The sequence below is a fragment of the Pleurodeles waltl genome, chromosome 1_1, assembly GCF_031143425.1.
Source record: "Pleurodeles waltl isolate 20211129_DDA chromosome 1_1, aPleWal1.hap1.20221129, whole genome shotgun sequence".
Lineage (NCBI taxonomy): Eukaryota > Metazoa > Chordata > Amphibia > Caudata > Salamandridae > Pleurodeles > Pleurodeles waltl.
In genome coordinates, this window is record NC_090436.1 from 800,950,419 (window position 1) to 801,078,243 (window position 127,825).

The window sequence follows — 127,825 nt, forward strand, 5'->3', positions numbered from 1 at the left end:
CCCTCAATCAGGGTCTCCAAGTGCTTGTTTTGTAACCCCAAACAAACTGTCTGTGCAATGACTTTAAATGTTTGCATTGCAGGCGCTGCACCTTCAGCATGGAAGCTTCCAGCTGCCAAAAATTGATGGCCCCACTCCTTCTTCTGTGCCTTCTCTGCCTGCATCGTGGCACCTCCTGAGGGGAGTTGACTGATGCTGGCGCTGGTGCAGGGCTGCTGTCTTCCTGTGGGACTGGCCTCTGGTGGTGGTGTGGGTTCGTGTTCTGGCATCTCATCTGAGTCCAGGTTATACTCTGGCAGTGCTAATACCCTTGCCCTGAGTCTAGTCGGAACAATACTGTAGGACTCACTGGTATTTGAGTCAGATTGTGGCTGTGTTTCTGCTTCCCCCACTTTTTCTGATCCTGCAGCAGCAGGGACCGAGTCATGTGCAAGGATAATGTGCAGCATGTCAGTTCTAGCATTTGTCACAGATTTCCACAGTGTTGCTTTATATGTAAAATTAAATTGTGTCACCCTGAGTCATTTCTGGTGTTTCTCTATGTGGCTGCCCACTATCTTGCTATTTATGTTGTGTATTCACCTTAGGGTTGTGTACTACCACTCCCACAAGGCACTGTTGTGTTGTATGTAAGATGTGACATGGACTACATTTCATTGTGCATCAAGCTATGTTCTATTTCCTAAGGGGCATGTGTACATGCACATGTGGGGATACACATAATTACTGGCCTTACCTTTGCTGCTGCTGGGTGTCCCTGAGGTGTCGATGTCAGTTACACCACTGACAGCTTCTGGCAGCAATGTGGACTCCACCAGATCTTCCATAGGGGTGGACGGTGTGTGGGTGGATGGTCCGCCACCGGTGCTCCTTGCCTCCCTAAGCCTGCTGGCCACCCTCTCCTTGGCACGTGACCACAAGTCTTACCAGCGCTTGCGTATCGCCTCCATACAGCGCTGCGCAACACCCACTGCGCATATTTTTGTCTGTATGTCAGACCAGAGTTTCTGCTTCTCACTCTCAGGTACTTGGAGTGAGCTCTTGCCAAAGAGTCTGTCATGGTTCGCAACAACCTCCTCAATGAGCACCTCCAATCCTTTCTCACTGAATTTCAGCTTCCTCTTCCTGTCTCCCTTCTCCTTCCCGTTGCCAGCATTGGCCATGTTGCAGTTTGATACTGGCTTCCTCACAATGCTGACTCCCTGGTGCTGGGCTGTATCTCTCTCACTGCTCCTTTGGGTGTGGCTCTTGGAAACAGCATGGGCTGACTCCCTTCCTGGTTGTGATGTCATCAGGCTGTTCCGGTTTGCCGTTTTTGCTATTTGCGAATTTTCAAATACCGAATCGCAATTTTTTTTGCGAATCGGTATTTGCATCTCGCAAATCGCATTTGTGAATTTTAAGAGATCGCTATTTGCGATTTTCAAATTTGATACATCACGTTTTGCATTTCTAAAATTGCGATTTTTAAAAAATCGCAATTTGGAAATTGCTAACTGAAATCTTGATACATCTAGCCCTAAATCTGCGACTTGCAGATCGCAGACAGATTTCAGCAGTGAGCACGAGCTACTGGATTTTTTTGCCGGCACAGCAGAAATCATTTGAACATCCATTTGCAGCCTCATCCAAAAGACGGATGTCCACTAACCACCATGACCATCACAACATGCCAGTCAATTAAAGCTCTGTATATTACTCACTCATAGACAGAAAAACACAACACAAAGACTCAGTCCATACCCAGACTCAATAGGGTCATGAATGGATCCTCCATTAAACAAGTATGAAACATAATTAACAATGCAGCAATCACACCTACTCTGTTGCATAGACTCGATAAAAAATATACACTACATTGACCCTAGTCAACCAGAAAGCAGAGAGCTGTGCAAAAAGTCACTCTCAAACACCACAGAGTATTACTGGGCAAGTTGAATGGCAGAAATGTGCTCTGCAAATGCTGATAACGCCACATAACAAAGAGGGATACTTTTACGGATCAGGACACAAACTGTTGTAAGGAGGCTAAAAATTTCATAGAGAAAGGTAGAGTTCATTCTTCGTATTTAAAAAAACATACCGAACAGCCTATTTCTAACAGCATGTAAAATATTGATTCCTCATAGATCTATCAGGTTGTGAAGAAAATAAAAGAGCTAGTGGACACAAAGCTTTTTTTCGAGGAGGTGTGAGTTAATATCTACAAATTCATGTCACACCAATCCACAACAAAATCTTTGAGAATCTACGGCCACATTTACGACAAATAGCAACTCGCAAAATGGTTGCAAAGCGCTTTCCAAATGCAAAAATAGCATTTCGTAATGTAGAAAAGCTATTTGCAATCCAAAATTTGTGATGCAACTGTTTTGCGAGTCTGTATTTTTAGCAAACGATAATAGCAAATTGCAATTAGGAAATCCCTATTTACTATTCGCTAGCAGCATGTTAGAGGAACTCGCGAATAGTTGCAAAAAGGCTCATTTGCACATGTACTTTAGCACCAACTCAGACCAGGTTGTATCTGGGTGTAAAGTATAAAACTGCCTCCCGATGCATCAGGGGTTTCCACAATGGCTGTTCTGTACCTGATTGCAAGGAGGATGCGCATACTAGCTGCTTCAGAAGAAGAGGAGACAGAGACAAGAGAGGATTTTCAGAGTCAAGCAGGCCATATTTCAACAAACAGAGGGAGAACTCTATGATAAATACAGGCTAAGTAGCAATGTCATACCAGAGATAAATACCCTATTACAGCCTCATCTAAGAAGCAGAACACAGTGCAGTAATTCTGTTCCCACTCAAGTTCAGGTGTTGTGTTCATTAGACCTATTGGCCTCTGGCAGTTAGCAGGGTGTGATTGCTGCAGCAAGAGGGGTGTCTCAAAGAGCACTTTCATGTTTCTTACGTGCATTTCTAGATGCCATGCTGCTCACCATTCACCACTACATTTACCTGCCAAAGGTAATGCAAAGTACAAAATTGTGCTTTTACAGGATTGCCAATTTTCCCCATGTCCTAGGATGTATAGATGGGACACATGTGCCTTTATGTCTCCTCCACCTCAACTGGGATATCGTTTCAGGAACAGGAAAAATACACATTCCCTGAATATTCAAGTGGGGTGTAATGCCCAACATATCATCCTGATATTGTGTCACAATATCCAGGAAGCATCCATGACTCCTTCATGTTTAGGCACAGTGGGATATAAAGATGGCTGGAAAGAGAAACGTTTGATGATGGATGTAGGAAGTTGGCTCTGTAGGTACTATCTCAAAGTGAGAGATAGTGTGCACAGAGTCCAAGGGTTCCCTTTAGAGGTTGATAGTGGCAACAGTAAAGCAATATAAATGCTCTATTTTGTGGTAGTGGGGTCGAGCAGTAGGCTTATCAGAGGGTAGTGTTAAGCATTTGTTGTACACACACAGGCTATAAAGGAGGAACACACACTCAAAGACTTACCTCCAGGCCAATAGGCTTTTTTTATAGAAAAATATATTTTCTTAATTTATTTTTAGAACCACAAGATTCAAATTTGAGGTAATACATAGAATGCAAGGTACTTCACACACGTAAGTATAGAACTTTGATTGAAAACAGTAGTACACACAGTTTTGGTTAAAATGGCAGTAAGCTATTTTAAAAGTGGACACTACAAAAATCAACAGTTCCTGGGGGAGGTAAGTATTGGTTAGTTTTTCAGGTAAATAAAGCTCTTACACAGTCAGTCTCCCGGGAATAGGCAGCCCACTATTGAGGGTTCAAGGCAACTCCAAAGCCACCGCACCAGCAACACAGGGCCGGTCAGATGCAGAGGTCAAAGGAGGGCCCAAAACACATAGGCACCTATGGAGAACAAGGGTGCTCCGGTTCCAGTCTGCTAGCAGGTAAGTACCTGCGGCCTTGGAGAGCAGACCAGGTGGGTTTTGTAGAACATACAAAACACACACTCATGGCACAGGGGCGGCCAGGTACAGTGTGCAAAGTAAGCATCACGTTTGTTGTAGAAATCAATGGAGGGACCCAGGGGTCACTCTGGTGATGCAGGCAGGGCACAGGGCGGCTTCTCGGGCCAGCCATTGACTGGGCTAGGATGAGGGCCGCCTGCTGGTCACTCCTGCACTGGTAGGTGGTTCCTCTTGGTCCTGGGGGCTACGGTGCAGTGCTTGGTCCAGGCATCGGGTTCCTTTGTTACGGGGCAGTCGCAGTCAGAGGGAGCCTCTGGATCCTTTATGCTGGTGTCGCTGTAGAGGTGCAGGAGGGTCGACTCAGGGCGTCCACATCGTTGGGAGTCCTCTATGCAGTGTTTGTTGTCCTGAACTCGAGCCGGGGGCGTCGGGTGCAGAGTGTGAAGACTCACGCTTCTGGCGGGAAGTGAGAGTCTCTTTAAAGTTGCTTCTTTGTTACAATTTTGTTGCTGTTTCTGGACAGAGCTGCTGTCCTCCGGAGGTTCTTGGTCCTTTAGGTGCAGGTCAGTCCTTTGAGTCCTCAGAGGTCGCTGGTTCCACTGGATGCGTTGCTGTGCAGGTTCTTTGAGTCAGAAGACAGGCCGGTAGGGCTGGGGCCAAGTCAGTTTTCATCTCCGTTGTCTCTGTGGGGCTTTCAGGTCAGCATTCCTTCTTGTTGTTGTAGGTTGCAGGAATCTGATTTCCTGGGTTCAGGGTCGCCCCTAAATAGTGAATTTAGGGGTGTATTTAGGTCTGGAGGGCAGTAGCCAATGGCTTCTGCCCTGGAGGGTGGCTACACCCTCTTTGTGCCTCCTCCCCCGGGGGAGGAGGCACATCCCTATTCCTATTAGGGGAATCCTCTAAAACCAAGATGGAGGATTTCTTAAGGCAGGGGTCACCTCAGCTCAGGACTCCTTGTTTTTTTCATTATCTCCTCCGGACTTGCTGCCAAAAGTGGGGGCTGTGTTCGGAGGGGTGGGCATCTCCACTAGCTGGGATGCCCTGGGCCGCTGTAACAACAGGCATGAGCCTTTGAGGCTCACCGCCAGGTGTTACTGCACCTGCAGGCGGAGGTGAGAAGCACCTTCACCCAGTGCAGGCTTTGTTCCTGGTCACAGAGTGACAAAGGCACTCACCCCATGTGGCTAGAAACACATCTTGTTGTGGCAAGCTGTCAGGAATTGGTCAGCCTAACACTAGGAATTGGACTGGTATACAGGAGGCATCTCTAAGATGCCCTCAGTGTGCAATATTCAATACATTTTACACTGGCATTAGTGTGCATTTATTGTGCTGAGAAGTTTGATTCCAAACTTCCCAGATTTCAGGGCAGCCATTATGGAACAGTGGAGTTCATAATTGACAGACTCCCAGACCATATACTCTTTATGGCTACCCTGCACTTACAATGGCTAAGGTTTGGCTTAGACACTGTAGTGGCATAGTGCTCATGCAACTATGCCCTCACCTGTGGTATAGTGCACCCTGCCTTAGGGATGTAAGGCCTGCTAGAGGGGTGTCTTACCTATGCCACAGGAAATGGGTTGAAGGCATGGCACCCTGAGGGGAGTGTCATGTCGACTTAGTCATTTTCTCCCCACCAGCACACACAGGCTGTGAGGCAGTGTGCATGTGCAGAGTGAGGGGTCCCCAGGGTGGCATAATACATGCAGCCCTTAGGGACCTTCCCTGGCCACAAGGCCCCTGGTACCAGAGGTACGGGTTACATGAGACTTATCTGTGTGCCAGGGCTGTGCCAATTGTGGGAACAAAGGTACAGTTTAGGGAAAGAACACTGGCGCTGGGGCCTGGTTAGCAGGGTCCCAGCACACTTTCAATTATCAACAAAAAGGCAAACATTTAGGGGGTAACCATGCCAAGGGGGGCAGTTCCCTACAATGGATATCTATTAGGTACAGGAAAGAATTGTACATACAGATATGTGTTTGTTGTCACCTAATCTAATTATTATGTAGCCTCACACCAATGTCTGTTTTGCAGTTGTTAGTGCGTGTGTCCTTGTTCCATGGATCCTCACACCATACCTTGCCCCAATCTCCCAAAATGAACTGCTATAGAACAATACACATTATCGCACCAGGAATGTGAGTGAGTGGACATTTGGCCTATTGAAAGCCCATTTCCGGTGCCTACAGAAGAGTGGGAGTGCTTTACAATATGCTCCAGAAATTGCTTGTACGATAGTAGCAGCATGTGCTATCCTACACAATATTGCCACCAGGGGAGGCCTACACATCGATGTGTTTACCTCAGATTCTGAGGAGGAGGATCCTGTGCCACCAGTACTGCAGTCTACAGATGAAAGCAGAGCAGTGGAGGGGAGAAGGCACAGGGAGCACATTGCCACAAATTACTTTGGAAGATAAGTCGACACTAAAAATACATTGTGCGTGTTCAAATACCACACAACCAGGTTGATGCTTGTAACCAACATTTCCTTTAATATCAGGTATGTATTGTGCTGTGAAACACAACAAAAAGATGAACATGAAATACTGCTCTACCAGGAATGTCACCAGATATGAGTAACTTTAAAACATGCAAAGTGATCTACACAACTCAATGCTTCATGCCCCTACTGGTTGTGTGGCAGCATGCACCTGGCTGCAGCTGCATCTCATTGACCTGGCATCTGTAACGGACACACTGCTAATGCTCGATTGGTCATGGCTCTCCTGATCTTCTCTAGTAATTACATCTGCAATGCGGTCAGTCTGCATTGCCTCAACTACAGATGTGATTTGTTGCAACCCCCTCCATACATGACCACTATAGTGGCCCATCTTGTAGATTTACAGTCTTTCTACACAGAGTTGATGTTGCATGTGCTAAGCATCCGATGGAACGGCTTATGGTGTCCATTCTTGCTGCACTCTGTCTTTCTCTCCGTTTTTGACTGGAGTAGAAGTCTGCAAGTTAGAGACACAACTTCTCAAGGGCAGCTGTCATGCTGTGCATCTTATGGTCCATTCAGTGTTGGTTCTCAGCCATCTGACTGGCAACATTTTCAAAACCCAAAGATAGATTGTCTTGCATGCTCTGCAACTTGTGATTCATTATTTTTCATTTGCTAGTTTTGCAGGTATTGGATATGTAACATGGTCTTTTACGCCCCCCCCCCAAACACCTTTATGTCCTCTATGGACTGTGGGTTTGATGGAAGTGTTTGTGACAAAGGTCTTGCCCTACGACTTGGGTGGCCATGTCCCAGAAGATGCAGCTGGTGTGGTCTCACTACGGGAGTAATTGCAGGACTCAGTTGTGGTTGGCCCTCATCTTCCTTTAGTGATGCAGGCTGGGGTGAAAAAACAACTCTTGTGCTGTGGCTATGTGATGTGTAGACTCCACTGTAGGATCACTGGCCCTTCCATCTCATCCATGTGAGTTGTCTCACCTCCCTCTGATTCTGCCTTTACTGTGTGCTGTGCAGATTCATCTGTGGCACAGAAAAATATGTTTATTACTTTTTGTGTATATAATTGTGGTTCCACTCAACATACCTTTGTGGTTTTGTCACATTAAAGTTTAAAAAAATAAAACTATGTTTCATGTACTGCATACCCCATAATGCACAGGTATGGCTGCAGTGAGCGCTACCTTTACATGTGTCTGTATATTTACAATAATGGTTAATAGGTACATTGTACATGCTCCATTTTCTTGGGTTGGATACTGAAGTTGAGGTGTCTGTGCAAATCCAACAACTGTCTCTAACTCAAGGGTGCTGTCCACCATTTTTTTAATGGCTGTGGGTGAAGGCACTCCGGAAGGTCCTTCCTGTGCATTATGGGGTATGCAGTACATGAAACATAGTTTTGTTTTTTCCCTGTAGAACGACAGTCCACCATGTGTGTGGCTACATTTTCAATGGTCCCAAAGAACAAATCATGGTGGGTGCAACAATCTTCAAATAGGATCTCAATCTTCTTTTCACAGAGTTTCATTTTTCTTTTCCTGCCCCATTCTCCTTATCTTCTTTCTGGCTTGCCATGTTTGTGGGTGGGGTTGTTTATTCAAGGCACAATAGGTAGCTGTTTTCCAAAGCAGATTGCTCCTCCTCCTCTCTTCACTGGCAGCCAATAAGAAACACTTTCAGGTTCAGGTGTTTGAGCCTTAGGGTGTAAAACCTGGACCAGGAAGGGTTTCTCTTGCATGGCCACGACCATGGCTGCAACGTACATGCTGATTAGTCATTACTTAATTGCGATTCACAAACAGTTGCAGTAAGGTAATTGCAAATTGAACCATACGCACATGTGGCCTTAAGTTCCAGTGTAAGGTGCTCTTATTTCATCAATTTCCTTTTGCAAACTGCTCATCTGCCACAACATATTTATGTCATATTTATTGGCAAGCATACTTGAAGGCACTTAGGAAATTTGGATCAGGTCACCTTTTACTACCTATTTTTTTAACTTAATGTGGTACAATTCTCTCATTAGAATAAACAAAATGAGGTTGGAGCATTTGGGCAATATAATGAATAGGGTCAATTTTACATGTCAGAACTTTACAGATCAGTGATGATGTATGGATCACCAACTAGTATAAACAAGCATTTGAAATGCAATAGGTCTCACATTTGCTTGAGTTAGAGCTATCGTATTCTAAATTCATAACTAGACTTTTCTTGCCACATAAATTGGTCAACCCTGCCTCATAATTCCACTGGTCCTGCATATAACTAAAACACTTCCATTTACCTTCTTCCTCTATATGCAGCAAAAAATAAAATGTTGCCATTTAGCATTCTAATTTAAATCTCCCATACTAATTCCAATGGAATGGCACTTTCACCACCCAACCATCAGAGTTGCTGGCTGGCTAGCACAATTTCCCAAAAAAGACACAACACTGTCACAGAGGAGAAATAAACTAGAAGGGTTGCCCAAACATATCAAGTGTTCAAACATTCATAGTTAGTAAGGATTTTAAATTGGCCTGAATCATGGTCATAATTGTAATAAGGAAAGATTATTAAAACATATACAATTATCATATCAACCTTTACCAGAAATAAACTTTTGGTATTAGACTGTAATGCTCAACACAGCCCTTAGAGGGCACCATAACAAAAATATAATTTCTAAAAAACATGGTCATGTAAACATATTGTTAGCCCCTATAGGGCATAACCCCATAAAAAAAAAAAAATGGGGAGATCATTCTTTGCCTTAAATCTGATTTTGTTTTGCTGCAGAAATTGGTTCCTGCGCTCCATGGCCTCATTATGCAAATGCATTCAGGAGGTTATTGTGCTTTTTCCTCCTTTGTGCACTGCGTCCCTCCCAGTCTCGCCCCTTCTTGGAGCCTTCAAGGTTTTGGGCGAGCAGAATTTGACTTGGAAACAACAGTGGCTTCGTTTACTTCTTACGACAACCAGAAGCTAGGGATGGTCAGTTGGAGAAGAAGGCGGAGCAGTGATTTCAGGGGAGGCGTAGGACCCTGGAGTGGATGTGGCCGATAGATGATCGCAAATGACAGCTGACTTTCCTCTTAGTTGACCAATAGCGTTGTCATAAGGGCGGAGACAGGAATGTTTCTCAGTTCATGTTTAAAAACTCCCACTTTCAATAACTACATTTCAAATTATCTTATGTACTAACGTGACGCTTTCATGGGTTAAAGAAACGTTGGTGTCATGATTTACATAAACTATTTCCAGAGTTATTCTCATTTATGGGATCTGGGAGCCAAATCCCCCCCTGGGCTGGGCTCTCCCTCTTAATTTGTTGGCTAACCCACCTCTAGAAAATAATATGACTGCGGTGTAGCACATAAAAGTAGATGGGAACGAGAGTGCACTAGAGCAGTCCAGTCGAGTAGCCACTGGCCACTCCACGTTTGTACTTGCAGACCTTTGAGGCCAGGGTTACTAGAAAGGCATGGCATTGTAATAAGAGGCAGGTTCAGGGAGTGTATTCTGTGGACATCTATATTCAATAAGCAGACCCATTATTTTCTCAAAAGACTTCTGTGGTCAATTACTGGATGTGCGAGGAGTGGATGCCGATTGTGGGTGGCACGGACATCCGGGATAGTTGCGTCAGGTGAGTGCTCCTTGCTTCTTAGATCGTTCAGGATTTCCGTGTATGGGGCACGGATAGGGGAGGGAAATATACAAAAAAGCACCAATGAAAAGTGGAAACTAAAAAACACTAGCTACAACAAAGAAATAGGCTCAGGGGTTGCTTCCTGGCTGCGTTAACTGCTGTGGTGTCTGTGGTCGCTGCCTATGTGTCAACAGCACCTACCGCAGAGCTCCTGACAGTTTTGAACAGTGCTGGTTGGAATAATAACACATTCAGCAGTTACCGGAGGAAGAAATAAATGTGAATGGCAGCATGCAGTGGCGAGTGACTGCAGAGGTCACTGACCGACAATAACAGATGAAGGTGCTGTACTGGATAAAACCAGCTTACGAACAGAGATTTCCTCGGAAAAGCACGCATGAAACCACAGCCGAAGCCAGTGATAACACACGGTGCAAAACAAGCAACAAATAGGGAGGGGGAATACAGGCCGGAGTTAGGTGGTGGGAGTGACGAGCAAGCCACAAGTTGAATGCGATGCAGGAACAAAAAAAGGTTAGTGTATTAAACTTCAAAGCGGCTTGGCCGCCCCGGAGCACGAAGAGACAAAATTAACAATATCACTACCTGGTCGTCATGCAAAGCGCTCCAATACCACTGTTTAAGTTTGAGTTTGCGCTGCATTAATATTGTGAGCACCATGCCCGCCATGAGCATGAGTACGAAGAAGAGAGACAATATTTAAAAAGTAGTTCGCCTACAGTTAAAAATATTGGCAATCATGTAATTATCCATGTAACAGGGTCGGTCCCAAAGGCGGTAACAAAACCTCCCCAAGCGGGACAAACGTAAAGCATTTACCAACAACGTACAGGGATTTTTGAAAGGCAAGCCCACATATAAATCAAAGTGATGGCCGTGAGGTGGTTGTGGCTAAACCTCACAGATAGATAACAACACGTTGGAAAACAGTGCTTGCGCGCTGCTATGCTCAACCTAACAATGAGATTGCGTGTATTCCCTGTTGATGAGGGTGCAAGGTAGTTCTGAGATTGAAGGTTGACCTTCATAGCATGCTTAGCATTCCAGCTTTGATAAGCAGTCAATTTCTAATGGAAAGGAGGTGGTGTGAAGGATGAGACCAGAAACAGTATAATAAAGTGATTACAGTCTCAATAAAGGTGGCCAAACATGTTACAGAGTGCAACACTTTAATAGCACATTTAATCTATGTACATAGTAAAAAAACACAACACTAAAACACACAAAATATCAACAGTAAATACAAAATGTAAACAATGGGTACCAAGTTAGAATTAAAAATATACTGCTGTTGGGCCTACTTGTCAGATAAGATACAGACCCACTGGTTGGGGGGTATTTGAAGCTGATGTTCTTGATGCATGCTCTTGGTGGGAGACGCAGGTCGTTGCTACTCCCAGGCACTTGCCTGAAGGAATGGGTTGTTCCCAATGTTCTGTGCTGAGGGTTAACTTCACTCTCTACTGTGAGCCGCTTACCTGCACATGGAGGCCTGATGAGTCCTTCCTGGAACTCAAGCAGATCTGCTTTCTCACTTGAGCCTGGAATAGCTGAGCCGCTTTGGGACCTATACTTCCCTAAAGGCATCTTAGTAAAGAGAGAATCAAGCCCTGGCATGATGCTTTCTGTAGCAGCAGTAAAGAGGTTTAAAAGGACTTCTATCTTGCACGTTCTAGAACCCTCTGAGTATCCCTTCCCAAGATGGCTTCTCCAATCGATTATTTTCTTTTCTTTCCCACTCCAACACGGCTCGTGGACTTCCTGCACATGGTTTTCTGTTCCTGTTTCATGTGGAATAGTATTTATTAAGACTGTGAGCTTCCCCAACTGTGTCACAATGCAGTCAAAGTCTGGTTTTTAGATGTGTTTCTGGCCCTCTTATCCCTATTTTAGTCCCTACTTTTTGTTGTCTTACTGTGGGCTGGGGGTACTTTCAGCTCAGTTTTGTTTGCAGATGTGTCTGTACACTTTTTCTGAGCTAGTTTATTAATTTCTTGTTCTTCTGGATTCTTGTATTTTCCTGGACATTGGATCTTCTAGCCTTTTTATTATTTGGAGGTCTTTACGCCTCTCAGGCTTTTCTTCCACTTATAGGATTTCTTCCTGAAAACAGTAACTCTTAGGTATGTTTCAGTAGCATGGAGCCATGTGCCTTTTGGATGGCATCATTCCTATCTCGAATAGGGCAGACCAAGATCTAAGAAAACTGCTTTGCGTCTAGCCTTTGACAACTGTTTTGCTCATAATCAAGTCTTAACAATCGTGATCCTCTGTGATAGGGAAAAAGACCAACTATTTTCTTCTCTCATAGCAAACAATGAACTAATGTTGTCCCCTGGCAGAAGATTTGAACACCAGTTTTTTTCGCCAAACTCTTATGACTCTTATTTTATGTTCACCCACATGGTGCAATGATATTCAGCACTGAAGCGAAAATTGCATTATGTCTTCTGAAGCGCACTCCATCTACTAAAAAAGGCTGCTTTTGAAAGAATCAACTATGTCTAGCTCCCAGGAGTCCAAATGATGACCGACCAGTCTATCAAGGCAGCAATAGCTACTACTGCTCATTACACTATTAAATATGGGGCTTCCATGCTTTTGATGCACAGGTGGGTTCAAACAAAACAAGCATTTGCAATGCAATGGGTCTCGTGTTTATTCAAGTTAAAGCTATTCGATTTGTAAACTCCTAACCCAGCCTTTTCTTGCCACATAAACTGAAAAGTAAAACAGTTTCACATAAGCGAACTGACGGCCACCATGAGAGAAAAGCAAACACACAAAAGGAAACAGACGATCGCTCAAGCGTATCGGCAAAAGTGCAATTATCCATGTAACCCGCAAAAGTGCAAATATCCATGCAACAAAGTAATCCAGAAACCATGCTGAAAACACGGAGCCTTGCATGTTTTTAGTAGTTGGCCAGTGCGCTCGAGGAGGGCTAAACACCAGAAAAGGCATTACGTATGCATGCCTTTCACTAATGAAATAAAGCAAATTGTAAAAAGCAAGCCCACAAACCAATGAAAGTGGTGGGCCTGACATGGGTGTGGTTACAAGCCCGTAGAGAGATAACCGGGACAGAGAGCTTTGATCTTGACCCTAAAACAAAGACTGATCATTTGCTTATGAACAGAGGGCAATAACAAGCAAAATTCACCCACCCACAGATCATAGTAGTACTGTAGATCGTCTGTGTGAATTATACAAGTCAAATGATTTACAGAAAGACTGGGGCACAATTTATTGCATCTATGTCAGTAGGCCAGTCGCTTCTCAACCCTGTGTGCAAGGAGCCAAGTGACCAGTCCTCCTCACCCCTCCTATGGGGCAGAACGGCCTTCCGTCAATGAACATCAAAGGTGGCCCCAGCACCACTTGTCAGACTCAGAATACAATCACTTCAAAAACGGTTTCAATATTTCAAACATATTCAAAGCAAGCCACATGAAGTAAATACTCCTCATTCCAATACATTTTTCAGAATGTTCTTTTTATCTTTAATCTTATTTTTCACAATAAATTCAACCTTCCCTTCCCCGTAGCTAACACGTTTCATCCAATTCAAGGACTTCATCAGAGCTACAAAATGCAATAACATGGATTATGTTCCACCCTCCCATAAAAACATATATTACAATTTAAAATCAAAACAAACTTATATGAGATGCATGCAAACAAGGTTTAAAAAATGTCCACAATATTATATATTCATATGTGGCTTAAATCAACATATTCCCAATCTTATTTATTTTTGTAGTGATTCACCATGATTGTGTAAATTGAGGCGTTGTATGGGCAATCAAAAATCTTTCATCTTTCTAAACAATATGCCATCAGTCCAGTCCCACGTATATAGACAATGCGTTAGATGCTTTACATCAGAAGTCCACATCGATTGAATTAATCTGATAACAATGATTTCTTCTGTGGCAAAACTTCAATATTGCTGGTTTCTCAAACTCAAAGCAAGACAGTTATTCCAAACTGCACTTCTGATTGCTCAAATGGGGATGATTGTTACACAATACACCATTTTACTATACGTCCCCCCATTCATTCCCACACCCCTAGATTCAAATTCTGATTCAGAGATTATATACCTGTTCCATGTAATGAAAAGTCCTACATCAATGTCTGAATGTTCCATGCAGTCATATCTGTAATGTCTCCTTGTTCTGGTCATCAACTGCTCTACAGTTATGGTAATCACCATAAACATACCGGGCCCGTGGTCGGGCCCTACAAACCAAAACAAATCCACACCTTAAACATCACAGTTGTCACTTCAGTGCTAAAAATATGGTAAGGTCCTACAAAACCACATCAGAACCCACTTTTAACTCATCTATGCCTCAGAACTCAGGCCAGTGCCTAATTCATTTGTATCAAATATCCAACTTTGCTATTGTGCATGTATATCAAATGTTCAGTTCCTCTATTAAGCATATATGCAACCCCTGTTCACACAAACCATTGTCTCTGCCCCCATGATTAATCGATGGTCCACACTTCATCTGCACAACATTTATCATTATACCAATGATGCCCTACCCCACAGGACATTGAAAATCAGTACAATCTATCTCTGAGAACTGCCCATCCTTGATTGCTCCAAAAGTGCCAGCAATACTTAACAACTGTCTAATAGCACATTGAGTCCATGTTTAGCCTACAAAAATGTCCTGCAGCCCATTCAAGCATACCTAGGGAGAAACGCACTGGCTATGGGTAAGGGACGATTTAATTTATTGTGAAAAAGAAGAATAAAGATAAAAAGAACATTTAGAAAATCAAATGGACTGAGGAGCAGCTGCTTCATGTGTTTTTAAAAAATATGTTTGAAGTATTGAAACCCTTTTTTAATTGATTGTATTCTGAGTCTGACAAATGGTGCTGGTGCCACTTTTGATGCTAATTGAATTGTACAAATGTACTTGAGAACTCTGACATTTGGGAGAACCACAAACTCTCAGTGGTCATTTTAGGATCAGAATGCACTTAAACCATACCAAGTTCTCAAGAGACTTGCTACAAATCGAGTTCCAGACATGGTTCTACTCTGCCCTTCTGTTGTGATTGTTGCAAAATCAGATCATGTAATGTCACAAGAAGTAATGATAAAATGGATTTTGAATACCACAAATGTGTCACCTACGTATCATGAGAGATGCATTAATCAATTTAATATGAAGTAGCCAAGATGCAACATTGAAGGAAAGAAGCTGCAAACAGGAAATTCTAAAAGAAAATGACGAAAGGATGCGAGAAAGGCACAGCACATCTTCTCAAGAGATGATTCATGAAGGGTATGATCCTTATTATTTATTCGTCATGCCGACTAGTTACTGCACTTCCTATTTGGGTAACACAGTTTGTAGATCTTGGATTCTCTTGTAGGCGTCTTTTGGACTCTGCACTGAAATCTTAATCATTTGCAAGTTAACAGATGGATGAGTAATATCAGTGGCGGCCCGTCCTTTAGGGCGGAGGGGCCACGCCCCCCCCCACCTTTTACCCCTCATGAAAAGTGTCTGTCAGGCTGAACAAAGGTCAGCCTGACAGACACTCTCCATGTTCAGCTCAGGCAGCCAGGAGCAGACATGCGCAATTTGCGCACACTCCTGGCTGCCTGAGCTGAACTTTGCTGGGCTGAGGAGGTCACAGCTCCTATGGGCGTGACCTCCTCGGCTCAGCAAAGGTGCCTCGAGGCCCTCCCCTGGGTGACGAGGAAAGCGTCACCAATTGACACTCTCCCTGGGCGCTTCAGGTTTAAGCCCTAAAGTGCCCAGGGTGAGTGTCAATCAGTGACACTTCGTCACAGAGTGGGGTGGGGTCAGCAGTCTCACTTACCCCATCCCACTCTGTGACGAGGCTGGGACTGCTGCCTTCCCTCATTGGCTGACCTAGGGTCAGCCAATGAGGGAAGGCAGCAGTCCCAACCCACGTGGGACCTGGAGGCTGAAGGTAAGTGTGTGTGTGTGTGTGTATGTGTGTGATGTTTTAAATTGAATGTTTGGCGCGCGCGTGCATGTTTGAGTGTTATGAGTGTTGTTAATGGATGTGCATGCGTGCGTGTCTGTGTGAAACAATGAGTGTGTGCGATTTTTTTAAATGAATGTTCGGTGCGTGCATGCATGTTTGAATGGTATGAGTGTTGTTAATGGATGTGCATGCGTGCGTGCGTGTGTGTGTGAAAGAATGAGTGTGTGCGATTTTTTTAAATGAATGTTTGGTGCGTGCCTGCATGTTTGAATGGTATGAGTGTTGTTAATGGATGTGCATGCGTGCGTGTCTGTGTGTGAAACAATGAGTGTGTGTGTGTCCCGCCCACCCCCTCCCTCCTAAAGCTGCCGGCCGCCACTGAGTAATATTGAGACGCTCTTTCACCCTGAATAATAAGTTAGACAAAGACTGGATATTGGATTTTTTATTATTAAGTGTGATATACCTGGTGCCTTTCAGTTATTATCAACTGCAAACACTTGTGATGCCAACTTTGAAGACACTGAAAGAAATTGTGAAATTATGTTATATTGTGATGTAACACTCGCTCTAGTGATAACATAACGAATTAGAACCAGTGTGACTTAATACTTATTTTTATAGTGACATCCTTTCAATGTTCACTCATGTACCTAATTTTGCATGTTGCTGTGTTTACAATCAATCTCCCATCTTTTTAGATGGGTACAACATATTCATAATGTTACATTGCTTATAGTGACATGATAGTCTGTTATAAAAACCACACAGCTATAGTGTTTATGATTCTCTTAGGCAACATGCCAAAGATGACTTCAGATCAAGAATATGGAGGAAGAAATTGTGAGGGAGGAATCCTAGACTAGGAGGTGTTACACCAGTGTGGCAGACTCTTGATAGCATATAAATTAAACTTGCAAATAAGTGTGTCAATATCCTAATAATTATCTCATCATATCTTATAATTTGCTGATTTCCTTAATGTATAACTCACCCTCCTGAGAAACAAATTTTCATATTTTCACAAACCTCTTAACCAAATCTTTTTTTCCGTCTTGGATTCTAGTAACAATTCGTATTGATTCTTGTAAATTCTAAGGATCTGTGAGGGGAGTGTGGAAGCAGGCATCAACGTCCATTGGTATTTTGCCAGTATGTCTGTTGTATCTGATACCTTGTTCCTCAAAGAAGGACGATCACAGGAATCCTGTTATGTACCAGTGTCATAATTTACTCCACATTGGTCATCTGTAGTTATTTGGTGGACAGTCACCAACTTCTTGGAAATCCAAAATCTTTGGATATTGAATGAACACATGCAAAAGAAAGAAAGGTTGATGATGCCACAAACCTGAAGAGAGATATGTAAGACGTACAATGATTAAAGGCTACAGGAACATGTCAGAGACTTGATATCAGAAATGAAAGCCAGAGCTCATTAAAGAACAGTATCCAAAACAATACACAATAATCAAAACAATACCAAGAGGGACTTACTTTAGATAAAAGGCTGTTTGGGTCACAATCATGAGAAAATGTATATCATACACACTATACAGTTGATGTAACTTGTGGAAAAATTCTGCAATATATTTACGTATAAATTCTAATATTTTCAGTATTTATATTCAATTCAACAATTCTTTTGACGAGGAAGCCTGTTTTGTCTTCCTGTTTTGTCTTCCTGTATAGAGCTAAGGTGCAACCGTGCCAGCAAGGATAGATGTCTTGTGACCCAAAGTACTAGTGTCACTTGGTTAGCTGCTCTGAATCCAGAAAAGACAGATCTTGCCAGTTAGGAGTGTTAGATAGGCTTGTGGCCCTCAATGGAAATTGGGGTGTGAGGCCACAAGGACAAAGGGGGAGCGTGCGCACACACACACACACATGCACATGCACACACACACACACACACACACACCCACTCATAACCTTTACTGAGTTCTGAGTCCCCTAGCAAGCCAACCAGGTGAGTTTCGGACCTCTGCACATCCCAGCAGTATCAGAGAAACCCTACAGTGCCTTTGGAAGGCTTCTTCTGCACCAGTGCCACTAAGTGTGGTGATGGGCCTATGCTTAAATCTGCACTGTAGCGATAAAGTTGCGGGGATCTCACACAAGTGTGCTTATTCGGCAGAATCGCAACTGAGCTCAACTACAGATGTCAAAATGTTTCTGGCAGATTACCTCTAGGCTCTGGCGAGAGCCAGGTTGTCCTTTTTTGTATACACTAAGACAGAGACACTCTACTGGTTGGGCTGAGCATCAGCTTCCAGTTACATATGCCAGTCTATGAGAACCCTCTTGTAATTGTGAGCAATATATTTTTTCATTGTTTGGTCCCTTAATACTTATGACTCCTTATAAATATTAATAATATTCCTTTGTTAGCCTTAGTCAGAACTGAGTGGGAGGTCTGCTTATAGATAATGGTTTTAGGACAACTGCTGAATACGTTTGGTAGTCACTGCTGCTCTTGCTCTTCCATAATTTCCACTCACAGTGTCTGCCCGGTATGTACTATTGTCTCATAGCCCCATACTGGCAGACTCAGAAGGCTGAGATACCCAAGTTATATACGTTTGGAACTTTGGTTGGGAAAGTGGCATGGATAAAAGATTCCCATCTTGTTAAGGAAAGCGGCTTTCCAGCTTATATAGCTATACTTATAAGACAGATTAATTGTTTAATGTGTTGTGCCTGTTGACCAATGTTGTAGATTGAAAGTTGCTGTCCTAGGCACAGTTGATGGCACTACCGTGGATGTACGAATGTGCTGAGTTCAGTAATGGGTTGTTCTTTAAGGGAATGCTCATTGTCAGAAACAGTAGATACCAGTACATGTTTTCATTTGCTTTACTGTGTTCTTATCAACAATATATATGCAGAATATTTATTACTTCAATCTTGTGGCTAGTTCCCATGATGCCTCTCTTCGAATGTCCCACAGAAGTACTCATAGTAACCTCTTCAGGCACCCGAATGGTTAGGAATAGCACTGGACGAAGTGAGGGGATCTTTCATTCTTCCAACAGTTAGGACTCTTGGAAGTTTCCTGGTCTTTGACCAGGGACTCGTGTTTACTCTTTCCTTTGAACTGTGTTGAAAGGGATCAACAGGTAACATAATAATCTTCCCATTGCAAACAAACCTGCCCTGGGTAGTGGGGCCTAACCTTTGCTGATGGAGTCTTCCATAATAGAGGCTATACTTAAAGAGGGGCAGCCATTCAGTTTCCTGATGTGGTTTCAGCTCCTGTGTGTGCAAGATCTGACATCTGTGGCCTGTAGACAACTCCTCAGAATCTAACAAAGCACAGTGAGACCTGTCCCCTCCTCCTGAATGAAACGTACACATGTTGTATGCAGTCCAACAATTATGAAAATATGATATGCTGTTGGTTGTGTTTCCAAATAATACTGTGCTTAATCTCTAGCACAGTTGGATGACTTGTTGATTGTAATAACGATCACATTTTCTACTCGAACAATGAGAATCTTTTCTTGTGCGTTCGTGGAAATATCCGCTACCACAGTCGTACACTCTATATCAGCATTCAGCATATTCTGTGCCAGGCTTTGCACAATTATGTGCCACAAATCTGCACAGATGCTGGCAAAAATGGGCACGTCCTATAGTACTGTAATGAAACGACCTACTGTATTCCTGACAGAGGAAGCAAGGAAAAGAAAGGCTTGCATCCAAAAACCTAATCAAATCACATCTGTTTTATAAGAAAGAGGTTGACAAATGGTGTATCAATATCGGAGCAGCTCTATGAGCTCTGTGTTGTCTAATAGCCCCATACTTGCAGACTCAGAAGCCTAGCATAACCAAGTTATATACGTTTGGAACTTTGGTTGCGAGAGTGGAATGGATAAAAGATTCTCATCTTGTTTAGGAAAGCGGCTTTCCAGCTTATTTGGCTATATTTATTTTGGTGAAGGATTAAAGGAATCCTACAGTCCATGAAGTTTGAACTGATAGGCTCGACCTAAAAAGGAGGCCATCTTGGAGTTGGAGATCACAACAGGAGAAGGGAAGGGAAAACCGAGTCAAAGCGTGTGGGAAGGCAGCCTGCAACAGAAGACTGGATGCCACACAACTGTGATGTGCAGAGTGCTGTGTTGCACCATGGTGCATGCACAAAGGTGGCGAGGACCATTTGTCCATCTCATATTTCCCTGAGGGGAATGGACTCACTGATGGCTGGATTTGTTAAGGCACAATGTTGCTGCTGGTGTCTCTGTCACTTTCTTCAGCTCCCCAAAATTAACTGCAGCAAACGCAATAGGGATCAGGAAAGATAGAATATGAATTCATGGATGGAAAGAGAGATAGAGAGAGGTGAGGAAGAGAACGTATCTGGGTTTGCCAAGGCTGCTTTAGTTTTCAGTCTGGCCCCAGAAGGAGAATGGTATCAGGCAGTAGCATGTGGGTGGCAGGCAAACCTCTACTGTTTAAAATGTAGTACTTTTCCCTCAAATGCCTTTAGGGTTTCACTGTGCTACCTGACACACACTATACCTCCCTCCATTCTGTATTGGACCGTGTGCCCCGCAGTTCTCCCTCCCTTAGCTTACTGCTGATACAGTTCAACTGCATCTTCCCATGTCACTTTTCTGTTTCAGTTCAGTGCTGAAATTGGGAAGAATTTACTCTGGGAACCCATAAATTGGGGGTCAATATCTGGCAGTGGAAAGGGGGTGGTGTCATGAGGGGTGGAGCTTGAAAAGCAGCGTGTGACAGTCAATGTCTACATTAACTGAAAACAAATCTGCTGCAAAGAATATGCCAACAAGGACAAATGTGAGAGTAAATCTGTTGTAGCCTACTTAATAGGCCACAAAGAGACTGCATTTTAAAATAACTTACCGGGTTAAGACATCTGCTGCAGTGAGCTTCACGTGCCCAGAAATGTTGAGGGGATTATAATACCTGTAAGATAACTCTAGTGGTTAATGCAGTTCTGGGAGAGTTCTGTGTTTTGTCTAGACACAGTTTTGACTCAACGTAGCGACAGTGTTAATGTTCCTGCTGCAAAGCACATTGTGTAAAATGCAGATCACAGATTTGTATTTTATGTAGGCAGGTAAGTGAGCTACTGCTTTTGACACTGAGATCATGTTGTTCCTTCCAATTTATTAAGTTGTAATCCTTCTAATTTAGCACAGTGATCTATTTAACTGTACCAACGAGCTACATGCAAACTGTAATTCATAGGTTTAGAGCCTTAGGGCCAGAAGTAGCAAAAATCTGAATTGCGACCCGCATATTGCGAGTCAGACCGACTGAATGGTAGTGGGGTGGTGACTGCACGTGAGCGGGGTCTGGTGGTGGGTGTGCTGGTGATGGTAGTAGTGGCTGTAGAGGTAGTGCATGCTGGTGTGAGTGTAGACGAGACTGGGAGGGAGGAGGGAGATGAGGAGGAGGGGGACACAGTGGAGGCAGTGAATGTTGGTGTGTCTGCATGTGTCTGATGCTTGCGTGAGTGCCTGTGGGATGTGTGGTGCTTATGTTTGCCTGAGCTTCCCTTGTGTGTTGACGTGTGTGCATGCTGGTCTAGAGGTGTGCTTGGGATAGGCTGGGGTACAGGGGATTGGGTCTGGGTGGAGGAAGTTGGAGGGGGGAGGCTAGACACAGGGACAATGGCTGCCATCAGTGCTGAGGCCAGAGTCTGAAAAGCTCGCTGAAGGGCCGCCTGACCAGAATGAATACCCTCCAGGAATACATTAGTTTGTTGCAACTGCCTTTCTACACCCTGGATAGCATTCAAAATGGTAGACTGCCCAACAGTGAGGGACCTGAGGAGGTCAATGGGCTCCTCACTGAGGGCAGCAGGGGTGACTGGGGCAGGGCCTGAGGTGCCTGGGGCGAAGGTGATGCCCATCCTCCCGGGTGAGCGGGCACGGGTCAAAGGCTGAGGGGCTGCTGGGAGGGCGGTGCTGGAAGGGCGGGTGGCGGCTGTACCTGTAGATGGGGGGGGCACAGATGTTGCTGCCACCACAAGGGAGCTCCCATCAGAGGTCTAGTCCGTGTCACTGGTCTCAACTCCTGTCCCCGCCGTGGAGCTCCCCTCGCCCTCCGTCTCACTGGTGAAGTCAGATTCCGTAGTGTGGCCCTCCATGGCCATGTGGGATGCAGCCCCCTCGTGCTCCAGTGCCACTGCTCCTCCGCCTGATGATGCTAATGCACACAAGAACAGGGAGACCACAAAAAGGGGGCGGGGGGATGACAGAAGAAAGACATGTTGAGTGCATGCATTACCGCTACCGTTGGCGCACACGACAGACACACAAGCCCCCTGCACTATGCCGCGCACTTGGGCTCCATTGTTCAATTCCTGGGAAATGGCCTACTAGGCTATGGACGACATCTGCACACATGGATGACACAGGGGCATGACTAGGTGTAGTTGGCACTCTACAGAGGTGCAGTGGGGTGCCACATGGCCTGCCTTATGGAGGGACCTTGCCTACGGAACTCACCCTGGCCTAGGGAAACCCACAGCCCACCTCCCCCACCCAGACTCCTCCACTGCGTGCAAAATCTGCAGAATGAGAGTGTACTCACCCCCTTGTGGCTGCTGTCATGCCCTCAAGCGCCCATCCAACTCCGGGATGCCACCGCCAGGATCCTGAACATCAGGGGGGTCATGGTGCGACGGGCACCCCTCCCACTTTGGGAGGCCATCCCCAGCTGAGCCTCCACCGTCTTCTTGCTCCATCGGCGAATGACCTCCCATCTTTTCCGGCAGTGGGTGCTCTGTCTGTGGTAGACCCCCAGGGTCCGGACGTCCTTGGCGATGGCACGCCAAATATATTTTTTCTGGTGGGCGCTGACCTACATGAATTGCACAGGGGGAAGAGAAACTTATTACCAACTGCACCGTCACAGTCATTGGCCCCCATCCCTACCCTTGGCATGTGGCACATGCACTCACTGTCGTTTCATGCACGCCTCAATCCCCCCCCCATCTTTCATCCACCCCACTCCACACAGGCATAGCCCATACAGCATGCTCCCAGAGTACTTACCTGTTTGTCTGGAGGACCGTAGAGTAGCGTGTACTGGGGGAGGACCCCATCCACGAGTTTCTCCAACTCCTCTGATGTGAAGGCAGGGGCCCTTTCCCCAGACACTCAAGCCATTGTCTCTTCCAGACCGAGGTCACAGCAGCACTTGCAGTGTAGGTCCTCTCCTGTCGAAGATCAGGTATCGAGTGATTGAAGTGATAGAAAATGGCGGTCACGTCCACGGCGGTGCGTACCGTCACCGCTGGCGTACATCGTCATTGGCTCCTGGGACCCATAGGGTCCAATGTTAACCAATGCAGCATTGCGCCGCAGTCTTCGACTGCCTACCGCGACGGTGTACAACGCCAGCGGTTACCTCACATCCCATTGTCCCACTTTACAGGTCAGACAGCCACCATTTCAGGGGCCCACACGGCTTCATTTTCAACTGCGTCACACATACCTAGGCCTAGACTCAACACACATACAGGCCACTTTTTAGATTATGAATGGTGTTCTGTGTAAGCTGTGGGTACGTACCTCTGAGTTGTTTGACTCTGTGCTCGCTGTTGTCCTTCATAGGCACCGTCCACTGGGACATGTGAGGAGATGGCGGCAGCCTCCAGTGTACCGACCGTTGGTGGACCTGTCGACAATGGAGGAAAGACATGTGACCATCACATACAGGCTTGACCGTGCCACAATCGAGGAACTGTGTAGCCAGTTAGAGCCAGACCTGATGTCAGCTATCTGCCATCCCACAGGAATCCCCCCTCAAGTGCAGGTGCTGTCAGTGCTCCATTTCCTTGCAAGTGGGTCATTTCAAACTACAGTGGCCATAGCATCAGGGATGTCCCAGCCTATGTTTTCCAACGTGTTGTCCAGAGTGTTGTCTGCCCTGCTGAAACACATGTGGAGCTACATCGTTTTCCCTCAGGTGGAGGATTTGCCTACAGTGAAAGGTGATTTCTATGCCCTGGGACATATCCCCAACATCATAGGTGCCATTGATGGGATACATGTGGCTTTGGTAGCCCCCCACAGGAGTGAACAGGTGTACAGAAACCAGAAGAGTTATCATTCCATGAATGTACAGATGGTATGTTTGGCAGACCAGTACATCTCCCATGTGAATGCCATGTTCCCTGGCTCAGTGCATGACGCCTACATCCTGCGGAATAGCAGCATCCCTTATGTGATGGGTCAACTCCAGAGGCACCATGTGTGGCTATTAGGTGAGCACCTGGAAGCTAGTCAGTGGGAATGGTTGTCTGGGTCTGAGGATATCCCTACAGGTTAGTGTATGTCTAACAGTTGTCCCTCACCATTTGCAGGTGACTCTGGTTACCCCAAGCTGTCATGGCTACTGACCCCAGTGAGGAATCCCAGGACAAGGGCAGAGGACTGCTACAATGAGGCCCATGGGCTGGCAGACTAGGAGGGTGATCGAGCGGACCTTTGGCCTCCTGAAGGCCGGGTTCAGGTGCCTCCATATGACAGGTGGATCCCTATTCTACTCACCAAAGAAGGTGTGACAGGTCATCGTGGCGTGCTTTATGCTTCACAACTTGGCTTTGCGATGACAGGTGCCTTTTCTGCAGGAGGATGGTCCAGGTGGCGGTGTTGTTGCAGCTGTGGAGCCTGTGGACAGTGAAGACAAGGAAGCAGAGGAAAAAGACATGGACAACAGGGACTCAGTGATCCAGCAATATTTCCAGTGAAACACAGGTAAGAATACAAACCTGCCTACTACATGTACTTAAACACTACTACCTCTCTACTGTCTGTCGTTTTCACCCAGTGTATGGTCACTGAGTTGTCACTTTCCCTTACGATTTCACAGATCTGGGTCCCACAGTGAGACATCTGCTTTGATTCCTCATGGACTAGAGCTGTGTGACATAGGTATGTTGACATTACAAATGAAAAGGCTTTTTGCCACAGTAATTGCTAATACAGTATTCCGAAATCACAGACTGACTCCAGATTGTTTTGTGCTTTAAGGGTGTTTATTTTAGTGCTCAAAATTGGAAGGGGTAGCAAAATGGTGATGGGTGATGGCGGAAGAATGTCCATGGCAGAGTCCAGTCTATTAGTCTCACAGGTGCATTGCCCAAATGGGCATAGGAAGTGGAGCTCGGGAAGTTTAAGGATGGACAGGGTGACAAAGTGGGACAGTAGGATGACAATTAGGGTGGTCTCATTTCTTGGCGGGGGTCTTGGCATCGTTCTCTGTCTTTGTCCTGGATCTCAGGGACAGTTTGCAAGGTGGTTCTCCCTCTGCAGGGGGTGGGGTGCCGGTGTGGTGGTCCTGTGGGGGTGCCTCCTGTCCACTAGCGCTGGCAGAGGTGGTGGGCAGTTCATCGTCCAGGCTAGTGTCAGGGGCCCCTTGTAGTGCCACAGTGTCCCTCCTGGTGTTGAGTACTTCCTTCAGCACCCCTACGAGGGTGCCCAGGGTGGAATTGATGGTTCTGAGTTCCTCCCTGAAGCCCATATACTGTTCCTCCTGCAGGCGCTGGGTCTCCTGAAACTTGGCCAGTACCATTGCCATCGTCTCCTGAGAGTGGTGGTAGGCTCCCATGATGGAGGAGAGGGCCTTGTGGAGAGTGGGTTCCCTGGGCCTGTCCGCCCCCTATCGCACAGCAGCCCTCCCAGTTCCCCTGTGTTCCTAGGCCTCCGTCCCCTGGACTGTGTGCCCACTACCACTGCCCCCAGGTCCCTGTTGTTGTTGGGGTGGTGGGTTAGCCTGGGTTCCCTGTAGTGGTGGACACACTGCTGATTGACGTGTCCTGGGGACGGAGGTATGGGCCCGCTGGGTGGGTCCTGTGCTGGTGTTTCCAGAAGGGGGAAGCTCCGTGGTGGCCTATGACTGGGTGTGGGGAACTGACTGTCCCGAGGTCCCCGATGGGCCAGGCTGGTCATCTAGATCCAGTTGGACAGAGGTGCTGTCATCACTGTGGGCCTCTTCGGTTGGTGGTGTGGACATGTGTGGACCCCCCTGTCCGATGACTTTGGGTAGGGGTCCTGCAGGGGTATAAAAGGATGTTTATTACATCTGTGTGTGCCATGGTGTGCAATGGGTGGGTGACCGTGTACCCCAGTGCTTGTATTCCTGAGTGGGACCTTGTGTGATGATGGTTTAGGGGGGTGTATGGGTATGTGCAGTGGGCATGCTTTAGTGATGAGTGTCCATGCTTTGTTGTTGCATGCAGGGCTTGGGGTTAGGATGTATGGTTTGTGATGTTGGGACATTTGTGAGGAGTTAGAGTGATGGGGGTGAGGGTGATGGTGGGGGTATGTCCTGGCATGCAGGTAGGGTGGGGGATGTAATAGTTAAGAATTGACTTACCAGATTCCATTCCTCCACCTACTCCTGCGAGGCCCTCAGGATGCAGAATCGCCAAGACCTGCTCCTCCCATGTTGTTAGTTGTGGGGGAGAAGGTGGGGGTCCGCCGCAAGTCCGCTGAACCGCCAGGTGGTGTCTTGAGACCACGGAACGCACCTTCCCCCGTGGGTCGTTCCACCGCTTCCTGATGTCCTCCCGATTTCTTGGGTGCTGTCCCACTGCGTTGACCCTGTCCACTATTCTTCGCCATAGCTCCATCTTCCTTGCAATTGAGGTGTGCTGCACCTGTGATCCGAATAGCTGTGGCTCTACCCGGACGATTTCCTCCACCATGACCCTGAGCTCCTCCTCCGAGAACCTGGGGTGTCTTTGCTGTGCCATGGGGTGGTGTAAGTGATGTGTGGGGTGGTGTGTGGGGTGATAAGTGTGCTGATATGTAGTGGTGTGTAGTGTGAGGTGCATGGAAGTTATGTGGGTGAAGGTGTTGTGTGCCTGTGGATGCTAGAATTGTTGATGGTGGTGTCTCTCTCTGGCCTTCGTTCTTGATTTGTGGCCGGAAGGGTTTGTGGGTCATGTGGGTGTGTGTTTTATATTGTATTGGGTGTGTGGGAGTGGTGTGTGTATGTGTATCAGGTGTGTGTATTTCAAATTGTCTAATGTGGTAGTGTTTTGTATATGTGTGTGTATTTTGAGCGCGGCGGTGTGTACCGCCAATGGAATACCGCGGTTGAAAGACCGCCGCGTGGATTTGTGTGTCGTGATAGTGTGGGCGTATTTCTGTTGGCGTGACAGTGGAGGTTTTGTTTTCGCCAGTTTATCACTGACCTTTGGTGTGGCGGACTTGTGTGGGTGTTTGAATTTTGGCGGATTCCGTGCTGTGGGTCATAATAGCTGTGGCAGTTTTCCGCAGCCGCGGCGGTGTGTTGGCGGTCTTCTGCACGGCGGTAGGCGGCTTTTACCGCCAATGTTGTAATGACCGCCTTAATGTCTACAACTATGGACGATATGTGATTCCTATGCCTTACAACCCTCATCATCCTATGTAGATTTTCTTGTACCTTGATTTACACACCTGCATGATTTACTGTGCCACTGTGTGTGATGTAAAGCGTTCTGGCACCCTACACTGGGAAGAATAGCATTGTAACAGAATTCAATTAAAAAAAAAATAGTAGGTGCTGATTAAATCATTATTTGTGTAATTACTCATACACACAAGAAAATCTTGCAGTCTTATATTGCATGCAAGCACTAGAGAGCACAGTTGTCTGGTTTGATAAGGACTTCTTGTGGGCATTCTGAAACCTTCCCTGGTAACGCATTCCACTCATTGTTTACCATTGATTTTGTGATTTGTAACTAACATTTGCTTGCTTTCTATTTGCTGCCTTTATTTGTTTTAGGCTGTCCAGCGTGAGTTCATCCCTCCGTGGAGCACTGCCAGTTTCCCGTACCCTTCTAAATGCTTGCTTTCTGTAAACAGGCCTTTAAATCTTGATCTTATCTTGTCATATTTGATGTGCATTCTAAGACAGAGATCAAGTGTCAGGCTCTGTCTTCTGAGAAAGCTTGGTGCTTAATTTTCATTCTCTGCCTTCAAAGTGAGATAATTTATGTGACAATCTTGCTGTGAAACTAAGGTTTTTTTTTCTAGCACACAACAAGATTAAATGTCTGTAAATTAACTATGCAGATATTTCACAATATATTCGAATTAGGAAGGCACAAATAAAGCACATTTTTTTGTAATTCTGAAGTGTATTGGAAACAAATATTTTAATAGGATTAAAAAAATCAATTCACTAGATGAGGACATTTTCACACATTATTGTTAGTGTGTGGTATACTTGTATCAGTAAAACAGCATATCTGTGCAAATGGAATGACCATTTCAATTAAAAATGTGTTATCTGTAATGGTAGCACACTACCACACAATGCATACTCCACTTTACACCACTCCACTCTACTCTGCACCATTCCACTCTACTCTGCACAACTTCATGCCACTGCACTCCACTCTGCACTACTCCACTCTATGCCACTGCACTCTATGTTTTTCTACTTTACGGTGCACCACTCTACTTTATGCCATTATATTCTATGCAACCCTGCACCACTGCACCCTTTGCCTCTGCACTTTATACCACTCCATTCTAGGCCACTCCACTCTACTCTACACCACTCCACTCTATGACACTCCACTCTACTCTGCAAACAGCACTCTTTGCTGTACCTCTTCACTGCACTCTATGCCACTGTAATCTACTCTGCACCACTGCACTCTACGTACTGCACTCTGCGTCACTCTAATATACTCTACACCACTGCACTCTGTGCCACTCTACAACACTGCACTCTGCCTTGCAACACTTCACTCTACCCTGCATCACTCCACTCTGTGCCACCTAACTCCACTCTGAAACAATCCACTCTATGCCACTCTACTCTACTCTGTGCCACTCCACTCCATGCCACTCGACTCTGCGCCACTCTTCTCTACTCTGCACCACTCTACGCTATGCCACTGCACTCTATGCAACTCTACTCTAAACCACTGCATGCTGTGCCACTGCACTCTACTCTGCACCCCACATTGTAGCCATCTATATTCCACTCTGCAGGACTGTACTCTACGCTGCTGCACTCAATGCTACTACAGTATACACCGCTGAACTCTACGTCACTGCACTCTACACCACTCTATTCTACTCTAGACCACTATACTCTGCACCACTGCACTCTACGCCAGTCTACACTACACCAGTGTACTCTAAGTCACTGTACTCTACACCACTGCACTCTATGCCACTAACTTTTAGCAATGCTGAACAGCACCCACGCTGGTGTACAACATGACTAAAACACATTTGCAATGCCAATAGCTCTTGCATAGGCGAGACCCTTTGGCTTTGCCAGTGCTTATTGCATTTTCTACCTTTCTGACTGTTGATGAGGCTGACGTCAGAAGCAAAATAAATGTCAGCCCCTCGCTGCCTTAGTTATTGGGACTGGTATCCTCATTGCTTGGGGCATGCGTTGCCCCCTCCAGGTGGTGGTGTAAGCAGACGTGTAGTGTTGGCTTATTGGCGTGCCCTCCATTCTGGGCAGCCTACGCATCCCTTTAGCTTCAGCTGTATCTCTTACCCTTGTGCCAACGTTCACCTTGCCTGCATTTGTGCTGGTTGTTGCACCACCTCGTGCTAGTAGTACTTCTGCCACACCCCAACTCATTCCACAGGGAATATGTCTTTCCTTGGCAAGTATTTTGCTAACTTCTCCTGTTATTATTATTCTGGGCATTTAATCGGCTGTTCCCATACTGTCTATGTGCTGATGATATCAGCAACCTACACAAATGGAATTTATAACACTTATCCCAGAATTGTTTGAGTATTTCTAGATATATTTGTATATCTGTAGACTTGCGGTACAGGTTAGGGTCGCACATATCATGTCACTGCACCTCGCGTGGGATTAGTTTGTCGAGAGCTCTACTCTCGGCTCAGTGTACAGAGATCTCAATGCTCAGCGTGCTCAGCGTCAGGAGAAGCCTGGCTCCTTTTATCCCAGTCGACCCTCGTGAGTGGCTAATTGCATTCTACGATAACCTCCGTGCTCTCTCTTCTTGCTCCAGGGTATAGAATCTCGTGTTACAAGTGTAGAGAATACCAATTGAACTATTGACCTTTTGACGTCTCAAAACACACCTGTTCAAATTGTCCTCTGGCCATCCTCTCTCTGGTCCAGAGTAATTACCATTAGTGATGATGTGGGGCGGTTCCTTCTGCTTTATGACTGCACCGAACACTAGTGCAGGCCCCATGGATGTGATTCCATTTACAAGTTCGCTTGAGCTGGTTTGGATCAATCTGAAAACAACACCCTACCGACCACGCATAATGGACGGATTAATTAGTTACTAGGCCACCCGGAGAGCGCCTTGGGCCTGGTAATGGGCAGAAAAGCGAATAACAAAGGCCAGAACAAAAAATACACAAAAGCCCCCATCATCACCCGTACTATATGTGTACGTTAATATTTGCGACAGTACTTACCAGGATTACTCAAATATTGCAACAGCAGGGTGCAAATATCAAGCAGTAAACATAGCAACAGGAGGAGGCTTCAACAACAAAACAGGCCACAAACTTTGAGTTCCCAACATAATACAGACCTCAAGATTTCAATTTAACGACATTACAAGAGGTAAGCAGTGACCAAGAAGAGCATGCCATAATTCAAAGTTCCCTTAGAAATCCAGTGGATAGCTCAGTCGCAGGATTTAGTTGCAAAGACCATGCCAACCTTGCTCGTAGACCAACCTCCGCCCACCACCGTGGGCCACATAACAATGAGTGTTGATTAGGAAGGTGCAAACATTCATGGCTACTGACTTCTGTTCATTAATGCTGTGCCATTGCACTAAGACCAGTGTTTACATTCCATATTTTGGGATTAAAATAAGACTTGGAGCAAGTGCACAAACATGAAGCAAATGCACGGAGCTCAGCGAGGAAACAAGAGTGGGTAAGTAGCTCTACAGGTTTAAGCAGCTCTAAACTTGCGCCTTAAGGCCGCCCTCTGCCACCTGTCACATCTTCCTCTGTGCAGATCTCCACCTACCACACAATGATGGATGTCAGAAATGCACACTGCCTCTTCGTTCTCTTCAACCTTCCACTTTTTTATTTTCCGCATCCTGTTATTTCTAAGCAGATGTACAATCTAAGACCTTAGCTTAGTGCTCTCCCTCGAGTTACACATATCAGATAGGCTCAGCCAGGAGAGTTACTGCTCACTCCATACAGGGGTAGACAACAGATATCTCCATACGCTGTACAGGACATGCCTCTAACAGCAAACTCACAGACAGTGATAATGATGTCATAGAAAGCAGTCATTCTATACTGAACTGTTTCTAAGCGCCATGAAATAATCAGAAGAGAACTGATGGCATAACATCAGCTATACTTTCCCATCTTGTGTTAATTATCACACAAATTATCCCATAAGTATCATCGTCAAATCCAATTTTGAAATGCATTAATTTTTACCTCAAGCAATATCTTATTTTATGGTAATATGCTTATGTTAATCTGCTACAAATGGTTTTTATTTTTGATCACTAAATTACATTTTAATGAAATAACAGCTTTTGATTTTAGAACACTAAAAAAATGTTTGGTCTGAAGCACCAGCTTTTCATGTTTGGCAAGTAATGGTTTTATCTGAAACATTAGCTTGCCATTTGCTACAAATACATGAATTCTGCCCTCAAGTACCAGTTCATCATTGTTAGTAAATAAATTATTTTTTTGAAAATTTTAAGTTATCATTTGTTAAAAATACACGTGTCTGTATACAAATACCAACCATTACTTTTTTTTGGGAACTTGCCATTTTTGGAAAATACAATAATTTTACATTCCAATGCTTACTTTACATCTTTTGTAGTTGTCAAAGCATCATCCTATAATGGCTAGAGTATGAAACTATGGGCCTGATTACAACTTTGGTGGAGGGGGTTATTCCGTCCCAAATGTGATGGATATCCTGCCCACCGTATTACGAGTTCCATAGGATATAATGAACTCGTAATACGGTGGGCGGGATATCCGTCACATTTGTGATGGATTAACCCCCTCTGCCAAAGTTGTAATCAGGCCCTATATCTTGCCTTGTTAATGTTAAGGACTGTTTTTTTCCCTGGGAATGTCCTCACCCAATGATTACGACATCATACCTATATTGTAGCTTGCATGCCGTGCGCCTGGAGCAAGGAAGGAAACTGGACCCTTTGACTGCTGTTGTGTTAGCAAAATAACCAAGGTTCAATGGGTTCCTCGGGGCCCCGGGTGCCACTGCACCTGCTGCACAAGTCCCTGTGTCATACCCCAGAGCAGAGTCCCAACAACTGTCCGTGACTTACGCAGGCCAGTGACAAATCCTTGAATCAGTCCTTCAAGTTCAACGCAGTGTTAGTCCAGGTTCTCGTACTGTTGGGATTCCTGATAAGAAAGAAAAGGCAGCAGTGGCAACTCTCTTCTGAACGCTGGTTCTCTGTCCTTTATTTGCTCTCTTGCACCAGCTGCAGTATTCAAGGAAGTAGCAAGAAAATTAAAATACTCTCCACTTTGAGACAAAGCTCTTATAGTAACAAGCAAGTGAAGTGAGACATCATGGCCCACGACAGAAGAGCTTGCTTGTCTCTTCCATCTAAGCATCTATCCAAAGCTATCCATGTATCTTCAAACCTATCCATCAAACATATACATCCTTTCACACGGTCATCCATCCTTTCAGTTATCCATTCCCCTTTCATCCATTGTTCCGTCCATCCATCCTTTCATTCATCCATCCTGTCACTCATCCATCCATCCACCCTTTCACACAGTCCATCCATCCACTCATCATTCCATCCATCTACCTTTTCACTCATCGATCCACCCTTTCACTCACTCACTCACCTATCCATCCTCTCATCATCAATCCATCCACCCTTTCACTCGTTCATCCATCCATCTTTTCACTCATTCATCAATTAATTTCCCTTTCACTTATCCATCCTTACAACCATCCTTTCACTCATTCATCCATGCATCTATCATCTACCTTTTCACGTACCCATCCATCGTACTTACATCCATTCATCTAGTTACCCTTTCAGTCCTCCATCCTTTCACTAACTCATCCACACTTTCACTCATCCACCCGTCCACCCTTTCACCCATTCATCCATATATCCTCCCATTTACTGATTCACCTGTTTTTTCACTCATCCATCCTTTCACTCATCCATCAATCCACCATTTCAACCCACCCCTTCATCCTTTCTCTCATTCATCCATCCTTTTATCATCCATCCACCCTTTTCACAACCCGTCCATTCACCCTTCCTCCCTTTCACTCATCCATCTTTAAATCTTTATTTTCACTCATTCATCCATGCATCTACCAATCAACCCCTTCACACACCCATCCATCATTTCACTCGCACAGCTATCCATCCATCCATTCATCCATCCACTCACTCACCTTCCAACCCTTTCAAGTTAATTAGGTGCCTTTGATGCTGAGATGCAGACAGAAGAGGCCCATTAAAAACCCCACCCCGCTGTAGCTGCTTAAGGGGGGGGGGATTGTCGATGCCCCTGGCAGTACTTCCTTCAAACTGCGATCTATGGCCCCTAAGGAGAGCAAGAGTTGCAATCCCTGTAGGTTTACCCTCCTTGACCAATGGCTTGCTGGAGTTTATACAGGAAGCCTCTGTAAATGTGGGTAGTAGCGGCTCCTCCCCTATATCGGAGGAGTGTCACCCTGCCCCCCTCTGAGCAGCAGCAGCTGCAAAACTTTAACAACAAACGGGTAATAAACCAGGATTATTATCCTTTTGTTGTTAAAGTGGCAGGACCCATGAGGATGACAAGGACGAGGGGAGTGCACTGTGCACTCCCCTCAGTACGCATGTGTGTTTGGCAGGCTGTCTCGGGCCGGCCAAACACACATGCGCACTTTGCTCTCTCCAGCCCGGCACTGTGTTGCTGGGCTGGAGAGAGGAAGCACGGGCACAGGCGCTGGCTGGGCGCTCCAGCAAATCTTAACACTGCTCTGAGCAGCATCAGGATTGGCCCCAGGGCAGGCTCGGGGCCTGCGTCTGGTAAGGGGACGGAGGAGGGGTGGCGCGGCGTGGCGCAGCCCACAGGTAAGTTTTTCTTTTTGTATTTTGTTCTTTAATTTAATGTTTTTGTCCCCCCCCCCCACACACGCGCCACCTGACCCTGCCCCTTTAACGTGTAGCGATCCGTGTCTGGATGTGGGTTTAAGCCCCTCCTTCTCTGCTTGTACCCAGATAGGCAGAGGTACTCCTTGGGATGGGATGGGCATTGTTCTACCCCCTAACTGGGCTCTGTGTATCTTGCTCCTCTCACCTCCGGTCCCATAGAAAAGGAGACTCAACCCTATTGTGAACATTATTCCCTTTCATGGGAAAACTTGAGGGAAGTGTGATATCTACTGTCTTCTCTTAATTTCTAAATTTTCTCTTTAAATTCTACTGTACATGGATATTGTTGTAAAGCAAACATTGGCACACTCAGAAGTGGCTCGCGGCAAGCAGAAGGGGCAGGGCAGCGCTCGGAGAGGGGGCAGGAGAAATTATAATTTCATTTTTTTTAAAAACACTTACCTTAATGCCTCGCCGCACGCCGCTCCGCTCCTCTGTTACCTTGCTACAGGCACATGCTCCCAGCCTGCTCCGGGGCCAATCATGACGCTGCTCAAAGCAGCATCAGGATTGGCTGGGAGCACCTAGCCAGGGCGCTCCCAGGCAGACTGGAAGCCTGTGCAGGCTCTCTCCAGCCCAGCAACTGTGTTGCTGGGCTGGAGAGAGCCTACTGCGCATGTGTGTTTGGACAGCACGAGACAGCCAGCCAAACACACATGCGCACTGAGGGGGAGTGTTGTGCACTCCCCCTCAGTGCTCGTCACCCCAGTGGCCCCGCGCCTTTTACCAAAAAAACAATAATAAACACTGTTTATTGTCGTTTTTTGGTAAAAGGTTTTCAGCTGCCGCTGCTGGCAGGAGGGGGACAAGGCTCCTTCACCCTAATGGAGGAGCCACCCCTGGGCACACTAGAGCATAGGAACTCCGCAGCTTTATTAATCACAGTCAAAAACAGGGACTGACAAAACAAACTCTGCTCCTCACAGTTGCCTTCAAAAACTCACCACACACCAATATTCCAATCTCCAGAGGTGGAGTGGTCCAAGTATGAACTCTTGGGGGTGTTTGGAAGGGATAAAATAAGGAAGAGTATTGAAAGGGTAAGGAAGGGGATGGGAGGGTAGGAAAGGGATATAGAATGTTGCAGAAAGACTATCTCAAATACCAATGTTTAACATGGGCTGCCCATGTGCCACTTCCCACTGTTATAGGACCATGTACTAAGCAAATTATGCAGCACATTATGTGATAAATGGAAAAGAGTGCTGCACATTCTGCGGAATTATGATATTGCTATACATAGATGTTAACAAAAATGGATCCCAGTACTACAGAAAATATAAAGATTTCATTAAAAACACAATTCTACAGTCAGCAGATACCTTTCAAAATGGTATTTATCAATAATGAATGAGTTTGTCCCTTCTATTTCGTAGAGTAAAATAGTTTGTCTAAAACATTGTGTAGTACCCACTACCTTGTGCATGTCATTTGTAGCCACCTTCCCCTGTTTTTTGTTGAAAGCTAAATTTTCACTTTTTTATGTGTCATTCCCGTTTCTCATTCTATGTTCCCTGTACTTTATTTGAGCTGATGGTTACCGGTGGTGCCCACCAGCACTCATTTTTTGGGTCTGGCACTTATTTTTTTTCGTAAGTCTCATCAGACTGCATCAAACACAGAGCAAGAGAGAGGACATCCAAAAAAAGGAAAAAGGGGGAAGAGAATGATGGAAAACAAGTGACAAATAAAGCAGGGATGAAAAAAACTTGAAAAGGTGAGATAGAGGGGCAGGAAGTGTCTGGTGGTGGATAAAAGATGCATGAGATGCAATCAAGACTACACAGCCTTGGTATTCTGCACTGTTGACATTCAATAGCACCGACCAAAATGTGAGCAAAATGTTGGCCCTTACACGTATTCTTTTGCAAAGCAAGCTCTGCACGTTTCACTTCTTCCTAGTTGTCTAAGTTGTTATTCTAATGCTATGCAAGATTCTATTCTGCTTGTGGAGGAACGTTTTCTACTACAATCTTGTGTGGTTATTAATACACATATAAAATGAGAGCACTTTTTTAATTCTTCATATCCATGCTGTGTTTCAAACATTTCTTCTGGAACTCAGTGTTTGCTTTCTTCTCTATTGGGGTCTGCAATAACATCGACTTTAAACCAGAAACAGGTCCCCACTGAATCACCACTAGAAGCTGGGGAGCCCAACCTAATCAATTTCTACTATTTGTGGTTCAAATCTGTTTTATTAATAGTATTACAAGATAACACTCAACCAACGTGCCCCCCGCCTTACTCATGGTAGTTCCAGAAGATCCTGAGGATAGGTACAAAGCATTACATTGGCCAAAACAGAAAAAACTAACAGGAAATGTCAGATTGCACCCTACCTCCCCCTTCCCTCCAGCACTCACTTGTGTTCGATGAAGAGTGGCTGTGCAGCATAAGCCCTGCACAGTTGAGCTGGCTAGGTTAGTAGTGTTCCCCTTAGGAAATCCTCATATATGCAAGGGTCCTTTTCCAGAGACACAGGCCTGGGCTCAAGGAATTAGTTGTAGGACAAATAGGTATTTAGGCCGGGTCAGTTTATTAAACTCTATAGAAAGCAGTGAGATAAAGGACCCCATAGTTCCTGAAATGCCTCTAGGCAGTGTTCCATGGCTAAGGTGAGTTTCTACATGCCTAAAGTCCACTACAACCTATGTAATCAAGCAGTGTGTGTGTGGACTGTTTAAAGTGCCCAGTGCGTAAGAATAGCCTGCTGTTCTCCTTTGAGTTCTAGCCCTATCTGGAGTCCCCATCTACATCTTATGGAAAAGCGCGCCCCCAACATGGGGGGAGCGCGGCCCCTTAGGGGTCGGGGACGCTGGGGTCGGGGACGCCGGGGCCTGGCCCTCACACTAGTTGTTCTCGGGCTGGCCTGCGGCTTCCGCTCGCGCGCCTCGCGAGGCGCGTATGCGGAAGTAATACGCACGGAGAACGTTGTGGGTCGGCAGCAGTTTGGGCCGCCGTGAGCCAGTGGGGGGGCATAAAATCGCCCCCCCCAGAAGGCTCAGCCTTCTTCTTCCTGGCGCGGTGGCCCGAACAGACAGGCCTGTTATTGATTGTTCCTATCTTGAAACCGGACTTCACACAGATGATTTTTGCAGCGTCGGTGGTGAAAGCGCAGAGGAGCGGCTGTGTTTGGCCAATTTTGCGGAAGAAGCGAGGTGAGTGAGCGCACGGAGGCTGACTCTGTTTTTAGGAGGTTGTTCTGTGCGCGCTCTCACCTGCTAGGGGTTTCCCCTTTGTTGGCTGCAAAAAATTTACAGTAAGGGGAGTGGGCGCACGGTATCGGGCCTACAATCTATTAGGTTGGGTACTGTTCTGTGCGCGCTCTCTCCTCCTAGAGGTTTCCCCTCGCGCTTGGGAAAATTAGATTAGGTGCTGGGGCGCGGGGTGTTGGGGCTCCTTTTTTCGGAGCAAATGTGTCTGTGCGCGCCATCACCATCACTTGGCTTCATGGTTAGGTTTAATTGATTTTATTGTATTGATTTATGGTTATTTTTATTCACGTTATGATTTTTGTCACTTTTATTAACAGGCTAATCCACAGGCAGATGTTTGTGGAAATTGTTATATAAGCAGTTAGTTAAATTCCTGTTGGTATTAATGTAGGCAATTGAACTTGGCTAAGTGGTATTACAAACTGTGTATTTACTAATCTAGTTAAAAGGGGGGTTAGACCCTAAAAAACAAAAACGTCGAGTGGTGCAGGAAGCGGTCTTGTTGCGGGGACAGTAGTAAAGTTCTGTTAACCGCTGTGTTTTTCAAACTTACTGTTGGTGTTAACAAAACTTTCTTTCAGGGTAATTAATTTTAGCAGGTTATCTACCACAGCTTAGACCTTGTTTCACCTGTCATTTGCATTATGGCATCTAATAGGGTGAGGGTGGGTAAGAGGAAGGGCACTGATCCTGAGCTGGCCCAACTATTGAAATTGGTTCTAGCGAAATTGGGGGATGGGGATTCAGATGGGGAGGTTGCCCCTTCAGATGGAGAGGACGGTGGGGAAGGCACGCATGTAGCCCCGCCTGCAGCATTTCCTCCAGTTAAACGTAGGAATAAAAAGCAGACTGCAGCAGTCCAACAACCTAGGCCGCAAACATTCTCCGCCCCTCCTCCTCCTAGGGTTGATTTAGTCACCATGGTGGCCCCTATTGATGCAGCTGCTGCACCATCTGAGGAAATGTCTGGGTCTCGACCAGGTGGGGCGGTGTCCATTCCAGGTCCGGTGGGAGGGGTGGAAGCTATGCTAGCTGACATACGTCATTCTTTAGCGGCATTAGCAGCACCCACCAAGGAGTTACCCGTACAAGCATTACCCACCATGCAGGGAGTGGCACCAGGAGCTAGCACAACCACAGAGCAGGGGCAGGCGACAATGGCCCTCCCTGGGGCATCTCAGGACTCGACAACTCAAGCGTTGTTGTCAGTATCCCAGATGTTAGCCAATATTACTGTGCCAACCTCAACACCACCCCCCACGGGCTAGTGATTCATTGCAGAATACGGTGCACGAACTTGATCGCCAGGTCGAGGCATTGGTGGCAGCGCATAATGTTCCTTCATTACAGGTGACAACCTCAAGCCCCTGTGTCAGCCAGGCACCGGGTTCGCTGTCTCAGGCTCCTCCAGTGGAAAAAGAGCATGGTAAGGTTATGGAACAGGGTGTTAGCACCATAAAAACACCAGCTTCAGCTGAGGGGACGGGTTCAGAAACATTGTTATCTAGGCCAGGGAAGTTAGCCGCACATGTGGCTTCTGAAATTAAAGATAAAATATGGAAAGGGGATTTTGTAGACATTTTTTGCCTAATGAGGACTAAGAGAAGGGAAATAGAATCAAAAGATAAAGATGCAAAAGCTTCATCATTTACGGATAAAAAAACAAAGATAGAAGAGAATATTACGAATTGGTTATTCGGTTTTAACGTGTTTATGTCGGTCATGCTAGAAAAGAAGCCTGAAATTGGTATGTCAATGATTTGCTATGTGAACAAAATTTTAAAAGCCCACCATATGTATGGAGGAAACGCTTGGCTGGAATATGACAGGGATTTCAGGTGGGCAAAGGTAGAGGACCCAGCAATTGGATGGGACCAGACTGAAGTAAATGTTTGGTTGGAGTGCGTGACAAACAACAAATTACCTAGCAAGCAGCCCTTTCGAGCACAGTATTCAAATGACAAAAAAGGATCTTGCTGGGTGTTTAAAAGGAAAGTATGTTCACGCCCCCCTGGGACGTGCAAATTCAGGCACTCCTGTGCATTTTGTGGGCATCCCTCTCACCCCGAATTTAAATGCCTTAAGAAACCGAGGGACAAAGCTAAGGAGGGGAGTAAGTCCAGTATCCAGTTCCTCCTAGTCTTCCCCCATTCATTTAGATGTTCTGATGCCTTGGCTGAAGGTTTATCCAGTTAAGGCTTCAGCTGAACTACTGATTAAAGGTTTTTCTCAGGGCTTTAGAATTCCCGCATCCCGGGTCCCCCCCTTAGGTCATTGCAGAAATCTTCTGTCTGCCGTGAGGAACCCCGGCGTGGTGGCTAGAAAAATTGGTAAAGAATGCACACTAGGGAGACTGGCAGGCCCTTTTCCTTCTCCCCCCACAAATAATTTTGTTTGTTCCCCATTAGGAGTAGTACCCAAAAAAGATCCTGGTCAGTTCAGGTTGATCCATAACCTCTCAGCTCCTCGGGTGCGTCAGTAAATGAGGCTATGGACCCGACCCTCTGTTCAGTGTGTTATGCTACCGTAGACCAGGTGCTGGAGATGCTGAGAGGTCTGGGGCGTGGGGCGCTGCTAGCAAAAACAGATATTGAGGCAGCTTTCTGGCTTTTGCCAGTCCACCCTGAAGATTACCATCTCTTGGGATTCCAATTTAACGGGGACTATTTTTATGACAAGTGTATGCCCATGGGGTGCAGTGTGTCCTGCAGTTATTTCGAACAGTTCAGTTCTGCCTTACAGTGGATTTTCACCAGGCGTACAGGTCATGCAAATGTGATCCATTATTTGGATGATTTCCTAGTTTTGGGCCCCCCACAGTCTAAAAAATGCCTTTGGTCCCTGCAGTCTCTAACAACCATGTTCAGGGAATTCGGGGTCCCAATAGCTCAAGAAAAAACAGAAGGCCCCTCCACGTGCATCACTTTTCTGGGCATCGAAATTGACACCGTCGCGGGGGAGTGCGGCCTTCCTCTGGACAAGCTTCAGGTTTTTAAGGGGTCCATCAGAACTGTCATATCCCTTTCCAAGGTCACCTTTCACCAATTGCAAGTCCTGGTGGGACAATTGAATTTCGCCCTGAGGATCATTCCCATGGCCCGTCCTTCTTCCAGATCCATAGCTAGGTCTATGGTAGGGTTGAGCAAAAAACACCACCACACCAGGCTGTCTGCTGAAGTAAAGGAAGATTCGAGTGTTTGGGAGGCATTCCTACAAGACTTCAACGGGGCGGTAATCTGGCCTCATCCCCCTGTGGACAGCCCTTCTCTCGGCCTATTCACAGACGCTGCAGGCAGCATGGGTTTCGGGGCTATCCTAGGTTCCGCCTGGTGCAGGGCGGATTGGCCATCAGAATGGGTTATACTTGGGTCTCACCAAAAATATAGCATTCTTAGAACTATTTTCCATCATTGTCGCTGTATCTGTCTGGGATGACATATTGAGAGACAAGTCGGTAGTATTTTGGTCAGACAACATGGCAGTTGTGGAGTCTATTAATAGACAAAAAGCTAGCTGCAGATGGGTGCTTAGATTACTTAAGCATTTGGTGTTAACAATGTTTGAAACTCAACATCACATTCCGGGCGAAACATGTTCCAGGGGTAAATAACAATGCGGCTGATGCCTTGTCTCGATCATTAATGCAGGATTTTCAGAGGTTCCACCCACAGGCGTCGGAGAGGAGGACAGAGTTTCCAACATCACTGTGGAGGATTGGTGTCCCGCACTGTCAGCCCTAGTAGTGTCATCTTTGGCGACACGAACAAGGGGGGCATACGAAAGGGCCTTCTTGCATTATAGACAGTGAACTCTTTAGATTGGTTTTCATCCAAAGCAATCTGTGCCTTTTTGCAACATTTAAAGAGCAATGGTAAACCAGTGTCTTGCACCAAGGCCAACTTGTCAGCCATCCGTTTTTTCGCCAAGCTAAGGGGGCAAGACTCTAAACTCATTGCCTTTATTATTAAGCAGGTGCTGGTGGGGTGGTCGAGAGCAGACGGTCCCCGGGTAGACTCCAGGCGGCCCATAACCCCTCAATTATTAGAAAAATTGCTGGAATCAGTTACCGTAGTTACATCATCCCCTTTTGAGGCTACCTTATTTACAGCAGCCTTTTCTGTGGCTTTCTATGGGGCCTTCCGCATTGGGGAAATGTTAGGGGCCTTCCGCATTGGGGAAATGTTAGGTACCTCTAAGAACGACCACGCGGGGGTCTCCAGTGGCCAGATGTGATAATCAATAATAACTCTGCCACCAAACAGCTGCGCAAGTCAAAGACTGATCAGCTAGGTAAAGGGGCGAGGATTGCTCTTCGGGCAGCGTATCGGTCTCTTATCTGTCCAGTAGCCAATCTAGCTGCATACTTAAAGGTGCGCCCTTTAGAAAAATCCATGGCGTTATTCATACACACAAATGGGGACTGTCTGTCACGCTACCAATTTACAGAGGTACTGAAGATTACACTAAAGGCAGCCGGCGTAGAACCTCGGGGTTACTCCCCTCACTCATCCAGGATTGGTGCGGCAACGTTAGCAGCAGGGGCAGGCTTGCCCATCTCAGAGGTTAAGGCCATTGGAAGATGGTCATCCAACTGTTATAAGCGTTACGTTAGGCCAGAGCTGGTCTAATCAGTGGTTATTTGTGTTATCTAAAAATCATTATCATTTCTCACACAATTTTCACTTTATTACAGTAGATGGCTCCGCGTGTGGTTTGGGTACTGGGGCATTCATTCGTTCGTCTGGCGGCATACCGGTTGCAGCAGCTCCGTAAACCGAATCCGGCGATAAGCTTAGACGTGGCCTTCAGGTGGTGCGGGGTTGGCGGCAAAGGAATCAAACACCTGCAGCAGCTAGTAGATCTGGCTCGTGGATGTGCAGGGCTCCAATCCCCGGACCTCATCATCATTCACCTTGGGGGCAACGACCTGGTACATTTAGGACTGAAGGCCCTCAGAGAGGCAATATTCTTAGAAATTACTAAGCTTGCTAAGCAATTTCCTAATGCAGCCATCGCCTGGTCTCACATGGTGCCGCGGAAAAAATGGGGCCCAGGAATAAAATTGAGGACAATCAATGTGTCAGTTAGGCAACTTAACGCGGAGATGTCAAAACTTTGCCCTGGTCCGGGCCGTTTGTGGAACATCCCTCATAGACAATTAAAAGGACCGGAAATATTTTATAGAGATTTGGTTCATTTGTCCGACGCCGGTACGGACCAATTCATGGCAGACATGTGGTTCTTCGCTAAGTGTTTGTTTTCTGGTGGGGAGGGCGAAGGACCCTGGGGCCCTGGTCGCCCTCATGGTGGAGGAAGAGAGAATAAAGTAACCGGAAGCAACAGAGGGGACACCAAGGGTGGGGCCCCGGTATAACAACAGAGATAGGATCCTGAAGTCCTGGACCAACCTGCGGATGGACACACCTGATTGGGGGTAGGGAGCCCAGATCACTGGGGTGGTCACGGGGCTCATGCCCTGGGCCGCCCCGGTACACCACTTGGCTGATTGGTTTATGGAGAGGGGGCGGAACCCTGAGCATGGGGGTAAGGAAAAGAGGAAGCAGGGGTACCACCCCCCCCCAGGGATACAGGTGACAACCAGTCCCTGTGTGGTCCAAAGGAGGTTCAGGACAGGAAGGGATCCTGTCAAAATAACTTATGGTTACAAATGAAAAAGTATCGTCTATAACAGTATATATATTAAGTTTGCAGTGAAATGTTTTATTAGAGTAATGTGCATATGATGACTTGCATAAATTGTTTCTATGAATTTTAATGAAAATATATATAAAAATAAATACTTCTTCCATCAAACTAAATTGTCTTGTCGGTTGGTGTATGACCGGTGTTGGGGGTAAGGGCCCACTGGCGGCTTCGGAGTCCTATTGGTTATGTGAGAGGATTGGGTAGGCCCAGTATCGAGTATGTCAGAAATTTAGAAGTGTACCAAGAAGTCCACAAGCCCTCCAGCAGGTCTTGCTCTGTGTAGGGTTCATTTTGTGTTGCTTAGAAGGAATCAGTTACCAATATGTGGTTACCTTAGTCACCATTTTGCTACTTGCTGCGTGTTGCACTGCATGTTGCGCTCAGTAGTATATCTTTCCCCATTCTTTGTTTGTGAGGGGACGTCTGATTTCACATTGCCAGCGCAGCTGAGCTTGGGGCTTCTCGTTCATGGGAGCTCACGAAAGGAGTTTGTAGAGTCCTGTTGTTAGGCTTTATCATCTTGTTTTCAGTAGAAGCCATTTCTTGAAAGGATGTGTTCTCTGTGCACCACTCCTCACAGTGGGTTGCATAACACAGTGTTGGACCTGGAGATAACAAAGGTGTTCTGACTCCAGAAGACCATAAGCTGTCCTTAGGCCATCAAATGGGATTATCGCTCTTTAGTTGAAGAGATGTCTGATCTATTTGGACCCGAATTCCTGCCAACAGGTGAAGGCGGTGTGATGTAGGCCCAGAGTGAAGTCTGGGTTAGGGGTCATGGGGGGGGAATGTAGTCAGTCCTCCTCGCATCACTATGGAGTCCCATGTTGCGAATGTGGCCCTTGTGACAGGGGAGGAGTAGAGCCCCCATGCCCTGTGTCTGGGGGGCAAACAGGGGGCCTTTCACATATGTATTCCTGTTATCGCAGGATCCATGAAGCATCAATGTTTCTCCAGTTCACTCTGGTACTATTCTACTACATAGTGGAGCTGGGCGGGTTGGTATTATCGGATCAGGGTAGAAGGCACAGCTCCCGTGGGCATGACCTCCTCAGCCTTGAAAGGTGCCCCAAGGCCCTCCCCCCGTGGAGAGAGGTAGTGTCACAAATTGCCTTGGCCTTGGAGGCTTTAGTTTTAAGTCCTGAAGTGCCCAGGGATGAGTGCCAATCAGTGACACCTTGTCACAGAGTGAGGTGGGTTCAGCAGTCTCACTGACCCCCATCCCACTCTGTGACAAGATTGAGACTGCTGCCTTCCATCATTGGCTGACCTTAGGGCAGCCAAAGAGGGAAGGCAGCAGTCCCAACCATCCTGGGACCTCCGAGGCTTGAGACTGCTGCCTTCCTGGGACCTCTGAGGCTTCCCTATTGGAGCCGCTGTTGTTGAGGTAAGGTTTATGATTTTTTGTGTTTAATGCGTGAGTGCATAGATGAATGTATGTGTACTTGTTAGTGAGTGTTGTGAATGGGTGTGTGTGCATGTGTGAATGCATGTGTGTGAGTGAGGAGTATGTGTGAGTATGTGCGAACCCCCCCGCCCCCACCGCCCTCTCTCATAAAATTACTGGCCGCCACTGCCTGTATATTTCCTAAAACAGGTTCCCATTGGGAAATGGCCTGATGGCCGCACCAATTCAAAGTGGAAGTATATATTTTTTCTACAATTAGCTGAACCATGGGACAGAAACAATGAATTTGATAGCTGAAATGGTTTGCTTTCTCTAAGTACAATGTCAAAACTCTTTTAACATCAAGAAAGGAAGGCTCAGAGTCAATTGTTTCTCTTTCAAATAGTAATGAAATTTTGGTTTGAATTTCAGATCTGGACACAGCACCACTCTGGCTGGAAAATCTCTGAGACATGGATATGATATCCCTATAGCATATAGCTCACCTATTTCAGAATTGATTGCAATTAGGAACTCCAACTTGACAGAAAGCCAGGCAATATCTGATGATTCCAAAGGCTCAAACAGGTTTTCTTCTGGATCTCTAAGGATTATCCAAAAATCTCAACTAAGCACTATATTAGGAACCCCCGTTTTTTCAGCTTGAAACTTTTAAGGAATTTTAATGTGTTTGATATGTTACACTAGACTCCCTGAAAGAACACATTGCTGCCAACATAGCCACCAGAGTGGAAGGAATAAGATTCTTTAGGAAACCATGCATTAAAAAGTCTAATATCTGAAAAGGAGCACATGTAGCTGGATTTCCGATCTTACTTAAATGCCATTTACAAAAATGAACCCAATTTTTTTCATAGGAGGATAATGTTGAATGCTTCCTAGAAGCTTGAAGGACCATAGCTGCATTTCTTGAACACCCCAACGTTTGTAGGCCTAATCTTTCCCTTTTCACTCCGTGCGATGCAAATGTGTAAGCTGGATCTGAGTTAGCAATGGATACTCATTGAAGGGTTTAAGGAAGGTAATAACAATCCTCCGTCACCAACTGTCTTAACACAGGGAACTATTGATGATGCAGCCAGAATGGAGCTTCTAGAATTATTGCCACACTCTCTCCTTTATCTTCTGCAGGACTCTTAGGAGGAAGGGGATTGGTGGAAAAGCATATAACATTCATTGAGCCTAAGGAATCTATAGGACATCTACCACCGCTATATGTGGTCACCAAGTTTCCATGCAGAAATTAGGTAGGAGAGTAATAAATGAGGGAGGGGGCAAATAGGTCTAACTGTGCACTGCTGAATTTGCAAATTATCTGCCGGAAACAGTGCTCTAGATGCAACTCCACTAAGGGCAGACGTTGTGACTCGGGCTGCCCACATGTCCACATGAAAGTTCTTCTTCTTCTCAGGGAAATCAAATGCTCTTCCTCTCAATTGCAGATATTTTGTGCTAACCTGTCTAGCTCTCTGTTCTTTGTTTCCCCTTGGTGATTTATGTAACTCCCTGCAATTTGATTGTCTTTCCTGACTACCACGTTCTTAGCCTCCAACTGAAGATGGAAGCCCTGCATCGCATTCCATTATGCTGACAATTCCTTCCAGTTAGAGAAACATGACCTGTCCACCTGAGACCAAGAGTTCTTCTTTTCAAATCCTTGTAGAGTTGCTCCCTGCCTCCACAAACTTGCATCTGTTGCCAAGACAATGGTGACTAGGTAATGAAATGAAACCCCTTTGTTTAAGTTGGCTTGTACCAGTCACCACTGAGGCTTTGAACAAGTTGTGGTTGTGGAGATGCAGGATTCATTTTTTCATAATCTTGTTTTTCTGGAGATCAGTGATTTACACAAGGTTTCAAATGGTGATAAGCCCATAGTACGATGATGGGTTCTGCCCATCAAACCTGCCAGAGTTAGAGAGAGATTTTAACTATTGGTGAGCCTCACCACGGGTGACTCACCCACTATAAACTCATTTTCTCAAGATCTAAATCAGGTTGTAATTCTTTCCAATATTTAGACAAAGATTTAAATATTTCTTCACTTTCCTGTTAATAATTAGTGATAAATCCTACATTCTCACTCAAACTTTCCTTCTTTGGGGCTCTCTTACTCTTCTTCAATAGTATTAATCCTGCCCTGTGTTCAGCTTTTTTCTTTGCATCCATCAATATTTTAACAAGATATCCACTCCTCTTAATTCTGCCACAGGCACTGTTTGCCTCTTTCTGATATTCTCTATTATCACTACAGTTCCGGAATGAGTGGATAAAAATATTTTTCTAAGCGTAGAAAAATATTTTCTGTAAGTCTGGCTGTAATTAGACCTTTCGTGTATATAGGCTTTATTGTGAGTTCTGAGGAAGTGGCAGCAAACCACTAAACACATTGGTTGTTTGTTAAAACTCTGGCTCTACATTTTGGTTCCTGACATTAAGCCTTCTATGGTGTTTTAACTAACTGCATGGACTTAGATTTGGAGCCAGGACAATGCTTTGACTTTTGTAACAAACTTGGAGAAGAAGTCTAGCTTTAATGCACTAACAACTGCAAAGACAGACATGGGCAAATATTGTTTATTTGCATTATTGTGCCAAATCCATGCATTTTGGCTTTGTCAAAACATGTTATTTTTTGCACTTCTTAACTTTCAGTGTTTTAATAGTCTGATTTGATGTCACAGGCGTACTAGTTATTTCGACTAGAATGACTCTCAATTTGAGGTCGAAGTGGGAGGTATCTTTGGGGAACGATGAGCCCATACTTCTTTAATTTTTCACAAAAACACTTCCCCTACTTTTTGTTATAAATCAACTGTCCTGAAACTGTTAAGATGCCCCAGCTGAAAAAGAAAGGGGGAGAGGGGTCTTTTGTGGAACCAAAAAAGAAACAGAGAAATTAATGAAAAGAAACAACAAGCGCTACCTGTTATTTGATAGAAAAGATATATAAATGTAGCAACTGGCTAATCAGCAAATTGAAAGGCTGCTTAGGTGCCAATATAGGCTTTAGAAGATGGGTTAATTTGAGGCTTTGTTGTGACAACTCACTAATCCAGGGCTAGCACCAGCCATGGGCAGCATAGGGAGCTGGCCAGGGCCTGCATACTGCCCACCAACATGGGGCCTCACGCCAGTGTGGCACAGCCAGGTTGGCACACTCATCCTCTTGTTCGCCTCTCCCTCAATTAAGACTGAGGTGTGTCTCCTTGCTGGGAAAGAGGATGTGGGACGAACCCTGGGCCTCGCAGCTATAGTGTAGTGCTGCGAGACCCAGGTGAGAGGACCCTCTCCACTGGCCCAGGTAGGCGAAACAAACTGTGAAGTTTTGTCAAGCAATCAGATCTACTGTCTCACTGCAAACCACAATGTGGGATGCCAAATGTCACCTATTTTATGTGCTGCATCCTTTAACCCTTTTAATGGACGGGCAACTCTCTGTCTTTCAGCCTTTTAAGGACTATGAAAGAGGTGTCATGTCGGTCACTTCAAAAAAGTGTCTTTCTTTAACTTGCGGAAGCTTTGACATTAATATGTCACATTACAGCACTGCAAGGAGAGGTACTTATTAATATTTTGTAAAGTAAGAGGCAAGACAGTTCTCATGTAAACTCTGTATTATTAAAGAGCAACATTACAGACTACTAAATCAAACAATTTTTTTGTACTACTGGTATTCTAAACACACATGTTTGAAAGTGCTTTCATATGGTGTAATAAAGAAAAAGGAGTTTTGGTGAAATAAAATATTGCCTAAGATCACACAATTTAAGCGGGGAAGCCACGATTTATCCTAGTTTTCTGGATTCACCTTTTACAAATTGGTCACTAAATAGGTATCTATTTGTCTATCCTTTTTATGTTAACACTTTGTTTTTTATCTCTTTGTGCATTTTTCTGCAGTTTTTATACTGCGCGAACGTGACCCAAAAGTATTGGAGTGCTTCATGTGAGCACCAGTTACATTACTGAAGGTCACATTTGTTTTTATAGGCACAGGGGAATAAATGATTCATCCACTATCACTGGATGTCGAGCTGACACCAAGACTCAAACCTGGTTCCCACGTTACAAAATTGGCAGCTCTATCCATAATGCCACATCCTGTTTAGATGGAGGGTGGCAGGCAGAAGCCACATGAAAGCTTGGTTCTTTATGGGCATGCGGTACAAGCTGAACCTTGAGTTAAGCTAGAGTCAGGGAGTACGCCGTTGGTGTCTATTTCTCTCATTAAGCCTATTTCAAAGTGCTGCCATATTGTCAGATCAGTGGACAAGGCACAGAGAGAGTATTATTTGCCCAGGATCAAACCGTTTATTTAATTAGTAGACTCAGGACTGCAGTACACTGCTACTTGGTACAAAGGCTATCTTTTTACCACTGTACTGCATTTAGGTGACTATTACTTATGACTGAGCACCTCCCTTCTCCCAGGAACTATTAATAAATTTTTTTAAATCTTGGTGACTAGCAGTTTTTACAAAAAATCAAAATACTCCCAATTTTGCCAAAAGGTAGCATCAGAGCAATAAGCAGAGCCACTGAAATTAAGTGGCTTGGGAGGGTCAAATTAGGTGACAGGGATGAGACATTATGCACCAAGAAAATACATATTACGTGGCATAATTTGGCTCATTTTATGATAGTATTACTATACTGAACTGTCATCTTTGCATGTGTTAACACTGCCTGGGCATTATTGCACTTAATTAGTACCAGTTTAGCATCCAAATGTAGCAATAAGTAACAGAAAGGTAACCAGTCTGGCTTTACAAAGGATCTTCAGCAGGGTGGCAACAGGTGTTGTGTTATTAGGATCTTTTGAACCATTTGAGTTAGAAACAAACATTGTTTTTGTTACATCTTGCGAATTATGCAGTATATGATGGATTATGTGGCAAATGTGGCAAATCTATAATTATGTGAAAAATGTAGCAGCCACACAATTGCACAATTCCAATGGCACTGGCAATAAATTCAGAAAAGTGATTGCCCAAGAGCACACAATTTGGCCAAATGAGAATCCAGGATTAAAAAGTGTGTCTCCTAGTTCCATATCTCCAACTAGCCCACTAGACCACAACTGGGGTGTCAGTGATTCTGATGGCAAAGCGAAGGGGCTGCCCCTCCCAGGGAATCACCACTCTGTTATGGGCCCTGCTCAGCATTAGAATATGGTGATTATTTCCATCATAAAACTGAGATTAGATGTCAAATATCCTAGTTCAATGGTTAAAATGTACCAGTTGGACCAGGTCCTGTGTTAGTGGGCCCTTACTTGACAGTATGCATGGGACTGATATTCACTATGGGTGTTTCAAAGCTTCAGACTATTTCATTCTGTTTGAATACCAGAGTTCATTTTCTAAACTTGTTACTCAAAATTTGCAATTATGAACCGTCAAGGCTCTGTTTTAGACATGAAAAAACTATCCATGACGGTAAAATTCTTACCAGACACACCCCTAGAGACCTGGCCTCTCTCCCTTCGGCACTGCAGCCATTGTCCTGCCCTGTGAGGCCCAAGGAAATGGAACTGTTAGTAAGCCTAGCTCGCAGCATTATTTAATTGGATTTAAATGTGTGCTTTCCAGGTTTTGTTCAAAATTAGGAGAAATCAAATGAGAGGAGATGTATCGCAAATCTTTTAACTGTATCTTCATCATACTAATTTAGAAAATGAAATGCACTCTGAAACCATGTAAGTGTATACTAGTTATTAGTATCAGAACACTTAAAGGCTTCAGAGGATGTTGATAGGGGTGTTGTAGCCATGGCACATGACATTAAACCCTTTTAGCCTACTTATGATGGTATCCTGGTAGTTTTTGGTGATTTTCAGTGACTTGGCGTTGCCTATAATAAAAGTCAGGCTATTTTCAACTGTTTTATTTGCTTTCATAATTTTTAGCACATTCCCTATATTTCGCTGGGTATATCGGAGCCATCTTGAAATTTTAATCCACACTGCCCCGCTAATGGCACTCTACATGCTGCAGCACATCTAACTAGGGCAAGAAGAAATATGACCACATCATAACACCGTGACGGAACTCCACAGGTCCTCCTTGTTGGCCTGCACCATCTTCAAGGTCAGCTACATTATCTGCAAAGCTATCACAATGTGTTAACAGTCAACAAGCCAGCTACCTTTGCCATCAGTCTTTGACTCTATGCTTGTCACTGACCCTGTGTTTCGCTGCTTTTGGCTAGGTTAGTACTATATGACTCACACCCTGCCTCCTTGGATGACAAGCTTGCCATCTCCAGTGGCTCGCCACACACCCACAGCAAGGACACCGTCAGACGAAAGAAGAAGTGCTAAAAAGAGAAAAAACAAGAAAAAGGCCTTTCTAGACCCAAGAATCTGTAATGATATTCCCTTATCCATTCAGACAACCCAAAGACATCTGATATTTGGAAAACGGTGAATACTCAACTTAAAATAAAGAAATAAAGAAATTGTGATTCAGTCGCAATACATAAACTATTTACTCCCCCTACCACATGTTGACTGCTGACACTGTAGAACACTTAGCAGCCTTTTTGGCTTGTTTTTTGCTGTATACTGCATGCACAGATAGGTACTTAATGCACTAATCTGGAAACAAATTAACATCCGTTTGAAGGTATAAGTTTTGAAGGGACGTAGGCCATACATTTCCATCCAGTGTGACCAATATAGTGTATTTCCAGTTAGCTGAAATGTAATAGATATGTACATATTTTATCAGTGTTAATATTTATGTTTTTGTTTTACTGATATCTGCACCAAGAATGTTGCATCTTGCAAAGTCGGTCAACAATGGTCAAGTGATGGTCCTTCCTATTATGTCATTTTCTGTGATTTAACACTGTCTCTAAATTATTTCTGCCCCGACCCCAAAAGTTCTAGGACCTCTTTTGCTAACCCCCGACTCCACATTCACTGACCCCGCCCCTTACATTCATGACCGCAGTTCCCATACTTTGTTAATGCTGGCGACAAGACTACAAATGGCATGATGTGTTAAGTGGTTGGCTACTTAACACGTAGACACCACCAAGTGCTGGACTACTTTTACACTTTAGTTTGAAGTTTTGAACAGCACTCCATCTTAGTAGGTTAGTCAGACAAGAGTGAGAACAGACTGGCAGATAACAGAAACTGCAGCAACGCCAATCTCGAGGTATGAAGAATGGCGTGAAAAGATACTCTGCAGTATTTAACATTTCTATGGGGAGAGGGGGCAGGGGCGGCTACGTGACCCCGGGGTGGTGGGCGTGCTGTGAAGAATAATGAAGACTGCTGCAGACAAAAGATAGGCAGAAGAGCAGGAACTGGGAAACGGTTCGCGTAGGGCGGTAGGCGATCCCGCTACAGGGGGTTAGAAGGGTATTTATTTAATTAATATTTCCAGTCTCGGGTCGGCTTGAGCGGTCAGCAGCGGGATCTAAAGCTATGCATTAACAAGCACCTCGTCTATTAATTTCCTGGAACTTTGGCGGAACATCACCGCCTCCCAGCGCGTCAGAGCAGCTAAAGGAGAAGCGGGGAGGGGACAAGGAGAACAGGGCGGGGACAAAGCATGAGAGGGCGGGGAGCAGGGAGGGGAGAAGAAGATCAGGGTAGTCAGGAGGGAGGGTCGGGCACCCGGGGCAGTGGCGCGCGCCTCTTGATCAAGTCCTGCACTCTAGGCGCTGGGCCAGCGGGCTGCTGAGTGTCTCCCTCTTGCACGGGCGGCCTTCTGTCCCTCGGGCCACCTCTGACCGTGCCCCGTTCCCCCGGCCACCTCCTGCAGCCATGGCCACTCGCATGCTGTTCCGGGCGGTGATCATGGGCCCTCCGGGCTCCGGGAAAGGCACCGTGTCCGACAGAATCCTCAAGCACTTCGGTCTCAAGCATCTCTCCAGCGGGGACCTGCTGCGGACCAACATGCAGAGGCGCACAGGTGAGGGTTAGGGCGAGCGGGGACAGGCCTCTCAGACTTCACTCAGAACCTGCTGCGCCCACCTCCCCTGCACCCTAATGCAATGCAGGGGCCTGATTACACTGCATAGAAAGAATGGCGTCGGCGAACGAAAGCGAGATTTTAGGTTCACAGAGGGAAAGGCTGACTTTTGAAAGGAGAGTGCCCCATGGAGTTGTGCTCTGCAGACTCGAGTTCACAAGGAGTTAGGGTGAAGGTGGCCCTGGGTGGAAGGTGGCACAGGACTGGCTAGGGCTGTTGGGGTAATTGAAAGCACAGAGTTGCTAGGAGAGGGGCACGGCAGCCGGGGTGGGGTATGACAGCGATCTGGGTGGGGGGGGGGGGAACGGAATGTGGTAGAAAGGGCATGCGAGGGGGGCTCGTAGGGCGGGTGAGAGATGAGAAGGTGGTGGAAGAAGCACATGGGAGAGTTAAGTGAAAGAGATGAATGAGACCAGGCCCTGCCATTATTCACGGATGCTGCTAGCGCCTCCCCGGTTCTGTTTGGGCTGCCCCCGCGGAGGGCCCAGCATCTGGACTAGAAGGGCGAAGTCCCGCAGCAGACAGCATCCATGCACTTTTCTGGAAAGGAAGAGCTGGCTGTCACCAAGAGGTTCTGAGGAGAGTTAGTTCATGGTATTGGGAATGAGGAACAGTGCTGCGGTGACACGTGGACGCTTCTCCCACATGCACAGCTCTGCCAGGGCCGGACTGACTACTCTGCCACTCTGGCAGTGTCCTGTGGACTTGAGGCTAGGGAATGTTTCCTTGACCCAGCAGTGAAAGCCTAGTACTCCCAGTAGGATCGCGGCCTCCTGCAGTGTGGGGCCGGTTTGCATCATTTTGCCAGGGCTTACTTTGGTTTCCAGTTCTTCCCTGGGTCCTGCGTGTGGTATGTGTGTTCAGGCTGTCATATCCTGGGAGGTGAATACGTTCTGTAGGGGTAAATAAACATTTCCACAAACCATGTGTTCCAAAATAGCCCCAGAAGCAGCAAGGGGCCTGAAAGCAACAAGTGACAGGAGGCTACTGAAGTCTCTGTAAACATGCATCAAGTAATACTGTACGTAAAGCGTGTCTGCTACTACAACTAGATTTTACAGATTACAAAAAGCAGGGTTTCAGGTGGGGATAATCTCTCCCTGAAGAATGGAAGATCATATTACAGCTGTCAGCAGTGTTTTTATTTCCGGTTTTGCCTCAGTAGTGGCCACAGAAATCCAACCATAAACTAGGTGCAAAGATTGCGCTGCTAGCGGTCTGTATCTTGGTGCAGGAGACTCAACGTGTCTCATAGGCACAGGTGCCACGTATACTGTACGGGACAGAAAGACTGTACGATATCAACCGCAGCCTCCGTGGGGACAACTTTAAGAGCCACGCTGACCTCTTTATTTAATGGGTGCAAAAACGTGCAAGTGTTTTCGTGCACTTTATCCCGGGCATGCGTTTGAGCCTTTCTAGTCAAACGAGTTAAACCACTAAGTTGCGTTTGCAGATGGCAAGAAACACGACGCTTGCTTTCATGGCTTCTTCACAAATGCGTTATTTTTAAAATAGGAAGCAACCAAAATAAATGGCTATCGGGTCGCACGTGGGTTCATATAGTTTGGGGGCAACTCTCAACCAATGGCAGCCCCGAAAAATCGGAAGAAGCGGGGTTTTCAGTCAATGTACACTCCCAGTAATGTGTGGAACCGCCTGGGTGCAGTCACTGCGTTGCGAATCCTCCCTTCTCCTTCTTGATTAAACATTTGGGAATATTTTGCATTGGATTACAACAGAAATTGCACTTTGTAGGTTTTGTGTACACAGCTTTTCTGTACAAGCACTCGAATGGACGTCTCTTGGGTTGTTGCACCTTAACAGTTTCTGTCACAGTTGTTGCTGCATGCTTGCAAAAAGTAATCATGTGTTCTGACTTCCCAAATCTACCGGTATCCATGCTAGATCAGTGGATGTGCAGCACCGTTGGAACACGCCTTCCGTTTCCTGTGTATACCCCCACTGAATAGACGACGTAGTAAAGCAACACAAATGAATACAAATATGAAATACCCGGAACTCTTCTACATTGCATGGGTCTTTCATATGGTCCTCGTCTTCAGGGTATGCGATGAGTCTGATGTCCTGATCGGTGGCCGTTCCAAAGGTCCAACTCTTGGCCTGCCTCTTGTCACCGTGCATTGAGCTGCGCTGCAGCAGGTGAGTTTCCTTCAGTACATCCTGGAACGCAGCGTGGAAAAGGTATCGAGTAGCGATTGTGCACTCCTGTGTGGCCGAAGACTTTAAGGCCTGTGATCATCCTGAGATGGGCTGATATTTGCATGTCCGGAAGAAAATCCCCTTCTCCGTGAAGGGATTTCATATTGGTAATAGACAAAGCAGACATTTTGCGGAAACAGTCTCTTTGTAGTGTGCCATTTTAGGTGGCTCAACATGGAACTTTTTGTCACACTTTAACCGCCTTGCAAATTAGCAAAAAAAACACATTCCAACAGAACCATTGTTTTATCCTGTTGGCCTTCCGATAGAGCTGGATGCCATTGACTTATGGATGATATCAATCCCATGTCTCCTATATGCTTCTGTGATGGCGTCACACATCTTGGAGTTTATTTAGGGGGCGGACCTTTGGGTGTATTCTGCACATGACCATCATTGGTTCAGAAAGGAGGATCTCATGTTTGATGGAGTCATGTGTTTTTGGGTTGCCTAGGGCATTGGAGGAAGTTGCAGTGAGTGCCGGACATGGCCGATGGGTTATGTAGCACAAGCATATAAGTATATTTGTGTCTGTCTGCGCTTACAAGCAGTTACAAACGTTGTTTATTTTTACATTTCTTAGCCAGCTTGGTGGGGACCCAGTATTGGAAGGTTTCCTATGAATTTATATTCTGGGAAAGCACTATTTCTGCCAGAGTGCATTTTTGTCTTGACTCTCAGAAGAAATGGTGAGACAGTAGATGGGCCTGCATGGTACCCAGGTCACTACGGGATTAAGGATGACATTTAAAAAAAAAAAAAAAAAAACAGTTTTTGGGTGAATATTAGTGAGGGATACATGGACGCCAGGGCATAGAACATAATATCCAAATGTTGCTTGTGCCACTCATTGAAGGTAGTTTGGGAACTCGAGTGACCACCTCACACCATGTCATTAGAGCGTTTCCAACATTGGGCTTATATGTGTCTGCTAAATGCATATTGGGAATTGTAGTTTTGATTTGCTTGTGTTAAACTAATTAAAAAAATACTCTCGGTAGCAATGATTTGTAGGTGCAAGGTTCAGGCTGGAAACAATGTAGTGATTTGGAGGGAGGTAGTCATGCTATTTGGGACACTGTGACACTGTATGCTAGCCGCCGCTTCCTTCAGTCTTCAGCGAGGCATCTATAATCAGTAATAATGTAACTTCTAGCTCCAGACTTTTATTAATAAACACTGCTGGGCTCTGAGGCATTTTGGTAATATTCCGCTTTTCTATGGATGTTCAGTGGCCATGTTTATAGATTGTTTGACGTGGTGGATGCGTAAATGTTCTCGGTGGGACTGTAAAGTACATGCTCTCTACTTCTTTAAAAAAATATATTCACGTACAGTGAGTATCAGAAGTGGTCTGATCATTTAGGAAATCGTGCTAGCTTTTCTCCATTCAAAACCAAAAGAGTATGTGTTTCAAAGAGACAAGACAGTACTTTTTAGGTCTGGCTTGACAGCGCTGCTCTTTGCTGACATATTATTCCAATTTCTTTAAGCTATAGATAAAGCAGAGCTTGGCTTCACCTACAAAAGTAGTTTTCTTTCACCTGATAGTATTGGCTGTATGGTGTAGCATTCTGCCTCCTGTTGAGTGCTAGCTTTACAAAGAGGGACTATTTTACATTTCACTAGTGCATCACAAATCACTCTTTATCTTGTACATGCGCTTTGTATAGAAAACCATCTTCTTAATTTTGTTTTCCACTGCAGCAGGATTTTCAAAAATATTTTAGTCAAGACTCAAAATGTAAACCAAACGTATTGGCTTTGACAGTGCTCATACTCTACTGCCAACACTGCTGTATGGTTGAATAGCACATTTTATTGTCGACTAGTAGGATAATCACAACAAGTATAAATAGAGGACAGCAAATCACATTGATACTTGTGTGACCTGATATTGGCTTCTGACGGGCTGGTCTAGGTCAGAACGTTCATTTATGGGGACTTTTTACTGAAAGTTCCAGTGACTATAGATGGTGCCAACCTGCTGTAAGCTAAGTGACTTTTTTCTTCAGTGTTTATTAAACATTCCCGTTAATAGTAGTAGGCTCAGCTAACATGCAAACCTAGGAGCAGTTTAAATGGTGTACCTTACGCAAACTACCCCGCTTTGAAATCATTTCTTGCTTTGAAAAATGTACTGTGTTTACCACAAACTCAGGTTCTTCAATCTGACTAGACTTTTCTATACAATGAAGCCATTATAGAAAGTCGTTATGTTGCTTCAAAGCAGGTTGAATTTCATTCCTGTCTTTGTACTTCACCTACCCGCCACAAGTTGTCTCTTTTGCTTGGTATTTGATGGGCAATTTTCTGGCAAATTCCGGTCTAGCAATCTTGTAAGTAATGCTCTGATTACCTACTGGTAGTCTCCATTACATTCTTGCTTCCTCACCCAAGTCCTTCATTGCTGAAAGTTAGTCGGCCCCTTGTTAGACGGGGACTCTGATGTTCACATCGTACAGTTATTCAGCACATCCAACTGCCCTTCTTACCATAGGGAAACAAGCACCACCTCACCCACAAATCCTCCAGAGTGTATAACCCAGGGAGGAAAAAATTGAAATGCCTTCTGGGTTGTAAGAAGGGTGTACGAGCTAGGAGGAGGAATTAAAACTCGGAGAAATGAAGATTACCACAGAGATTGAGACAGTGTCGCAGAAAGAAACTGGACCTGAAGTGTAAAGTAGCCCTGTTTCTCGTGTCCAGTCTGTGTTGAAGGAGTAGGCGAGGCAGCTGCCCTACAGATTGTTGACAATGTTTGTGTAGCCTAATCTGAGCCTTATTTTCTTCCACTTTGGCATATGCCAGAAACATCCTCCTCAATACGTATATCATCCGAGTGGCAGCATAAGATAAGAAATCACTCCAAAATTGGCTAAGTCATTGCTACATTATTAACAAATGGGGTACTGGGAAACCTTGCTTTCTGCCTGACAAAAAAAAAATTGTCTCTAAGCTGAAGACAGGGGTTATAGTTCCTGAAGGACATATGTAGCAAAACTTGCAATAGTTACCAAAGTGATACTTGCTCGCCGTCTGCCTTGTTAAGCAAGTAGTTCTTCTGTGCAATCTTTCCGTGAACATGTCTTTGGGCTGTTCCAAAGCATATGTAGCCAAAGACATTAGGCTCAGCCAAACAAAGTACATTTCAGAAATAAACTTGCCTTTCATCTCCATCTTAACATGTGACTCAAAATAGTCTATATCTTCCTAGGGAACTAAAGAAAGCTTTTGAAATTCCTTAACCTGTGACGATTGGGAAGTATATTGTAACGCAATGCCAGGGTAGTATTTTGGCGGTGATGCCTCCCCCCTTGTTCATTGGGTTTGTTGTGCTCATGTCCTCTGTAGGAACAGTAGTTTGGCTTGGCAGATTGACCCAGTGGAGCAGGAGGGCATGAGGGAAACCTAATTTACCATGTGAAATCGAGGATTTAACAGAAAGTTAGGCCCAGACCACATCAGTCCAGGCAGTTTAGGAGTGGAATCGGAGTGAAACTAGAACAGGCTCAGGGGCACAGTCGCTCCTCCATTGCATGAAACAAATTCATACTATGCTTGGTCAACAGAGAGGAATGATACGTTTTTTAAATATGTAATGAGTGGTGAGCCCAGGAAGGGTTCTGATCCTTCCTAAAGTGCTGGGACACTGCCTGCCCTTGCTCGACACATTCTGTCAGGGGGCCTGTGGACACGCATGCATTGTGAGTTGGGTGTTATACATGCAGTGGACCTCCAAGAGTTTGCAGTTTGGGCATGGCAGTTATTCATACAAGGTTGCCACAGGTGCGTGCATATTAGATCCAACTGCTGATTGAGAAGTGACTGCTGATTTGTCGTCTGAGTCACGCAGTTGCACAGCGTTTGTTGCCCTCGATGGCTGAGACAGCAGACTGGCTGTATGCCTGCATAGGCCCATAACTTCTCAGCATGGTATTAGGTCTGGCATGTTTGAAGTCTGTCGTGTCACCTTCTGGGGGGCTGCACAGAGAGATCAGAGAAATTATCAATCAGTAGCCCAGACAGCTAAGGACAGGCCCACCCGCAGGTACAGTCCAGTTGTCCTTCTGGTCATTGTGGCCTAAACTGAGCAGATGGTCAATGGAGCAATGGTCTTCCTCATGACCAGCATGAAACCCATTAACAACACCTAACATTGGGCTGGCTTTCAGAACATAGAAACTAGACCAGCCTGGCCCATCTAAGATTTATGGTCTGATAGAAGATTGCCTAGGTACTGCCAAACCTATTTCACTAGTGCAAGGCTCACTAGGCTTTCTATGCACCTACCACAAGTTTCTAATCCAGACTTATTCTAACAGCCACTAGCGTTATGGCCAAGGGCTAAGAGAATATGGGAAGGGATTGTTTCTTTGACATTTCAAAAGGCCACAAAAACTTCAGTCTTTGAATTGTCTTGTCTAAGTGATACCCTAGCACCTTCAAGAAAACACCATCAACCACAATACTAGTCCACCACAATGCAAGACAGGATAATACATTTTGCAGAGAAGAACTCAACAACTTTCAGGTAAAATAGAGGTGCGCAATTGCGACCTGTCTGTCTCACACGCCCTTTAAACATGAGCACCCGTAACAGACCTCACACACCTTACATTACCCACATGGGTCGTACTAGACCCTCGCGCTTCTACAGCCATTCAGGTGTGTCTGTATCATTAAGGACCCTAGATATAGGCTTCAGTTGGGAAGAAAATGGACCGCCTACATGCTGTTTGAATGATAAAACAAACTAATAATAAGGGTTCAGTGGGTCCCTCAAGCCTTTGTGACCCAGTGTCACTGCACCAGTAGAAATTACGCCCCTGTTCCTGTCCCAGTGCCACTATGCCGGATAAAATATAATGCAACATTAACTTAGTTGACATATTTTTGTTTGTTTTACAAAAGAAACCCCAGCGTACACTTGTGTAGAGACCTGAAACGCCTATCTCCTTGTTTGCCTTCGTTGTTTGATGAGTGTTTCACCTTGGTGCGAAGTTTGCCTTTCACCCACCAGTGGATTGTTCCATGACGCTGTCATCTGAGTGGCTCTAAAACCAGAAGCTGTAGAGGTATTTCTGAGGCGTCCGTGCTGCGCGTGAGTCTGAGGGGTCACCTGGCCGCGGGCCAGGACCGGCGCTGTGGGTTTCATTAACCGCCCGCAGCCACATAAGGTTATGCAGAGCATTGCAGCGTTACCATACACCGTGTGACTGTTCCCTCAAACCCACCCACTGTTGAAAAACGTGCTTTCCCTTCTCGCTCCTGGCTTCCATGGCTCTGTTCTTTCACGCTTTCTCCCGCTGCCCCCTGCCCCCACTGGAATCCTGACGGATTGTTTGGGTTTTTTTGTCTTGACATCCTGTGTTCTCAGGGCGATCGCTCTCTAGGGTCTGCCTGGGCTTTCATGGAGGCGGCATTGTAGCTGAATCAGTCACTTAACAGTGCGCGTGGACAAGCCTCAGAAATCTGCGTGCAACAGAAGCGGCCCTGTACGAAATGCCAGTTTTCAGCCGATACTGGTTGTGGGTTGTTATTGTTTTGTGTCTGTGCAGTCGACACTTTACGCTGGAATCTGCCCAGTGAATCCCAGCTAATAGTGTTTTTCCCATACGCCTAACCCTGAAAAACAGGGCAAGGGTGGATTTATAATTTGAATGAACTATGCGCACAAGACACATCTTTCACAAAATTTTCGCCCTACAGAATTCTTTGCCTTCTTGGACCCACTTTATTAATTTGTAGGACTTACCCCACCCACAAAAAATTGGTGGTGCTAGCGGCACAAAGAAAGATATCAACCCGGCATTGTCGCTGTGAACTCCACTTTCCATCTCTTTATCTACTTGCAGCCGCCCATCGACCCCCCCCAAACACAGTAAGCAACACCCCACAGGGCTCTTCTGTTTATGATGCAAACTGAGCCACCAGAGCAGCGCTCTGCAGCTGTGTAAACGAAGGGAATGCACGTGACACCGACCACGAGAGATGCTAAAATGCGAGCCGAAGAGACGGTTTCAAGAAAGTGAACTTCCTAGTTAGTAACCAGAGCACGTGTCCCTATTGTCCACGGACTGCTTCGAATGTAAATAATCCCGCCACCAGACAGCGTTTCTGAGGAGTTCAAATTGCCACACATTTAGATCCATATTTTTGACACTGCTTGAAAACTGGTTGCTCGGAGCCAAATTCAGTCAAGTATTTCTCTCCATTTTAGCCTAAGTTAAGTAAATGAAAGCAGATGTAACCCGCAGATAGTGTTCGGTTCTTGCCAGTTCGTGTTTTGTCCGTTTTAGGGTAACCCACTACAGAAGCTAGGCTTAACTCCCCTCCGCGAACTCGTTCCTCTAGCCGAACTAACCCCCTCCCTCCCCAAAGGGTTGGCTCTGAGTGCACCGTCTGCTTCGGGGCCCCTCACACGCTACTTTGCAGCTTCCCTGCTGCGTAGCATCCCGAGGCTTACTGCGGCCATCTTTGCAGCCGGGGTCGTTATTCCCCGGAGTCGTATTTTTTTCTTGCCGCCCTCCTCTTTGCCATGCTTGAGCCATAAGCCTGCTCCTCCCCATAGAGCTCCCTATATTTCTGGGTACGGAGTCCCATTGCGTATTCCATTCATACCGTCCCCCGTTGTTTTCTTGGCGCGCACTCTTTGCACTTCGCCCCTCACTTGCGCCCATGTTGCCATTTCTTCCCCGGATGCGGTACCAACGGCGAGGAAGTCTTTTTGTGCACCCTCGCAGCGTGCCCAGGTCTCCACCACTCCACCCCCCTGTACCTTCTGCACAGACCGAGCCTTCCTGCATCTCTCGCACCGAGAGTTCATGTGCCCTGGGAGGCGCACAGTTAGTCATGGGCACGCGCACAGTAAGTCATGGGCACACGCACATTGCCCTTCAGTGTTTTAGGCCCTCATTACATAATAATAGGCACTGCTGGCGGAAGCTGAAAATGAAGGAGGCGATTTGGGCCCCAGTCAAGTTAAGGGCCATCAGCCCTTCGAAATGCAGTGCGCAGACTGTTGTTTCTGTGGCATACAAAGAAGGAAAACAAGCACTGCCAATACCAGTAGGTCTGCTTTGAAGGAATGTTGTATGGTGATGTGAAGCATTACATGTAAGTAATAGGAATAGCTAATAATATTGGTAAAGTTTAAAAGGTCAGGTGACCATTGGACTGTCAAGCCAGATTTAAACATCCTTGTTGAATAAAACACTGCTCTCCTCTGCTAAAATAAACCAACATAGATTACCTAGTTATCTATAAACTTTTACAGCTCCCAAATTTCATGCAGGTGCCCCTGAAAGTTCCAGCTTAGACTGGATAAGTAAGCAAAATGATCATAACTTGGTGAATGGGTCTCACTTTCTTTGTGGAATAACTCAACTTCTGCCCAGTCAAAACATGTACTCCGAATTCCCATTACACGGGCGGAGCCAAAGCCCCCTCTTGTTATGCTGCACTGTCAACCCAGACGATAAAAAGTGGAAAATATATTTTAGCCTTGCTTTACCTCCTGATCAAATTTGCCCTAAAATCGTTTTATGGTTTAACATTATTTTCTGATATAAAGTTCAAATGCTTCTAACTCCAAACACCCTGTTGCTTCCTGTTGAGTGATGTAATTTCACCAAAATCATTGTGGGGGATGGAAGTGACCTCACATGCCCTTTGATACTTGTTTTATTGCAGAAGTGGGTGTGACTTTGAATCTTTATGACAGGCCACTGTTCATATGTTTAAAATCATAGACTGAGTAAAACCTGGTGTTTGCAAAACAACCTGGGCATGTGTTTCTCCAACATTCAGACCTTTGAACAGCGAAAGAGCTTGTATTCGCTGTGGATAACCCTTGGGCTTATCTTTTGTGGTTGATTTATTTGGTAAAATGTGTTCTACATGCAGAAGATGGCATATATTTGAGAGTTGAGAATAATTAGGTTCTGGCTGTATGATGTGTACATGTAGCTAGCTTCAGACCTTAAAATGCAAATTGATATTGAGGTGAATCATTTCTGTAACTGACCCCTTATATGAAGAATCTCTCTGTTTTTGTGTTTTTTTCTATTATTATTTTTTATTTTATTTTTTTATTCCCAGTCTTCCACAAATAGAATCTTGTTTCAGAAAACCACCTATTTAGTTTTAATGTACTCTTCTTTTAAAAACACAAAAGGATAATGGACGGAATGCTGAAACTTTTCAAATTCTCACCCCCGTCACAGATCTGGATTTAATCCATTGTTCTTTTGTTCATCATGTAAATCCACTTTGGACCCAGACAAATGCAAATCGAAGTGCCAAGCCAGGACAAGCATCATGGGACCGGTTTCTGGGTATCGCCGCTCACCAGCCAGGCTACCTTGAATCCAAGTGGTGCACCGAGCAAGGGACCAACGTCTGGGCATACCCTAGTCACTTAGGCTGATGAGGGGTGATACCCCAAAACTGGTCCCAGGGTGCTTGTTTCCTGTCCAGGGAGGACCTGGCCTGGCAGTTTGGGCTGGACTGTTACCATGGGGAGCAGGGTCAAAACTAATTTGCATATGGCTGGGTCCAAACTGGGGTGGCATGGTGAGCAAAAGAATGATGGATTAATCCAGATCTGTGACTATAGGTGAGGGCTTGAAAAGTATCAGCACTCTGTCCATTATCCTTTGTGTTGCCCAGGCGTGGGTCTCTTGCTCACTGTGATTCTGGATTCAAGCTAGCCTGGCTGATGAGGGATGATACTCCGAAACCGGTCCCAGGATGCTTGTTTCCGGTTCAGGAAGTACCTCACCTGGCAGTTATGCAGGTACTGATCTGAAGGTTACCTTATTTTTTTCCTTTTTAGGGTCGAGCCTGCATTGCATGCGCTCGTGCATGCGTATCGCAGCGAGACGCTTTAGTATTTAGAAAAGGGCTCAGAGCCCTGTCAACTCCACGTCAGTGTTTTTTATTGGTTCGTGGGCTTGCCTAATAAAATCTGCTTGCTTTCATTAGTCGAAGGCACGCATACGTCATGCCTTTTCCGGTGGCTAGCCCTCCTCGAGCGCAGCGACCAAGTACAGAAAACATGCGAGGCTCGCTGTTTTCCATCGGGCTCGTGGACTTCTTTTTCTCTAATTTACGAGCGCGATCTCGCTTGGCAGAAGTCGAGTGCTTTACATAGTTAATTTCACTTTTTCGGGTTATGTACATAAATGCACTTTTGCCCGATAGGTGAAAAGTCGGGTTAGGAGTTTACAACGCGATCAGCTCTAACATGAGCAAACGCGAGACCCGTAGCATTGTAAGTGCTTGTTGGTTTTGTGTTTTATTTTGTGGGAGATTCCATGCCAAATTCTTATTGGGTATCATTTGCATAACTCACTTGAATTCTCTGTGGCTTTATCTGCAGCGGAGACATGTGGTGCATTGCTAAATATTGAACTTGACCACCTTAAACTATGCATGCCCTTCACAGAGGCGGTTGTACACAGTTGCGTCTGGAATGATGCAAGGTTGTTTGCATCTATGCCAAACGTCTCCACCTCTGTTTATGCACCACACCCAGTGCTTGATTGTAAAATAAGTGCCAGGGCCTACAGTTTTACCAGAAGCCCAGTGCTAGTGCTATCAAAGGTCAGGGTGTCAAATTCCAAAGCTGCACAGACTTGATTTCACCTCATGCCCTTTAAGTCACCACCAGACATTCCCTGCCTCTTTATCTCACTCTTGCTGATTCTTTTAATCTTTGCTTTCTTTGTCACCGTATTTAAACCTTTTTCTTCCTCCTTCTTTCACACTTTTGTGTTTCACTCTCTTTTGCTTTTGGTCAAAGTCTGATGATGAAAAGTAAGTGTGGGTCCCCAGAAATGAGTGCAGGTGGACCCCCACCTGCAACCACTGGCTCAAATTAATCATGGACCACACAGCACTAGCTTACTGCTGCCAGAACTAAAGAAACTCCACAGCCGGGATCTGGGGTGTATTTCCCTTCAGCCCTTCCTCTTTTGTAAAACTCAAACACGGCTTTTCCTGATGGGTGGCCGTCTCTATCTGGTTATGTTTTCGTCTGCTGCAGGAGCTGCGCTGCACAGAGTGTCTCCATTTAAACAATGTTTCTTTTTATGTGTTTTGTTCCTTTAGGGTTTGGTCAGTTATTTGTTTGATGTACTATTCGGGCGTTGATGACAGTTTCTATGTTTTTCTTTTTTAGCATTGTTTACATTGACGATGATACTTTGTCTTTCCTGTTATTTGCACGGAATGAGGCTTGAAATCAAAATAAACATTTTTTTCTTCTGATACATCTACAAGTTTGTAGATTGTATCCAATAATTTGTGTTTGCTTTTGCATTTTTCATGTTTGACTATTTTATTGATTAGAGTCTCTTTTGCGGTTATTGTGAGGTTTGAACCGTTTTCTTTTTTTGTCTCAAAATTATATTTAAAATATTGTAACTTAACAACTTTGTTGTAGTTTAAATAAACTATTAGTTGGGTACTTCTTTTATTTTCTTGTGCCTGGGTCTTTAAAATCTATAGGACGTTTAACCATTTCTGCTGGATCGCCCTTAGCCCAGTCTCCTTACGGCTGGATTATCCCCTGTAGACATAATGTAAAAGTGACTGACTTGTGCAGTCCAGCGTTATGAATATCTTAATTATAGTTTATCTTTTTAAGCCTGCCCAAGACCAAGCTTCTTTCACACTCCTATTAGCTAATGTCCGTTTATTATTCTGGCCCGAATGCTACATATGATATAATCAAAAACACATTTTTTTATTCTTTAAATTTATTTTTTATGTACGTTTTATAACATAGAAAGTGAGCATTACATTGACATTACTCATACCCCTGGTGACACGGAATGACATACGATGAACAGCCCTTGGTTACATCGGATATTTTCTCATCTTGTATCTACAGATCTAACTTTAGGAAGTCAAGACTCCTACAGTTCATTTCATCCCCACAGTCAGAAAAGTATGTTCACTCATGACTATTTCAGTAGCCTTTCCTGTATGTCCGACATTGAAAGGTGTACACTAACATATCTAGCTCTAGTGAGAATTAGCCTCAGTCTTATTTCAAGAAGTATTCATAGCTCCTGTCATTTTGTTCACCCGGCTGGGTGAACGATCAGTACTCATTGTCAACAAATATGATCCAAGCAAACCCTATGTTTCTTTCAGATGCTGCATCCTTCCTTCTAGTCTGTTGTCATTGCATGTAGCTACATCTTTCATACAATCCTCTTTCTTGGGCCCAGTGTTTCTGCATCAATTAATGGTGATTCTGCACTTGGCTAATAGTAATTCAGGCAAATTCAGATGCAGTGAATTGCCTAGTCCCACGTGGACTCAACTTGACACAGCCCAGCAGGGCCATGACTGGCTGCAGTTCGGTCTGGCTTCCAGTCATAATTAAGGTAATGGAGGAGATCTCATACCAGAATCAAGGGTAGGTGAGCTGGACCGAGCCAGGTAGCTAAACCCAGCATGTTTTGCTCAGCATCGTGACATTGATGGGACCTAGGTGATCTATCCTGCATTGGTTTTCCGGAGTAAAATAAGATCAATGTAAGAACTTTAAAAAAAGCCGCTTGTGCTGATAGTTCATGGATGTCATCTTGGTCTGCAACCAGCAGTAAGCCTATTTTTCTTCTTTCAGCTCGGCCTCAATATCTAATTCCCAGGATAGTTTGCTACGGCTAGGTCCTCCCACCTTTAGAGTATATATTGTACTGTACAGCCTAGACACCCATGTTGTAGAATCTGGGGATCTGACTAGCTGGGTTAGTGGGCCGAATTCCAGTGACTCTTCTGGGAAGATCACCTCTTGTCCTGTATCCCTTAGTCTACAGTGGACACATTTGGAGGGGAGGGGGTTACATCTGGCTTTATATTGCTTTAGTGTAACAAATTGTCCATCAGCATAGAGGTGTCCCGGTTCAGCCATGCCAGCTGCTGATAAGGTCTATATCCCCCTACTTTCCTTAATGATTGAAAAAAGTGGGGTTTGAGCTAAGGGTATTGCTGATGAGTATAAAAAAGATGCTACAGACCTGTGGCTTACAGTCTTCGATGCCCAGCATGTGGTAGCTGCTGTGGCTTCTCCCTTCTGGGTCTTGGCAAACCACTCATCAGCAATGTCTCCAGTGGAGTATTATCTGTTTGTTCCTTCTCCAGTATAAGTTAAGGGAGACTAGCATCTGGATGATACCAATGGCTTGAAAAGTGGCACTGCACCACTAGATAATGTTTCCAGTTGTGGCCTCTCAAGCCCCCCTCCCTCATATGGGAGCATCATAATAACCTCAGAGTCAATCCATGGTTGTCTGTCAGCCCATCTAAGTCTGGTCAACAATGTTCAGAGAGTCTGAAAAAACTCTTATTAATTGGATGAGGTACGTTCATAAATCGGTACAAGAATCTGTGGAGGACCACCATTTTTATGAGTGCCACCCAGAAAGCAAGCAGTAGAGGTGGTTTCATCCAGGTTTTAATCTGTTGTATCAGTTTTTCTACCTCTGGGCCGTAGTTTAATAATGTGCCTGTAGCCACTGAATTTCACTCTAGGACTACCCTTAGGTACTTGACTGATTCTTCCATCCAACAGATGTTATTCCGGGGCTTTTTTTTTTTTATCAATGGAAGCCATACAATGAAATAGTTTGGTTTCATCCCAGTTGATGAAAATACCAGAAAATCTGTCAAACTTGATAACCTCTTGTATCACAGGGGGAGATTATTTGTAGGCTTCTAGGTGAACAGTAGGATATCATCAGCATATATAGGGAGGAGCAGCCATTCCGGGCGAAAATAGAGCTCACTATGTTAATAATATTCCTCTATCTGGTGAGCCTGGGGTCCATGTCTAGTGGGAACAGCAAAGGTGAGAAGGGGCACACCTGCCTGGTATCCTGGCCACAGGTAAGATATCTGACGTTAAACCACTTGGGTGGACCCTGACTACTGGTTTGAAATACAGTAATGTTATCAGCTGCAAAATGTATCTGCTCGTGCCAGACCTACAAAGTGTGCCTGTCAAAAAAGGCCATTCCATGGAGTGAAAGGCAATCTCTGCACCTAAAAAAAAGTTAGTTAGAAGGGATCACATGGCTAAATCTGGCGTGGGCTAGCATTGTGGCCATGAGTTGCATGAGCAGTCCAGTAGAAGCAACAGTGTACAAATCATGTCACATGCCCATACAGATCATACCCACTACCAATGCCATATAGCCCCAAATGATAATACACTCAACCATTGAAGCATTGCCTAAGCAAGTTGTGTGCTAGCCATCCTCCGCACTTTATACAAAATTAAACTTGCAACTGTAAAAAACAAAAGGGGGGGGGGGGTGGAATAGAGAGTGACTGTGACCAGACGTTTTGTTCATGACATCCATAATGAATTTGTCTATTCTGCATCGCTCCGTGCCGTTGAATGCTGATCTCTTCCCTTTAGAGACGTTGACTGACCTGCTGCCGGTGGCTACTTTCTTGCATTGAGACGTCTTTTACAAAACTTATTAGCGTCTGCTACATCTGTGAATATGAGGTTTTCTATCAAAGTGTGCCTTAAGTTTGGCAGGATACAACATATTATATTTAATGTCCTTGGATCAAAGAGTACGTTTAGCTTCTGCAAATTTGCAGCTTGCTTCTTGTACTGCAACTGTGAAATCCTGATGAATTTCCAGCTGAGGAGCGCATCATGATCTCTGAAGTTGGAGTCTTGCAATAATTGGGCAGGGGCTTCTGTCTGTGATCTGAGTCTGAGGAAAGTGTAGGCTTTATCAACAAGGAACTGGTCAGAGATACTGGTGTTCTTGGTGACAGGGGAATGAAAGTCCTCGTGTTAAAACAACCAGGGCTCAGATTGCTCTGATTGAACCTCTCTGTAGTCAATCTGGGAGGCAGGTGAGTAGAACACGCAGGCGATTACTTGGACGCTCCAATTTGTGGATTTTCTTCTACTACTAGTTGCAGGGCAAAATGGTGTTAAGTGGCAAAATAAGGATAGTCAGACAGCTGGAAAGCCTCTAAAGGTTCTTGTGCTGGAGTTGGACCCATAATCAGGTGGGGATTACTCGGAGTAGTTGACTCCAGGTGCAGAGCAAGAACCAGATGCAAAATACAGAGTAGGCCGGAGGTATCTGGACTGCTGACCTCCCAAAACGTCCTACATATGCAAAATACAAGCAGGCTGATGGTACTCAGACGATAATCACCAAAACCACCAAATAATAGAAAATAGACTGGGTTACTTGACCCTCAGTGTAGGATGCATACTGCACCGGCTACTCGCCTTCGATGTAGGATATGAATGATTAAGGGTGTTGAGGCAGATAACCCTGATTTCAGAAGTATTATATGGGTGTAAGGGAGTTGGGTTCATGTAAGAAGGAAGGGGTTGTCTTGAAAGGTGGGGAATACTACTCTGTTGGGAGGATATATGGTAGATTTTCACAAATAACATTTGAGAAACACTGCATGTAAAACGGATAGATGCAGAGTAAAGGTAACACACAATGACCAACTTGCGTGAATGGTAAAGGTGTAGTCTGAAAGAGCCATTTTACCAGGCCAAGGTCTTTATAGAGCCAAACTGGGAAGGAACTAGAGCAGTGGTTCCCAACCTTTTGACGTCTGTGGACCCCCAGTTTATCATTAAAGGAACCAGCAGACCCCCACTGAATAAATATTGGAATCCGGGGACCCCCCACTGAGTCATTGCTGAAAGCTAGGTATGTAACCTTATAATATCATAGAATTTTCTAAGGAGTCGTGGACTCCCTGAGGAGGCTTCGCAGACCCCCAGGGGTCCCCGGACCACAGGTTGGGAACCACTGCACTAGAGGAAGTTACCATTTGCATCACATGCCTTCAGCATAATAATGCTTTTGAAGGAGTCCAGTTAATGGGAGTGGACCAGAGGTTCTTCACAATATTTGGTGTCATTTTGGCAAGTGGGTCAGGAAGTTTTTGGATGAGAAAGCGACAGTGGATATCTTCTGAGATTTTAGTTACACATGCTTCCCAAAACATACGCAGCAGCCATTCCCCTGTAAATACAGTGCTCAGAAGCATGAATGAATGCGAAAACAGTCTAACAGTCAGAAACACCTGTATGCAGTATATGCCGAATGCTAGCTGTACGACTACTTTTTGGAAATTCAAAATGTTAGATCCATGTTAAAATCAATTCACTGATGCCCCATATTCATTTCCTTGCTGGAAAAAACTCCAAGTGCTCGTTGCAACAGATCTGCGTTCTTTACATTGGTTTGAGACTGATACTCTCTATTTACTGTATACTCATTCTCAAGCTTTAGTAATCTTTTGCTATATCTCCCCTATATCAGTTGCCCCCCGTTATTTAACAGTCAACTGTCTTTTGAAAGGATAACCTTCCTGTGGGCAATGCAGATAATGTTGCCCAAGATTATCTGGAATCTAAATACATGGCTGATTATCTCTGCCTTATTTGAACCCTTATGAAGGCTGCTGCAGATGCGGTAAGATTGTAATTGACTAAGTATTTTGTCAGCTCTCAGTGTCTTGCTTGCCATTAAGTTGTGGTTAATGACTGTCCCTCACCAACGTCAGACTCGGGTAGAAACAGTAGTTCAGGCATGCATTATTCAAAACGTGTCTTTTGATGTCTCCTTTTGTAGAATGGTCAAGCAAAATCTGTCTAAAGTCATTTCGGGTTTGCATAACGATTTCTCTGGCTGTACCCCCTATTTACACATACATTTTGTCTATGTAGACACAACAGAAATACTTTTTGGGGGGTTGTTTTGCTCTTGCAAATATGTAGCAGAACAGTTTCGAAAAGAAATGGAGCAAAACTAATTATTTACTTAGGAGTTTTGTATAGGGCTGCAAGTTGCCATTCGGTAACGCCAGAACTCTGACAGTTTCCTTGTAGCAAGGGGAAGTTAATGTCCAGTTGGTTGACGAGTGGCCATGATTGATAGTCTTAGCAGGACACATGACCAGTGTAGACCACAATTGAGGGCAAGTCTAAATAGTTCACTCTTCTGAAACATCCCTAACTTCTGGAGTGGGGTTCCGCTCTCAAGACGGGGTTAGCTGGTCCCACGTTCTCGACACTTTCATAGGCGCAATTATGAAATGTTAGAATACGTAATGTAGTGCTTTAGTACATCTTTGTGCCAAATAGCGGCACCAGTGCGTGTATAATCTGGACCAGAGCGTATGTCACCTGTGTAGACTCCATATGCTATGTAAAGCGTCGGACATGGTGCTAGCATACAGCCGACAACATTTACTTGCCATCAAGGCTGGTGTCGTATAATTGTCCTCTTAAACTGTGGACAGGGTGTGTTTGTAATCTGCTGAAGATGTCAAGTTGTTGTTGCACGCCACACTTGTGCTTGCTAGCAGAAAACTAACGGTCCGTTGGTCTCGCTCTCACGTGTCGTTAAACCCTATATTGACGGACTCCATGGGGGAGAGGGCGATGAAATGATGGCGCGCCAGACTTCCTTATTTATGGGGGCGGGGGGGAGGTCGAGCTCCTCGTTGCCGGATTCCTGTTGGCGTGTCGATTGTATATTTTGACTGCCACGCGTCCTCTTTGAGGAAAAAGAAAGCACAGTAGCGGGAACACCAAGGGGCGAGACACCGCTGCACCCTCCTTATCGTGTTTATTCATTGCTGTCCGAAGCTCGCGAGTATTAACCCGACGCCCGCCTGGACTCGATGACCTCGTGACGGTGAGCGAGTAGATAAGCGCCCTTGGCGAAGGACTGCAGCAGACGCACGGAGGTGACGTGGCGGAGCTCTTCACACCGCCTCAGGTTTAAGAAGGTGAAAGTGAGCAGCGCTTCCGTGTCTATTCCACCGTCTCCATGACAACTTCAGCCAAGCAACACTGCGAAATATATATATTGTTTAATTTGAACCCTAAGAACTGGAAGGCTTTCAGGTGTTTTGCGTGCACTCAGAACGAGGCCCAGTGTGGCCGGTCTAGTTGTGCAGTACATACCCAGATGCGGCATGTATGTATGTATACATGCACTATTTGTATAGCGCGAGCCTAGTCGAAAGGCAGAATGTCGCTGCGCAGGGTCAAAGGGAAAATAATCAATTAGTGATAGGGAGGTCGTCTGGTGTCTGGGAGTAGAGGAGTACTGTACCGCATTGTGGTGCCTTCTGAACTCTTTCCTGAATTGGAGCAGCACTGGGGCACTCCTGATGAATACATCGACGTTACAGATCCTGGAAGCATAGATGGAAAAGACTTGTTGCCTTGTTTCTTCTTTTTTTCGCTGCTAGTCTCCAGTCTGATTGTGTCCTGGCTTTCAGTGCGCTGAAATCCACCAAGGACGGTGAACCTGTCTGCAAGACAAGCGGGGGTGCTGGCCATGCTAGTTTTGTAAATGATGCAGCTGGTTTTGAAGATGGTGCGGGCTGGCAAAGGAAGGCAATAGACCTCCATGAGGTTGTGGTGATGTGATGTGTTTTTTCAGGCCTTGCATGAGACTTGCTGTGGCGTGGCAGAGTCGAAGGGCGGTTTATATCATTCCAGCTCACCCGTTTCCAAGAGAAGGTCATGGTAGGTGTAATGGAGTTGGGTAATAAGTATGCCGCTGGACTTTTGAAACATGCAAATATTCTCTAGTATTTAATTCAGGTGCAAAAACTCATTCGAGCAGTTGATGCTGTCGTTTTGCTGGAAATTTTGCACCCAATATGCAGTTAGATACAAAGAATGAGAACAACATATATAAATGGTTTTTGTACTTGTTTCACTCGCTTTCTTACTTGTTTTTGCTAGTTTTCATTAACTTATATCACCATCTTAGAGCAGGTAGGTTTAAAGACATACTGGCAACGTGACTTGTCATCATGGGTGCATGACAATTATGCACTGCTGCATTAGTTGATGAGTTCAGGGGAGATCTGAGTTTTTCACTTTTACTGGAATACTTATGAAAAAGAGGCCTGATAAATCATTTGAGATGAACTTTCCAGTATTTTGCCTCCTTGGAAGAAAAAACATGTGCCAAAGTTCCACTGATACATGAGTTTGCAGTCTATGGACTGTTGACCATCCTCAGTGTACCCCATCAGAATTTTGAAGAATAGGATTACTGCTGTGAAATGTAACCTGCAGAAGCTGGGGAGTGTTCATAAATGGGTAGAATAATCCGTGTGCAAAAAAAAAATACAAATGCCAATTCCTAGATTAATCTGTAAAGGTATTCACATTGGTATTGAAATAGGTATTCCCTAGCTGCACAAATACTTTTTCGCAGTATCAGAACTCTCTATAGGAAATAATAATTTATGTACCTGAGCCGTTAGTGTAGTGCTCATGATAATGCTTGTGAGCTGGTTTATCTCACCTGCTTTGGCAAGCCAGTTACTGCAATCAATTTTGGTTACTAGCTATGATCGCAGAAAATATGAATAAATCTATATTCACCGATGCATTCGGCTTGCCTTGAGCCTCCCTTCATAAGAATATTGATACTGTTATGAGCTGCTATGATATTCTGCTATTCCGGTTTATACTACACATTGCTGACCCTAGTGTTACCCCCACAGTGCTCTGTAGCCCTGTCTGTTGTTGCAGGTTCATTTAGCCATGTGTCTTAGGAATAGCACACAGACGGAGAGTGCGCAGAACCTGATGCTGTAGACATGATGCTGTTGGAAGTTGTGGTGGTGATTGGAGAAATTGGGAGTCGGCCATACCTGCACCTGATATGCTTTCTTGCTTTGGTCCCAGTCCGGGCTTGTGCATTGTTAGCTCTAGTGAGAGGGTGTCCTATGCTAATAGTGTTAGTAGGTTATATGAGATTCCAATGGATGCACCAAGCTGGTCATGTTGCAGCAGTCTTCTTCTTTTCCACTAAATTAAGAACATCACCCTTGCTAATTCCAATTTTCAGGTTATTTTTTTAATCACTTATAACTCAATGGAACCTGCCACTTAATGGGTGAAATCTCAGTCCGAAAGTTCCCACCCTCACATCCATTTACTTTAATAATTTTGTAATAATTACAACCATCCTTCTGCCCCTGAAAGATCCATGTATTCCATTTTGAGATCATTTTTAGGTCTCGCCTGGACAGCACATGAGCTGTCTCTTTGAAACATTTTGTTTACTATCTGTGGGGTTGGATCCCACCCATTAGATACTATTAGTTTGCTTCATTCTCACTGTCATTTGTTACCTTTTTGTTGGTCAAATGCCATAGGCTACCCTCCTTTTTTTTTTTTTTGTGTGGGTTTCTCCCTTGCCTGGAGCACGGATGCATTACTTGTGTCCCTCCACTGCCTTTCATTTAGATGCTACTTTTTTCTTTCTGTTTCAGCACTCGATCAGTGTGTCTTATTAAGCTGGCTCCGTCATGTACTTTTACCCCCTCCATGCCCATTCCTTTCTAACCCCTTCCTCATCAGTGATTCCTGCCCCCACTGGCCTGTCCTCATTTGATGTCCTATTCTTGTTTTTCTGCACCCAGTCACTCACTCCCCCTTCCTCGTTCCGTTGTTGCCCATCAACACCCACCCTCCCTCTTTCTGTTGTAGCCTCATTCACCCTTTTGTTGTTGTTGCCCATTGCAGGTCTCATAACTAACACAATGAAGGTTACACGCAAGAAGATTTATGCTGCCGCATATTGTAAAGGCTTTAGTAGAGAATAGTGATGTCCTTTTAGCAATGTGTTTTAGTGCACTGTTTAATGATGTGCTTCGTCCACACCTCCACCCACCCTCCAGTTTTCCACCCTACCCACTGGCCAAAGCCAATAGTTCACCCATAGGCGAGACCGATTGGCTTTGCCAATGCTTGTTATATTAGATTTTTTTAACCAACTTATTGTAATATATGATTTGCCTAATTCCAAATATTATTTATTTTATATCCGTGGGTCAAGTTCACAAAACTGCATTTTGTGCTGTGTAAAGCAGTACTATAGTAGTACTACTCTTACTACAGAATGCAATTCACCAATGACCTCTCCCTCTCCTATCTTTTCAGTGCAGGAATCTCTGCCACAGTGGCGGTGATCTCCACACACGTAAAAATACTACTTTGTAGTAAATGTGGGCGAGATCAGGAGGGTGGTGGAAAAATGTGGAATAATTACTCAAAAAATTAGTGGGGCTAAGGGAAATTTAAGGTGGTGATTGGGAGGGGCATGCTAGTACAAACACCCCCAAAAGAGAAAGATTATTGCGATTCACAAAATCCATGAATAGATATTGCCAAAAAAGGACAGTCAAAACCCCTTCTCCAACCAGAAGGAAGATCAGAGGTTAATAAAACTGAGGTTGGAAAATCCAAAGGCACAAGAGAACTGCAATAACTATAAAGGAAGCAGAATGACAGATCCAGACTGATTTAGCAAACCATGCCCACCTGTCTTTTGTAAAATAGATAATAATTTGAGTTCACCTCATTCATGAAGGTCTTGCCCAGTTGTGTGATGAAAGCAACAATCCTTTTCCAGGGTAGTCACCACACCTTGGGCAAGTGCAGTGTAAAATCTGGATCGTCGGGGGGCATGTGCAAACACCCAATCTTCTGCTTGGGCAGATGGTTTTTTCTCCAGTTAGTCTGGGCTGTCTCCCTTCTGCTTCATACTTGCAGGTTGGTGGTTCATATGTGACTATGCTACTCGTATGCTCCAGGCAATGTGACTCATAACTGCCCAACTCCAGGAACAAGTCTGAAGTTGCTTTTGTTTTAATTCAGATGAGGTGCTGCCTGGCTATTTGGGCTGGACCATTTGTATTGGAGCAGGACCATGGCTTATTTGTAAGGGTTGCTTCCCTTATGGAGTAGCACAGTGGGTGAAAAGAGCCTGAGCGATTGTCTGTGCTTAAGACCTAGCCACCACTGCATAAATTTGGTTCTGCTTTATGGTCATTGTGTATGTCAATAATTAGACCACCAATCTCCTGAACCCAACTTGCGGATGCCGCCTCCTCCTCCTCCACCGTCCTTTGTCGACTCCAATCAGTTCGTGGGAGCGAGCATCCTTCAACTCCCCTCACCTCCCCTCACCTCTACCCACCCCAGGCTGCTAAATGTGCAGATGCACCAGTTGTTGTTTGACTGATTTTAATATCACTCGCCATTTATGTGATGCATTTTGTAATCCTGATGCTGAACTTGTCCTAAAACCGTTTTCCTCATTGATGTAGGAAACATTGCTGTTTCATTAGGGTAACTGTATATTATTGGTCTGTATAGTTGGTGTCTGAAATCCTGCATGAGTTATCATTTCTCTTGGATATTCTCCGAGTTATATAAAGATCATGTGAACAATAAACGTTAACCCGGCTTTGATACTCTCTTTGCTTCTTCAGAGTTTGGTCTTATTGCCAAGACCTTCATTGCTCAAGGACAGCTTGTTCCAGATGACGTCATTACACGATTGATACTGCAGGAGCTGAAAGACCTGGACCAGCACCCCTGGTTACTGGATGGTAAGTGAAATTGTGTCAACTTGAGGAATGGACATGTAAGTCCTACTGGAACATGTCCTACAGGCGTGACTTGAGCTGCATATAACACGTGTGTGTGTGTGTGTGTGTTATTTGCAGATTTTTTTACTTAAACTTTGAGTTTGCCTGTAGGTCACAGTAAGGGGGTCACACGCAGAATAGCTATCGGGTGTGACACAGGTGTAACATTATAGAAGATGTGGAGTGTGAAACGTTTTAAGTTTATGCTCAATGACGTTATACTGTGAAGGAGTGAAACAATATTAATTTAAAGTTCAATATTTTAACCAAATTGATGATATGAGTTCCATATCGAACTTAAAAATCCGTTTTTAATGGTCCATATGGAGGGTATTGTGCTCCAGGTCCACATACTTGTCCTAGTTACAAGGAGGAGAACCTGCCAATCCACATCAGATACTCCCGGAACAGAGCCTGCACCTCTCAGCCCCTCTCTGTATGGCTCAGGATTCTATTTGTATTCTGGTTGCACTAGTCCGAGGCATAATGCATCACCCCTCGAGTTGCTGCAGAGGGCTTAGAACTTGTCTGAGTGACCTAGCCCAAAAGTATATGGCTGCACTGCAATATGCTGATGGTGGGTGTGCTTTAATTAGCCTGGCACTCAGATGACTGGGGAATGCAGGAGAAGGAGAAATAGGAACTAAAGACAAGCATAGATGCCAGTAAAGCAGGACACGCTGTTAGCTGATGAGAAGGAAAGGGTGTGCAGATCTCCATGCTTCACATGCCTGATCCGGATCCATTTCATAAAGTGTCTGCTGAATACATTTCTAAAGGAATTTGCCTGTTTGTGACCCTGTTGTCATCCTTTCTGCGATTTAAGGTGAGCAGCATGTTCAAAATTATTTCAGAATTGAACTGAAGGATTTCACTGTTTAACTGCAAGGTTCCAAATGTCTCTACATGGATGGGCACGAAATCCAAAACGATGTTCCAGTTGTATTACATAAAAACTAGACTTCTACCTCTAAAAATACCTCCATTAAATGCAGGCTGATGTCGTTGTGTGATGGACTATGCAGTGGGTTTACATCAGCCACACTCCTTGTGCACCAGAATGTGTGAGAAAGGAGATCTTTACCTAGATTAAGCGGAGAAGCCTATGCTGTGCGGTTGACTATTAACTGCACCTTAACAAACATTATCAAAGTTAAAAGGTCTTTCTGACCTTAAAAGTTTGACAGGCACAAGTGAGAGAGAAAAAGCACACGCACTCCCTTGCTGCGCTGGAAGGAAAAAGATAAAACAGTTTTTGGGCTGTAAGCAGTGGAAGCATGCAACTCATCCAGTCAAAAACTCTGTTCCTCGCCTGAAGCGCAGCTGTTTAACAAAGAGGAGAGGAAAGAAAGCCATTGAATATGAAACCAGCAGATGAGATTGGTCGGACTTCTTGTCAACAATAGCCTGGTGGGTTGACCCAAAGCAAACTTTGTCTCTCCTTACTTTAGGAGTTTGGTGGAAAAGGGTGCCGTATTTACCACGTGTGGTTAATACAATTACCCCAGGTAGGTAAATACCTCCTATTCCAAATTTCCCACCTGAAAATTATGCACAACATGTAGTACTGATTTAACATACCAGTGAAACTGCGGAAACATATTGCAATCAGATAGGAATGCAGACCCCAAAAATCCAAAATTCTGCACTGAGGTGGGGAGTTGGGGGGGGTGTGGAGGCGTCCTGGAAAGGTGGATGTTTGTGACAGAGCAGGTAAACCGAAAATATGTGAGTGAGATTGGTGAAACTGTTTGCAGCAGTCGTTTCTCTGCTGTTGAAAGTATCCATGTAAGGTGGGAACCTGCTTCATTGAAGGACACACATGCTCTGACTCAAGGGCAATTTTATGGCCTCTGTGTTTGCGTCGCTCATAAATTGGCAGCGTTCTGTTTGAAAACCTGCTGGATGGAGATAAGTGTATTAGCACAGAGTTAATGAGCCCTGTGTCACTGAGCAAGGGCGTTTAACTGGAACAAACAATACAGATGCCAGAAAGACACTTTATTACGCCTGCTTAGCCATACTGCCAGAGGTAAGTGTGTGCTGAGGATCCTCTTGCAGTGTTTTTTTTCTCTCAATAAACCCAGTTGTTTTACGGCAGCTGCTCACTAAGCTACTTTGTTGCCGATGCAGTGAGAAAAGCTTGAAAACTATGTACGTAGTTTAGATTTCGCCTTGAGATCGCTTCAGCTTTAACACCAGACACGTGTATTTAAAAAAAAGATATAAATACAAAAATACATGCATAAAATATTTAAGATTTGTGTATATATATATATTCGCTGAAAAAAAAAAACCCAAAGGTCGCAGGGACGTTATAGTTTGGTTCTGAATTTATTCGTACAAAACAATCGAAATTCAGCCGTTATAGTTGGAGGTATTTCAAGTAACTATAACTCTCACCCTAAGGTAACTATAACTTGCGCCCTCGCCATGTACAGTTTTCTCATCAATAATATTGTTGCAAATGTTGCAGTGATAATATCAAATACACCATAGAAGGTCTCATCAATGATATAATATGTGGAGTAATTAGCTGTGCATGGCGAAGGCGCAAGTTAGGGAGCAAGTTGTAGTTACTTGAAATAACTGCTGAATTTCTGTGGTTTTGTCTGAGTAAGTTCAGAACCCAACTAGAAGGTCTCTGTAACCTTTGGTTTTTAAAGTGAATTTCGATGTATTTTTTTATTTTTTTTTAACGTAAAGTAATTTTAATTACTGTAAGTTAATCCAACCACCTCTGCGCATGGCCTTTGGCCGTGCTCAGCTGGAGTTGGCCAAAGGGTCTGTCTCTGTCAATGGATCTGTTAGTCTGAGTGGGTGTATGAGAGTTTGAGTGGGTGTGTGAGTGGGCACATGAGTCTGAGTGCATGTATTAGTGAATTAATTAGTGTATGAATGAGTCTGTGAATGCTTTTTTCTCAAACTTTTTTTTTGCTTATCTGCGAATATTCTCGATTATTCTTGAATATTTGCGAATATCGTGCACGGTGAAGAAAAAATGTTAAATTCATAATTTGACCGTCAAACACCCCTATACCACATTGGGGTCAGGGTACCTCCGCCTTGACCCCTTATGCTACTTTTCATTTTGTTTTTCAGCCCCGGGGACCATGTCCCAGGACTTTAAAATTGCAGCTACAACTTTCTGTTCAGGCTGTGGCCAGCCAATTACAGCGCTTCTATTTGTGTGCGCATTCATGCTTATTCAATATTATTCATGAATTATTTGCAACCTCAGATACACAAATTTGGATTTTCTTTCATTTCTCATGAACTGCTGAACGGATTTACACCAGACAACCAAAAGCACAATCTGCGGAACAAAATCTACCTTTCTGCCACATTTGGTGCAATTCTGTCCACTGTTTTGGGCTGTAGTCGTGTTCAAAATTCCTATGGGAAGTAACATGAGAAACACAGTTTTTTTTTTTTAACACCTCCCCCCTTTTTCTCGGCCCCTGCTTGAGGGATCATCCTGAATCTTCCTGTGCGCAACAAGAATCACCAGCACACTTTTTTGGGAAAATTTTGTGAAGATTTTTCAAACGGTGCCAAAGATCTAGGTAAGTCAAAAACGCTTTTTCTGCGGAAACATGGTCCTAACTATAACTACCTACTGGCGACAACTAATAGGTAATATGTATGTATGTATGTATGTATATATGTATGTGTGTTACTTATTTGATTTCACTGTGTAGTTATGGTTGAGATGGTGTTTCCACTGAAAACGTATTTTTTGATTCGCCGTTAACTTTTGCCCCTGTGGAAGGATTTCTTCATATTTGCACAAAACTGGTCTGGTTACTTAGTCAGCTGAGTTTCAGCATGCCACATTTTGTGAAGATTCATCCACTGGAATAAAAAGTTAAAGGGGGAGGGGGAAATTAAATGATTTCCAAATGGCTGATCCAAGAATGGCTGAAGAATCATTAAGCTGGAATAAGAATTTCCTAAATCACAATTGAGTTCCTTTAGAGTCAATAAAGAGAGTTCTTAATAGTTTAAAATCTCGTATTGATGAATTAATATATTCATTATTGATCAAAATGCTTAAGTTACAGAAACCCACATGAAGAGTATCCTGAATCTGTCTCTATTCTATTTGTCTTCATCCCACAAATGTAATATGTCATAATAATTATTTCTTCTTAGTCAAGGAGAATTTTACATCTCGCAGTTATCTTTCTTGTGTGCTTACAGCTATCATACCATTCTGAAACAATTTATCAACTCTCTCTAAGACTCAATACAATCTATGGAGCCGAATAAATACTCTGTTTTGTCTAACTGCTTGGCAGCTAGACAGTTCCCATGAGCTTTTTTAAGTTCACTCCTGCTCTCTTAAGTATTAAGCCTAATATGATTTCTCTAAGCCATTACCTCCCACACTCTATATTATTCAGATACTGATCCCAGTGATACTCAAAGTACGGCCCCGGGGCTACATGTGGCTCTCCAGGCCTCTACATGTGGCCCCTTGATCAGCAGCAGCAATGGGCTACTGTTTACTCGACTCAAAGTGAACATTTAAAGGAGCTTAAATTAAGCAGGCATTTATATAAAGGTTAAGTTAAGTTAAAGAATGGAAGTAAGTAGGGTGTCTTGCACCACTTAAATTTAGAAAACCCTTAATTTTTAAAGACATTTTGTAGCAAAAGTATGAAAAAGTCTGTTCAAAATTTTAAAAGTCTATTTTATTAACATGCAGAACCATTTTACCTTAGTATATCAGATTATATCAGTTAATTGAGAGGTGTTTTTAAGTGATAGTTTTCAAACATGAATTTAGAAACGTTCATTGTCCCCCTCACCCTGACAACAATGCCAATAGTGAATCGAAAGGCAAGTCAGTTGTTATGTGAATTCTTTGGGTGGCCTGGGTTTCTATTAGACATGAACATTATAATTCATTAAATCGAAAGCAGCAGGAAGATATGTACAGCACAGATCCCAAATCACGTATTTTGAGAGCCTCATCTGTGATAATGTAGAAAAAAGAGGGAAAGTGAAATAAAACAATTGCCTAGGATCAAACAATTTAGATAAGTGGAGGAGCTGGGATTAATCCCAGGTTTATGGTTTCACATTGTGTAATTCGGACACTAGATATACATGCTTCACTTCTGCTACAGCCACCTTAATGCCAATCCCCCCAACCCTCAGTCGCCACCCTTCTGGCATTAATGCCGCCCTCGGTCACATCACAGACAAAACTTTGCGGCCCCTGGCAAAATGTTTGCAAGTACCCATGACCTATCCTATCAGTTCCAACAGCAGCAGTGGCAAGAATTAGTTTTCAGTCACAGTGGTTGTCTCATCGGTCATCTCAGCTCTATCGTCTGGTCTGCTATGCTCACGTGTGTTTGGCTACCGATGACACTGCTGCTGCCTCTGCCTACCTTTCCCTAGGACACCTTTCCTAATAAATCGATTTGATACAATAGTTATAATTTCTTGAAATGTCAAAATAATAAACAATGCATCGTCTTGTTAGATGGCGAGGATCGGATATAATCGCTTCCATTCTCATACGCCTCAAATTCTGTAAGAACAATTTTGCATAGATAAATATAATGCCTACACAATTCACACTATTCAAGTTAATGTTTCCAAACCTTAAAGCAATGCTACTTTTCTAAATACAAATCAGCGCATTGCAAAGCGGTTTAGTAGGTGGGTAAGAGAGTAATTAATACTGGTTACATTGTTTTAAAGAAAGATGTCATTTCACAGACCAGGAAGATGATATAGACGAAACATTTTTAAAAAATTGTGCCAGCCTAGCAAATTTCACAAGTCATGCTGCATGGGTTAAACAGAGTTCAGAGCATGCTTTTCAACATTCAAGCAATGACAGATTTTAGGCCTAGCAATTTATTCTCATGTTATTGGTTAATATTATTGTTCTTAATTTTCTATTAGGGCCTTATCACACAAAAACAGTTAAAGGAGAACAACATGGCGGACACTGTGACTTGAAGTGTGTGTTGTGTGCTTTCATTACCATAACTTATGAATGTCAGTGGATTTATGCATTTGAGAAGAAATATAACTCAGTTTGTAACTTTTTTTTTCAGTGAATTTCAGTGCTTTTTGTGTAATATAAATTCACTGGCAAAGACAAAGCTTAAGTGATGTTACAGTTCGATGTTGAAATGAAATAAATGCTAACGTTTAAAAAAAGAAATACTGAAATTCACAAGTTATAGTTTACTGAGTTAGGTATCCTTGCTCCTCTCACATGCACATCTTATGACCTCACTGATGACATGACTGCTGACATCATCCAGTCATACTGAGGGCATCCTATAATGTTTGTGGTCTTGAAGTAATTCCACAAGCTACACCTGTGGCCAGTTTTCTATCACCAGTCACGTAATAATGGACATAAGGAGGTGTGCTCATTTTATGCCCATTTTACACGTCCTCCTAGTTGCGATTCGGAAAGCTTTGCAAAAACTTTTTTTTAGGAGTCAGAAAGACTTTCCTTCCTGTACAAGGGCTTGTGTACATTGTAAAAAGCACTTTTGTGGTTGCAAAGCTTGTGATTTTATGAAATGCAGGGTTTGGGACTGCAAAAAGGATTTGTATATCTGATCCATTTTGTTTCTGTTACTTCATGTAGGCCCTATTACCTGCTTTCTCTGTAGCCTTTTTTGTGTGAAATCACATAACCTGAAGCTATAAACCTGAACCATGCAATGATTTGTAAACCAATAAAATGGGTGGGTACAGGACAGCACATAGAGGCCTTCATTACCAGTTGCGTTTTTTCACCTGGAGTGGTAAATCCAAGTGAAATACCCGAAGTTGTAATTTCAGGTGTGTCTGGGCCTGAAAGCATCGGATCTGAAAACTCCAGACCTGTGTTCTCTTGAAGATGTGTGCTTGAACACCCACTAATTCCAAGTTTTCATGTTGCGCTAAGAGGCTCAGAGCATCCATGAAAAAGTACAGAAAAACAGGCGGTATTTACATGCCTTCAGTGACTCAGGGAGAATTAAAGTTTCCAGGTGAATGTATGCAGGGCTAGCAGTATGAAAGGGCCATTAGTACCGTGCTGGTTTAGGGCAGGGCGCCTGTTGGGTTAGCTCTACAGCATTGTCTGTGATGACGTTTCACAAAGGATAACGATATATCAAAAGTGTTGCCTGTTACATGACCACGTCTGCCTGCCCTCACCCCCCTATATAAACAAATGCTGACAATTCAAAGCCAGTTTCACCCCCCTGAGTTTCATGGTGCGGGTGGGGCTGCACACACGTCATCTCACCTGGGCCGCTTACAACATCCCCATCTGCTTCTCTCACCATCTGACACTTCTCTGCACAAAACAAGCGCTGAGAGTTATAAAAAAAAAAACACATGCCACACCAGTTACTTAATATTTATGGAAGACCTTGCAAGTGTAAGACACGGATGAGGAAGCAGATGGTATACATCGGTGAGCAGGTATTTTTACATATGATGGGTGCAGTACAGAAGGCCTAAAGGAGCAATGAAAGTTGTTTTAGTTTAGCCAACAATAGCAGTTGGGCAAATGGGTAAACCTTGTGTGGAGAAAGGGTGGCAGTGTGTAATAATGCAGTAAGGTGGCATAACCGTATTATTTCGTCCTCCGCAGCTCAGATCTCTTGACCGGCCACTTCCGTTCTGCAAAGTCCTACAAACTTGGCTTTTGCACGATTCTTGCTGTGGTATCCTTTCTCTCCCTCTCTACAGTAATCGTCCATATCAGTTCCTCAGCGCCAGGACACCTTTTTGATACCAATAATGTTACATTGCACGCATGAGTAAAAACGATGTTGTCCATACATGGCAAAGGAAACTGCACTTGTGTAGCTTTTCCGGGGTTAATGCTGTGTGTATATATAGCAGCACACCTATGTAGAGTGAAGGGAAGAATGAATGTGGGGCGCAGAGATGCATTTGTTTGGGGATCAAATGGTGAGCTCTCAAGTCTCCCTCTTCCATGCTGGAGTAACTTAATCCAGCTCAGATATTTCTTGTTTGCATTCTGGTAATGGTAGCCTTGTTTATACCAGTATAAGCTTCAGGGCTGTCACTGGTTACTTGACAGAGCTTAGGAAGCAGCAGTGCGGTATAAAGCGCTATATAAAACACAAATTATCATAAAAAATGGAAAGAAAAAATATAGACAGGATGTGTTATTTTCCATGTGGAGCCAGGAAACCTAAGAGCTCTGGGTGTGGGTAGGAATACACAGAGCATGTGCCTATATGTAACTAGAACTGTGTTAAGTAGAAACCAAAAACCGTGGCAAAGTACTCTTTGCCTTTCTAATTCGTTCTAAATAAATACATAATTTAAAGAAAAGATAACCTGGGAATTATCTGGAGCAATTACAGTGTACATTGACATTTCAGATGAGCTGAATGTGATATTTCTGATGGATACAACTACCTGTGGATTCCTCACCTCATGAATACTCCCATGGCGCCAGCATTCTACGGAAATCTTCTTACTAGTCTCTGCACGTCGACGAGGACGTCACTGTCTCGCACGCGACGCCGTCTGACGTCATACAGGCAATAAGAGGTCCTCGACGACGTGCGGACGTCAGTTCCCTTTTTTCCGTGCATTCGAAACGGTTATCTTCGAGGGAGCAACTGTTACTCTTGCGGTTACAGTGTGTATCTTGCTGCGTACTCTTTCTCCGTGGAAATAATGTCGCAGAGAAAGTCTGGATTTAAGCCTTGTCGTGAGTGTGGAGGCAAGATGTCGGTGACGGATCCTCATTCCGATTGCCTTTGGTGTTTGAGCTCCGACCACGACGTCTCGACTTGTGATTCATGTCAGCACATGAATCCGAAGGCCCTTAAAGAACGTGAGGCGAAGCTGTTTATGGCCAAGTCAAAGGAGAAGCATCACAAGAAGTCTTCTCCAAAACATCGGCGTCATCGAGACTCCCGGCGCCGTAGAGAATCTCGGCGTCATTCAAGGGAGGCTCGTTCCAGGTCTCCGGATCGGCGCCGAAAGACATGGGAGGTCAGCCCCACGGTGACGCCGCATCCTTCGACGCCGTTGCCCTCTCCGGCGTCACCAACTTCGCCTGGACAGGCGTCGGTGATTGAGGTATTGGAGCCTCAAGTGTTTTCTCCGGCGCAGACGCCGAGGCCGGAGTCGGGGTCGCCTCCGAGACAGGCACCCCAGTATCCGGCTTTTCCCACCCCTGGAGCCGATAGTTCCGCATTCTTGAATGCGATGTATGCCATCTTCCAACAGATGGCTCCAGGGGGTGCTCCGGCTGGGCCTTTGGCCTTTTCTTTGGGTGATCCTGCGCCTCTTCGGCCGGCACCCTTTATGCCCTTTCTCCCGTTTGGGAACGTGGGCTCGGCGCCAGTGTCGGCGCCGGTGGCCGCTCCGGTGGCTTCAGAAGGATTGGCCCCGGGGATTTCCATCCCGTCGACGTCGGGATTTCGGCCTGTGACTCCGGTGGGTCCATCTGCTTCAGCTGCTCTTTCGTCGGCGCCGAAGTTACATGTGGCGCCGGACGCGGCGTCGGTGGCTTCTGAAGATCGGCGCCGATCTTCGACTTCGGCGGAGGCATTGTCGACTCCGCGTATTGAACAACGACTTCATTCGAGGAGACGTGCTCTCCGGGTACTAGAAGAGCAGGAGTACCAACGAGCCCTAGAGGAAGGAGAGCTAGAGGACTCGGGTGATGGGCTGCGTGGACTGGAGTCGGCCAGTGGGCTGGACACTTCCCCTGAGTGGGACCTTTCGTCCCCGGGGGAATATACTGAGGAAGCTGCTTCCTTTCATACAGTGGTACGGAAGGCAGCTAGTTTTTTGGACCTGCCTTTGCCGGTGGTGGAGGCAAAACAAAACCTTTTGACGGAGGTGTTGCATCCGGCCTCAGCCGCGGCGGAGCCTCTGTTACCTTTTAATGACGCTCTGCTGGATCCGGTTTTAGAGGTGTGGAAGAGGCCGGCATCTTCCCCAGCAGTTCACAGAGCCGTGGCCAGGAGGTATCGGACGGCTCCAACTGATCCTGGTTTCCTATCTAGGCACCCTACGCCGGAGAGCTTGGTAGTGCAGGCCTCCTGTTCGTCCAAGTCAGCGCCTGGTTCTTTCCCGACGGTGCCTGGGGACAGAGACTCAAAAAAGCTAGAGGCGCAGTCGAAGAAGATTTTTTCGTCCTGCAGTCTGGCGTTAAAGGCCACTAATGCGACCTGTATCCTGGGGAGGTATATTCATGCTCTGATGGATGACATCTCCTCTTCGTTTACAGAGCTTCCCCAGGGTCTTTTGGATCTTGTCTCTGATGCCCAGGCTGCTGCGACCCAAATTATCCAGACGGGACTGGATACCACCGACTCGGTAGCCAGAGCAATGGGCACAACTGTGGTGGAAAGGAGACAGGCCTGGCTCCGTAACTCGGGCTTTTCGGCAGATGTACAGTCCACATTGTTGGATCTCCCGTTTGATGGGGACAAACTGTTTGGGGCTAAGGCTGATTCGGCCTTGGAACGTTTTAAGGAGAGCAGGGCCACGGCTAAGTCGTTGGGACTCCAAGCTCCTTCTTCCACGGCCTCTTCTAGATTCTTCAGGAGGTTTCGTGGATTTGGGCGTGGCTCTTCCTCCTCTTCCTTTCGGGGAAGATATCAGCAACCTGCCTCTTCCCACCCCTATAGATCTTTTAGGGGGAGGGGTAGGGTCCGCACCAGGGGAGCCTCTCAGCAGCACTCTGCCTCTTCCTCATCCTCTGGCGGGGTGCAGCAGGGGAAGCAGCCTTAGGCTTCCACCATTTCCCACTCACTCCTCTCCTGTAGGGGGAAGATTACAGCATTTTCTCACCAAATGGGAGACTGTTACGTCGGACACTTGGGTTCTCAGTGTTGTGGGAAAAGGCTACACCCTTCCCTTTCGGGAGTTTCCGCCCCTCATCCCGCCCCGCCCTTCGTATTGTTCACAAGAACACCTCCTGTTGCTAGAACAGGAGGTAGAAGTCCTCCTTTTAAAGGGCGCGGTGGAGTTGGTCCCGGAGCAGGAAAGGGGTCAAGGAGTTTACTCAAGGTATTTCCTGATTCCCAAGAAGGATGGTCGTTTGAGACCAATTCTGGACCTGAGGATCTTGAATTGGTTCCTCAAGCAGGAAAAGTTCAAGATGCTGACCCTAGCACAGGTGCTTTTGGCGTTGAACATGGAAGACTGGATGGTGTCTGTCGACTTGCAGGATGCTTACTTTCATATCCCGATACTCAAGTCACACAGGAAGTATCTCCGGTTTGTGGTGGGATCGCAACACTACCAGTTTGCGGTCCTTCCGTTTGGTCTTACTTCAGCACCTCGAGTCTTCACGAAGGTGATGTCGGTGGTTGCGGCAGAGCTCAGAAGGAAGGGGATAGCAGTATTCCCTTACTTGGACGATTGGTTGATCAAAGCCAAGTCCCCGGAGCTTGTGTTGCGTCATCTGCAGTCAACAACCCAGTTGTTGTTCGACCTGGGCTTTTCGGTGAACGAGCCCAAATCTCACCTGGAGCCCTCTCAGCGCCTCCTGTTCATAGGGGCAGTACTGGATACAACATTGGGTCGGGCCTTTCCTCCGCCTCAGCGGATTCAAGATATTCAGGATTTGGTTCCAATGTTTCGAAATGGAGCGGTAGTTCCAGTCCTCAAGGTCCTTCGTCTGCTCGGTCTTTTTGCCTCCTGCATTCTGTTGGTCATGCATGCTCGCTGGCACATGAGGGCTCTTCAGTGGTGCCTCCGAAGGCAGTGGTCTCAACACAGAGGGGATCTAGAGGGTACTGTCAAGATCTCCAGAGATGCTGCTGTGGATTTGAAGTGGTGGATTGCAAGCAACAATCTTTCACAAGGAAAGCCGTTCCAGCAGTCGCCACCAGTGGCCACAGTCATAACGGATGCTTCCACTCTAGGGTGGGGAGCTCATCTGGGGGATCTGGAGATCAAAGGTCTTTGGTCTCCAGAGGAACAGATTTTTCACATCAATCTGTTAGAGTTACGGGCTGTACGTCTGGCTCTCAAGGCCTTCCTCCCTTCCCTTCGTGGTCAGTCGGTACAGGTCCTAACGGACAATACTACCACGATGTGGTACATAAACAAGCAGGGAGGAGTGGGGTCGTACCTTCTCTGCAGAGAAGCTCTTCGACTATGGTCCTGGGCAAAGGACCATCGGATTTGCTTGATAGCAAACCATCTGGCCGGAGTCTTGAACGTGCGTGCGGACAGTCTCAGTCGCCACTTCTCGGCAGACCACGAGTGGCGTCTCCATCCAGATCAAGTCCGTTTAATCTTCCACAAGTGGGGGTTTCCTCGGGTAGATCTGTTCGCCACTCGAGAGAACGCGCATTGTCCGTTGTTCTGCAGCCTTCAGTATCCGATGCAGGAAGCGTTGGGGGACGCGTTTCAAATGACCTGGTGCGGCCAGTTGCTTTACGCGTTTCCTCCCATACCCTTGATTCCTCGAGTATTGAGGAAGATTCGCCAAGACCGGGCTCTAGTAATCTTAATAGCTCCGGATTGGCCAAGGAGGGTGTGGTACTCCGACCTTCTCCAACTCTCAACGTGCCCGCCGCTCCGTCTCCCTTTCAGGGCAGACCTCCTCTCACAGTCGCAGGGGCAGGTTCTACACCCCAACCTCCAGAGTCTGCACCTACATGCCTGGAGATTGAACGGGGCAACCTGAGTTCCTTCTCTCTCCCGCCTGAGGTAGTGGATGTTATATTAGCGGCCAGGCGACACTCCACTAAATCTATCTACGCTAATAGGTGGTCTAAATTTGTTGCGTGGTGTGGAGAGAGGCAGATTGATCCTTTACATGCTCATCTATCGGACGTTTTGTCTTTTGCTCTATCTCTGGCGCAGAAAGGCTGTGCAGTGGCTACCATTAAAGGTTATTTATCGGCCTTGTCAGCCTTCATATGTCTTCCAGACCAACCATCTTTATTTAAATCCCCTATTGTTATCAGATTCTTGAAAGGTCTTCTAAATCAATATCCTCCAAAGCCATTCGTTATGCCGCAATGGGATTTGTCCTTAGTCCTGACTTTCCTTATGGGGTCCCCTTTTGAACCTATGCATTCTTGCCCCTTGAGGTATTTGGTTTTAAAAACAGTCTTCCTGATAGCTATAACATCAGCAAGGAGAGTGAGTGAGTTGCAGGCCTTATCAGTAAAACCCCCTTATACAACTTTTTATGGGGATAAGGTGGTGTTGAGGACCAAGGCTGCTTTCCTCCCGAAGGTTGTTTCACCCTTCCATTTGGCTCAGGCAATTACTTTGTCCACGTTCTATCCTCCGCCTCATCCTTCCAAAGAGGAAGAAAGACTGCACCGTCTGGACCCAAAGAGAGCGTTGAGCTTCTTTATCGATAGAACAAAGGATTTCAGGCTGGAGGATCAGCTGTTTATTGGATACGTGGGCAAGAGGAGAGGAAAGGCAGTCCACAAGAGAACACTATCCAGGTGGGTTGTTCTTTGCATTAAAATATGTTACTCTTTGGCAAAGAAGGATCCTCCTGAGGGCATTAGAGCTCATTCCACCAGAGCTAAGTCGGCCACTTCGGCCTTAGCCAGAGGTGTTCCTGTGGTCGACATCTGCAAGGCCGCAACTTGGTCGTCCCTTCACACTTTTGCAAAACATTACTGTTTAGATTCTGAGGTTAGAAGGGACGGCCATTTTGCACGGTCAGTGCTGCAGGATTTCTTGGTTTGACCATTTAGGCACCCACCGCCGGGCGTGGTACTGCTTTGGGACTCTATTCATGAGGTGAGGAATCCACAGGTAGTTGTATCCATCAGAAGAACGAGTTACTTACCTTCGGTAACGACTTTTCTGGTGGATACATTAGCTACCTGTGGATTCCTCACGGTCCCACCCGCCTCCCCGTTGCCTTTATGGTCTTGCCAAGTAATCCTTGAGTGTGCTCCTCTTGGTCTTTGAGGGTGCAATAGATGTATATATATAATATATTTATATATATGTAGGTATATGTCTATATATCTTTATGTATATACTTGGTGTGTGTATATATTTTAAAAGAGAGAGTTTTATATATATATATATATATATATGTACATAAAAAGATTTACAGTTATTCATACAATGTGGTGTATTTTTACATTATAATGGATGTTGCTTTGTTCTTTCATTGCATTGCCTGGTTGTTCTCATGCACGTAAAAAATGATTGGTACTGACGTCCGCACGTCGTCGAGGACCTCTTATTGCCTGTATGACGTCAGACGGCGTCGCGTGCGAGACAGTGACGTCCTCGTCGACGTGCAGAGACTAGTAAGAAGATTTCCGTAGAATGCTGGCGCCATGGGAGTATTCATGAGGTGAGGAATCCACAGGTAGCTAATGTATCCACCAGAAAAGTCGTTACCGAAGGTAAGTAACTCGTTCTTCTGTGCTGCTCAGTTTCGCTCCGAGCTTCCACAAAATGGTTAGATTCCTAACAAGAACATCGTGAAACTAGGAGGCTTAGACTTGTTGGCGCGTCTGACCTTAATAAGTAAACTTGCAAGTGGACGCGAACAGGTCGATTAACCTTTTGAGTCGTTTAAGATGTTCTCGCCATAGCTCCAGTACATGAACAAATTATCAATTCACAATAATCAACAATCATTAGTAATCAGTAATCAATAGAGTTGGTAAATTTCACTCACCATGACCTTTCAGTCATGAATAACCACACCTTTTGGTAAAGTTTAGTACTTTTATTTCCCTTATATTAACAATACTAAAGTCATGTAGATTAATCTCAAAATCAAATGGCACACATATAGGAACAATACTGGTGGTCCAAAGCGGCAGAAGAAATGGAATATAATCAAAGCTTGAATCACTACACATTCTAAGATTATGGTGCAGATCAATAGCAGAATCAGCTGCAATCAAGATATATGATACATAGAACTCAGCAAGATAACTCATCAATCATTAGTCCCTGTATTCGTCAGTTAACTTTGAGTGCCCTCAACTAACGTCAGATTAGCATCAGCATGTTGGGCTTCATGCAAAACAATTTAGAACACAAATTTAGAAAACATCGAGCTATGGGTCCTATCAAAAACTGTGCAGTTGGTACCTAGGAAGAAAAGGCATAAAATGCAATTCAGTCTCATTGTCATATCTACCTATCCACGGCATGGGTCAGCAAGCAGAATCAGTCTTCGTCCTCAGGTCATCAATCGATCAGCAAAGCATCAGGCTCTCAGTCAGAAAGTATGAGCCCAATGACAGAATCTCGAGTCTCTTTTAAAGTCTCTTCTTCTTTCAATATCAGCATAAATCCAGTCTCCTAATTCTCCTCTGTCGCGTTGTTATTTCAAAGTCACCTAAACTGTCCCCTAATTCCCAATTGGTCAGTTAATCGTACTTTTATACACTTCCCAATAATATTTCTATACCAAATCTATGAATTCTAAGATTTTGCTCTTCACACAAAGTTTGATTGGTCCACTTTACGATGTCCTCATCATCCGGCTCGTCAGGTAACAATTTTGTTGCCCCTTCAACTCCAGTCAGTGTCTTCATTGTTCTCACCCTGGGAAAGTACATCTCACACACATTACACACGATTGTTACACTGCTAGAAATCTTCTGTCCGTTGGTTCTCACAGAAAGCTTTGGTTAAGCACTTTTAACAAGACAATGGACATTTTCACAGTTTAGTTCACTCTGTCAGCATTTTTATTAACCGCTAAGAAATACAGCTTCTGCATGAGGCCTGGCAAAACTAGGCCAAGACACTCACTCGCTAAGTTAAGGCCTAAAATTTATAAGCTAAAACATACTTCATAAACCTAAATATGACATATTACTTCATTAGTCTAGTACATTTTCAGTATTTCATAAGTATTAATCATCCATTAGTATATATCGTGAACACTAGTGGCCATTCTTCGAGGTCACATTTTCAAACGTGTGCATTATTTTTCTACGTTATTTCATTTACTACATAATTCAATTATTCAAAATATCAGTGGTCCCATGTAAACTACAATTCCCCAACAGTCTGTTGTGGGAAGCCCTCGTGGCTGCAGGGGCACACCAGAGAGCCCATTATAAATCTGTGTAGCCAACTGAGGACCAACAGAATGGGAAGCTCACTCAGAAGCCCGCTGCTTCATAGTAGGACAAAAAGGCCTCAGTCTCTCAACACACACCTACCGCTGACATCCACAGATGCCAGGGGGAAGCACTCGGCAAGCTAGCCTGTCAGACCGCTTGGGAAGATCCCACTCCATTACCTTCTGCTGTGGATCAGGATAAACATGGTTGACTCACTCCTGGGGAAATGCAGCATGTAGAATAGTAGAAAAGCAGCAAGCACCAGAATTTAACTATCTACACAATTCAGATATGACAGCTAAGTTGTCCTCATAACTGTACAGTGGATTTTATTTATTTTTATTTATTCTCCAGTCCACACACAGGTCCAGGAAAGTGTGCCCACACACATCATTGCCACACACTGGGAAAATAATTAGGGGAACATTGCTTGAGACACAATAATTCTGGGCTCACAACACCAGGCCTGACAGAGTTGCAGCATTGCCGGGACCCTTCCCATGCCCTGCAGCAGTCCCTGGGGCAGCAGACATTGCTCCACCTGGAAGGCACAAGCATGCTCTGCACGTCTGCTTCTCAATGTCATTGGCGCTCCCACTGACACTTTCTGTCTGCTCAGAGCAGCCAAATAATGTCAGCTTTTTTTTTGCTAATATCGGGTTAGGTACAGGATCGGATTGGGAAGGCAGGAAGTCGGGCATTGGTCTTCGCCTAAGAGTCACCTGTGGGCCGGGTTTTTCTAAGCCCTTTATCACCCAGCCGACCCACCCTTCATTTCTTCGCCAGGCCACTGTAATGTGAGGCAGCCCCAGTGTCATTGACAGTGCGGCTGCACGGACTTTGGGCACTCTGAGGCCCGTATTTATACTTTTTGACGCTAAACTGCGCTAACGCAGTTTAGCGTCAAAAAGTTTTGCGCCGGCTAACGCCATTCTGACTTATGTCCCCTGGGCATGGTCATTGGGCATTGAGGCATGTAGGGGGGCACAAATCAGGCCCCCCTATGCCAAAAAAAATTATTAAAAAAAATATATATTATACTTACCTGAACTTACCTGAATGTCCCTGGGGTGGGTCCCTCCAGCCTTGGGTGTCCTCCTGGGGTGGGCAAGGGTGGCAGGGGGGGTCCCTGGGGGCATGGGAGGGCAGCTGTGGGCTCATTTTGAGCCCACAGGTCCCTTAACGCCTGCCCTGACCCAGGCGCTAAAATCCGGCGCAAATGCGGGGTTTTTTGGCCCTCCCACTCCCGGGCGTGATTTTTGCCCGGGAGTATAAATACGACGCATTTGCGGCGCAGTCATTTTTTTAGACGGGAACGCCTACCTTCCATGTCATTAACGCAAGGAAGGCGTCCACGCAAAAAAATGACGCTCTTTCCTCATACTTTGGCGCTAGACGCATCTAACGCCAAAGTATAAATATGGCGTTAGTTTTGCGCCGAATTTGCGTCAAAAAAAACTACGCTAATTCGGCGCAAACGGAGTATAAATATGCCCCTGAATGTGGGAGAATCATTCGGAATTGGCACCAACCTCTGTGCAGTTTTTTTCTATAATCTTTGGCCCCAGAATCGTCTGCAAATTCCATCTGATGCCAGTTTTTAACATTAAGGGAATTCCTAACCGATAACTGAACACCATTTTCAAGAAAGCCTGAGTTTACCAGCAGCAGGGTGTGCAGTCTCTCTACCACTTTATTTGAAATAGTAACAAATACCGTTCATTTGTAAAGTCACTGCTTATGCTCTCATTGCATCGCTAAATTATTTTTTTTAGCAAACAGTAAAAATATATCATTTTTTGTGAGGTAATGGATCTAGACATTTTAATGTTGGCAAACGGTATATATTAAACACTGAGGGAGTACAGTAGTAGAATTCAAACACATCAGTGTAACACTGATCATGCTAAATTGAGTTTATCAGATAGATAGATGACGCTTTCACCCCACCATTTAAGGCACTATGAATATGCAATGATCGTCTTGGAAGTTGTAGCTACTGACCTTCTATTTCAAGGATTTTGCATCTTTTTTTTTTAGAGCTCCTCATTGCTCAAAAGGGTGCACTTTCTGATAGCAATGTCTTTCTATGCAATAAATTGCTTGGTTTTACACGTGTAAAAGTGTCACTCTGAGTGTCACACATTTGGCACTTGAATGTCACTCAGTACACCGTAAGCATGAAAATTTAACACATAAGCAACCTGAATTCTTGGCAGTTCCATTTCTGGTGCTTTCCAGCAGTTTTAACATCTTCTTAGAGTTTGTTGCTCAAATGGGTGTATTTTCTGATATTTATATATGTTTCCCTCGCCTTCATTGCTTGATTTTCTCATGAGAAAGTGTCACTCATAGTAGATGAATGTCCCTTATAATTACACGGAAATTATGAAAATGTCACACATAAGCAATCTGAAACCTTGGCAGCTGTGTAGGCCTTTCGTCGCACACTTCAGCTTGACCTCTGTGGGGCTGCACAGACCACAAAGAGCAGTGTTCCATCTCCCCTGAGGTGAGAACGGGAAGAGTAAAGCAGCCTCCGGCTGGTAGGGGAGAGCGGTGTCTGGTGATACGATGGCCATTGGGCCATCTTCACTTCAGCCCCCATTGCACCCCTACCTCTGAGGGCAGCCCAAAAGCTTTGCTCTTTACTTCTCTTCCAGACCATAGCCCTGAGGCTATAGTGGACTGGGGAGGGGTGAGTGGGCCGTCATGGTGCCAGTGTGTTTGCACAGGCCTAGCTGTGAGACCACCTTAACCAAAGCTGCCAACTTTGGAATCCCGGCGTTAGCTCAGCATTCTGTGCAAATCACTTAATCTGCCGAGGCCTAAAACAAAAACAGATGTGATCTCCTAAATGCAACTGGTGCTCATGTAAATTGCCCTTAGGACGAGTACACACTATACAAAACAACAGCAACATTGTTTAAAAAATAAATAAATAACCAGCCATTGTTCATGTTTTAAAATTCTGCAAAGGCCAGAGCATGATAAATAAAGAGAAATTGTTGTATATAAAAAAGTTAATACCCATCAGATCACACCATTATATTTCACGTTGCTCCCCCGGCCGAAATGCAGTGCTTCTAGTTTTTACCCACGTTACTGGCTCTAAAAACTATAAAATTATAAAATGCTAGAGTTGCCAAACATTTCTATAAAAATGAGTCCAGTGAGTCTAATCTGTTGGTGCTTCATGAAAGGACACGATCCGGGAAAGTGGGCCACTTTTTTTTGGAGTGCCGGGCCTAATTGTGATCCCAATCCGACCCTGGGTAGGTATAGTACTGCCCATTAATGCAAGCACAAACAAAGCTGCATTCCTGCAGCTCTGAAAAACAGTATGCACACCGCTACAGCATGTGGTTCTGTTTCATGCTCTATTGGATCGGTGTTTACTGTTTCCCTGATATTAAAACAAACATTGCTTGCAGCAAGCACAAATGCACAAATGCATGCAGTTTTCCGTCCCTTGAAAAACACACATGCAATGTGCAATGTGCAAACACACATTACAATTTCAAAACCACCCGTTTGCAAACATGGCCACATTTTAGCTGTCTAAGTCACTAAGGGTAGGGTGACCAGATTTTGAGGAGCAAAAACCGGGACAGGTCAGACATAAGAGAAGGACTAAATACTTTACACACACTTTTATGTCTGGCATGTCCCGTTTTTTTGCGTAGTTTTGTGAATGTGTGCCTATACATGTGTGTGTTTACATACATATATATCTGCACCCTCAGTCTCTCTGCTGGGAACACACAGGGGACTGTGTTGCCTGACAGTAACAGATAAATTACTTTAATTATTGCATACTTTGTAGGCTTAAAGGAGAGCATACCTTGAATTTATGCTTCCTTAGATAATCTGACCTTTGTCCCAAAAACCGGGACATTTGTTTTAAATTAAGAGAAGCGTCGGGACACCAGGACAGTCCTCTAAAAACCGTGACTGTCCGGGGAAATCCGGGACGTCTGGTCACCCTACTAATGGGGATCACTTCTATTTTCGGTGGCCGACCCTAGTATCTGGCCCAGCCCGACTTTGATACTAGGCCGGGAGTGGGACGTGCGAGCACGTAAGAAAAGAAGGCGGCCCTCGGCAGCATTTACTGTCTTGTGCCATACGTGTCACGGCTTCAGCCAAACCGGACCAGAAAATGTTATTTCTGCAGCACGAAAGCACAGTTGCCGTAGCCATGGTTTACAGTGCAGTGCAGTGCTCGCAAAACGCAGAATCACTTTTAGAAAACACTTCGGCTGGTACATCTAATTTTAAACGCGTTTATAAACGGGATTCCGTTGTGAAAGCAGCGCCATCCCAGTGGCTTCGTTTTCCCACACACGAGGCAGAAGTCACACAGATTACTGTAATTTGAGATCCCTTCACAGGACGCAGCTCCCTCGCGCTCCCTCTACTGGGACAGTTTCTTCCTTTTCTGAAGCAGCCAAGAACTGCAGCGGAGACCTGCGCAAAAAATGTCACTCATGAGATGCATTATAAAACAGAAATAAAATCACTATAATATAACGTATACAAAATAAATCTATATGCTAATGCAAGAGACTTCTCTGTAGAAACCAGAAGGATATTTGACAAAAGTTTAAACTGTAAATTGATTTGACTATAATAAGCAATTAAAACGAAGTATGAAACCGTCTATGAGAAAATATATGTGATGGAAATAAAATACAAGAGTGATGAATTAAGGAGGGTCGGTCATTAAAATGTAGAAGAAACAAATTGACTAGAATTCAGTAGAAATAAGTCAACTAGAATTCAGGAGAAACAAAAAGACAGGGTTTCTGTTACAGATAGATAAACATGCTTGTATTTTCTTCAAAGCAAGGATGAGCTGAAAACTGAACTGCTGGATAATGATGTAAATCTATATATTCACTGTGTAACTTGGATTCAGATATGAGCAAGGAACGTAGCCCGAGGTAGCAGAAGCCATGAATTGGAAAAGTGAGCAAGTCTATCCACCTACTATAGTCCATAATTCATTGACCAAATTAAGGATGAATCTTTGTGGGTCACTAAAGTCCAACTATTTAACATCCCTTTACTACTGTTCTTAAGGGCCCAATTCAGGCCAGTGACAGCTTTGTTATTCTTTTGATGCTCATGTTTTGCCTTATTTTACGAATGAAGGATGATAAATTCGCCATAAAAAGCAGAGAATGTCTTGCACATTTAAAATATGGTGAACTTACTAGTGGGTTGAAAAGTTTTATGTGGCCTTAATTTACTCTCAGAAAACTCTATAAAATTTATAAAGCCCTCAAAACTCACATTAGATTGAAAAGTCACACCTTTTGGCACAGTCTCATAACTTTTGAAACACTTTACCTATATGGACATACATTTGCATGCTGAGGCGTATTACAAATTGGGCAAGTAGGAATAAAATTATCAAGTGCACAACAAGGATTTTCCTTATTGCTGGTGATGTCAACTTTTACTACTGGACATCATTGCTAAAAACCATTGCCAAAGCCAGAAGGTCCTAAAGTCGAGACCTGTTGGCTTTGTCAGTGCTTGTTTAGATCTGCTAAATACATAGAAAAATACATTTCTTTGATTAGAAGTTTTAGTAGTGTTTTTTAAGAGAACAATGGTATGTATTTTATATTCTAGTATACCGCTTTGAAATGTTCTTCCTTATTCCCAGGTTTTCCAAGGACAGTTCCACAAGCAGAAGCGCTGGATAAAGCTTACCAGATAGACTCTGTGATTGATTTAAATGTACCATTTGATACCATTAAACAGCGCCTCACTGCACGCTGGATTCACCCTGCTAGTGGAAGAGTCTACAACACTGAATTCAGTCCTCCCAAAGTCACTGTAAGTAGTTTTCATGAACCTAGAGTTTAATGTAAATTTGTGTGTGTATATTTTTTGGACTTTGCCTTGTGTTGCTTTAAATGTAGTTTGTGTTACCTATGTATCACTGAGATCAAAGAAACCGCATTGGCCCATAATGTGTGTGTTCAGCCCACAGTAAACTGTGAGTATTTAGCGAATGACGACAGAATACTAAATGAGAATCACACTACCAGACCAATTCACAAAAACATTTAAGAGTATGGTGCTAGATACATTCTGTGAACCAACCTCGAAATGTCAGACATTCTTACAGTAAAAGTGCAAAGGTATCGTATTTTTCTATATGTACTAACTGAATATGTATATTCACATTGTATTTACATTTTAGATGTTTTAGGGCCAGTTCAGAAAGGCATGTAAGAATACCGTACAGACTGCTACAGTAGCACTACATTATATACTCGAAAATGCCTTTGTGTAAAAGCTCCTAAGTGTTACAATAATACATTTTTGGGGTTTCGCTTGTGCTGTGCTTGTGAAATCTATACTAATTTAATATAAATCTTAAAAAGGGGCTTGCATCCCGCCCCCTTGCTTTCCTTGGTTCCTCTGCTTGCCACTTACTTTTCCTCCATTTCTATTGGCTGTCACACTATTTTCTTGCATTCACCAATGCTTGTTCTTCCTGTGTTTTCTTATCAGTGTCCCAGCGTCGAAGTACTCCTTTTCATCCGCTGTTTACTTTTCCACATGCATTTCATCTCCTTCACCCCTGTCCTCCTCCCCCTTTCTGTGGTGTCATCCTCCACCCACCCTACGTGGTGTCACCCTCCCACCTCGCCCTTGTTCTCTTCCTTCTTTTGCCAGCAGTAAACGCCTGATGCAGAAAAATAAGTGCCAGTGAGGAGAGGCTCTTATTTTGTTTTGTACCGGAGCCAGAGGGAGCGCTTTGCCTGAGCACTAGTTTCATACTTTCATTACACCCGAAGGCAGTAGGGATAGACCTTTGTTTTGTATGCTGTTTTATACAGCGCAGAGTTGACCCGGAGGTATTCGAGCACTTTGCTCGAGCACCAGTTACATTCTTGCATTATCATTCTGTTGTAAACGTGCAAAATACAATAGCTGATGTTGACGCATCCATGTATATGGCTATGTATTGGTGGTTTCATTTTTAAATATAGGTCAGAGAATTGTGACTTAGCCAATGGCTAAAAAGCTTTAAATATACTGTTTCACAAGAAACACATCACAGTACTGAAGCATGACTGAGGCCCCTTGCACATTAGTGATAATGGGCATTTCAAAGAAGGGTACTCATGTGCCTCCGTGGAAAACAAGGAACCCCGAAAGAATTCCACCGCATCTATTAATGTAACTGAATCAGTGCTGCGAACAGAGTGTATATTTGTCTACATTTTACAACCCCTGAAAAACGCTGTTGAAAATTAAGGCAGTTGAGGAATCAGTCCTCTCTATTTCATTCTGCCCAATCTACAAAGATAATGAAATCAAACTCTGTGTCGCGGTTTTAAGTTCCAGTGTGTGTTACTCTTTGCATGATGTGATTTGAGGATTCAGCAACTAGCAGCATATTTTAGGGGGCATGTGCATTATTTCACTAAGACCTGCATCTTTATGTATTCTAACCAGCTGTGTTTTGTCCGTTTTATCTCAAGCTGGCATTTTTGTTGTCCATCTTTATCCCTGTTAAAAATTATGATAGTTCGGGTCGGACTGGCTTATAGGTCAGTCAGGCAGTTCCTGATGCATTGGGCTGACAGGTCATGTGTGGGCTGTTTTTTGGCTTTTTGTGGGCCAAACCTGCTTTACTTTGCTTTAATTAGGACTATTTCTAAACAAAACCATGAGATGCTCGGCCTACTCTTCTAGTCTACTCCTTTGGTAACATAAGCCACGACTGCTATAGTAACTCATTCCTTATGCATGCAATATAAACATACAAGTTTCCTTGTGTTTCCCTTTATTTACATATTTCTGGTGACTCGAGGGATCTATACATCTGGCTCAGCCTGGCTTCCCTTTCTGGTGATCCATCTCTTTTCGGAGGGTGGCTTGCAGCTCTGTGGCATCTACAGTGTTAGGAAGTGTCTGAATAGATCTGAGACAGATTTTTATCTCCACATGCTTGTCCAATTTCAGCACACCTCGTTTGTGATGCATTGCAAGTAACATAATCACATTTGCCAGAGGTGCACAAAAATCCCAGTGAGCTTTTAAAACTTTTGTCATGTTCTCATGAGGGTGTGTTGATTTAAAGCAACGTGCCCGGACTGTAAGTTTTGCCTGCACCACGTTTGCGCTGTTCGTCTTTGATTTTTCCTCTGCCCTTTACAAAATCTTCCTATAGCTGCACCCATTTCAAGCGTACTTGTCAGCTGCATTTGTTTTTTCTTTGTCCTCCACCCTTTACCTCATCTTGCCACTTTATAGTACCACCAGTAACAGCACAATATATTGCTTTTCTCTATAAACAAATCATAACAATTGAGCTTCAGAAACTTATATTCCACAACTGTTCACCAAGCTACAACTTAAAACAAAAAACAGCTTACTATTGTCATTGGCGAAACCTAATGCATTTTCCAATGCTTGTTTACATTTGTGGCGAAGTTGGTGCAGTGCCTTATGCCTGCAGGGTGGCCAGGCCAAAAAATAATACACAAAATAGTAACACAGTGGAGGCTGCACCAGTTATGATTTCTAGTCTTCTGGCATACAGAGTACACAACATTCCTTGTGTAACATTCACATTATGTATTGTGTAATTTCGTTAAAATGTGAAAGAATTAATATTTTAAAAAGTAATATTACCCAAGTGGCTTACCTTGACAAAGTCAGATCTTGAACTATAAGAGACGAGACAAATACATTTCATCCAATCCATTGCATGTTGTTCAAACACTTCATTGTCTTGTTTCAACCAGCACCAAATTCGAACCAGTTGAATACCGTGTGATGATACAAATAAAGCTATGCTAGGGTCCAAAAACCTTGCCCCATGATTTACAGTATATAAGATCTATAGAAGGATGAAACAATGAAATTGCTTTAGGAAGAAGTAATCCCTCCTCCTTGGGGCTCAATATGAAACTTAAGCGGGGGGACCGTGCTGCTCTCCCCCATCCCTCCTTGCAGTCCTGGGGACTGTCACCTCCCTGGGGCAATTCATTGCAATTAAGTGGGGTGAGTGGGCGTGGCCTCCTACAGCTCCATGGACCTCCACCTCCCTGGAGCAGAAATAACATGATGAAGGGGTCCAGTGCGGACCCCTGACCCAGGGGACCACCACCTCCCCAGGGCTAAATTAAAGGTTTGAGGGGGCCATGCAGCCCCCCGTTGTGGAGCCAATAATGGCCCTGGGGACTGCCACCACCCATCCAAGAGGGGGGGCCTCATGGCCTCCTCCCCTATTAAATGAAGGCCGGGCCCTAGGAGATGGATCTGCCACATTAGGCCCTAGAGTCCATGGATCTGCTTTTAAATTGCTACAAGTATGCAAATGTGCAAATCACCTGAAAGCTCTGCCCGCTTGGGTCCGCACTGTCCACCTTAGTAATGTGCAAAGGTCTTCCTGCCCTTTACCAGGATGATGTACAGCTTACCAAGAAGCCTCTCAGTGCGTTTCCCGCTGATTTTGGTGACTCGTTCTTGATGCTGAGGAATATGAGGACTTGTTCACAAAACAAAGAAGCACTTTAAATAACTAAGAAGAATGTCCCTGGTTTGGTGGAGATTTACGTCTTTGTAGTCTTGTTGGCCTCTCTATAGCAGGATTCATGTTATCACAGAATTCTGGAGAAAGACACATGCAGAACAATTACATTGCTAAACGCACGCAAGGTCGCCTGGAGACATTTCCTCGTGGTCCATTACGCAGCTGTAGTGTAGAGTACAAACTGGACATGTACCCTACAAGGTAGCACTTACTACCTAACTAGTAGAAAGTACTTCAGTTGGGTAGACATTTTGTGCAGAACTGTGGACTCTCGTTGGGTAAACGGGCAGGTGCGGTTCCTTTGTGGCGGAGTCACTCATGCAGCTACTGACACCCTCACAGACCCACTGAAAGAATCACGCACCCACTCACAGACCTACTCACTGAAAGACTCACTCACCCACTTACAGACCCACTTAGGTACTCATGCACCCACTGAGCAAAAACAACAAGTGATGGACGGAATGCTGAACATTGTCAAACACTCACCCCCAGTCATAGATCTGGGTTTAATCCATCGTTCTTTTGCTCACCATGCCACCCCAGTTTGGACCCAGCCATATGCAAATCAGTCTTGACCCTGTTCCTCATGGGAACAGTCCAGACCGAACTGCCAAGCCAGGTCCTCACTGGCCCGGAAACAAGCATCCTGGGACCGGTTTCGGGGTTTCACCCCTCATCAGCCAGGCTAGCTTGAATCCAGTGGCATGGGAAGCACGGGACCCACGTCTGGGCATACCCTTCCCACTTAGGGCGACAAAGCAAAAACAACAAGTGATGGACGGAATGCTGAACATTGTCAAACACTCACCCCCAGTCATAGATCTGGGTTTAATCCATCGTTCTTTTGCTCACCATGCCACCCCAGTTTGGACCCAGCCATATGCAAATCAGTCTTGACCCTGTTCCTCATGGGAACAGTTCAGACCGAACTGCCAAGCCAGGTCCTCACTGGACCGGAAACAAGCATCCTGGGACCGGTTTCGGGGTTTCACCCCTCATCAGCCAGGCTAGCTTGAATCCAGTGGCATGGGACCCACGTCTGGGCATACCCTTCCCACTTAGGGCGACAAAGCAAAAACAACAAGTGATGGACGGAATGCTGAACATTGTCAAACACTCACCCCCAGTCATAGATCTGGGTTTAATCCATCGTTCTTTTGCTCACCATGCCACCCCAGTTTGGACCCAGCCATATGCAAATCAGTCTTGACCCTGTTCCTCATGGGAACAGTCCAGACCGAACTGCCAAGCCAGGTCCTCACTGGACCGGAAACAAGCATCCTGGGGCTGGTTTTGGGGTTTCACCCCTCATCAGCCAGGCTAGCTTGAATTCAGTGGCATGGGAAGCACGGGACCCACGCCTGGGCATACCCTTCCCACTTAGGGCGACAAAGCAAAAACAACAAGTGATGGACGGAATGCTGAACATTGTCAAACACTCACCCCCAGTCATAGATCTGGGTTTAATCACAGACCCACACACCAACTCACAGAGACACTCTCACACCCAGAGACTCCCTCTCACACCTACACAGACACTGTCACACCTTCTCTCACACCCAGACTTATACTTACACCCAGACAGACAGGTCCTGCCACCAACACCAGCCTCACACGGTCGAAGGCCTTGCACGGCGCAGAACTGGGTGGTTTTCAGGGGGGTCACCGTGGCTAACCTGGGCTGTGCACGGCCAAAGGCAGTCCACAGCAGTGTTTGGATTAACGTATAATAATTTAAATTACTTTATGTAAAAAAAAAAAAACATAGTAATTCACTGAAAACAAAATGGACTCCTACAAAACCTTAGAACTTCAGCAGTTATAGTTGGTTCTTTCAAGTAACTATAACTTGTGCCCTAAGGTCACCTCCTAACCATGCACTGCTAATTACCCCAGATATTTCAGCACTCATGACAACATCTATAACCTTATTAAAAATATAAAAGAAGCATTATCAGTAAAATGAATGAAGAAAAATCTGTGCGTGAGAATAAACATGGTGGAAACCCCATATATTCACATTAAAACACCTATATGTTTTCTAGTCCGAAGTGGTTTTATACCTTCCAAGAAAAAAGTGGCGGGTGACTTTAAAAGGAAGAGTTATATGATTGGCAGAAGCTGGCTTCCCTTTAAATAGACCTCTAGCTTTTTTTTCTTTTTAATTAGTTTTGGCGGGAGGTGAAAGGGAGTTGGGTTTTCTGAGAGCCGATTTGAAAGCATATATATTATTAATAATGAGTTCTTGTACTGTGCATTTTGTTTAAGTAAGGGAAAGGGCTTTTTAGAGACATTTAACATGTTTACATTTTTAAAACACTTGTTTGTTGAATCTTGGCTCGTATTTTTGACTATTTAGTCATGTGAGATATGATTTGAAAAGACTGGTAGATGCCACACCGGCTTTTATTTCCCGTCAACAAGGCATTACACGCCGAAATGCGTTGAGAATTACAAGCCTGCTGCCCTGTGGTGTAAATAAAAACACTTGGATTTCAATATTGGATTAGAGCTGCTGCTTTTCTTTGTTTTGTTCTACACCTTTGCAGCCACCATGGAGTGTCTGTGGCCCCATACGGAGCAACTGGAAGTCGGGGATATATACATATTTAAAATCAGGACATCCAAATGGGACAGACTATAGTATGGGCGAGAAAGTCTTTGATTTTCATGCTACAGAGGTGTACACACACACACACACACACACCTCTGTAGCATGAAAATTAAAGACTTCCTCAGCTGTGCTGGGGTATGTTGCAAGGGTAGCTTAGTGATTTTCCTGGAGTTGTGGGCTTTGCACCCCTCGTTAAACCCTGCTGTGCTGCCTGTATTCAGCCAGGCAGCATAGTAGGTGATTTCTATGCAAAACTCTGTCCCTGGAGTCATAAAAGGGCCGTTCTGAATGTGAGCAGTCACAGCACAGTGATAATGCATGTGTTCACCCTCTCTCAAAACCTGAATATTTATTTATTTTCCTGGTAAGTGTCGGGGCGCCAGGACCGTCATCAACAAGCATTTGCAATGTAATAGGTCTCGCATTTGCTTGAGCTAGAGCTATTGGCGTTGTAAATTCATAACTGGATTTTTCATGCCACATAAATTGGTCAACCCTGTCTCATAATTTGGTCTTTTCATGCCATACAACTCCAGTGGCCCTGCATATAACTAAAGCTCTTCCATTAACCTTCTTCCTCTATCTGCAGCAAAAATGAAAATGTTGCTACTTAGCATCCTGGTTTAAATCTGCCATGCTACTTCTTAAAAGTTCCAACAGAATGATCATCTTCCAGCATTCATTTCTAAACATAAAGGGAATGATACTTTTGTGTATTTGATATTGAACGCTAAAGCTGCAGCGAGGTTCCAGTAAGATGATTAAAGAAGGATGAAAAAACATCAAAAGATAGCACAAATTGTTTCAGAGTAGGACGTGGGTTGCCGGTGGAAAGAACATCTTGACAGTTTGGCGCATGTTCTTTTGGAAGCCCCTCGCCCTAGGTGTTATAATCTGAAGCAATGTTGCAGGCAGCAGCTTGTAGAGGCCTGGAATGCGGATGTTAGCAGGCCTGTCACTAAGTTTACTTAACACTCATTTGATTCAGTCTGTTTCAGAGCATAAAGGCAGGCGCTAAAGACCTACTCGGGCTCTGAAGACAGCTGTTTGCGGAGAGATAAAGATTGTACTTAGGAGATTCCCATTTTAGCCAGCACACAAACTCGCATGCCATCTCCTCATTTGACCTAGAAAGACATTTGAAGGCTTGTTTTATTTATTCATAACAGACGTGGTTTAAGTTCAAACTGAAATATTTTCTACAAACTATGGTGACTTTAAGATCACATGTTCAAAATCACATGGATTTAAATCAGTCTCTATATCTATTAATACACAAAATTGTGTCTTTTGCTTGATGCGCCTACTTTAAAAGTGTTACCTGAGAGTGTGTGCAAGTTCTGTGCAAGCATCTGTGGTGGTCATGTGACATAGGACGCTCAGTCCTGGTTCCCTACCATTAAACAATAAAAGGTCCTAACAAGTAATTAAATAAAAAATGGAGGTGATAAACATAAAGCGCGGCGAGCCGCGCTGTAACACTGAAAGGAACTGGAATGCCTCAAGCACTCCATGGAAACGTGGTAGAACAGGGAAGAGTGTGTGGCACAACGACTAGCGCTGCCAACTTTGGAACTGAGGTCCCGGGTTTGAGTCAAGGCATCGGCTAAACATTACTTAATCTCGCCGTGCCTACAAAAAAATGAATGTCCTTGTGTAGTGTAACTGGTACTTATGTAAAAGCTCCAATACCTTCAGGTGGAATTTAGGCTACTTAGCAAACAAGTAATTAAATAAACACACCGGGCAGGCACACTTAGTAAACAGAATCTAAACCAAAGAAGCGTGGAAGTCCGGCTGGGCAGCTGAGAGAGAACAGCGAAAGGGGCCGCAGAGCAAGGCAGAGCAAATGTGACCAAGATAACATCCTGATTTTCAGCTTTGTTTACAATAAAGCTAAGCTGAGCGCAAGAATGCTCTGCAAATGAAAAGGGAGCTACACCGAACAGGAGCAGGAAACTAAGAGAAATAATGTCACCTAAAGAGCACATGAACATGACAAAGCGTAATTATACAATAGTTGGCCCCTGCTCCCAAAGAATAAAAAGAGGGACAAATAGGCATGACTAACCACAAGCAAACCAGGATTTTTAAATGATACAGACATGAACAAGTGAAATGGCTTTAAGCCCACAGTACAAGTATACTTAAAAGTATACAAAAGGCCATATGATTACGCTCAATCTAAAAAAAATAGGACTGTTCGGTCTAGTCCGGGATGTCTGGTCACCCTGCGACAGATGCAGTATTCCCACGCCCATGTTTGTAAACCAAGCCACCCTTTGTTCCCCAGGAATGGCATCCAGCCCGTGTGACCCAGCCACCCTTACCTTATCTGAACTCTACTTGCCATCAGAAACCTCATTTAACAGCTGCCTCCTAATGATCATCTGTTTTTTATATTTGTCTGTGCATCTGTTATACGGTGTTTAAAGACAATTAAGTTAGCGGCATACATGCTACAAATCCAGTAAATGCAGTACAGATGGAAAGAGAGAGCATCGAAAAAAGCAGGAAACGTAAGGTATTTCACTATTGAAAGGAGAACAGTGTTTTTTAGAGGTCACTATTCTGTGGGTCTTTGTAAGAATGAATGTCTTCTGGTGCATTCAGAATTGTCCTATATATATATATATTATATTTAAAGAAAGAACCTTTGTGCTATTTTTTTTCCAACATTTGCAAAGCCAATAGTGCAGGTTTTAATGTGATAAAACCATTTGTGAATGCAGCGCCTGTAAATGGCATTTGTGAATTCCTGAGTTTACTTGTGTTGGCACATCAAACCTGTTTACTTTGTCACTGTTTTTTGTTCATGCTGACATAATTGAGTGGGTGGTAATAAATACTGATTTGAAAAATGCTTTGGCCATTTTAAAATCAGCCTTGGCTACTAACTTTGTCCTTTGGTTGTAAATACTAGCAATAGATCTCATGGCTTCAGTTGATGAACTGTGAGCATTCTGTTGTCAGCCTCCTGGGTAACTTACTCCCAAAGTCGTTCCGGTGGAGCTGATCTACTTATAATGAATGAGTAGAGTGAAAAGTATCACATGCTTTGGTTGGGTGCCTTCTGCTAAGGTGAAATAAGTAATCTAGGGCCTCATGAATAAAGGGTGATTGCATTTGCAATCTTCATGACTTGGTCAATCAGAGGATCTTTGAATTATATAACTTTAAAAAATATATATATTAAATCATTTTAGCCATTCAGAAGATGTTTTCTGCACCCCTAAATGGTTTTAGGAATCCATAAGAAATGTCGAGATACCAAAACACCTTGCTGTACTGTTAGCTATTTTTAGATCGCTATCTCTGACACCTGGTTCTTTCACATTTGTGTGGAGTAGAAGTTTTCCCACGTACAAAAGAATGGAAATTGTTGCAGAACACCAATTGCTATACCAAGAGGACAGCACCAAATATATTTTTTACGAAAATCGAGTAGGGTGATTAGTATGAATATATATATATATATATATATATATTAAATTGTGGGGTTCCCTTAACTGCCTTTTTTTTGGGGGTGGGGGGAGGCAATTGTTAAGGTGCCCCCCGTTGTTCAGGACCAATTTCCCGGACTTTCTATAAGTGTGCACTACATATATGTCAGTACAAATATGCAGCTTCACAATGTTAACTCTGAATATGGCCATGTGAGGTGTCTAAGTTTGAGAAAATGTACCCCCAATCCAATTCTGGTATTTGGGGGCCAATTCCATGCACCCTGGGGGCTCCACCATGGGCCTGCGGTACGGTCAAACCAGCTCTCTGAGGTCTCCGCTGCAGCCCCAGCTGCTGCAACCTCACAGACGGGTTTCTGCCCTCTTGGGGTTTGAGCAACTCAATCCCAGGAAGGCAGAACAATGCATTTCCTTTATGAGAGGGGTGTTACACCCTCTCCCATTGGAAATAAGTGTTACAGGCATGGGAGGGGTATCTTCCCAGAGCCTCTGGAAATGCTTTGAAGGGCACAAACGGTGCCCTCCTTACATAATCCAGCCTACACCCGTTCAGGGACCTCCAGTCCCTGCTCTGGCGCGAAACTACTGGACAAAGGAAAGGGAAGTGACCACTCCCCTGTCCATCACCACCCTATGGGTGATGCCCAGAGCTCCTCCAGAGTGTCCTTGGCGTTAGCCATCTTGGATTCCAAGGTGTGAGGACCCTCTAGGAGCATCTGAGTGGCCAGTGCCAGCAGGTGATGTCAGAGACCCCTACTGATAGGTGCATACTTGGTTAGGTAGCCAATCCCCCTCTCAGGGCTATTTAGGGTCTCCCCTCTGGGTGTTTCCTCAGATTCGGATTGCAAGGCTCCACCAGGACTCCTCTGCTTCAGCTTCTGACCTTCGCGTCAACCACAGACTTCTCCAGGAACACTGTAACTGCAACAAAGTATCCAAGTAGGCTACAGCAACTTTGTTGCTGTTGCTGGCAAGAGCTGAAGTTGCAGTTTCCAGGTTGTGCACGCTCTGGGGACTGCCTGTCTTAATTCTGGACCAGAAGGACCGAAGGGTCCCTTCCCTGCTTCAGCAGGCACCTCTCTGCAATGACAACCGGTAATCTGGGAGTCATCTCCTGTTGACGAGCTCAATCCCTGGAACATAGGTGGTGGACCGAAGTGATCCTGACTGGCCAAAGGTCCAGCTGTCCAAATTTGGTGGAGGTAAGGGTGTTCCTCCCCGTGCCAGACAGTACCCCTGTGCACCGCGTGTTCTGCAGCTCCTTGGGCTTCTGTGCACTTCTCCAGAAATCCTTCTTGTGCAGCGTAGCCCAGGTTTCTAGCACTCTATCCTGCTACGCTCAGCTCCCTGCGTTGTTCTCCGACGGCATGGGATCCCTTTGTGTAGTGCTGCGACAACTGCATTTTGCAACTCCTTTGGCCCCATGTTCTGGGATTCCTGTGGGTGCTGCCTGGTCTTCTGAGGGCTCTCTAAAGTGCTGAGAGCCCCCTCTGTCTCCTCGGTCCGAGTTGAGACACCCAGGTCCCTCCTGGGCCCAGGTAGCACCTTTTCCCACCAACCGCGACATTTGAGTGAGCCAAGGCTTGTTGCCAGAATCCAACAACGAGAACCACCCTGCATCCAACGACTTAACATGGGACATCTCTTGCACTAAGCAGGAACCCGCAGCTGTCTTCTTTGGTGCATTTCTGACTTCTTCCAATCGGAAATTCCACTTTTGCACCTTCATCTGGGTTAACAGGGTCTCCAGTTCTTCCTGGATTCTTCATCAACTTCTGGACTTGGTTTCCTCTCTCCACAGTACTTCAGGTCCAGGAATCCATTGTTGGTTCCTTGCAGTGTTGCTTGTTTTTTTGCATAATCCTTTACCATGACTTCAAGTGTGTTCTGAAGAAACTTGCTGTACACTACTTCTGTTTTCCTGGGCTCTGGGGTGGGGTAGGTTACTTACCTTTGTTATTTTCTTACAGTCCCAGCGCCCCTCTACACACTACACTTGCCTAGGGGGGAACCGACATTTGCATTCCACTATTTTAGTATATGGTTTGTGTTACCCCAGGCCCATTGCAACCTATTGTGTTTTTCACTGTTTGCACTATTTTCTGATTGTGTACTTACCCGATTTTGGTTACTAGTGTATATATTTTGTATAATACTAACCTCCAGAGGGAGTATAGCCTCTAAGATATGTTTGGCCTTCTGCCACTAAAATAAAGTACCTTTATTTTTGGTAACACTGAGTATTGTCTTTCTTGTGTATACGTACTGTGTGGCTATAGTGGTATTGCAAGAGCTTTGCATGTCTCCTAGTTCAGCCTTGGCTGCTCTGCTACAGCTACCTCTAGACAGCCTAAGATGCTAGACGTTGCCTACATTTCACTAAGGTGGATCACTGGACCTGGTATAAGGTGTCAGTACCTCTGGTACCCACTACAAACCAGGCCAGCTTGGCCAGCTTCCCACAGTGACTATTGTTGTAAATGGGCTATCCTCACCTAGGTACTAACATTTATTATTAAGCATGCACTACATTTTAGAAGCACCACAGTCAGTCCAGCACTTTAGAGTGAGTTGCCTATTTCACAAGTACTTCCTTTTTGAGAATTATCACTGGTGGTTTCTTTTGGAACCTTTTTCAAATGTTGGTCCTCTCTAGTCTCTCATTGAATAACACACAAATAGTCTAGGGTCACTGAATAAGGTATGCACTAATGTGACTGATGATACCATATCCTGCTTTAATTTCAAGATTACAGTTGTTTGTTCTTGTACATACACGTGCACTTTTGCTTATCTGTTGTTCACTGTATCATCAATTGGGCCATTGAAGACCATTTTTCTTTTACCTGCTAACATTGTGGATTAAATAATTTTACCTTCAAGTTGGCTTAGAGTATTATTAAACCCACATTAATAGTAATTAGTCAAAGTTATTTTTGGTCGAACGTTTATTATATTTGTGCTAAATGAGACCACAGTGCACTATAGTTGCCTGTGTACACATTTTCTTGACACTAATTTATCAATTTACCTACTTCTGGAGAAAATCCACAAAGAAGGGAAATAATTGGCGATAAAAACAATGACACATAGAGCCAGAGCAGAACGATCATCTATATGGCCCCTAAGCTCTACAACTGCTCACAACAGTCTGTTGTATTGACAATAGTAAAAGAAGAGATTCACAGGTGCAGCAACTACTTCAATCTCTGACCTGCTTCCACACTAGAATGCTATTTGCTATTCAATGCAATGAATATCAGTCTATACCAGATTCATGCTGTGAAGGACGATGTCTGCTAGTCTCTAGGTTGCAGTGTTATAGATTCACATGCAAACTCACCTTTCCTCCTGAAGAGTTTGAAAAACCAAGGAAAGCATGCACACTTGAAGTACAGATGGGTCTTGCTGTCCTAGCGGGTTCTCAGTATAAACGCTTGCTGGTTGACACCCATCTTGACCATAAGGCTACCACCAAATGGTTGAAATATGCAAAGCATTTGAATCCATACTATTTTTGTCTACAAAACTACTATTACAGGTAAGTAACTGGTTTCCATATCACATGCCATGTCCTCAGAGGCTGCACCTATTGAATCTCATTGTCTAGCATTTGAATTTCGCTCCAGTTATGGACATTAAATGAGGGGCATGCACTGGGAGCATGGAATACACTTACATTGAAAAAGTAGGCAGTATTAATCTGTGTAATTACAATCTATTTTACATGGGCACTTACAAGATGCTTCTCTAAAGTATAACATTTCTGCTTTTCATAGTGTTTGTATGAAAACTGCGTTGTTTCCAACAGCTTGTTGCACTTTCTCACGACTGCTTGTTGCAATTTATTTATGTATTGTTGTTTCTGGTTCTTAAGCTTGGATACTACTTTCTTAAACAACTAATATTTCTAATGTATTCCTTGCATTCGAGTTGCACTTGCACACCTCCATAGCACAGAATATAGCAATAACCATTTATTCACTGTGCTGCCGCAACATTTGTTTGTAAGATCTTACTCAACTCTTTATATTGCTGTTTTAATGGTGTGTAATTATAAGAATGTCCTTGACATTAGTTAATTGTACGGCATTGATTTTAGGGTCTAATAAACAAAGATTATTTTGGGGAGGAAGTGTGACGTATTCCTGGAAATTTCCGGCAGTATTTGTACCTTCTCACGGAAGAACTCTACGTATTTGACCCTAAGACTCCTATGGGTTGTATTTAAAATCCTTCTATGTATTTAACTTCGCTTGTTTCTATATTCATGACATATTAATGATAGGCTTTGCTTCTACCTCTTCTGTCTGCTGTGCAAGATTTATCTCCATAGATGTGTTCCAGCGATTTCCTTAATTTTACAATAAATCCAAAAAAGAGCTCAAAATATGTATTTGAAGCTTGGGAGTTAATACATTAAATCAGTGAGAATTCATGTATCACTAAATGTCTAATAACATGGATATAGAAGTAGCTTGTGGGTAATAAATATTTAGAACACTTAAGGAAAGGAATGAAAAAGCTACAGGGCCACCTTTTATGGGGTTCAGTTTGCGATGCATTGTGGAGTTTACACACCTCTAAGTGGAACTGGAGCGCAAATGGGTCCTTATGGAATGTGTGGGAGAAGCCATTATCCAGTTGCCTTAAATATGGTTTACTAAGATTTTATTTAAACTATTTGAACAGGGCATTGACGACCTCACTGGTGAACCTCTTGTTCAACGTGATGATGACAAGCCAGAAACGGTTATGAAGAGACTCAAGGCTTATGAGGTACTCACAAGACCCGTTCTAAATTACTATCGGTGAGTTATTGTTTTTCTCTTATCAGCTACTGCATAGTCTGTCCAGAATGTAACTCATTGATATTTAAGAATGTGTTTACTTTGTTTTCTCTTATCAGCTACTGCATGGTCTGTCCAGAATGTAGCTCATTGATATTTAAGGTTTTGTTTACTTTCAGAGTCTCTTGCTTACTTGTGTAACTTTTTTTCTAACTAAATATTCTAGTTTTGTACAATTTACAAGTTCTCATTTTTTATTTTATGTGGGTAACGATGGAGCACGATGGGCCTTTGTTGTGCTGTTACCAGTGGGCTAAACTATGACCTGATGAACCTACGGTTCTTGCCTTTGTTACATACGTGTGTGGGCACTGTGTGTCAAAGTTTATGGTTAGACATCCTTGAACTAAGTACATTTGTTGGGTTGTAGTTGTCTGGAGTTTTCTGTGTAGCTTGTTCATTGAGTTAAGATTGTTTTGTCTTTTAAATTGCATGGGCAGCAGAACGCTTAGTTCTGCCAAATGTAATGTTGTGAGGAGTACCAAGTTGATGAGAACATGAATAATGAACACTTGGGAAAGAGACAGGATAAGAATATTAGAAGCAGGTCTCTGGGAAATCTTAATTGTGCTGGCGAAATGTGTGGAATTAACAAGTTTTGCATCACGTGAAATTTCCAGAATTACTTGAAATTTTGCAGTAAGCAATTTCACATAATTTTTGAATGATAGAGATTTGTGTATGCAGAAAATATCTTGTCAATTTTATTTTGTTAGAACAAGTCTCCTACCGGTATCTCGCAAGAGTTTTTTAAATATCTGAGATGCACACTTGCATGGAAAAAACACATACTTGTAAGAAGGACAATAAAATTATTGTTTTAAGGACGGCCTGTTGGCATGGAGGCATCCAAGGGCGATTGCCCTAGTCTAGCATACTTAAAACGAGAGTATCTGTGGGGCCTTCGTCAAGTGGCATGAGAGTTCACACTAGTTCTCGCAGACACTGAGGAGGTCGAAATGAATAGAGATCGAGGTTAAGGGGGTGAAGGAAGAAAAGCATTGGTGGCTGTCAAAGTGGACACAAAGGTGTCTAAAGGAAAGCAGGGAAAGAGGCTTGAAGGGCTATTGGTTTTATCACAGTGGATTATAGCAAATAGATGCATTAAGCTTCAGAGTTGAGCATGAGGTTTTTCACGACCAGCAAGCTGCAAGTGTGTATGAGTCACTGGCTTTCTCGTAAGTACTTCTGTGTTCAGCCCAAAAGCGTGGAATGCATTAAATAAATTAGTTGATTATTAAAAAACACGTTTTGTACTAGAAACCGCAACAGGTACAGATATTACAATGAATAGTTAATAAGAATGTGCAAACAAGATTTTGAACCAGGGTAGTCTTCATATTAACAGACGCTGCAAAGAGGTCAAGGAGTAAACGGAAAAGAAGATTTGTATGTCAACAGTGACCAGTTGGTCACCAAACCCAGTGGAGGAGCTGCTTTCCCTAGAGAGATGATGTCAGGCATAAGGAGAAAGCATTGCAGAACTTGGCCATGGTGACCACCTAGTGATAGGGCAATAGGGACAGTTAGAAGAGTCATAGGGCCACATGTAGCAAACATTTTGCATGGTGCAAACTGCGAAAATCGCAGTTTGCGCCATGTAAAATGCCGTTTGCGATGCTCATTCACAATTTGCGAGTCGGTACTGACTCGCAAATTGTGAATGCGACTCGCAAATAGGAAGGGGTGTTCCCTTCCTATTTGCGACTCGCATCGCTATGCTTAATTGCTTGGTGACCGCAAATGCGGTCACCAAGCAATTCGTAGTTACCACCAGTGTCACACTGGTGGTAACCCATTCGTAAAAGGGAAGGGGTCCCCATGGGACCCCTTCCCCTTTGTGAATGTTGCCAAATAGGGTTTTTCAGAGCAGGCAGTGGTCCAATCGACCACTGCCTACTCTGAAAAACCGAAACCAAATGGTTTTGTTATTGTTTTTATTTTGCAACTCGTTTTCCTTTAGGGAAAACGGGCTGCAAAATAAAAAATAAAAAACTGCTTTATTTAAAAAGCAGTCACAGACATGGAGGTCTGCTGACTTCAGCAGGCCACCATCCCTGTGAGTGCAGGGACTCGCTATGGGGTCGCAAAATGGACCCACCTCATTAATATTAATGTGGGTCTTTGCGACCCCATAGCGACTCGCAGTCGGTGTCTGAGACACCATACTGCATCCGATTTTGCGAATCGGACTTTGCTACATCTGGCCCATAGTGTTTCCATCTTGAAGGTTTTGGAGGTTGAAGGTGCTCCAAGTGACCGAGACGAGCACCATGCTAGTGTTTTCTAGAGTAAAAACTGTTAAAAGTAGGATTTGCTTAAACTTTTTAAAGGTTACTGAGTGACTGTGACGGATGAGCATAGAAAGCAGATAGCTGGAGTTATTAAAAAAAAAAAAAAAAAAGGACCTGAGAGAGAGGTATAAAGACTGTGAAACCAGGCCGTTAGCTGATCACAGAGGTATGTAGAAAGGTGGAGAGTAAATCTGTTGAGTACTAATGTTTCAAGAATGTGTTTGGTGTAAGGAGGAGTAGTTTAAAAAGTTAGAAGCAGCGGTGGGGAAAGGGGTACAAGTGCTGTAAATCGTGACTGTGGAAGGTTAAAGATATTGAAAAGGTGCTTGAAGGAGAGAGGAGAGGTTTGATTATCTGTTGCTCTATTGGGCACATTCACTTGCTGTGCGCAGTGAGGCACCTTTAAATGGGTCGCTTCCCCTAGCACAGATAAAGCACTGCCTTCAGGGTAACTGAAGCAGCTGGTCTGTCTTTCACTTTGCAGTAGGCAGCTTGGCCTGCCTCTCCAAGGGGGACAGAAATCCCCTGGCAAGTGGGTGCAGTGAGGGAATGCGCAGCCTGCTGGGGAATTTCTGAAGGCCTGCCAACTCACATGGTCCTACTGTATGTCACACTGTATCGGCTTCCTTCACGCAGTCACCAAATGGGGAGCTGATCTCACATGGTGGGAGGAGAAGTGAGCTGGAAATCACCCCCCCTCCCCCCAAAGAGAGGGTGTTTACCTTGTGTGAGGAGCCCTGGCACAGCTTATGTCCATTGGTGAGTTTACAACCTCCCTGTGACATTAGTGGGATGTTCGGAAGCTTTGGATTTTTATTTCGTAGGAGGTTTCGTAGGAGTGACTATGAGGCAGCCAGACCCCCTTGGTGCGTATGCAGTAAGGGACTCGAGGACCCACTCAGTCACCAGACCCTGTCCCCTTCTCACACAATACAAAGATTTTTTAAGTTGGCTGGTCTGCCACTACAAACCACCCTCCGTTCTAGTGCTGCTCTTCGTGGCGCACTGTCAGTATGCCCCCAACAGCTCCATTACTTCTACGCCTATAATATGGCATTGATGCAGAGACAAAGTATTGCCCTATTCACATGAGGCCATGCTTCCGTGCAAATCTGGGAACATACCTTAGAGATTGTGTCGCTGACACCTGTATTCCAGAAGCGGCTGCACAAGCATCTACAGCCCCTTCTAAAACATCCAAGTGCTCTGGGGGCATAAAATGGAGGCTTACACACACCATTTGTGCCCAGAGGGCACTCAGTGTAATATGGCCCTTCATGAGTGACGAGACAAAAAAAGGTGTAGGATTAATTAGTTGCACTGATGGTGGGGTACTTTCAATCGGGGGGTGGGGGGGCGAGTGTTAGGAGGTTAGGTGAGGTAGGTGGAGATGAAGAGAAAAGCAGGTCGTCTTAATGAGAGCAAGGCAACAAAAAACCCTAAATGTTTGTGATTTTTAAGAGGATTACAAATCATCTGAAAGTGTGTGATAAAAGTGGGAGTGGTTTGTGACTTGTATCATTCATATGCATCAATCTGAGTTTGACGGTTCCCAACATTTTACCAGTTTCTATTACCTTCTCGTTAAGGGAGGGCAAAACTGCACAATTGTTTCACATTAAATTCTATTACAAAATTCACAAAGTTGCACTTTTAGAGTGAAATGAGGTTGGGCTGCTTGGAGAAGAGAGTACTCCTCTCTTTTAACAGGACACCCAATTGCAATTTAGAAGCTTTCTTCACTGCAATTTTATTTGCATAGGAGTGACCGTATTACTATCTAATTTTGTAGGAATGGCACTTAAGCAGTAGGTGTCAAGAGGAGCCTTGTGCTCTGGAGGGTGGGGGAGCCTTGTGCTTTGAAGGATGGGGAACAAATGGAATAACGTCCAAGATTCTCAACATCAATATGGATGGCCATGCTATCCCACTGTTGCGATTCGGAGAAAAGGAACAGTACAAATCATTATTCATCTCCAAAGAGTTTGAATTACCCCTAAAAGAAGAGCCGCGGCTGCTCCATTGGCAGTCAGGTGCCCTATTTGAAAATGAGTGGCAGCAGTTTTATTTGCAGAAATATTCTCCTTATGACTCATGACGTGGTTTCGTAAAGTTCCAAGTGCTATATAGTGATGTTACTTGTTAACTTGTTGACAGATTCAAAAGTGCTTTCTAGAAACACTGCATATGTTGTAATGTAATTGTTAATGTGAGCTGTTTGAAATCTCTAGAAAAACATTTGGAATGTTTAATGAAAACATTGAAGCTCACTTAACCCCTCCTAAAATAAGGAATTTTGATGATTCTAATCATAATATTACAATTTCCATTATATCTAAGATAAAAACAAACTACTAGAAATGTGTGTTTGAGGTTTTTTGGCCAAAAGGGTTTTCAATGGACGAGTCATAAGGTAATCTTTGTGTTTAAAAGAAAAGAAGAAAAAAACGTCACCCGGTGCTCTAGATTGATGGCTCTTAGCCTGTGGCCCGGGCACCCCGGGGTGTCTGTGAAGCCTACAGAGGGGGTCCGCGACTGCTTAGGAGAGTAAATACTATTAACAGATTAATCAAGTGTATATAAATCAAAAAGTAAAATTGAATATTTGAAAATGTACAATAAATGTCAAGGAACTTGGAATTGGAGGCTTAAAAATAAGTTAGTATCCTCAGATTGATTGGGAGGAACAGGGCAAATGCATCAAACAGAATATAGCATGGACGATGACTGGCGTTAACTGTATTTAGAAAAGCTCCAACCTTCCCATTACTTGTTTTTATGTTTGTCAATTAAACAAAATCATAATTTGTGTATTTGTTTGATGTATGCTTGCCTATTTTTTGTGTATGGTTTTGTGGTTCAGACCATCAGAAATGCTTAGGTCCGAGATCCCTGGCTTTTAGTAATGACTCATTGGGGTCCCCTTCTTCCAGTAATGACTAAGTGGGCGGGTCCCCAGATTCCAATAATGATTCAGTGGAGGTCCCTGGGTTCCAGCACAGAAGTCAAACGTTTAAGAACCACCGGTCTAGATGTGTTCTTATTGCAGCAGCATGTTTGACAATATTGCTTCTGATATACCAAATATTCCCTCATCACGAGTTTCTTATCTCTGATTTCTTTAGTGACAAAGGGGTGTTGGAAACTTTCTCAGGAACGGAGACGAACAAGATCTGGCCTCACGTGTATGCTTTTCTCCAAACAAAATTACCAGATGTGAGCCAGAAAGAAGCAGCCAGTCAGAGATGAAGAGCATAAAATGTTCGACGATGATGAATGAAGCTGGAACGAGCTGAAAATCTTGAGAACATTATGCTCTGGATGTAGGACATTTTAATGCATTTCGCTATTAATCATCTGCACTATGGATTAGTAGCAACGTCCACCTTTTTAACCCTGCCATTTTAAACTGCAGACTCGTTCCTGCTCAAAACATTTTAAATCTCTTGATTTTCTACATATTAATTTCTTAAAGCTAGAGCGAACAAATAGGGGGAAGGTACATCGGATTGCGGAGTAGCCTTATGTATATACTGTTCATTTTTCCAAGTATCCATGAATTTATGAAAATATAAGATTTGCAAACTCGAGATTTTTTAGAATGTGTAGTGGGAGGTTTTCTTATTATTTCTGAGAAACTATTGAATGTGTGCACCTTCTTAAACATTTTTAAAGCTGTAATCAGACACCTGTGACTGGCATTTAGATATGACGTTTTTGAACCTTCATAAATCCGGTACAAAAAAAACCATGTTGGTCTGAATTCAGGAGCCAAGAGTAAACTAAAGGAGCGCAAGTGGGCTTTCACAAATAAGAAATTACGCTGACTTATTAAAGTTATGGATATTCTTATAACATGCTCAGTAGCAGATAGGAAATACAATGAATGTGTCCTGTGTTGTAGTTTTAATGTTGTCTGCTTACGCCCCCCTCTACTAGTTCCTTTAGCTTGGCCGTATGTAACAGGCTCCTGTATTGTACCTTTAAATTTCCGTAGTGCTGCCTGATCTCCTAATAATGATTTACTAGATTAACATATTGTTTATATGGCAATCAGTGCCATTGCAAAGTTGCAGTTCAAGATTCCGTAGAACGGAAATGGTTTCTCGGGGGAAGGAAAGAGTACTTTCTCATGAATTACCTGTGGTAATACAGTTCTGTGAATATTGCATGTCCCTGGGAATTCAGCTATGACAATATCATGGATTTTGATTTGTAGAGGTGGTTCATGCCACTCCTGGAGGGTTCCTTTGGAAGAAAGTACGGATTGGGGTCAAAATTACACGTGGGCAATATTTTAGTGAACTGCAAATAAAGCATTCATTTCATTGGGTGAACCACTTTGCGCACTCTAGAAGACTGACTTATACCAATTTGAATGTTTTCTGTTTTGAACTGTGGCATAACATAAGTCAAAGGGGGGCCCCCTCAGCAAAAGTGGTGGGCTGGGGAGAAGGGGCCCCCCTCAAGTTTTGCTACGCCACTAGTTTTGAACTACAGCTATAACATATTTGTTTACGATGCAATCTTATTTTTAGACTGTACACATTAGGTACATTTAGGTCTAAATAGTTGACATTGTAGTCTGCCTACATTTTAACAAGTCATATTGCAAAATGAGCTGTGTATCTTACACAAGCCCGCGGGAAGTATTAGACTGGCAATGTAGACACCAGCATTTAACAGTGAATAATTACAAAGAAAAAGAGCTCTGCAAGAGAGCTTGAAGTTGTAAGGTGATAGGGAAATATGATATTTGCACCTTCTTTTATTATGATTTTATAAATTTCAGAGATGGATATAATCCGATGAGAATGTTGGTTCAGTTACACTCTTTGATGTCTGGCATTAAATTGACTTTCTTTAAAGACCAACCAATATTTCTTTTTCTAGCAATGTGTGCCCTTTAGCACGTTTTAATGAGATCCTTCCAACATAAAATGTTTATCCCTAAATTTGCTTGAGGAAGAAAATCAATAAATGGAAGAAATCTGCCTTTATCAATGATCTTTTCCCAGTATGTGCAAGGGAAGGACTTTGCACCTGATATAGAAAAGGGTTTTTACCCATTCTGTTTCTACTTGAAAATGGGTTAGTACACATTTGGACCTTTGTTCATTATTAGCCTTGTCCGATTATTTTAATTACAGATAAATGACCTATATGAGTCTGAGAAAGTGTCCTTAGTGATAGATATTCAGGTAGCGAAACTGAACATCAGTGCTATTGTGTGCCTTTGTCTGTAATTTCACTAAGAATTATGTTTAGTTTGCACTTTGATTCAAAACGAAGCCTGCTTACTTTAAAGCGGATTGAAATATTATTATATGAATTACTTAGAACTACAAAAACTATAGCCTCAGTCATTTGTACCACAAAATGAGAGGTGCAGTGCATGTACTTTGGTTACGAAAGACAGGCTTTTATGGACTTGTTGGGAAATTGTCAATTGATGTTACAATACCCATAAAGTATGCGAACATTTAAAATATAATTTCCCACCTATTCTTGCACCCTTAGAAAAGTGAGGATTGAAAAAGCAATGGTGCATGTTAATTCAGGATAACTTTGAGTTGAAAGTAGCCCACACCCAAATTCCAATATGTTGAGTTAGGATACTGCATATGGTTTTTCCAGTGGCTAGGAGTGAACTTGATTTAAGGAATTCTTGAAACGTTCTCGATTTCTCATTTGTTTGTTTTTCTTTTTTCAAGCACTTATGAAGTAGGTACCGCAAGTTGATTGCTTGGTCTGTCTATCTAAATCGGGTACGCTTTCTTTTAATACAGGTTTATATTTTTCATTAAACAACCACTTTGAATAGGTTTTCACTTTATTATTTTTTTATCAACCAACAAGTTTTGTACAGAAAACTTAGTAGGATCTAGCTACAGGTAAGATACTTAGACAGAGATTTTGAATCTGTTTGCCGTTTTTCTCTCTATTGTGAAATTAAAAACTGTGAAAATGATAAACATTGCACACCAATTATGCCCTGTTTTTGTACGTGTAAAATATGTCTGAAATATTGTGTGTATGCAGATGGGTGTGCAAGGAAGTCATGTGTCTTCCATTATATACACTGACTTATTGCATGAGTATCAGAACCATACATTTCTATCTTGGCATTGCTACCCGATTTCAGAATGTATTTTGTGTACATAAAAAAGCACTCATTTTTAATGTATATTTTTAATATGGTGCACGCTATCAGAATGTCATGATGGACTCAACCTACTGGCTGTTTTTATAAACCAAATTTCCTACCTGTAGGTAGGTAATCAATGTATTTGTTTAAAAAAAATACCCTTTTGTAAAACATTGCTGTATCTGGAAGGATTCCCATGAAAAGTTACATTTTATAAAGGAAAAAAAACAAGTTTGACCTGACTTTCCTGAGGGAAAAAAGCTGTCTTAATAAAGATGCTTATGCTTCAACACTTCAATTTCTCCTGGTTTTCAGCTAATTCTGGTGACTACTTGAATAAAGTGTCAAATTCAATGACAAAGTGAAGTAATATGCACACAAGCTGCTTCTGAATACCTTATTGGGTTTAAAATGTTATATTGTGGTAAATAATATTCAGCAAAGGTGATTATTTAATACAGGACTTAATCATTGCACCAGCATGCCAAGGCCACCAGCCCTATTGGCTTTGCCAGTACTGTGTATATATTGTATGCTGTTGACTACTGAGCACAAGTTCTAGAGAATTCAGAATTTAACAGGCAGTGTTTTAACACGAGAAATAGTTTAAGTATGTGACCGAATAGGTGAAAAATATGTTTCAATGTGAATCTCAGATTCACGTGTTCAAATGTGCTTTTGTGAGAACACGGTCCACAAGTGAATACGCTTCTCACCTCATCTGAGGTGAAAAATGTCCTTTTCTAATTACAGTGACAACTTTCTAAATCCTGGTCAGTCCTTTGTACTTCAGGAAATTGTTTGCTTCCAACAATTCAGCATCTCTGTGGAGGTCTTATGTGAGCATGGTTCTATTTCTGTCTTTGGAACAATTCACAAGTTCAGTTCTATTTTAGAGCCATGTATTTAAAGTTGGCAGATACAGTCTGGTGGGTAGTCCACACCCTCTTATTGCTCAGTCTTTCTACTGTAACTTTCTGAGGTGTACTAGAAAACCTTATAAACACATAAAGCAGCACTGTCCCCTTCTACCCTCCTCACCCCCCCCATGCTTGCTTGAGGAGCAATGCCTCTTTATGCGGCTGTTTAAAAATAAAATAAAAATAGCTCCTGCAGCCACGGATTCATCTCAGCCCGCTCAACAAACGTATGTATTGAAACCTTATCGCTAACGATTCATTCCCGCCGCCCAGGCCACGCAACAGTTTCTTCCTCAATTGCCATCCATAGGGTAATCCCAAAAAATTGTCTTCCCAAACGAGATACAGGTTTAGTTTTCAATCAAGCTTCCTATTTAGGCAGTTAATCTGCTACTTGGTCCACGAAATCCATCTGAATTGCCTTGTCGTGCAAGCTTTCTTGTTCGCATAGAAAGGTTCGTCCCTGCTCTCTCACTTTCTCAGCATGGGTCTTGGCAGTCACATGGACATGAATACTAATTAAGGCATCAATTCCTCCCATATTCATAAATGTGAGCAGATTCCAAACAAGCCTCTTACAACCTTTAACTCCACTTTTCTCAGGTCCTTGAACTGCACAACCAATAGAATGCCCACATTCCGTGCTTTAGATTGTTTTAAACAGTCACCCAGCCTTTGAATTCAGAATCATATCTAATCTTTCTCGGCACCCGCAATCCAAGGGTTAGTGCAACAACTCGAATTTTGAGGAGCTGGTTAACAACATAGGTCAATCTTGATGGGCTTTTAATCTGTGGCTTATCCTTAAAACTCACAAAACAGTCACTTATCAAGGAAAGCAAAGTCCCTTTATAAATACAAGACTAATATTTAATCTGATATTTTCAGTTATGTCACCGTCTGTGGATCGTTTGAGGATCGTTATACCCTCAAATGTAGTATTCGAAATGTAGCAGACTTTCTTTCTTCGCAGGTCTCGATTTTAAATACAACCTCACTACCTACGTCTTATTTTATTTTGTGTGTCTTTGTGCATCCAAGGATTGTTGGTCTGCATGATCTGCCAAACCTCCTTGCAATGGTATGTCTAACATCATGTGGATCATCCTTTATGTCGAACAGTGTTATGTCATTCTGACTGGTATTCTAGGACTGGCAGTTGCCCCTGATGTTGGCCAGGTACTTTATGCCAGGAGTTTTGTGCATACTTGCACCTACTTTTTCTGCACTTGTCTACCTCTGTATTTCGAAAGGGACTGCACATGCATATGCCACCCCTTCTGCAGTAACCATGGAGTATTGACAAAATTTGCACTTGCCCAGTGACATGTTGTGTTCCTTTATTTGCCTCGGTGCACGGTCCCATCCAATTAAGGGAATGTGACGAAATTCCTTTTTTGCATGTTCACCCCCACATTTTTGGACTGATGCTGCTATTTTTCAAACTCTAAGAATGAATGCACTGAGGCCTGCTAACCAGACCTCCGTGTCAGTTTTAACCCCATACAAACTGCATGTCGAATTGGATACACCCAACTGGCAAGGCCTGACTTATAAGTCCCTAGTATAGGGTACCCAGGGCATGTAAGATAGGGTACCTAGGGCAGGTGTGTGGAATTTAACAAACGATCTACTTCTCCCTGGGACAGGTTGTTGTATAAATCTACTTGTCCTGTAAAAAAAAATCTATTTGTTCCTTTGGTGTCATGTAATGCAGCTACAAATTACGGCAGCAATCTCATTATGTCAGCGCTCTGTTAATAGCCTAATACTACATTAGGGGCTTGAATACTAGCAATTTCAAGCCCTACTCCAGCAATTTACTTATTTTGCCACCTTTCCGCAGATCTACATACTAGGGCTGGAGGAAGCAGTAAGCAGTAGTTACGGGGCTGGAATGCCTTTGAGTTTGTGCAGACCTACAGCTTTGCACGTCTTAAGGATTTTTCCCATACTGAGAAAGGCTGTTAATTTACTCCTGACAAGGGCAGAAGAAGAATTTCTTCTAAGGTTGGGAAATAAGTGGTTGGAGGAAAAGTGAACTTGTTAACGCACAATAGATTTTCGCATGAGCAAATCTACACATGCATATTTGCTAGAGCTAAAATACAGTTCACAAATATTTTCTAGGAGTACGATTTCCTGGCCCACTTTTGTAAACTCTGGTGAATTCATGAAAGCCACTAATGCAAAGACATATGCACCATAGGTGCACATTTGTGACTTTATTTAAGAATTGGGCCCCTAATTAGGTCTGGCGTTAACCACTTAATATTTTGTTTTTATTAAAATTCTGTTTCGCTCTATCCATTTATCGTCTGTCTTTACTGTGAGAGATAGCATCTACTCTTCCACAAGGAGTATAATGGAGGGCAAATAAGCTTTGTACAATGCCAGGAAATACTGTACCAATGTGTGCTTTTTGAGACCATTTTTTTTTTAAAAACTTTTTGCCAATGTTTGTTACAATGGCAAAGGCCTGGCAGCTCCTACAACAATAAAAGTTTACAAAAGCCATGTTGAAACAACATGCGTTGACAAAATCAAAAGAGTGACCACTAATGTCGGATCAGTTGGTTTTGCCAGTGCTTGTTTATTTTTGTTTCCCATAACCTTGTTGAAAATGACTACACTGGTTTTCCATTATGAATATTGTTTTTAAATACTTGCATGCATCAACATTTAACTAAATTATGCTTTAAAGAAATAGTACCTAAAATGCCACATTATTTTATTAAAAGTGTTTTTCATGCTTGCATTTGTTTTTCTGAACATTTTATTTTGAAAGCAGATATCATCAATTTTGTTTACAAGCTTGTGCAAACATTTGCATTTAAACAGAGAGCATTCAGGAGCATTTTACATATCTTCCCATTGTTGAACTTCTCATTTGTGTGTACACATTTTCTTTTTTTTTTTTTACTTGAACTACTGTCAGCACTGCAATGTGACCTTGCAACTATTATTTGGAGTGCTTACCTTAATAATAAAGACTTTGCGTTAATGAACCATAAATACAAGATAGTTTTCCTTCCCTGTAAAGTGGCAGCTAAAGGGTTTGTACTGCAGGGGGTTGGGCCTACTTCTCCCAAAGACAAAATAAACATGGAAACTTGTCCTTGACTCCAAACAATATGTCCGGGTGTCGGGCTATAAGAATTCAACATCCCTACCCAGGGATTGTAAGACGGAGTGTCCACTCACAGCTGCAGCACTGTTTGTGCCACCCTTCGTGTGACAAGGTACAAAATGGCTCCCAGCCTGCCACTGCAGACTGGAAGGACAGTGTTTTCACTACCTGTTGGACTTTGTCATTCTAACCAATGGCAAAGCCACCCTATCCCTTAACATTATATGTAAGTCTCCCTTAAGGAAGGCGTACAGAGCACTATGGCAAGGAGCTGCATTTTAAATAAGACATATGTTTTACAATATGTCTTAGCAGCAACACTTCCAAATTGCCGTTTTGCTGCGGGGAAAGTTGATAGCCCCATTGGGTAATACAGGGTTACTGCATGGAATCCCCACCCGTCTACCTATTGACTGGGAATACCAAACTGGGTCATGTGAGGCATCAAATTAATTGTGGCATTAAATACGAGCCACTGCCTAGGTGGAAATTGTCACTACTAATGTTTTCTGATTGCCCAGCAGCTTCACAAAGGCATGCACACATAGACAGCTTTCTGTCCACCTGGGGAGACTTGTGAATGACTCCCAGGCTCAGGAACAAAGTTAGGGGCATATTTATACTCTGTTTGCGCCGGAATTGCGTCGTTTTTTTTTTACGCAAATCCGACGCAAAGCTAACTCCATATTTATACTTTGGCGTTAGACCCATCTAGTGCCAAAGATCTTGGAGTTTGCGTCATTTTTTTGCGTGGACACCTACCTTGCGTTAATGATATGCAAGGTATGCGTTCCCGTCAAAAAAATGACTCCAAGGCATGTGCGCCTTATTTAAACTCCCGTGCAAAAATGACGCACAGGAGTGGGCGGGTAAAAAAAAAATGACATCCAGCCGCTTTTGCGTCATTTTTTAACGCCTGGTCAGGGCAGGCGTTAAGGGACCTGTGGGCTCGGAAGGAGCCCAGGGGTGCCCTACCATGCCCCCAGGGACACCCCCTTCCACCCTTGCCCACCCCAGGAGGATGCCCAAGGATGGAGGGACCCATCCCAGGGAACTTAAGGTAAGTTCAGGTAAGTATATATATATATTTTTTTTTGGCATAGGGGGGCCTGATTTGTGCCCCCCCTACATGCCACTATGCCCAATGACCATGCCCAGGGGACATAAGTCCCCTGGGCATGGCCATTGGGCAAGGGGGCATGACTCCTGTCTTTGCTAAGACAGGAGTCATGTCAATGGAGGGTGGGAGTCAAACAAAATGGCGCAAATCGGGTTGAGGCAGATTTTTTGCCTCAGACCGACTTGCCTCAATTTTTTGACGCCCAAGCTCCATTTTCCCCTACGCCGACGCTGCCTGGTGTGGGTCATTTGTTTTGACGCACACCAGTCAGCTCCGCCGGCTAACGTCATTCCATAAATAAGGCGCCCGCATGGCTCTTTGGAATGGCGTTAGCCGGCGTTACAATTTTTGACTCACAACTGCGTTGGCGCAGTTGTGCGTCAAAAAGTATAAATATGGCCCTTAGTGTCACAGTTGCAAAGTGTCACCTCCTCTGCCAGAATGACCACTGGGGGAGGGTTGCCCAGAGGCATGCTTCAAAAGGGGGAAGCCGCCTTCGATAGACCACCGGCCCAGCACTCTTGAGCTGGATGCCTTTTGTTTCTATAGACAGCTTGAAGATGGGGCCAGAGCGGGGAAACTTGCCCCAAGACTTGTTCTACCATGTGCATGGTGCCCTCAGGTAACCAAACCTAAAGGGTGGGCTACCTTGCTCCTCACAACCGAGGAATGGTCAGGCCATCTTGAAGGGGGCAAAAATGTGGCATTCTGCAATAGCCATATATCACATATCACAGGAACTTAGGCTCATATTTATACTTTTTTAGCGCCACATTTGCGCTGCTTTTTGACGCAAAAAATGGTGCAAACCTACAAAATACAATTGTATTTTGCTAGTTTGTGCGTAAAAAAAAATGACACATGCGGTGCAAAAAAAGTATAAATACGGGCCTTAGTCACTAGATAGGAGGGGACCCAGTAGCCCATTGGCTAGTGACCACTGGTCTGCTCAGGGCACTTTGCTGAGATAAATATGGCACCCCTGGCTCGTTGACCTTCAGTACTTGCTTAACTTGGAAGAAGGACGAGAATAATATCACTTTGCACCCGTTGGAAGCACACAGAGAGGCTGCAATGCCGCAGGGACTGCACCTGCTGAAATTTGGGCTAACAGAGTCTAGACCCTGTTTTGCATGTCTGCGTCATTAACACAGGCTGAAGCAGCTTCTCTGTTGGCTAACCTTCAAGAACAGCACTGGGGACATTAAAGCTGAAAGAGCCCAAGTCACATTTCTTGTAGCAACCACAGATGTTTTGCCACTACCAGACGCCGGGCACCCGAAAGGATAATTTGGAGATACTATTACACAAGTGGGTGGTTTATGAGGGAAAATGGCGCTCACTGCCATGCGAGTTTTATGCTCTATTACACTATGTAATCCGTTGCTAGATGGTGCACACACGTGGAACAAGCAGTAATAG

General features: G+C 44.2%; 1 protein-coding gene across 1 annotated transcript; it reads left to right on the plus strand.

The window, feature by feature from the left end:
- Positions 1–52,097: 52,097 nt before the first annotated feature.
- On the plus strand, positions 52,098–121,531 carry AK3 (adenylate kinase 3). The gene is made up of 5 exons (XM_069228302.1): positions 52,098–52,447; positions 76,067–76,186; positions 97,967–98,139; positions 112,634–112,752; positions 118,211–121,531. Exons 1-5 carry the CDS (start codon positions 52,300–52,302, stop codon positions 118,332–118,334), a joined length of 684 nt encoding a protein of 227 aa, XP_069084403.1. The 5' UTR covers positions 52,098–52,299; the 3' UTR covers positions 118,335–121,531.
- The last annotated feature ends 6,294 nt before the right edge of the window (positions 121,532–127,825 follow it).

Excerpts from the sequence above, each read along its gene's own strand:
- AK3 (XM_069228302.1), top strand. The coding sequence starts at position 52,300 with ATGGCCACTCGCATGCTGTTCCGGGCGGTGATCATGGGCCCTCCGGGC. Across the intron at positions 76,187-97,966 it reads GCACCCCTGGTTACTGGATG|GTTTTCCAAGGACAGTTCCA; the intron begins GTAAGTGAAATT and ends CCTTATTCCCAG. Across the intron at positions 98,140-112,633 it reads TCAGTCCTCCCAAAGTCACT|GGCATTGACGACCTCACTGG; the intron begins GTAAGTAGTTTT and ends CTATTTGAACAG.